The sequence below is a fragment of the Danio aesculapii genome, chromosome 4, assembly GCF_903798145.1.
Source record: "Danio aesculapii chromosome 4, fDanAes4.1, whole genome shotgun sequence".
NCBI classification, from domain to species: Eukaryota; Metazoa; Chordata; class Actinopteri; order Cypriniformes; family Danionidae; genus Danio; species Danio aesculapii.
Window position 1 is genome coordinate 13,100,631 of NC_079438.1, and position 144,179 is coordinate 13,244,809.

The 144,179-nt window shown below is 40.2% G+C and overlaps 3 protein-coding genes and 23 non-coding genes across 32 annotated transcripts in view; 12 read left to right on the plus strand and 14 right to left on the minus strand.

Annotated features, from left to right (window-relative positions):
• Positions 1-28,239: 28,239 nt before the first annotated feature.
• Positions 28,240-28,311, minus strand: trnap-agg (transfer RNA proline (anticodon AGG)). Its single transcript has one exon. It is a non-coding gene; the product is annotated as a tRNA-Pro (tRNA).
• Positions 28,312-29,902: 1,591 nt separating this feature from the next.
• On the minus strand, positions 29,903-29,974 carry trnap-cgg (transfer RNA proline (anticodon CGG)). The gene has a single exon. It is a non-coding gene; the product is annotated as a tRNA-Pro (tRNA).
• A 4,404-nt stretch (positions 29,975-34,378) lies between these two features.
• Positions 34,379-39,270, minus strand: LOC130222706 (uncharacterized). The gene is made up of 4 exons (XM_056455234.1): positions 38,628-39,270; positions 38,369-38,473; positions 37,418-38,231; positions 34,379-34,392 (listed from the first exon to the last, which is right to left on the minus strand). The coding sequence occupies exons 1-4, from the start codon at positions 39,255-39,257 to the stop codon at positions 34,379-34,381; spliced, it is 1,563 nt and encodes a 520-aa protein (XP_056311209.1). The 5' UTR covers positions 39,258-39,270.
• Positions 39,271-40,280: 1,010 nt separating this feature from the next.
• trnak-cuu (transfer RNA lysine (anticodon CUU)) lies at positions 40,281-40,353 on the minus strand. Its single transcript has one exon. It is a non-coding gene; the product is annotated as a tRNA-Lys (tRNA).
• A 705-nt stretch (positions 40,354-41,058) lies between these two features.
• Positions 41,059-41,132, minus strand: trnan-guu (transfer RNA asparagine (anticodon GUU)). Its single transcript has one exon. It is a non-coding gene; the product is annotated as a tRNA-Asn (tRNA).
• A 110-nt stretch (positions 41,133-41,242) lies between these two features.
• trnak-cuu (transfer RNA lysine (anticodon CUU)) lies at positions 41,243-41,315 on the minus strand. Its single transcript has one exon. It is a non-coding gene; the product is annotated as a tRNA-Lys (tRNA).
• Positions 41,316-43,071: 1,756 nt separating this feature from the next.
• Positions 43,072-43,144, minus strand: trnak-cuu (transfer RNA lysine (anticodon CUU)). The gene has a single exon. It is a non-coding gene; the product is annotated as a tRNA-Lys (tRNA).
• Positions 43,145-43,903: 759 nt separating this feature from the next.
• Positions 43,904-43,976, minus strand: trnak-cuu (transfer RNA lysine (anticodon CUU)). Its single transcript has one exon. It is a non-coding gene; the product is annotated as a tRNA-Lys (tRNA).
• Positions 43,977-44,206: 230 nt separating this feature from the next.
• On the minus strand, positions 44,207-44,280 carry trnan-guu (transfer RNA asparagine (anticodon GUU)). Its single transcript has one exon. It is a non-coding gene; the product is annotated as a tRNA-Asn (tRNA).
• Positions 44,281-46,121: 1,841 nt separating this feature from the next.
• trnae-uuc (transfer RNA glutamic acid (anticodon UUC)) lies at positions 46,122-46,193 on the plus strand. Its single transcript has one exon. It is a non-coding gene; the product is annotated as a tRNA-Glu (tRNA).
• Positions 46,194-46,283: 90 nt separating this feature from the next.
• Positions 46,284-46,370, plus strand: trnay-gua (transfer RNA tyrosine (anticodon GUA)). The gene is given in 2 exon segments: positions 46,284-46,320; positions 46,335-46,370. It is a non-coding gene; the product is annotated as a tRNA-Tyr (tRNA).
• Positions 46,371-46,435: 65 nt separating this feature from the next.
• trnae-cuc (transfer RNA glutamic acid (anticodon CUC)) lies at positions 46,436-46,507 on the minus strand. The gene has a single exon. It is a non-coding gene; the product is annotated as a tRNA-Glu (tRNA).
• Positions 46,508-51,915: 5,408 nt separating this feature from the next.
• Positions 51,916-51,988, plus strand: trnak-uuu (transfer RNA lysine (anticodon UUU)). Its single transcript has one exon. It is a non-coding gene; the product is annotated as a tRNA-Lys (tRNA).
• Positions 51,989-53,676: 1,688 nt separating this feature from the next.
• Positions 53,677-53,758, plus strand: trnas-aga (transfer RNA serine (anticodon AGA)). Its single transcript has one exon. It is a non-coding gene; the product is annotated as a tRNA-Ser (tRNA).
• Positions 53,759-53,956: 198 nt separating this feature from the next.
• trnah-gug (transfer RNA histidin (anticodon GUG)) lies at positions 53,957-54,028 on the plus strand. The gene has a single exon. It is a non-coding gene; the product is annotated as a tRNA-His (tRNA).
• Positions 54,029-54,532: 504 nt separating this feature from the next.
• trnak-uuu (transfer RNA lysine (anticodon UUU)) lies at positions 54,533-54,605 on the plus strand. Its single transcript has one exon. It is a non-coding gene; the product is annotated as a tRNA-Lys (tRNA).
• Positions 54,606-56,293: 1,688 nt separating this feature from the next.
• On the plus strand, positions 56,294-56,375 carry trnas-aga (transfer RNA serine (anticodon AGA)). Its single transcript has one exon. It is a non-coding gene; the product is annotated as a tRNA-Ser (tRNA).
• Positions 56,376-56,573: 198 nt separating this feature from the next.
• Positions 56,574-56,645, plus strand: trnah-gug (transfer RNA histidin (anticodon GUG)). The gene has a single exon. It is a non-coding gene; the product is annotated as a tRNA-His (tRNA).
• A 503-nt stretch (positions 56,646-57,148) lies between these two features.
• Positions 57,149-57,221, plus strand: trnak-uuu (transfer RNA lysine (anticodon UUU)). Its single transcript has one exon. It is a non-coding gene; the product is annotated as a tRNA-Lys (tRNA).
• Positions 57,222-58,910: 1,689 nt separating this feature from the next.
• On the plus strand, positions 58,911-58,992 carry trnas-aga (transfer RNA serine (anticodon AGA)). The gene has a single exon. It is a non-coding gene; the product is annotated as a tRNA-Ser (tRNA).
• Positions 58,993-61,967: 2,975 nt separating this feature from the next.
• Positions 61,968-62,108, plus strand: LOC130224139 (U4 spliceosomal RNA). Its single transcript, XR_008837214.1, has one exon. It is a non-coding gene; the product is annotated as a U4 spliceosomal RNA (small nuclear RNA).
• A 920-nt stretch (positions 62,109-63,028) lies between these two features.
• On the minus strand, positions 63,029-63,110 carry trnas-gcu (transfer RNA serine (anticodon GCU)). Its single transcript has one exon. It is a non-coding gene; the product is annotated as a tRNA-Ser (tRNA).
• Positions 63,111-64,130: 1,020 nt separating this feature from the next.
• On the minus strand, positions 64,131-64,212 carry trnas-gcu (transfer RNA serine (anticodon GCU)). The gene has a single exon. It is a non-coding gene; the product is annotated as a tRNA-Ser (tRNA).
• Positions 64,213-64,391: 179 nt separating this feature from the next.
• trnas-gcu (transfer RNA serine (anticodon GCU)) lies at positions 64,392-64,473 on the minus strand. Its single transcript has one exon. It is a non-coding gene; the product is annotated as a tRNA-Ser (tRNA).
• Positions 64,474-67,924: 3,451 nt separating this feature from the next.
• LOC130222075 (uncharacterized) lies at positions 67,925-77,087 on the minus strand. Its single transcript, XM_056454699.1, has 5 exons — positions 75,860-77,087; positions 75,640-75,720; positions 70,770-70,829; positions 70,489-70,545; positions 67,925-68,167 (listed from the first exon to the last, which is right to left on the minus strand). Exons 1-5 carry the CDS (start codon positions 77,085-77,087, stop codon positions 67,953-67,955), a joined length of 1,641 nt encoding a protein of 546 aa, XP_056310674.1. The 3' UTR covers positions 67,925-67,952.
• A 16,653-nt stretch (positions 77,088-93,740) lies between these two features.
• LOC130222022 (NACHT, LRR and PYD domains-containing protein 12-like) overlaps positions 93,741-144,179 on the plus strand; it is a 60,140-nt gene continuing 9,701 nt past the window's right edge. For 2 of the 7 annotated variants that reach the window (XM_056454625.1, XM_056454631.1), the window contains exons 1-7: positions 116,547-116,763; positions 118,497-118,608; positions 118,967-119,062; positions 120,600-120,707; positions 121,454-121,538; positions 140,118-140,313; positions 140,828-142,613. In XM_056454625.1, coding sequence (XP_056310600.1) covers positions 118,565-118,608; positions 118,967-119,062; positions 120,600-120,707; positions 121,454-121,538; positions 140,118-140,313; positions 140,828-142,613 — 2,315 coding nt within the window. In that variant the 5' untranslated portion in view covers positions 116,547-116,763; positions 118,497-118,564. Of the gene's footprint in view, positions 93,827-94,528; positions 94,743-96,196; positions 96,309-96,661; positions 96,758-102,447; positions 102,547-103,632; positions 103,747-103,853; positions 105,754-106,950; positions 107,125-107,995; positions 108,170-108,533; positions 108,708-110,354; positions 110,529-111,342; positions 111,390-112,053; positions 114,243-116,546; positions 116,764-118,496; positions 118,609-118,966; positions 119,063-120,599; positions 120,708-121,453; positions 121,539-140,117; positions 140,314-140,827; positions 142,614-144,179 lie in introns of those variants that run through there. The other 5 variants (XM_056454629.1, XM_056454627.1, XM_056454626.1 and 2 more) reach the window with 5 other exon arrangements.

Consider the following 144,179-nt stretch of genomic DNA (forward strand, 5'->3'; position numbering starts at 1 on the left):
TGAATCTGCCCACGAATGTTTAAAAAGTCTCCATACTTTAAAAATACTTTTGAAGAAAGAAGGTATTCCAGTCAGGTCTAGATGTACCATGTCTGTCAAGAAGAGTGAAGCATGAAGATTCAAGCCATTTATTCTACGTAGGATGCAATGAGCTAAAGGCCTCCACACGAGACTTTCAGGTCCATATAACAACTTCTGAATGAACTGTAGTCTATATGTGGCTCCCCTGCTTACAAGATTCACCAACCCTTGGCCACCTTCATCTCTCGGCAGAAACAGAACACTTTGAGGTGTCCAGTGCAAATTGTTCCAAAAGAAATTGACCAGTTCTCCTTGAAGCTTTGGTAAGAGTCCAGCAGGTGGATCAACACAAGCAAGTTTATGCCAAATAGAGGAACTCATCAAATTGTTAACAATGAGTGCTCGTCCTCTGTAAGAAAGTTGTGGAAGCAACCATTTCCACTTCTGTAAACGACTTTGGATTTTCTCAAACATTCCGTTCCAGTTTTGTTGAACAAATTCATCTTCACCTAGGTAGACTCCAAGGTATTTTAAAAAACCACTCTTCCATTTTAATCCTCCAGGTAATAAGGGAGGGTCTCTTTTCCAGTCACCTATGAGAAGGGCTTCACTTTTTCCCCAATTAACTTTGGCAGAAGAAATCTTTTTAAACTCGTTAATAATACATTCCAGTCTTCTTACATCATCAGTGTTAGTTATAAAAACAATAACATCATCTGCATAAGCAGAAAGTTGCACTTGAGCATTACTGTGAGGTATAGAAAAACCTTTTAACTCTGCTCTTAATCTGTGGAGAAGAGGTTCAATAGCAATGGAATATAACATTCCCGACATAGCACAACCATGTCTAACACCTCTCTGCACATCAAAAGGAGCGCTTAAACCACCATTGATTTTGAGTACACTTTGAATGTTACTATACATTACCTCAATCATTTTTATAAAATGACTACTAAAACCAAAAACATTTAAAACTTTTTTCAAATATTCATGTTCAACACGATCAAAAGCTTTCTCTTGATCTAATGAGATCAATCCACAGTTAATACCAAATAATTTAGCAACTTCTAAAGCATCTCTAATTAAAGAAATATTATCAAAACTTGATCTATTTGGTATAGAGTAATTTTGGTTAGGCTGTATAATTTGGTCTAGTACTTTACTTAGTCTTACAGCTAAAGCCTTTGATAAAATTTTATAATCTGAACACAAAAGTGACACAGGTCTCCAGTTACCTATTTTTTGAAGATCTCCTTTATTTGGGTAAAAGAGTAATAACTGCTCTTCTACAACTTAAAGGCAATACTCCTTAATTTAAACTGTCATTTAAAACTAAAAACAAATCTTCACCAATCACTGGCCACAAAATTTTATAAAGATTAACAGGAATCCCATCAATGCCAGGCGATTTGCCATTTTCCATACTCATCATGACTGTATAGAACTCATCTTGTGATACAGGTGTCTCAAGCATTGCATTAGATTCATCATCAGTTTTAGAGAGATTTTCAAAGAAAACTGAGTTTTCAATATCACTCTGTAATCAACCCGATCTCATCAATCTGCGTACAAATAACACGACTTTACACTTTCCATTTGCGTGCAATGCTTACGCCAAAATCCATTTTTGCGTGCATATGATACGCCAATTCTCCCCATTCGCTTCTGTTGAGAACAGATGCGTACAAATACCATGCACCAACTCTACGGCGATGACGTCATGAACAAGACGCTCGGTTCCAACGCACAGTTCACCTAATGAGGGTCCATATTGCAGCAAGTAAGTCTTTTTTCTCCTTTTTGTAAAGAAATCACGGCGTTAACCGTATTATTTTGATAGATTTTATGTTTCTGCATCACGTCACATGGAGTCGTGTGTTAGAAACGGCAGATTGTGCGTTCAAAGTTGTTATTCAAGTGGTCGTTCGGTTAGCACAGCTGGTAGCCTAGCATTCACAGCCTGTTGCCATTGGTGATACAAAAATTAATCCGTTTTTATCATGTGATATAATTAGACGGTTTTAAACATCAGAGATGACGGCAGATCAACAAATTAAATCATATGCATGCATTTTTTTAATGAATCTTTAATATAACTCGGGCACAACGTTTCCGGTTCTTCTTCGCTGATTTCGTTATATAATCAATTACGGATATATAACGCTGGTTATTCTAAATTATAATCAACCCTTGTGTAAATCGGTGGAGGTAATTCGCTATCATTAATTAATTATTGGGGAAATGATTCGTTCATCTTGCTGGACGAGATTTAAAGATTCGAATCAGTTGAAAGTGAGTTGGGACACACGCAGGCATCATTAGTTGCGTGCAGATCGATGATCTCGTATTATGCTTCTTTTCCAGAATATTTTTTGTCTCATCGTAGATTATCAGCATATGATTTTACCTAAAGGAAATTAAAGCAAGAATAACAGTAGTTTTCGTCTCAAAAAGAAAAAGTAGAATATATATATATATGAATAAAATGAACATGAACAAAGGAACACATTTCTGAGTTAATGTATGACTGTTATAATGAGAATGAATAGTTACATATTTATGTGCAAAATGACTCAAATTTAGTTACAAAGTTACAATACTATTTATTATATATGTGTATATTATTTATATATAAGGGACATGAAATATAACAATGGTAACAAAAAGGATTGTAACTTAATGCTTAAATTTGAGTCGTTTTGCACATAAATATGTAACTATTCATTCTCAATTATAACAGTCATACATTAACTCAAAAATGTGTTCCTTTGTTCATGTTCATTTTATATATATTAGGAATACGGCATTTTGTTAAATGGGAAATTGATTATTATAAATTATTTTTCTTTTGTTTGTAGATAAATGCCCGGAGCTTCAACATTTGGGAAGTGCTCCATTGTGTGGAAAAACTCAACAGTGCAAATAGAAGATGCCCAAAGGTAAATAATGTAAAATAGGCTGTATAAAACAGCAAACTTCCATTTTAATGAATTCAAGTCAGAGAAATTTATTCCAAAATCAAATAGTCTTCATACACTTGTTATGACTGACATAACATTTCATAGTTCCAGGGTCCAAACACTATATACTGTGATGCTCAACAGTGTGCTTTACTACTTTTGGAAAATCATCATTTATATCATGCATAATATCAGATCGCCTGGTTGTGATAAAATGTTTTAAATCATTAAAATATTTGTGTTTGGGAATCAGCAAATTGATATAATGTAGATAATGTAGTGAAGACTGGTTTTAAAAAGAGGTTGGCTGAAATGTGTGATCTGACTAAACAGTGAATATAATAGAAACAGCTATTTTCTCAATTTTAATGAGTATAGGCTTGGATGTGGAAACCATATTCCATACGCCACAACTCACCAGGCAGGTGGACTTTAAATATGTCAGTTCTTGAAAGCCAAATAATAAAAACTTTTTTTAAAAACTAGAGTTTGTAACTTAATGTTATGGAAGCAGACGGACAAACAAGGGGAGTTAGTATAAACGATGTTTATTCCAACAGATGAGCATAAGTGGATAAGAATAATTGAGAGTTGAATGGAGTTCGGAGAAACTGATGATCCTCTGTGGCAGGTGGGATGACAGACACTGAAGGATGACCGAATGCACACACCAGAGGACTTGCGGGGAAGACTGACTGACGAGACACACAACGCTGACAGGACACCGGGAACACTGGACAGACTGGAAGAAAACAGAGTAAAGGTAAGTATAATTTCTGAGATCGCAGGGGAGTGAAACCTAGGAAGTGGTTCACTCAGAGTCCGCTTCGTAGGAACGAGACCGGACAATGAGTGAAGTGAGGTGTGTGCTTATATAGTGAATGGGAGTGATTGGGTGCAGCTGTGCGTGGTTAATACTCAGGTGAGGGTGTTCGATGTGTGATGTTGGTGGAAGAGCCTGGCCAATCCGTGACATTACCCCCCTCCCCAGGGCCCGCTCCTGAGGGCCTGAACCTCCGACGTCGTGGTGGTCTACCTCGTCCTCGAGGTGCTGGAAATTCTGGGTGATTGGAGTGGAACTCTTCCATAAGTGCGGGATCTAATATATTGGATCTGGGGACCCATGACCTTTCTTCTGGACCGTATCCTTCCCAGTCGACGAGGTATTTAAGCTGACCACCACGACGCCGGGACCGTAGGATGTCCTTGACTTGGTATATGGCCCCTTCTTCTAACATCAGTGGGGGAGGAGGTTCCTCTTCATGGCCAGGCTCTGTGGAGGGAATCAGAGGATCGTGAAAGGGTTTTAGAAGGGACACGTGGAATGTGGGGTGGATTCTGTACTGTGGTGGTAACTGTAACTTGTATGTGACGTGGTTGACCTGTTCCAGGATGGTGAAGGGACCAACAAATCTGGGACTTAATTTTCGGGAGGGCAGTCGCAAACGGATATCTCTGGTGGAGAGCCAGACCTTCTGTCCTGGAGTATAGATGGGGCCTGGAATCCTTCTCTTATCAGATACCTCCTTTGTTCTGCGTACTGCCCTCTGGAGATGGTGATGAGCATCGTCCCAGACTCTCTCGCTCTCCCGGAACCAGTAATCCACTGCGGGGACATCAGATGGTGCGCCATCCCAGGGGAAGAGTGGAGGTTGGAACCCTAGGATGCACTGGAATGGCGTGAGTCCGGTGGTAGGTTGCCGCAGGGAATTCTGGGCGTATTCCGCCCAGCCCAGAAACTGGCTCCAGGAGTTTTGGTGACCGTGACAGAAGGTCCTGAGGAACCGCCCCACTTCCTGAATTTTCCTCTCTGTCTGGCCATTGGTTTGGGGGTGATAGCCAGACGAGAGGCTTACGGTCACACCTAGGAGTCTGAAGAATGCTCTCCATAGTCTGGAGATAAATTGGGGTCCTCGATCCGAGACTATATCTTCTGGTAACCCAAAATTTCGAAAGACGTGGTTGAACAGGTTTTCGGCGGTCTCTAGGGCTGTGGGTAGACCTTTCAAAGGAATCAAACGACAGAATTTAGAGAATCGATCTATGATGACTAGAATGCAGGTGTTACCTTCAGACAATGGGAGGTCTGTCATGAAGTCAACTCCTAGGTGTGACCAGGGGCGGTTTGGGATGGGCAAGGGATGGAGTTTACCAGCAGGTAGATGGCGAGGACTCTTCGACATAGCGCATTCTCTGCAGCCTTGGACGTATCTTCTCACATCCCTCGCCATGTTCGGCCACCAAAAGCGTTGGGATAGCAGCGAGAGGGTGTTGTTGGCCCCAGGATGTCCTGTGCCCAGAGATGTATGGCTGGAATGAATGAGATCTACCCGTTGGTTTTCAGGGATGAAGCGTCGATTGGGGGGACAGCCCGGCGGAGTTCTGGATTCTGGAGTGGCGATTACTGTAGGAGCGGACCATTGGATGGGACAGATAGTGATCTGATCGGGAAGGATCTTGGCCGGTGTCTCAATAATTTCATGCTGGTCGTGAATTCTGGAAAGTGCGTCTGCTCGGATATTCTTTGAACCTGGTCGATATGAGATAGAGAACTGAAATCTGGAGAAGAACAATGACCAACGGGCCTGACGAGGACAGAGTCTTTTAGCATCTTTTAGGTATTGGAGATTTTTATGATCTGTGATCACCTGGAACGAATGTTTGGCCCCCTCCAACCAGTGTCGCCACTCCTCCAGGGCGAGCTTGATGGCCAGAAGTTCTCGATTTCCGATGTCATAGTTCCTTTCCGCCGGGCTGAGCTTCCGGGAGAAATAGGCACATGGATGGAGTAATGAAGGAGTACCGTGGTACTGGGACAGGATGGCTCCCACTCCGGTGGTCGATGCATCCACTTCGACCACAAACGGCAAGTCAGGATCAGGATGAGTCAGCAGTGGGGCTTGAGTGAAGGATTCTTTTAGGTTTTGGAAGGCTGCGGCGGCTTCGGGAGGCCAGGGTAGTGCTTTGGGTTTATTTTTCAACAGGTTGGTGAGCGGAGCGGTGATGAGACTGTAATTCTGGATGAAACGTCGGTAGAAATTAGCAAATCCTAGGAAACGTTGGAGTTCCTTTATGGTTTTTGGTTCGGGCCAGGAGATGACGGAAGTGACCTTCCCCTCGTCCATACGAACCCCTCTTTGATCGATGATGTACCCCAAGAACTGAACAGATGGTGAATGGAAGGAGCATTTTTCAGCCTTGAGGTACAGGCGGTGTTTCCTGAGGGTTTTCAGGACCTCCGCAACGTGGTGGCGATGTTCGGCCTCACTCCGGGAGTAAATCAGGATATCATCTATGTATACAATGACGAAGAGATGGAGGAACTCCCGGAGGACTTCGTGGATGAAGTTTTGGAATACGGAGGGGGCGTTAACCAGACCATAGGGCATGACCAGGTACTCGTAGTGTCCAGTAGGGGTCACAAACCCAGTCTTCCACTCGTCCCCCTCACGTATTCTCACCAGGTTATAGGCGCTGCGGAGGTCCAACTTGGTGAAAATTTTGGCGGATCTGAGTTGTTCCAGGGCCGCAGGGACGAGAGGAAGGGGATACCGGAACTTGACTGTACCTTGATTTAGGGTTCTGTAATCGATACATGGCCGCAGCCCTCCATCCTTCTTAGCCACGAAGAAGAAACTTGAGGCAGCAGGTGACGTGGATGGACGGATATACCCCTGACTCAGAGCCTCATGGATGTACTCCTCCATTGCCTTGGTCTCCGGAAGGGACAACGGGTAGATCCTACCTCTGGGCATAGGAGCATCTGGAAGCAGGTCTATGGCGCAGTCCCATGGCCGATGTGGAGGTAGCTGGGAAGCTCTCTTGGGGCAAAATACATCCTCGTATGAGGAGTAGATCTTCGGGATCTGAATGGATATTTTCTCGACTGGACTTTCGACAGACGTGACGTAGACGGTAAGGGGTCTTTGAATTTGTAAGGGTAGATCGGGAAAACAGCTGGATCTGCATTCTTCTCCCCATCTCTTAATTTCTCCTGTGCCCCAAGAGAGGATGGGATCGTGCTTCACCAGCCACGGGCGCCCTAAGATGATATCCATCGATGCACCCTCCAGAACCAGAAATTGAATCTCCTCTTTGTGGAGCAGTCCTACTTGGAGATTGACGGGTTCACATTTTCGATGGATACGTGCCTGAGAATGGATATCGTTGGTTATGGGCTGAATCTGGTAGACGTGCGTCGAGGCTTCGGTGTTAAGCTGTAGTCGGCGACAGAGGGCGTGCGAGATGAAATTTCCTGCTGACCCGGAGTCGATGAGGGCTGTGACTGAAACTGAGACAGAAGGGGTAGTTAACTGGACATTAGTGGTGAGAGGATGCATTTTTTCAATGGGAGAACTGAACAAACTCACCACAGAGCGTGCTGGACGAATGGGACAGTCCAGCCTGACATGTCCTTTGGCACCACAGTACATGCACAGACCCCGGGTCAGCCTCCTCTGTCGCTCGGTGATTGTGAGTCTACCAGATTCTATGATCATGGGTTCTGGTTCTGGAGGGACGGCTGGCTCTGGCGAACGGAGGAGTGCTTGTGATACTGGTGGAGGATCATGCTGGTAGACCCTCAGACGATCGGAACAGCGCAGAGAGTGTTGGATGAACTTCTCCAGTCCCATCGTGTCATCGAGGGCGGCCAACTGTAACCGGAGGCTGGGCTCTAGTCCGAGCCGGTAGGTTGTGAGGAGAGATCGCTCATTCCATCCGCTAGCAGCAGCCAGAGTTCGGAACCTGAGAGCATAATCCTGAGTGGACATGGCTCCCTGTTTGAGATGGTATAACTGATCTCCAGCTGCTACTTCAGCATCCGCGCGACCAAAAACCTCCTTGAAATACTGGGTGAATGACTGAATGGAATTTGTTACCGGCCCAGACTGTTGCCAGATGGTTTCAGCCCACCGAAGAGCCGACCCAGAGAGAAGGGAGATGATGAAAGCGATTTTGGACCGATCTGTGGGGTTTAACTCAGGTTGCATAGTGAATACCAGAGAACATTGTAGGAGAAATCCATTGTACTCCTCCGCCCCGCCAGAGTAGGGCGCTGGTCGAGCCATGGGACTGGATGAGTGGGTGGACGGTGAAGAAGTGCTCGGTGCTGGTGGTGCTTCGGGAAGTGGAGCAGATGGTAGTAGCACTCTCTTCAATGAATCCACCAACTCCTGAAGGGGATCGTGAGTGCTCATGCTGTTGGTAGTTGAAGGTCCGGTCTTCTGTTATGGAAGCAGACGGACAAACAAGGGGAGTTAGTATAAACGATGTTTATTCCAACAGATGAGCATAAGTGGATAAGAATAATTGAGAGTTGAATGGAGTTCGGAGAAACTGATGATCCTCTGTGTCAGGTGGGATGACAGACACTGAAGGATGACCGAATGCACACACCAGAGGACTTGCGGGGAAGACTGACTGACGAGACACACAACGCTGACAGGACACCGGGAACACTGGACAGACTGGAAGAAAACAGAGTAAAGGTAAGTATAATTTCTGAGATCGCAGGGGAGTGAAACCTAGGAAGTGGTTCACTCAGAGTCCGCTTCGTTGGAACGAGACCGGACAATGAGTGAAGTGAGGTGTGTGCTTATATAGTGAATGGGAGTGATTGGGTGCAGCTGTGCGTGGTTAATACTCAGGTGAGGGTGTTCGATGTGTGATGTTGGTGGAAGAGCCTGGCCAATCCGTGACACTTAAAGATAATAATAGAAAATAATATTTGTAGAAATGTTTCGTTTACAAATTTGCTCCACAGTAGGTGTTTTCCAAAACGTACTTATTGATGTTGATGTCTGACTGTTTGTCCTTGTAAATAATTCCCTCTTAGATAGTTATGTTTTACAGGTAACTAATTATTGCAGTGATTCTAGTGTGGTCACTCAGTCCATTGAGATTTTCTATAATATGATTACCACATTTAAGAAAATAACTAATAAAAGTTCAAGAAAACAAATCTTCACTTGTGCATGCAGTAGTGACAACTTAAATAATTTAAATAGTCAATAATGGACGTGCATAATCTCTGTTCAAATGTGTACATTACTAATTAGGTTTGTAGCATCATGGGTATATTATTACAATATTCAATTTCTCTTAACTTGTTATCCAGTTAATTATATCCTTATTATAAAAGTGGTAGAAAATCAGCAATGCTTGATCAAATAGAGCACAGTTCACAGCCTATTGTGTCACTCTCTCTCTCTTTTTTTTCTATAGCTCTCTCTTGGTCAGTGTGGGAAACTGCTGGACCTGAAGTGCAGGAACATAGCACAGATAAAGGTGTTCTGGAGCCAAGCACGGGAATGGGCCAAAAAAAATCTTAAAATCAAGCAAAAGCTTTTGGTAATAAAATGTTATTCTTCCTCTTTTATATAGAATAGGGAATTTTATTAACATTGTGCAGGGAAGCAACAACTATGCTGATTTCATGCAATAGTGTGCAATCAAATCAACCCAAATATCATTTCAGTATATTAGAATCTACACAAAATCTTGCCCTGCCTATAAAATAATAACTAATCATTTCAGTGGCGTTATACTGTATATAAGGCTACTTCACACAGAGTTGACACTTACACTTTTTGATTTCTGGTCATGCAGTGAGTAGTTGTTCCTGCTACTGATGTTGTGCAGATTCTTTCACAGAAAGGTTTGCTCAGGTGGTTTACCTCTATAAAACACAGACTAAGAACAGTGGACTGTCCTCTTACCTTTTTAATGACAACTTTTATGTAAATAATAATAACCATTTCCGCACTTCCCGAAAACTTGTTCTTGCTATGTTGTTTTGGAAGTTATACCTGAAGTTGTAACTTATGATTAACATGTTTCCTGCAACATTTTTATTTAACCATACTTTCTGTAAATCATAGCTTTCTAATGTTGTATGTAAAAAAAGATAGACCTGACATATCCTGCACAAGCTGGATATATCTCTCCATACTCTTGACCTACTCTTGATTGTGGGTCGAGAGTAAAGAGAGAGATCATTGTTGAGTCTTTCTTGCTCAGCAGATGCTAAACTTATTACTAAATATCTCATCTTATAAGTCATGGTTCAACTCAAATATCTTGAACTAATGATAAAACATCTAATTGCAAATAAAATGCAATCACTCATTTAAAGCACATTCAGTAGCCTACATATTAAAAGAAGCACCCAAATATGCACAAATTATGTACCAAGTTTGTATTTTGCTTGAGTGGTCATTAAATGTGTAGGATCTGGATTAAGTAAAGAGTATCCAATTGTTAACCAGTTCAGAACTACCACCATGGACAGTTCCACACAAGATCGGAAAAGGTATACCTTTATTTAAGAAAAAACACTTTATTGGTAGTCCGAGAGACATTATCAGGTAGTGGGCTCCAAGTCTTTCTTACCTTGGAAATGTTTTTTTTAATATATTTTTTTCTCTGTTTAGATGTAAAAACCTAAGCGTTTAATTAGCTTAGAAATGATTTTAACCTGCAGTTTATACAGTGTAACCCTTGGAAGTTTTCTTCATCTTTGCCTGATATTTAATTAGACTTGGTAAAGAACTTATGCCTTGAAAAGACCCAAATCAACAATGTGCTAACATAGAAGATATTTAAACATCTTGGTAAGTACCAGCGAATTCACAAGAGCTTGCTTATGATAAAATACACATCGTTTCCCATATTATTCCAAAAACAGAATATGACTGTCATCAAAAGGCAACCAAGGATTTATTAACTGTATTTTGATATATTAACTAAACACAATTACACTGGTCAGAAAAAAACAGAAATTTACCAAATGAACTGGGATGTGTAGATTACTGATATGCCAGTCAGGATCACACCTGTAGTGTTGGGTTTACTACTGTTACATCAAGGTGGAATGGTTTGTATTTACAGAATTGTTCTTTTTTCTTCACAGCACATTGGACATTTTCCAGTACAATACGTGTGCAAGGCATGTGAAAACAAGGTTAGTAGTTATACAATATAACTGCATTGTGTGAATCAATGTAAACTATTCTACAACAAGAGAATTCTGCTAAAATGTATGCCTTTATAAGAAACGTTTAAACAAAAGTTAAAATATTTAAAGCTACAATGCTGTATATACAGAAGTAAACATTTAATGTTTGGGGGATTTATATGTTGTCTGATTTTGGTTGGTTGTGTAAAGGATTTGAATTAAATACTTTTGTTTTTTGATAGTGTCTTCCTAAGGGCTGTAAAGAAGTAATGTTCATTAGTACCCATGTCCATGATGGTAATCTCACCTTTCTTGGTTAAATGGCACATCATTTGTCTTTAAAAGGACAGATGAAACCTATTTAATTTAGCATGAATTGGGTGTTATTTACGTGTGTGTGTGTGTGTGTGTGTGTGTGTGTGTGTGTGTGTGTGTGTGTGTGTGTGTGTATATATATAATGGGTAACTGGACCACTGTTGTAGGCTCATTTTGATGGACTGAGACAACACTTTGTCACAACTACAGCTCAACTTATGTACTCCTTTTAAGTGGCATTTTGTTAAACAATGACTGATCCATAAATGATATGCTTTGTTATTTTCTTAAGTACTTGCTGTCATAATTGAATATTCAGTTGGAAGGGGATGTACTTCATATCATACAAAATATGATTGGGTTTACAATATGGGTTTTACATTTGAATGAAAACAAGACACAGCATCATATAAACAGCCTTCAATGTCAACTATATTTTAGATGTCCAGTTCATTTTGTCTGGGACATTTGTAGAAGTGTTCATAAACCATGTCAGAATCTACAGTTGTTTGTAACATATTTCAGAAACTAAACGTATAATATCTGTTTGTTTATTTTGCCATTTCTTTCAGCCAAAAGACCTGGCCCCCAGCTTGAGAACCACAGGAGAACATAGATGGTGACTGTGTCATAAAGGAAGTCTAATAGATCTGTTGTCAGCTTGGTGGTGCAAAGAAAAAAAACTTATTCCCATGAAACTGAGTTGTGTGGACAACAATAAATTTAGAATAGAATGAAATGAGTATAATCTGAAACTACTTTCACACAATCTACATTGTAGAAATGCTGTACAAAACAAGATGAATTGAAATGAGTGTGTAGAAGTCCATTCATTCATTCATTTTCCTCGGCTAAGTCTGATTTATCAGGGGTTTGCCACAGTGGAATGAACCGCCAACTCCACTGGCAAATGTTTTACGCAGCAGATGCCCTTCTAGCCACAACCCAGTACTGGGAAACACCCATACACACTTATTCACAGACACACTCATCCACTATGGCCAATACAGCATGTGTTTGGATTGGAGCACCCGGAGTAAACCCACACAAACACAGAGAACATGCAAACTCCACACAGACACGCCAACTGACCCAGCCGGCATTCGAACCAGCGACTTTCTTGCTGTGAGGTGACAGCTGAGCCACAGTGCTGCCCTGCTTGTATGTTAATAAAGTATTTTGTGAATTAAAGTCATGTTGTAGGATTTGTACTTTATTTATAAACTCTCAAGTGCTAGTCTAGTAACAGTTGAACTTTGAGCTCTGTCTGGGCCCAGTGTTTGACACTGAACACTGTTTTATAGAAGCTTTAGCTTTAGCAGTGCTTTGGTCATATTATAGCCAATTTTGATATTATGAATACGTTTCTGTTAACACTAACCACATTACTGAATCAGTAGTACACTATATTTTTTCTGCATACAATGAAATCCCAAGTTTGTAAAAGAATTAAATAAAAGAAAAAAACATAGTGTGATCTGATTTAACAAAGTAAATCATATAAAAGTTAGTCAAAACACACGTCAAATATTTATATATATATATATATATATATATATATATATATATATATATATATATATATATATATATATATACTGTATATGTCAAATTAAAACAGTGTGCCACAAACAGTATGCATTTAATTTCCGCAGTCTTAAGTTTATGTAAATTATCTGTAGCTTTAGTTCGTTGCTATGGTGATTGACGCTTCTAGCCATATTTGCATAGCGTTGACGTACACAAAAGTATTATTTTTTTATTGATAACTCAATTATATTGTATGTTATTGTTAATGATTTAATTTTGTATTATTTTCTTAGAGTCTTCAATGTATTTTTTGTGTAGTGTAAAATTGCGGAAGTGCTGTGGGCGGAGTTAGCGCGTTTTACACCTAATTTGTCTGAAATGAACCAACTTATTTACTTTTTGTTGACATAGCCAAGCTACGTGTCGTGTAATCACTTTTTTGATGGCACTAGATAGTTTATTTATGCAGTAGATATATCTTTTTGTAACCCTAATTTCAAACCCTACTTTGCAAACCAAAAGAACTACAAATATGGCGCTGATTTGTATGAAACTTCGTGACGCTGCTAGTAGGAATTGTAGTTTTTTTTTTATTTTTGTGTTTTGCTTAGAATTAGAAGTTGTAATTAGTGGGTTGACAGTTTAATGAGGGAGTTATGGAGATGGTAAACACAAATATGTTTTCAGATTTTAAATATCTTATTGTTAAATGGGATTAAATCAATTATAACCATATTTTACAGCGCCCCCAATGCTGACTGTACTCACAAGATTCCTAAGATCAAGAGCTCTCCTTTACAGCTGGGCCTATGTGTGTAGGCTCCTTTTTTGCTGAATTAGAAGCCTTCAAACATGCACCAAAGTACAGATTTGATGCTCAGTTTTTCAAAGCAGGGGACATGTAAACTGTTCATACCAACATATGCTACTCTTCAGGTCAATACCTTTCCAACAGTGTATTTGTTTCTGGTCTACAAAAAAAAAAAAAAAAAAAAAATATACATATATATAATTTTACAGACACATGCCATCTCAGGTTTAGTTTTAGAGCACTTTGAATATTCAACAACATATTAATTGTGTGTGTGTGTGTGTGTGTGTGTGTGTGTGTGTGTGTGTGTGTGTGTGTGTGCGTGTGTGTGTGTGTTTGTTTTTGACAATTAAACAAAATAACAACCCCACAGCATGAGGAATGCATGGTCCACAGGCACACACAAACACACCTTCTGAGGACATTCTCTAGCCCCTTCCCTTAACCATCACAGCTAAATAAGAGCCTAACATAACCTTAACTTAACCTTTAAATCATATATTTTTTTCACCCCTAAAGTTCTTTACATGAGTGTCAGATTGCCAACATCTCTTCATTTTACTGTCTTAATCCTCATTTTGTTGGTCCAATACTCAAATCAGCTTCACAAAGACTGAGACACACACACACACAGAGATGGGTTTTCATATTTTGTGGGGATTTTTATACTGTACATTATAGATTTTATTACACATTTATATTCTTTCTCTCTTACATTAAACCTCCTCTTAAACATTGTTGGGTAATGTAATTTGAAAAATAACTATTTCCTGATTACATTAATTAGTGTTTAAATGACTATTGTTATTGGGTGAAAATAAATTAACTACTTGACGTAGTACAACAAACCATAATAAATCATATGACAGTCTGAAATGTCCAATGCAGTTGATCTGAAACTGAAATATTCTGCAAAATATCAGTTTATGACTTCATTTTCGTCTTCTGCTTATCGTATTCATAAAATCTACATTCTTCATTTTATAAAGCAGATGTTCTGCACAATATTTTAGGAAAAAAAGAGAATAAAGTACTCTGCTTCTGTAAATCCCTTACTTTACTTTTACAGTGGTTCAGTATTATTTTAAACTAGTTATTACACTCAACACCTCTTGCGCTGTTGTTCTCTTTGTAGTGTAAGTGTGATAAATCTATCTTACTATGACAGTGTAACTGGGACTTTCAATGTTCCAACATCAAAATCAAAGTCAGCTTTATTGTCAATTCAACCACATGTACAGGACATACAGAGAATCAAAACCCTCAGACCCGAACATATAACATTAATACAAAAAGGAGAATTCTGAAAAGAAATTACAATAAATACAATTACACGTATAATCTAAAAATACAAGTAAAATAAAAATATATAAACAATACAATAAGGATACAATACAATAAACAAAAACAATAAACAATACAATAAGGGCATATGGCAAGCAGAGCAAACTAGAGTTGTGCAGATGCAAAACGGTATATAATGCAAAAGTACAGTGCAAAACAGTAGATACGGTAGAGCAAAAAGCTTGTAAACATGATAATGATGATAAAGTGACAGTGTCTTAATAGTATACAGGGAGGTAGTATGAGATAACTAGCAGTAACATGTTAGTAGTTCAAGTTAAATCTTAAAGTGTCCAGTTCATTCTTTTGTCAAGGCCTGGATTTTGATTAACAGAAGTCAATCCAATAGTTTAATGACTAATTAAATGTGTATTTCATATCTGCAGCTATAAGCAAGAATTTACAGACATTTGAGATCCAAAAGTTTTGCAGAGCAGAAACAATACAAACATATGGTTGCTGATAATACAGCAGTGTAAATCAGCATGTTGTTACAAAGGTAAAGAACTGCATATTTCTGTCATCAGTTTTAACTAGGGCTGCACAATATATCGTCTCAGCATCCATATCACAATGTGATCATTCGCAGTAGTCATGTCACAGGATCTGCAATGTCAAGTTCAGCTTCAGTTTATTTATCTTTCAGGAAATCTGAGTGGATCTATAGCTGATCAGGAACCATATTGTTGAGTGATTGTGAAGTTTGACCTTAATAGGGTGAACGAGTGCTTGTTTGCTTTGTTTAAGGCCTATGACTGTAAGATTTCAAGCGCATTTAAATCATTTGTGTACAAGAAATTATAGCAATATAAATGCATTTGCATTTAACTTTTCTACAGTGAAGATCATTTGCTTATTTTTGATTATTCACTTTATTCTCAAATACAGTGAGACTCACCAAAAGAGTTAAATTAATTACATTTCATTTGTGCAGATTATCTGGCCTACAAAATCATCCCAACTGATATAAAATGAGGATTTATTTCCAAACTGAGCTATTCAATTCATCTAGTGAAATAATTAATCATATAGCAACAAATATCACAGAAAAACTCTCGCAATGTCGGATTTTTCCAGTATCGTGCAGCCAGAGTTTTAACGTCAGTAAATTTAATAATTTCCTTTAGCTTTAATGGTCTTTAAAAAAGCTCAACTTTTAAACTAAATCAAATATATATATTTAAAGAGATGTTTCTGAAGTCTAGAAACCAAAGCGATCCCACCGCTGTATCATACTCATCCTCATCTTCATCTTCAGAGCTAATGTCATGATCCAAGTCCATTTCCCTTTCCTCTTCTTCCATCAGGCTAGGAGTTGAGTCCAGAATCCCTCTGTATGTGCACGCTACAGTCTGCTGCTGTTTCAGTCTGAGCTCCTGCAGTCTTTTCTTCAGTACACAAAGAGGCCCTTGGACCCATCCTCTGTGAATGCGTTCGGATAACCTATAAGTCCACACATAAAGAGTATTGGGATTACGGTCACACTTCATATTTGATCAGAGAGAACTTATTTACATTACAAACAAATTGTACATTTAAAGACTTTAAATAGAAGAATCATCAGATGACAGCGTTTTGGCTATTTATTAAACCAGAATAATGGCTTTTCACTTCACAACCATATGACCTGTGAATTTTAAAGAGATTTACCCTTACTTCCGGCTTGTCCAGACTGAAACAGTGGCGTGTGTGTGTGCGTGCGTGCGTGCGTGCATGTATGTATGCGTGTGTGTATGCATGTACAGCTGCAGTCCAAATTATTAGCCCTCCTGTGAATTTTATTTTTCAAATATTTCCCAAATGATGGAAGTAAATTTTCAATTAAAAAACTTTATTGATACACATATAAAGTGTGTGTGTGTGTGTGTGTGCGTGTGTGTGTATGTATATGTTAGTTACATCTTAATACAACACCTGTGTTCTGTTCCCGTCAAGGTTAAATCCTGTTCTCTTCTGCTTTGTTGGACAGTTACTGTAGTTTCTGTGTCCACATGGTCACCATTAGGTTGTCGGGTTGTATCTCTGGATCTCTTCAAGCAAGCGTTTCTGGTCTTGGGCAGTCTTTTGACTAATCATCCGACCCCTTTTGTTCTGATCTGTAATATGAGAAAAAAGCAATGATATTACAGAAGTGTTGCATGGAATTGAACAAGATGAATCAGTGTAACACCAATCTGCATCATTTACTGATACATACATTCTACCTTTAAATGCTAGTGTTATTTTCTGACAAATGCTCTCAAAGAGTGATTTGATGGACAGCTGCAAGCCACGAGCAGCAACAGGACCGGCTGCAGCATTTCCTAAAGTAAAGTAAAGGTTAAAAAAGCACGCAAGTTCTGTTTATTGCACACAGTGCAGCAACAACAGACAAACTTCAGGACAATAAAGGACCAGACAACAAAAGACATACTAATATGCATATATGGTGTGTGAACTTATATATTGTGTCTTCTGGAGCAGAAAACTAATTAATTGCCCCATAAGCCTTACTGTGGCTGCACAATAGGTGATAGTGATAGGCAATATGTTCAGTGATTAACTAAATGACCCTATAAACTGACAAAAGTAACACATGGTGCTCTTGCAGATACAGAAAAGGGACAGAGAAATCCTGAGGTTTGTAGCTGCTCATTGAAAAGTAGATGTGTATAAAACAACTGAGATAACTGCACCAAGAAGGAGAACCAAAAACTGCCTTTTGAAAATATGGAGCGAGAAAACAGAGCCCTGATTTAGGAGTCTAATGTGCAGTTCTTTATTACTGTTATTGATTTACTCAAATTATACAGTTTGGTTTTACTCGAGTTGCATGGATCAATCATCCTGCTTTCACCTTTAAAAAATAAAACTTATTCCTCTGAGTCAAAATATAAATATAAACTGAACCTGTAAATAGTGTTGATAACCACACCATAATTTAACATTAAGCTACTGCTAGTTGCATTACACATTGAACAGTCCAGTGTTTATTTATAAAACATTTTACTTACCACTAATTGCCTACTGCTTGACATCAATAGCCCACTGTTTTACTGTGTCATCGCTGCAGTACAAATGGTCCTACATCAACTCTGCAGCCAAGGCATTCTTTACTGTCTGCAAAACAGCAATACGAAAAGTTAATAAAATACTCATTTAAAAATTATTCCAAGATTTAAAAAAAAAAACAACTAATATATATATACAGACACAGAATTATTAGCCCCCCTTTGCTTTTTTTTTCTTTTTTAAATATTTCCCAAATGATCCAACATACATATATACATATATATTGCATCATTTGGGAAATATTTAAAAATGAAAAAAAAAAAACAAGAAAAAAACAAAGGGGGGCTAATAATTCTGACTGTGTGTGTGTGTGTGTGTGTGTGTGTGTGTATGTATATATATATATATATATATATATATATATATATATATATATATATATATATATATATATATATAGCTGAGGCACCCTTCATTATCTACATGGGGTACAGCAGCAGTGTGATGCATTTTGGGCTTCAAGTTAAAATGCAAATATTTAAAATATTTCATTGCTTCACAGTACATGGTGCAGTTAGGGAGGAACAAGCCCATGGAGAACAAACTGTTGGGAAAATAATAAGCCACATTAGGACAATTGTTTGAAACTGCTTGCCAGATATACAAAAATGAATGAATAATTTATCAAGCTTGCAACATGAAAAATATCAAACCTTTATGTATTTGTCATTACAATGTAATTTATATGACCTATTTGCATTAAGACTACGGAGTACCAAGAGCACAATTATTAATTCAGGTTTATCTGATATTTGTTTTGGGACTTAGCATGTAATGAAACAGATGGGAGAAAACTAGGCATTAACTAACAGGAGTTAAATGATTACACATCTGTTTATAACGAATGAAACTTGCCTGTATCTCCTCAACAAATAAATCTGCCAACAGAAGAGCAGCTTCTAGTTTGTGCTTATTTCCTCCTAACATTGTTCTATAAAAATAAATGTATGTCAGTTAGATCTGATATCAGACTGCAACTCAAACTTGAGTTGATCATCACAATTCAAAGCAAAGCTTGGAGCACATCAGATATGTGACTTAACATTAGTCATTTCACTTCATTAATGTTAACAAGGCTACAGTTATGTCATTTAACAGAAGATTTCATTCATTGCTAAATAATCTTTTTTGGCAAACTGTATTGGTAAATCCTCATTTTAATGTAGCAAATGTCTTTCTGCTGGGGACACTGACTTTAGACTAAATCATGCTTAATTAATGTATATAAAATTAAAATATAGCAGAAATAGCCTAATCCGGTGTTTTTCTGTCTTTTAGACAACACAAACTAATAAATAAATGAAATAAAAAATAAATGTCATAAATTAACAACAAAAATGTCTCCAAGATATTAATTGGAAAAAGATGTATTTTTGATGGTTACACATTTTTCCACCCTGCTAATTGTAGCACTGTATTTATTCATTTAATTTGTATAAAAATAATAATAATAATAATAATAAATTAATTTAAAACTTATTTAGTTGCTTTTTTATACCTTTTATATAATTTTATTTTAATACAATTCATTTATTATTTTAATACTTGTTTATTCATTTGTTTTACCTTAAATCAATTTTGTGTCAATTATTTTATCATATCTATTTATTGTATTATTTTATGGATTCAATTTAGTTCTTTGTTTCTTTTAAACTGACGCAAGTGATTTAAAAAAAAAGGTCTAACTTGGCATTTTAAAACGCTTGATAAGTTATTTAAATTTAATTTAGATTTAACGTGTTATGCTTTTCTCTAAATATATATATTCACGGATACTACCATGCATCTGCACCGATCTGCACGCAACTAGTGATGCCTGCATGAATTACATTAAGTTAAGGTGTCTAACGTTTCTATTATAGCAGATCTCAGATCGGCTTTTATGTTCTGTAACACCGATCTGACGTCAGGTATAGCTAATAACATTAAGACAACAATTTGAGAATAAAGCCTATTTGCACTTATTATTATTTGCACTTATTAGTCCACTTTAATGCTCGAAGTAACCACTTTAGATAGAGGTTAGCTAAGACTCGGATCATTTTACTGACTCGGATCATTGAATCCCGTTCAGCAAACAAAACGAATCCTTTTGCCAAAAAATATTATTAAGGTTAACGTTACATGTTTAAAGCGACTTACATCGACCAACCGACTTACGCAAGCGTTGATTACAATTTATAACGTTTATGTATGTATGTATGTATGAATGTATGTATGTATGTATGTAATAACAACCGGAAACTTTGTGTCAGAGTCATATTAAAGTTCAAAATGCACAACTATAATTTAATTTGTAGATCTGCCGTCATCTCTGATGTTTAAAAACGTCCAATTATGTCACAACATGATAAAAACAGAATGTGAATGCTAGGGCTACCAGCTGTGCTAACCGAACGACCACTTGAATAACAACTTTGAACACACAATCTGCCGTTTCTAACACACGACTCCATGTGACGTGATGCAGAAACATCAAGTCTATCAAAATATTACGGTTAACGCCGTGATTTCTTTACAAAAAGGAGAAAAAATACTTACTTGCTTCAATATGGACCCTCATCGGGTGAACTGTGCGTTGGAACCGAGCGTCTTGTTCATGACGTCATCGCCGTAGAGTTGGTGCGTGGTATTTGTACGCATCTGTTCTCAACAGAAGCGAATGGGGAGAATTGGCGTATCATATGCACGCAAAAATGGATTTTGGCGTAAGCATTGCACGCAAATGGAAAGTGTAAAGTCGTGTTATTTGTACGCAGATTGATGAGATCGGGTTGTGTAAATACATAAGTGGTTTAAGGGAACAGGTTTCTTTAGAGTATTCTATTAAAGTCAACTAGTTTGGGTTAAGAGTGTAATGGGTTACAGTAATAGCAGTGAATCACGCAGGCATAAAATAAATGTTTAGCCATGTAAAGCATTAAACTTGTCATAATTTAGCAATATTTCTAAGGTGGAGTACTGTATGCTGTTGTAATGTTTAAGAAATTGATGATTCGAACATGAGATGTCTGTTTTAAATTGCAAGAAGTGATTTAACAATGTTCATCAAGATTCAAATCTTGCATCTTATATTTTTTTAAGGTTTTGGGCCAATAATACTCCTGTTCTGCTATTTAAAAAAGCATGCTGGAATTCATGTCAGCATTACCTTCAATGAAAACTACAGCAGTGGACATCAGTGGACATAAAACATGTATGAGAAGGATAAGGGCTCTTCCTCAGGCAGATTGGTTTTTAACATCTGATGACGCGATGTAGTAAATATTCTAAGCACATCGGTTACACCTTAGCAACCACCTAGCAACACCTTAGCAACCACCTAGCAACACCTTAGCAACCACCTAGCAACACCTTAGCAACCGCCTAGCAACCACCTAGCAACACCTTAGCAACTGCCTAGCAACCACCTAGCAACACCTTAGGAACTGCCTAGCAACCACCTAGCAACACCTTAGCAACCACCTATCAACACCTTAGCAACCGCCTAGCAACAACCTAGCAACACCTTAACAACCACCTAGCAACACCTTAGCAACCGCCTAGCAACCACCTAGCAACACCTTAGCAACTGCCTAGCAACCACCTAGCAACACCTTAGCAACCACCTAGCAACACCTTAGCAACCACCTAGCAACACCTTAGCAACCACCTAGCAACACCTTAGCAACCGCCTAGCAACCACCTAGCAACACCTTAGCAACTGCCTAGCAACCACCTAGCAACTGCCTAGCAACCACCTAGCAACACCTTAACAACCACCTAGCAACACCTTAGCAACCACCTAGCAACACCTTAGCAACTGCCTAGCAACCACCTAGCAACACCTTAGGAACTGCCTAGCAACCACCTAGCAACACCTTAGCAACCACCTAGCAACACCTTAGCAACCGCCTAGCAACCACCTAGCAACACCTTAGCAACTGCCTAGCAACCACCTAGCAACACCTTAACAACCACCTAGCAACACCTTAGCAACTGCCTAGCAACACCTTAGCAACCGCCTAGCAACCACCTAGCAACACCTTAGGAACTGCCTAGCAACCACCTAGCAACACCTTAGCAACCACCTAGCAACACCTTAGCAACCACCTAGCAACACCTTAGCAACCACCTAGCAACACCTTAGCAACCGCCTAGCAACCACCTAGCAACACCTTAGCAACTGCCTAGCAACCACCTAGCAACTGCCTAGCAACACCTTAACAACCACCTAGCAACACCTTAGCAACCACCTAGCAACACCTTAGCAACTGCCTAGCAACCACCTAGCAACACCTTAGGAACTGCCTAGCAACCACCTAGCAACACCTTAGCAACCACCTAACAACACCTTAGCAACCGCCTAGCAACCACCTAGCAACACCTTAGCAACCACCTAGCAACACCTTAGCAACTGCCTAGCAACCACCTAGCAACACCTTAACAACCACCTAGCAACACCTTAGCAACTGCCTAGCAACACCTTAGCAACCGCCTAGCAACCACCTAGCAACACCTTAGGAACTGCCTAGCAACCACCTAGCAACACCTTAGCAACCACCTAGCAACACCTTAGGAACTGCCTAGCAACCACCTAGCAACACCTTAGCAACCACCTAGCAACACCTTAGCAACCGCCTAGCAACCACCTAGCAACACCTTAGCAACCACCTAGCAACACCTTAGCAACTGCCTAGCAACCACCTAGCAACACCTTAGCAACCGCCTAGCAACCACCTAGCAACACCTTAGGAACTGCCTAGCAACCACCTAGCAACACCTTAGCAACCACCTAGCAACACCTTAGCAACCACCTAGCAACACCTTAGCAACCGCCTAGCAACCACCTAGCAACACCTTAGCAACTGCCTAGCAACACCTTAGCAACCACCTAGCAACACCTTAGCAACCACCTAGCAACACCTTAGCAACCGCCTAGCAACATACATATATATATATATATACACACACACACACACACACACACACAATGGTTTCAGTTAAAAATCTGAGGTCATGTCTTACTTTTCATCTGTGATGAAACTTGCTTTCATCAATGTGTACACATATGTTGATCCCACCAATTCGTTGTCCTTTTTCCTCCCTTATCTCCTCATGCTTCTCACACATACACTTCGCAGTTTTGTGGACATCTCAGACAGAGTTGCATTACTATATGAGATGCCATCTAACATCATATCCACTTGTCTCATATGGAGACCTTGTGAAAATCTAAATAATGCAATGTTGTATTACTGTAAAAACACAGAATGGAAAAAAATGTCTGCAGAATACTAGAGGACGGGCTACTAGAGATCACAGAGAATATAAACTTGCCTGTGAATATACTTCACCCAACTGAAAAGGCTTGCATGGGAAAGGGAAAATATGGACTTTATAAGTTATTCATCAATAATGTATTACCTTTGGCAATGCAAACAAATAAATAATTAATTAAATAAATATACAAATTACAATAATCTCAGTCTCATTTATAGTCATTTTACTTTATTCCTCTACTGCACGGTGTAACTATATGGCAACATGATGTTTATGTTCATTTCCCTGCCACTGTTTCTTTAAGACCAACATTATTATTATTTATTTTTGTTGGAAAGAGAAGACTTAAGTGTAGCCAATGATGTGCTTTGGTTAAGTCACATGACATGCTGTGTTTTTCTGTAGCATGATTTCTGACAGACTGGCCTTTATTGTGAGGAGTTGCTGAATGCAAATGTACACGTCAATAAAAACAAAGAATCAAATTATCTCAGATCCACAAAATAAATCTGAATCATCACCTCCAGTAGGTTATGATGACATTTTCACAACTCAAATTTATTTTATTAAAATTAGTATTTTTCTAAATCCATCAACTGTATGTGTTACCAAATAGCAACAGTGTGCAATAGTGGAACGTGCAATATTGCAATGGCCTAGCTAGCTAGCAAGGTCAGCTGTGAACTATTAAGTTGTAACAATAACAACATGAATGCTAGTAATATAATGTTGATTAGTCATGTGTTAATGGCATTTGCATTATGGATAAAATCTAGTTTTAATGGCAATACTACTTTTGAATAGATATGAATACAGGGAACAGTGTATTAGAGAACACCACCATGTTCTATGGTAAATGAAAGAAGAAAAGGACAGAACTGGCTCCTCCTGCAGATGAAAGTGAGGGTGAGATGGGTTTTAGTGACCATGAGAATGATGCAGACTGGACATCTGATAGAGACAGTTCAGGTAAGTTAGCTCAGAGGCAGATAAGACAGGTGTAGTATAGTACATAGTAGAATATATAAATATAGTTAGCTAGTAGCATCTGGATATACCAGACTTGTTATTTATTTGTTATAATATTAAAGGGCACCTATGGTAAAAAAGTCTACTTTTCAAGCTGTTTGGACAGACATATGGGCATGTATGGTGTATAGACCGTCATATTGGGGTGATATAAGCACACCCAGTGCTTTTTTTTAATTTAACAACATAAAAAACGGTGGACCAATTGGAGCGGTTTTCAGACCGACCGCAACTTTACGTAGGAGTGCGGTCCCCCTGCCCACCAGTATTGATTGACAGGCGCGTCATCATATCCTCAGTTTGTTGATTCACGTCCGCCATTTTCAGCGTGAGTCGAAGCGATATCACTAAAGGAACACGCTAGCTCTATTTTAGATGCAAGGCTCATTGGGCTCAACACAAGAGCAATATTCTCCACATTATCGCTCTAATCGGAATTATTGGTTGTATCTTTAGGTAGGTTTGCAAACATGTGTACTTCTCATTGAGTCTACCTTATACTTCAGTCGTTTGCATTTCTCGCGATCCCAGAAGCTCCCTGTGATCTTAACTAGCATGCGTTTTAGAATTCTAAACATAGGTTTCTATCAGGGTACACTCAAGTCGACGGCTGGACGCCTCGGACCGCTGCAGACTTGAATTGCCGTTGTGTGTACCCTGATAGAAACCTATGTTTAGAATTAAAAAATGCGTGGCGCGATAATTCGGAACACTTCATGTTTCTGCCCTGCCACAGAGAGTGTCTGGTATGCCGTGTCGCGGCTTAGAGCGGCGCATCCGGTGCCTCAGTAAAAGTTCATTCAGTGTGCGTGGTTATTAGTTTCTGTGTACAAGCTCGGCACTTGAAACTAGCACACAGTTGGCTGTAAAACTGTACAAAGACACATATGATTTTGTACTCTCTGCTTGGTCTGTGTCCGAGTCGTACATGTACGACTGATTGCTGAACCTCTCACTCCTGCTCCTTCTCTGTCTGCCTGTCAGACTCTGTTGCAAACGCAGAGCGGGTGAGCTCATGGCCCCGCCCCTTGTTACGTTGGCGGGAAGCCGAAACGAATTTACATGTGAAGCAACACACCCATAAATCAGCGAACTGTGGACACGCCCCCAACATGACACTTTTTAACACATTATAATAAAAAAATCTGAATTGTGTTTTAAACTGAACCTAAACTGGCACACTCAGAAGAACCATAATATTAATATTAAATCATAAAAAAGAGGTAAACTATGTGCCCTTTAAAGTAAAATAACTGTCTACTGAAAGTTAGGTTAAATACAACAAATAGTTAACTGAACACTCTTAGATTGTACCTAACCCTAATTTTATATTTAATTAAAGTTCATGTTAAAATATCTTGCGTTGCTACTTATAGGCATCTGAATGTTTACTCAAAGTCTATTCATAAACTGGATAACAACTACATGCAGACAATAACAACAAACATCTTGGTGGTCAATGTTCTGAAAACTTGTTGAAGATTTGTTGCATATCTACTAATACATTGTTGAACATCTAGAACCTAAATTGGTAACACTTATCTTACCGAAAGTTTAATAAATGTTTACATGCTGTAGATATTGTGTTGATTGCCTAAGAACATTTAAAGACAATCTACAGATACTATCCAGATGAAAGTAAACAGATAAGAACTTGAAAAGTAACTTACGGTCAGCAGACTATCTAAAGGGGGACCATCTAAATAAAGTGTTACCCGGCTCCTTTTCGTTGGCATCTTGTTGAAGGCATACAAAAAATCCATGACAAATGATTGGCGAAATGGCCCAGTGGCCAAGGGATAAGGCATCAACCTCCAGGGCTTGGGATTGTTGGTTCAAGTCCCATCTGGGTTGTCTTTGAAGGTCTCACTTCAATTTGGGAGCAATGTTTGGTGGATGAAACACGGTAGCTGTGAAAACCTTCTTGAGATGTGTTTGCATGTCATTAACTTCCTGCATTGCCATGCATATTACCTCTTATGACTAAAAGGGTAACGAGATACCTAACGCGAAAGGCCATTTTGAATCCTGCATGGTGCCTACAGAGAAGAGACTGTGTACAAAGACAAAATGGTGCTTACATATAAAGCTGGTGGGTTGTTCAAGATCCATAAACAAATCTAACAACCGAATCATTGCCGCTCCTTTTTTTGTCTGTATAAGTGTACATGTTAGACTGATTTAGATCAGAAGTCCACTAAATGTTCATTAAGTAAAGTCACAGCAAAAGCTGCTACAATTAACATAAAAATACCTTGGATAGCACAGCACCGCTGCTTTTTCTATGACTGTCGTAGGGCTCGTCCGGGATTTGAACCCGGGATCTCTCGCACCCAAAGCCAGAAAAATACCCCCAGACCAACGAACCCTGTAGAAGCAGTCTGCAGTGCCACAAAAAAATCTGTGAGACCGATCCACTCTACTCTTTGTTCATGTTGTTTTTGTTACGTGTGTCAGCAACTCCCTGGAGGCATATTACAGTTCATAGTAAGTATAAAACAGTCCAGTGGCCTAATGGATAAGGCACCAGCATTTGAAGCTGGGGATTGTGGGTTTAAAGTACCAACTGGGTTGTCTTTGATGCAGTTCTTTTTAAGTTGACTGTGCAAGACAATCCAGTATTACCTTTAAAAAGCTAGGTTCATACCCTTAGGTCAAAAAGACATGACAATGGAAAACTCCTCAGAGAAGCTGTTTTGTCATTAGGTGTACACATCAGATCGTCTGAATGCAATATGGCATAGGGATCCTAAAGAACTGTTTTCTGAGTAACAAGAACTTCCTGAGCCATACATCAGAGATGACAAAGGCTAGTGTTGACCCAGTGGCCTAATGGATAAGGCATCAACCTTCGAAGCTGGGGATTGTGGGTTCAAGTCCCATCTGGGTTGTCTTTGTTGGGTTAAATTTAAGTTGTGTGAAACAATTCCGACTGGTATTCTCAAAACTTAGGCGTGATGTTCTGAGGACAATAGTTAGCTTCGAATTCTTATACTTGCTGCACACTTCAAATAAAGATTCACCCAATCTTGCTTGAATCTCACTGTCACGTTACAAACCTAAAAGGTTCCGCTAAGCTATGGTAATGGAGATCTTGACTTCAAATACCTCGTGGCTTTCAACTAATGGTATCTTGTTATGTGGATGATGATGAAATGCAAACAAGAAAATAGCTGCAGAAAGGTTGTGATTTCAAGTTAATGAGAGTGGCCTTGTCTGGAATTTGAAACTCAAGACCAGTCACACCATACGCGATAACCATACCCCAGGACCAATGAGACACGAATGTGGATGATTGCACAAAGAAAATGTTTGACCATTAGTTGCACACATCTTATTTGACGGAATGCAAACTGGCATCCAGATCCTAAAGTGCAGTTTTCCATGCGTTGGCATCTTGTTGAAGGCATACAAAAGATCCATGACAAATGATTGGCGAAATGGCCCAGTGGCCTAATGGATAAGGCATCAACCTTCGGGGCTTGGAATTGTTGGTTCAAGTCCAATCTGGGTTGTCTTTGAAAGTCTCACCTCAATTTGGGAGCAATGTTTGGTGGATGAAACACGGTAGCTGTGAAAACCTTCTTGAGATGTGTTTGCATGTCATTAACTTCCTGCATTGCCATGCATATTACCTGTTATGACTAAAAGGGAAACGAGATACCTAACGCGAAAGGCCATTTTGAATCCTGCATGGTGCCTACAGAGAAGAGACTGTGTACAAAGCAAAAAAATGGTGCTTACATATAAAGCTGGTGGGTTGTTCAAGATCCATAAACAAATCTAACAACCGAATCATTGCCGCTCCTTTTTTTGTCTGTATAAGTGTACATGTTAGACTGATTTAGATCAGAAGTCCACTAAATGTTCATTCACTAAAGTCATAGCAAAAGCTGCTAAAATTAACACAGAAACACCATAGATAGCACAGCACCACTGCTTTTCTATGACAGTCGTAGGGCTCGTCCGGGATTTGAACCTGGGACCTCTCGCACCCTAAGCGAGAATCATACCCCTAGACCAACGAGCCCTGTAGAAGGAACCTGCAGTGCCACAAGAAATTCTGTGAGACCAATCCAATCTACTCTTTGTTCATGTTGTTTTTGTTACGTGTGTCAGCAACTCTCTGGAGGCATATTACAGTTCACAGTAAGTATAAAAACAGTCCAGTGGCCTAATGGATAAGGCACCAGCCTTCGAAGCTGGGGATTGTGGGTTTAAAGTACCAACTAGGTTGTCTTTGATGCAGTTCCTTTTAAGTTGACTGTGCAAGACAATCCAGTGTTACCCTCAAAAGCTAGGTTCATACCCTTAGGTCAAAACGACATGACAATGGAAAACTCCTCAGAGAAGCTGTTTTGTCATTAGGTGTACACACCAGATCGTCTGAATGCAATATGGCATAGGGATCCTAAAGTACTGTCTTTCTGAGTTACAAGAACTTCCTGAGCCATACATCAGATATGACAAAGGCTAGTGTTGACCCAGTGGCCTAATGGATAAGGCATCAACCTTCGAAGCTGGGGATTGTGGGTTCAAGTCCCATCTGGGTTGTCTTTGTTGGGTTAAATTTAAGTTGTGTGAAACAATTCCGACTGGTATTCTCAAAACTTAGGCGTGATGTTCTGAGGACAATAGTTAGCTTCGAATTCTTATACTTGCTGCACACTTCAAATAAAGATTCACCCAATCTTGCTTGAATCTCACTGTCACGTTACAAACCTAAAAGGTTCCGCTAAGCTATGGTAATGGAGATCTTGACTTCAAATACCTCGTGGCTTTCAACTAATGGTCTCTTGTTATGTGGATGATGATGAAATGCAAACAAGAAAATAGCTGCAGAAAGGTTGTGATTTCAAGTTAATGAGAGTGGCCTTGTCTGGAATTTGAAACTCAAGACCAGTCACACCATACGCGAGAACCATACCCCAGGACCAATGAGACACGAATGTGGATGATTGCACAAAGAAAATGTTTGACCATTAGTTGCACACATCTTATTTGACGGAATGCAAACTGGCATCCAGATCCTAAAGTGCAGTTCTCCATGCGTTGGCATCTTGTTGAAGGCATACAAAAGATCCATGACAAATGATTGGCGAAATGGCCCAGTGGCCTAATGGATAAGGCATCAACCTTCGGGGCTTGGAATTGTTGGTTCAAGTCCAATCTGGGTTGTCTTTGAAAGTCTCACCTCAATTTGGGAGCAATGTTTGGTGGATGAAACACGGTAGCTGTGAAAACCTTCTTGAGATGTGTTTGCATGTCATTAACTTCCTGCATTGCCATGCATATTACCTGTTATGACTAAAAGGGAAACGAGATACCTAACGCGAAAGGCCATTTTGAATCCTGCATGGTGCCTACAGAGAAGAGACTGTGTACAAAGACAAAAATGGTGCTTACATATAAAGCTGGTGGGTTGTTCAAGATCCATAAACAAATCTATCAACCGAATCATTGCCGCTCCTTTTTTTGTCTGTATAATTGTACATGTTAGACTGATTGCGATCAGAAGTCCACTAAATGTTCATTAACTAAAGTCACAGCAAAAGTTGCTACAATTAACATAGAAAGATCATAGTAAGCACAGCTCCGCCTCATTTTTTATGACAGGCGTAGGGCTCGTCCGGGATTTGAACCCAGGACCTCTCTCACCCGAAGCGAGAATCATACCCCTAGACCAACGAGCCCTGTAGAAGGAACCTGCAGTGCCACAAAAAATTCTGTGAGACTGATCCACTCTACTCTTTGTTCATGCTGTTTTTGTTACGTGTGTCAGCAACTCCCTGGAGGCATATTACAGTTCACAGGCAGTAAAAACAGCCCAGTGGCCTAAAGTACCAACTGGGTTGTCTTTGATGCAGTTCCTTTTACATTGACTGTGCAAGACAATCCAGTGTTACCTTTAAAAAGCTAGGTTCAGACTTCCGGCGGTTAACTGAAAGCGCATGGCCGCTTAACTTTTTGTCTCCCGTTCGGTCGGAGTTTAATTCCCCAAATAATACAAATAACACCTAATTCCTAATCGAATCTAATGATGGAAGGGGAGAAAGTCAGAAAGGGCAAAGGAAAACAGTTTGGGAAAGCGGAAAAAGGTAGTAATTTAGAGGATACCGCCGGGGCTGAGAAACAAGGAGAGCGTAATGGCGGACAAGAGGAAAATCCAAAACTGGCAACAGTGGACGAAAGCGTCGCGGTCATCCGCGCAGACATAAAGATGGTGGCCTTGGAGATGAAGTCCGAGCTAAACATCTTCCGAGACGATCTGAAAAGAGAATTAGTGGACTTTCGAAAGGAAATTTACCAGACGCTAAACGAAATCACAAACGACCTGAAAACTACAACTGATAGAGTGAGTGAGGCCGAGACCCGCATCGCCGAGGCCGAGGAGTGGTCCACGGATTTCAGGGAAGCTCTGAGCCAGTCACTACAATCCCAGGAAAGAATGCAGATGAAGTTAACGGACCTGGAAGCACGCTCGAGACGTAATAATGTTCGCATTTACGGGATCTCGGAAGGCGCTGAAAATAACAACATGTACCAATTCATTGATAATCTTATTAAAAAAGAACTGGACCTTGCTGAAATTGAACTCGGGATTCAACGATGCCACAGAGCGCTCGGACCAAGACCTCCTAACGAGGCGCAGCCAAGATCGGTGATTGTGTACTTTCAAGAATTCAAAGTTAAGGAAATGGTTCTGCACACTGCGTGGAAGAAAAAGGAAATCTTTTACAACAACGGCAGGATCTACTTTGATCATGACTACCCTGCTGAAACCTTGGCGAAAAGGAAGGCATATTCTCAGATCAGGAGGATGCTCAAAGAGAAGGGAATACGATTTCAGACACCACCGCCAGCGAAACTGCGAGTGTTCTTTGACGGCGGGCCGGTCACCTATGGAAGCGCAGACGAAGCGACTGAGGACATGAAGAAAAGGGGTTTCCAGTTTGGCCCCGAGACATCTTCAGAAGTTGAGGTTTTGAATAAAGCGCGGACGACCGGCTGGCAGCGCTCTAAGAATACAACAAACCGGCAGACCCGTCAGGATTGGATTAAAGAGAGGCTACGGAATTTTCGCCGATAAAGATAGATTTAAAGGTTTAGGATTTGTTAACTACGAGTGGCAAATGACCGTAAACTACACAATTGGTGAATGAACCAGCTGTTTGTTACGGACATTCTAGTTTATGCCAGGGGACAGCCGCGTACACCCACATCGGGATGGAGTAAGACTGAATCCTTTTTTTTTTCTTCCCCCTACTCTATTTAGACTGTTATCTCACGTAGGCCGCTGCTGTTATCCTACTTACCTCAAGTCTTCAATTTTGTTACAATTTCAATTCTTGATCTGCAACGGGTAAAATCGCCCTTAGTAAATAATGTAGTTGACCGACAAATACGGGAAAGACTTTTTTGTTTTTGACGTTCGTAAGTGCACGCAGAATACCCATAAGGGCACTTAAGGCTGCACTGAAGAGGGGCTCTGGTGTTTACCTAGACTATTCCCCTACACTAAGAAGTAAGAACTGTTCATTGCTTCGAATGGAGGTCTTTATATGCATTCTGTTTAGTTCTATTATTTCCAACTGTAAAGTTATGGGTTCTTATTTTATTTTATTTAGTTCATATGTAGTTCAGACTTGGTCACGAATAACATATACCTTACAGAAAGTGTTTTATTACAAGATCACATGCAGTTTCAGGAATATAGGGTGATTACCCTGAATGTAAATGGTTTATACAATCCAATCAAGAGAAGCAAGGTTATTGCAAAGATGAAAAAGGAAAAGTTGCATGTTATATTTATGCAGGAGACGCATCTTAATAATCTAGAACACGAAAAACTAAAACAAAAAGGGTTTAAGAATGTATTTTATTCATCTTATTGGAAGGGAAAACGAAGAGGGGTAGCAATATTAATTAATAACTGTGTGAACTTCCGCCTGCTTGCTGAATTTGCAGACAAAGAGGGTCGATATGTTTTTGTTAAGGGTCTCTTAGATCAAAAAGAAGTTACGTTAATTACCGTGTACATACCCCCTGAGCAAGACAACTCATGCAAAAGAGAAGTTTTTCAATTAATAGCTTCTGAAGCATCAGGAGTTTTGATATGTGGAGGAGACTGGAATGCCCAGATGCAACCCAAGCTTGATTCCTCTAATAAATTAAAGAGGCTAACCTCTAGAGCAAGGGTAACTAAAAAACTGTTGATGGAATTGGGATTGATAGATGTATGGAGGGAGCTCCATCCATTAGATAAACAGTTCACATTCTATTCCGCAAGCCAAATTTCCTACTCAAGAATTGATTACTTCTTTGTTTTTAATTCAGACAGACACCGGCTTATAGACTGCAAGATAGGAACCAGAGATATCTCTGACCACTCACCTATTTATCTAACTATACATTTAGATAACAAAAAGAACGACTCACTGTGGTGGCTTAATACAAGTATACTGAATGATAGTACATATAAAGAATTTATTCAAAAATAAATAAAGGATTACATCGATAACAACAACAATGGGGAAGTATCACCAAGTATTTTATGGGATGCATCAAAATCAGTGCTTAGGGGTAAACTCATAGCCCTTACATCACATAAGAAAAAGGAAAAATGTAAAAAGATGTTTGACTTGCAGGAGAGCCTTAAAACCTTAGAGAGAGAACATATTGTGAAAAAGAAACCTCATATCTTAAGCCAAATAAAAAGTATTAAGAAGCAAATAAATGAACTATATGAGGAAGAATTAGAGAAAAAAGCCAAATTTACTAAGCAAAGATATTATGAAAACGGCCCAAAGGCTTTGAAGTTATTGGCTTGGAGGCTTAGAAAACAGCAGGCAGAGCGGACTATCCTGTAAATTAGAGATCCTAAAACTAATAAAATTAATCACAAACAAGATGATATCCATAACATTTTTAAAACCTATTACAGAAATCTATATAGTGAAGTAAGTACAACTAAACCCACAGAAATAAATATCTTCTTAGAATCATTAGACTTACCCTCCATAGGCACAACACAGAATAAATCCCTAATGGCAGAGATTACAAAAGAGGAAATAGGGAAAGCGATTTCAAGATTAAAAGTAAATAAAACACCTGGCTCAGATGGCTTCCCAGTTGAGTGGAACAAGGCATTCAAAGACCTGTTAATTCCCATGCTTTATGAGTGTTTTAACTACATGCTTAAAGGTGGTGAACCACCAAGAACATGGAGTGAGGCAATCATTTCGATTATTCCTAAAGAGGGTAAAGATAAGAAGGAGTGTAGTTCTTTTAGACCGATTTCTGTATTAAATATGGATTATAAATTATATGCATCAATACTAGCTAAAAGATTGGAAGATATAATACCAGAATTGGTGGACTTAGACCAAACCGTATTTATAAGGGATAGGCAGACACAAGATAATATTAGGCGAGTGCTACACGTTACTGATCATGTCATTAAAAAGAAAACCAGAGCAGCAATTATTAGCTTAGATGATGAAAAGGCATTTGACTCGTTGGGAGTATTTATATTTAGCATTGACCAGATTTGGCTTAAATATAAAACATTGCAACTGTCTAAGGAGAAAGGGGGAAAATCACTGCCTTGCTTGTCTGACTATTACAAAGCAGCCCAGTTACGACCCTTATTAATCTGTTGTAACCCAGAATACACAGCAAAATGGAAAGACCTGGAAACTTCACAAATTGATATCCCACTACAATCATTATTGGGAAGCAAGTTTTTACATAAACACTATTTAAATAGCTTAAATCAGTGGTCCAAAGTTCCCCTTAGAATCTGGTTTAAAGAGTGTAATTCTCCACTACTTGAAAAACAGTCTAGATTGATTAAATGGGTAGCATTTGACCCTGACTTTAAACCAGCTAAAATTGATGGGAGATTTCAAACTTGGTATAGGTTTGGCATCACTACTTTTAGTTTAATTTCCTCAAATGGGGAATTAGATAGCTTTCAGAAAATCTCAGATATGTATGGTCTGGACAAATGTGATTTCTTTAGGTACCTGCAAACCAGGACCTACTTTAATAGAGAGATTAGATGCTTGGAGAGCCATCCCCCTAACTTAATTGACTTAGTTATTGACATCTACAAGAACAAAGACAATAGGAGACTTGTTTCAAAATTGTATTCTGCCATCCAATCCACCAAGGAAGACTCAACAAATGACATCAGACTAAAATGGGAGAGAGAATCCAACCTAGTTATCTCAGAGGAAGATTGGTTGAATATCTCCTCAGTGCAGTCCACCTCTTCCAGCTCTGGTATGTGGAGAGATTTCTGCTGGAGGAATCTTACCAGATACTTTATAACCCCCAAGTTAACATGCATGCAAACACAGGAGAAGGACAGGGGACAGTGCTGGAGGAAATGTGGAGAAGACTTGGCAAACCACTTTCACATATTTTGGAGTTGCCCAGCCATTCAGTCATACTGGCAGGACGTAATGCAAGTAATACAAAATATTTTTGGTGATGATGTGGACTTTTCTTTCACAACAATTTACCTGGGAAATATTGCAGCCAACTTAACGGTAAAAGACAAGTATTTATTAAAAATACTCCTAGCAACCAGTAAGAAAACTGTGACTCGAAAGTGGCTACAACTGGAACCCCCTACAAAATCTGAATGGTTGGATATCATATCCAATGTTCAAAATATGGAGAGGATGACTTTTTCTTTAAAACTACAAAAGGACAAATACCTGCAATATTGGGAGAAATGGATTGTACTTGTGCCTTTACACAGTGTAATCTGATTTCTATATGTATTTGTTAATGTGACCTGTAAGGAAATGTGCGACCAGTCAACTGTTCAGTTAAGTTCCGGTGTTTTATTGTACTACTTATTTTATTTATTATTATGATTTATTTTTATAATTTTTTTTATCTATTATATGTTTTTTTTCTTGTTTTTTTCTTAAAAAAAAGAGAAATAAAAATAAAGTATACAAAAAATAAAAACAAGTAATCCTTTAAAAGAAAAAAAACACTTCATTATTTAATACATAAAAAGATTTTTCAGATAAGTGCAACACTTTTCCCCTTCACCTGAAAAGTGTGTGATAGTTGAAATAAATAAGAAAAAAAGGAAAATGACAGGGAAAAACAACTCAATGATCAAATTCCACAATTTTCCATGTGATTAGCCGAGAGCAAGAAAGAAGGAATCCACAAATATCCACAATATCCTGGAAAAAAAAAACACTGAAATAACGGGCTCTGTATGAGAGCTGCTCTTTGAAGAGAATTAGGCAGCTAGCCTAATGAAAAAAGATTGTGTAAAATGAAAGACGTTATTTATAAAGACAGATTTTTTTTACAGTGTATGAACATGAATGGCAGCTGTTGTTTTTGATCTAACAGCAGCAAAACTACATGCTGAGTTTGTGTCAGGATGATGATGATACATTTTATTTTTTTTTCCTTTTTCAAAACAGTTTAGAACAAAACAAACAAAACAGCAATAAAAAACAAGCAAACAAACAAACAAACAGACATTGTTAAAGGAACATGGAAACAAAAAAGACATACAAGTGTTAAAGGTCACCGAATACAATCTTATTTACATTCATATTTATCTTTGATAAAATGTTGCTATATAAAATTATGTTAAGGGTTACGTGACAAAGATCAACAGGCTCCAAACATATATAAAATAAAAGCACCACAATGAAATTAAAACAATACTTTTCTTCTCAACCATTTACCCCAGTATGCAGACATTTTATAGTCTTGTTGTCTTAAGGTAAATGTCAGTACTTCCATGTCATACACCTCTTTAACAATATCATACCATTCGCCTACAAATGGAGGATCTTCCTTGGACCATTTCTTTGTAATGGCCTTTTTGCTAGTTGTTAGTAGTGTGTTAAGAAGATACACATCATTTTTTGGTATTTCTGCTGAGTAAATTCCCAGGTACATAGTTTTAATTGCATTACATTCCAGATTCAATCCTATTATTGCATTCATCTCTTTATTTAAATCTTGCCAATAGGTGTGTATAATATTACAGTGCCAAAATATGTGGAAATGATCTGCCAATACATTTCCACATTTTCTCCAGCATTGACCTTTTTTTGATCTCTAGTTTGAAAGTATTTGATTTCAGGTGTTATAAAGAACCTGATTACATTTGTCCAAATAAATTCCCTTCATGAATCTGAATTAATTGTGACCATCTGTGTTTCCCAAATAGTTAATCATTCCTCATTTGTTATTTTTATATTGGCTTCCCTTTCCCATTTCTGCTTTATATACATTGGTGAGTGTTGGGGAACAATAGTCTGTTACGGAGGGGGAAGAGAGGGAGGAGAGGAAAAAAGAGAAGAAAAGGAGGAAAAAAAGAGAAAGAAGAGAAGAAAAAGGGGCGGAAGAGGAAAATATTTTTTATTTCATTTTTAATAATTTATTTGTACTATTAATATTTGATTAATACTACATATTTTATTGTTTTTTTATATATAAATATATTTGCTTTTAAGTACATTTCTGCTAAGTATTTTGCTAAGTATAGAGAAACTACAAACTAGTTTCTTTATTGAAACATTATTTTCTGGACTATTTCATTTTGTGCCTATTTAATTTTTTGAATTATACTATAGCAAAACACAACCAACTAAAAACAAACAAACAGAGAAACAGTTAAAATGACCAAACATTTATTTAAAATTAGTCATAGCCAATTATTTACATTTACAATATAATAGCTCAACAGCAGTGCAAACAAGTGCAAAAGAAGAGAAAAAAATTACAATAAATTAAACAAAAATAAATAACAACACAAAATGAAATAAGCAAATATAACTTCAATTGCAAAATAAATGATATAAACAAATAAATTAGAAATTTACAATTTTTTAATTATAATTTAAAGTAACAAAAATTTACAAGTAAAACAAAAGACCCCTGAAAATATTTAAATGTCAATAATAAAAATAAACACTTCAGGAAGTGCCCAGGTCTTCTGAAACAGTTTTATTATTTTTCTCCTTTTTTAATTCTTTCCAACCACTGCTCCTTCGGCAATGCCTCTACAGAGGGGCAGTATTTAATGCCCTTGTACTGGCTGTGTCCAGTCTCCGCTGTTCTAAACTGCCCACATTTCTTACATGTATTATGCTGTACTTTGCAGGTCAGTTTACGAACGGGAGCGACAGCAGTACCAGGGGCGGATGGAATGGCAGGAGGGGCAGAAGGGAGGCCAAACCCAAAAGCCAGCATAGACCCCTGTGAGGCCACTGGCATCAGCATGACCAGTTGAGTCCCTGGTGGTGGAGCAGGAATAAGTTGCCGTTGGGCTTGCTGCATCTGAGCAGGTGGCAAAGCCGGTGGGTCTGGCAAAATGGTCCTTTTTCTTTTTAGTTTAGCCTGGCCCACAGTGCTACTGGCCAAGTGGTACTGGTGGGCCGGGCCTGGCTGAGGTGGTGGAGATGGGGGGCTCACATTGGCAGGCAATAAGGGGTCAGCCACCACAGACAAGCGGCTTGGAAGTTGCAGCCCCTGCATCACAACTGCAGTGTCCTGCTGTTTAACTTTTTTATTATGCCACTGTACCAGGGTGGTGTGACTCACATCCACCAGTTGAAGGTTAGTCTGCTTCATCACTATAGCATTGGCCAAAATGCTGCGCCTGATTTTCCTGTAGTCTGCCAGGATGAGATCCCATCTGGACACTGTGCCGGTCCCCTTCTTTTTGGGTGTTCTATGTATGGCACAGAGCCTGACAAAAAAAGTCTCAACCAAGCGACAGCAATCTGGCCATTGTGCAAGTGGGGCAGAGGTGGTCAGGGCATGCCTCTTCAAACTCTCCACTCCTGGGGTAAACTCCTGTCTCTTCTTCGGGGACCTAAACCTCCCAGTGTCCAGCTTTGCTTGATGCCTGGCTGCAAACACCACCCTCTGCTTGTCATAGTCCAGCAGGTTCTGCCAAAGAGCAACAATGTTGCTCACCTAAGCAGAGAAAGCAGATAATACATGCCAAATGAGAAAGCAAAATGTGCAAAAGGTAAGCAAGTATGACAAGTTAAAGAGTGAACAAAGAGTGGGTTTATATTCCTTACCTGCTGGTTGGTGAGGACAAGGGAGGGCTGATTCCTCAGGTCCACAAGATAATCTGCCAGGCTGTCCACTCTGTCCATACCTGGTACACCTGAGCCATCCACAGCCTAAAAAAATAAAAATAATAATTATAATACACACACACATAAACATACACATACACACACACATATATATATATATAACAAACATAGGCACAAAACACAGATTGTTGATGCGTTAGATGCGTAAACATAGATGGGTTACAAGATATTTACATACACCAGACTCAGATGTCGGAGTGCTTTGCTGCAACATGGAGGCAGCAACCAGGGTGGCAGAGGCATCAGGCTGGGTGGAGGGTTCAGTAGGTTGGGTGGAGTGGGCAACAGGTTGGGAGGAGGCATCAGAGAAGATGGTGATTGCAGCAGTTTGGGAGGAGGAAGCATGCTGGATGGAGGGGGCAGGGGGTTGGGTGGAGCGTGCAGCAGCATCCAGGGCAGTGGAGACAGCAGACTGGGTGGATGCAGAAGCAGGATAGGCAGTGGAGGCAGCAGCCAGGCCGGTGAAAACAGCAGAGGAGGTGGCAGTCCGAGTGGTGGAGGCTGGAGGGTGGATGGAGGAGGTCGCAGCCAGGTCGGTGAAGGCTGGAGCATGGATAGAGGAGGTAGTTGCCAGGGCAGTGGAGGCTGGAGGATGGATAGAGGAGTTAGTTGCCAGGGCGGTGGAGGCAGCAGGGTGGATGGAAGAGACAGCAGCTGGGGCAATGGCAATGGGCTCAGAGGTGGGTAGGAAGTGGGAGGAGATGGAGAAGTTTGGGTCATCTGAGAGACTTGGCACAGTTATATCATATACTTCGTCCTCCCCGAAGCCCTCATCTTCTTCCCCACCTTCATCCACATCCTCCAACATTTCCTCTGTTTCCTCTGAGTCTGGGTTCAATGCAGGTAGTCAACACCAAGCAGCTCTCCTACAAATGGAGAACAAAAACACACAGACATATATGACTTATCATATTTAAAGCATTCCATAATAATACTACAAAGACTTTCAATAATATCTAGACTTCTGTATTTGCCACTCACCGCATGGTTGGCTTTGGTGATACAAATAATAAAAAAATAAAAATAAATAACAATGAACACCCCCAAACCAAAAGTATTATGCACATAGTTAAGTGTAGGACATACCGGTGTATATATTTTTGTGTAAACTTTATTTTGTTTTTGGCTAAGAAATACGGGGGGAGGGAGCTGTTGAAGCATCCAAACAACCGTATATACAGTGTATATGCATGTATATTTAGATACAGTTATTAATTTAAAGACACGTTCGAACAAAATCAATGATTTCTGCAAGTGTATCAAAAGTCTGCAATGTTAAACAGGGTGCGGGGTCGTGAACTTTGACACTATGCACAAAAACGTGAACTTAGGGTGACTTTTGTTAAAGTTCTTGTCATAAAATTATAAATCAGCGTTAGGAGGCCAAGACTGACATAACAAAAGACTACAATCGACAAAACAACTTTTATCAGTAGATATAGACGTTGACAAAAATAACTTACCTTGATAGGTTATATGATGATGTGCTCTCGTCAGAAGACAGCGGTGTTGACATTCATTTGCATATGCCGCGACGCGATTGACTCTCATCCATTCTCAATATGGAGAGCGAGAGCGGCGATTGGCTCCCGTCCATTCTCACAATGGAAAGCGAGTGCGGAGATTGGCTCTCGTCCATTCTCACAATGGAGAGCGAGAGCAACGATTGGACGAGGAGAGAGACTGAGACAGATGATCCTGATCCAGGTAGTGCCACAGAGACTCAGACACCAATCCAACTGTAGTAGAAATGCTGAACTTTGTCACAATAGGTATGCTTGAAGAATCCAAATGATAGCTGCCGAAAAGAGAGAGAGAAAGGTAACAGAAACGCCCAACGTGGGGCTCGAACCCACGACCCTGAGATTAAGAGTCTCATGCTCTACCGACTGAGCTAGCCAGGCTTCTGACACTTTCTTTCTAGTCACTGTTTTGATCAATACCTTCCTTACCTGTGTAAAGTTCGATGCAGTTTTAAAGTCAACTGAAATAAGTAACTTGGGCAATCCAGGCACTGGACAACAAACTTCTGCTAAATCCTGAAGTCAACTTGTAATGCTAGACAGCACGTGGCCCAGGATCATTGCCCGGTGCATGTGTTAGCAGTTGCAAGGCAGTAAAAGCCTCCCTTCGTCCCTGAATGGGCTCAAAGCAACAACCTTTCGGTTAACAGCTGAACGCGCTAACCGATTGTACCACAGAGACTCAGACTAACCATACCAACTGTGGTAGAAACGCTGAACTTTGTCTCACTTGGTCTGCTGGATGAACCCAAATAAAAGCTGCCGAAAAGAGAGAAAGCTAACAGAAACACAACGTGAGGCTTGAACCCACATCACTGAGATTAAGTGTCTCATGCTCTACCAACTGAGCTAGGCGGGTTTAAGAAACTTTTATTCTAGTCACTATTTTGATCATTACCTTCCCTACCTGTGTAAAGTTTGATGCTGATTTTAAGTCAACTGGAATAAGTAACTTGGCCAATCCAGGCACTGGACAACAAACTCCTGCTAAATGCTGATGTCATCTTGTAACGCCAGACAGCACGTGGCCCAGGATCTATGCCCAGTGTATGTGTTAGCAGTTGCAAGGCAGAGAAAAGCTTGATTCGTCCCTGGGTGGGCTCGAACCACCAACCTTTCGGTTAACAGCCGAACGCGCTAACCGATTGCGCCACAGAGACTCAGACACTAATGCAACTGTGGTAGAAATGCTGAACTTTGTCTTGATAGGTATGCTCGATGAATGAAAATGAAAGCTGCCGTAAAGAGAGAGAGAGAAAGGTAACAGAAACGCCCAACGTGGGGCTCGAACCCACGACCCTGAGATTAAGAGTCTCATGCTCTACCGACTGAGCTAGCCGGGCTTCTGACTCGGTATGCTCGATGAATCCAAATGAAAGCTGCTGAAAAGAGAGAGAGAAAGGTAACAACTGGAATAAGTAACTTAGCCAATCCAGGCACTGGACAACAAACTTCTGCTAAATCCTGATGTCATCTTGTAACGCCAGAAAGCATGTGGCCCAGGCTCTATGCCCAGTGCATGTGTTAGTAGTTGCAAGGTAGAGAAAGCTGCTGAAAAGAGAGAGAGAAAGGTAACAACTGAAATAAGTAACTTGGCCAATGCAGGCACTGGACAACAAACTTCTGCTAAATCCTGATGTCAACTTGTAACGCCAGACAGCACGTGGCCCAGGATCTATGCCCAGTGCATGTGTAAGCAGTTGCAAGGCAGAGAAAAGCTTGATTCATCCCTGGGTGGGCTCGAACCACCAACCTTTCGATTAACAGCCGAAACGCGCGAATCGATTGCACCACAGAGACTCAGTCACTAATGCAACTGTGGTAGAAATGCTGAACTTTGTCTTGATAGGTATGCTCGATAAATCCAAATGAAAGCTGCTGAAAAGAGAGAGAAAGGTAACAGAAACGCCCAACGTGGGGCTCGAACCCACGACACTGAGATTAAGAATCTCATGATCTACCGACTGAGCTAGCCAGGCTTCTAACACTTTCTTTCTAGTCACTGTTTTGATCATTACCTTCCCTACCTGTGTAAAGATTGATGCTGCGTTTTAGTCAACTGGAATAAAAAAATTGGCCAATACAGGTACTGGACAACAAACTTCTGCTAAATCCTGATGTCATCTTGTAACGCCAGAAAGCATGTGGCCCAGGCTCTATGCCCAGTGCATGTGTTGGTAGTTGCAAGGCAGAGAAAAGCATAATTCATCCCTGGGTGGGCTCGAACCACCAACCTTTCGGTTAACAGCCGAACGCGCTAACCGATTAAGCCACAGAGACTCAGACACTTATGCAACTGTGGTAGATATGCTGAACTTTGTCTCGATAGGTATGCTCGATGAATTCAAATGAAAGCTGCTGAAAAGAGAGAGAGAAAGGTAACAACTGAAATAAGTAACTTGGCTAATCCAGGCACTGGACAACAAACTTCTGCTAAATCCTGATGTCAACTTGTAATGCTAGACAGCACGTGGCCCAGGATCATTGCCCGGTGCATGTGTTAGCAGTTGCAAGGCAGTAAAAGCCTTCGTTCATCCCTGGATGGGCTCAAAGCAGCAACCTTTCGGTTAACAGCTGACCGCGCTAACCGATTGTGCCACAGACACTCAGACTAACCATACAAACTGTGGTTGAAACGCTGAACTTTGTCTCACTTGGTCTGCTGGATGAACCCAAATGAAAGCTGCCGAAAAGAGAGAAAGCTAACAGAAACACAACGTGAGGCTTGAACCCACATCATTGAGATTAAGTGTCTCATGCTCTACCAACTGAGCTAGCCGGGTTTATGACAGGCAGTAAAAGCCTTCGGGGTGCTCGTCCCTGGATGCGCTCAAAGCAACAACCTTTCGGTTAACAGCTGAACGTGCTAACCGATTGTGCCACAGAGACTCTGACTAACCATACCAACTGTGGTAGAAACGGTGAACTTTGTCTCACTTGGTCTGCTGGATGAACCCAAATGAAAGCGCTAACCGATTGCACCACAGAGACTTAGACACTAATGCAACTGTGGTAGAAATGCTGAACTTTGTCTTGATAGGTATATTCGATGAATCCAAATGAAAGCTGCTGAAAAGAGAGAGAGAAAGGTAACAGAAACGCCCAACGTGGGGCTCGAACCCACGACCCTGAGATTAAGAGTCTCATGCTCTACCGACTGAGCTAGCCGGGCTTCTGACACAATCATTCTAGTTGTTTTAAAGTCAACTGAAATAAGTAACTTGGCTAATCCAGGCACTGGACAACAAACTTCTGCTAAATCCTGATGTCAACTTGTAATGCTAGACAGCACGTTGCCCAGGATCATTGCCCGTTGCATGTGTTAGCAGTTGCAAGGCAGTAAAAGCCTTCGTTCGTCCCTGGATGGGCTCAAAGCAACAACCTTTCGGTTAACAGCTGAACACGCTAACCGATTGTGCCACAGAGACTCAGACTAACCATACCAACTGTGGTTGAAACGCTGAACTTTGTCTCACTTGGTCTGCTGGATGAACCCAAATGAAAGCTGCCGAAAAGAGAGAAAGCTAACAAAAACACAACGTGAGGCTTGAACCCACATCACTGAGATTAAGTGTCTCATGCTCTACCAACTGAGCTAGCCGGGTTTATGACAGGCAGTAAAAGCCTTCGGGGTGCTCGTCTCTGGATGGGCTCAAAGCAACAACCTTTCGGTTAACAGCTGAACGTGCTAACCGATTGTGCTACAGAGACTCTGACTAACCATACCAACTGTGGTAGAAACGCTGAACTTTGTCTCACTTGGTCTGCTGGACGAACCCAAATGAAAGCTGCCGAACGCGCTAACCGATTGCGCCACAGAGACTCAGACACTAATGCAACTGTGGTAGAAATGCTGAACTTTGTCTTGATAGGAAAGCTCGATGAATCCAAATGAAAGCTGCCGAAAAGAGAGAGAGAAAGGTAACAGAAATGCCCAACGTGGGGCTCGAACCCACGACCCTGAGATTAAGAGCCTCATGCTCTACCGACTGAGCTAGCCAGGCTTCTGACACTTTCTTTCTAGTCACTGTTTTGATCATTACCTTCCCTACCTGTGTAAAGATTGATGCTGTGTTTTAGTCAACTGGAATAAGTAACTTAGCCAATCCAGGCACTGGACAACAAACTTCTGCTTCAAAATCCTGACGTCATCTTGTAACGCCAGACAGCACGTGGCTCAGGATCTATTTCCAGTGCATGTGTTAGCAGTTGCAAGGCAGAGAAAAGCTTGATTAGTCCCTGGGTGGGCTCGAACCACCATCCTTTCGGTTAACAGCCGAACGCGCTAACCGATTGCGCCACAGAGACTCAGACACTAATGCAACTATATCTTCATAGCTAGAGCTCAAAAGGAAGTTCCCTGACCAGGAATCGAACCCGGGCCACGGTGGTGAGAGCGCCGAATCCTAACCACTAGACCCGTGGGGTGCTCTCCTGGTTTCAAAGGCTGCCCCAACTGCCAGATTTTTATTAACTTCTACTACAGCTACACCAATCGTAAACCCAGCCTACTTGTTGCAAAAGTCCCTACCACTTTGAAGTCACCCAGCCAACTTTTCTTTCTCAAAAGAAAGGTCTTTTGCCCTTTCATGCCTGTGCAGTTCGCATATATCTTCATAGTGAGAGCTCAAAAGGGAGTTCCCTGACTGGGAATCGAACCCGGGTCGCGGCGGTGAGAGCGCCAACTCCTAACCACTAGACCACCAGGGAAGGTCCTGCAGAAACTTGCCCTCAAGCCTAGCTGTGGGCCTCCACGCAAGTATGTTGCAGCTGCTCAGACAAAAATAAATCTAATGCTTGTAACCTCCTCCTGGAGAGGAGAAAGTCTCAGACCCTTGGCCCTTGTCCCCTCAATTGTTTACCTGTTTTTTTTTTTTTTTTTTTTTTATGTTTCTGCTCCGGGGCACCAACAGCTCTTGCTAAGTTAAACCAGCCAAGTCACTGTACCCACTCTCCCCCGAATGGAATCAGGGGAAGTGGGTACACTGACTTGGCTGGTTCCAGAGTTCAGAGAGGAATTCAGAGTTTGTTTTTTTTTTTTTTTTATATTTTGGGAAGTGTATTAGCTGCCAAATGAAGGAATTTAAAAAGCTTACAGCACCTGGTATTCCCAGGTGGTCTCCCATCCAAGTACCAACCAGGCCCAACCCTGCCTTGCTTCCGAGTTCAGATGAGATATATATATTTATTTTTATTTTTTTTCATTAAAATCAAATATTTACATTTTTACAAAGAAATGATCACATCACACAAAAATCACATGATACTTACAACACTCATTATTAGACTTCATATTTTTCCCATAACCAACTTAAAATGTTGTCCTTGTATTCAACCATTACGTTCCCTTTTACCATCATTTCTATAAATACATCCTCCTTTTCTTGTACTATAAAATAGTTGAATATCAATTTTACAGCCATCTCCATTCTGTTTTTAAACATACGCCATATATCCACTCTCTTCCCATCATGTTTAGCCATATTTCTCCTTATCCATATCACATACTTAGCAATTGTTATACATAGATTAAAAGCATACATACCACATTCATTTTGACCAAATAAATGTTTTTTTTCCCAGTTCTTTTGTTCATCCACATATATGTCCCCTATTAACGATTTAGCAATTTTCTTAAATTTTTCCATAATTCCTCCAACTTTTCACAATAGAAGAAAAAATGTAATAAACCTTCCCCTTCCTTCCTAAACACTTTACATATTATATCTTGTTCAATTCCCATTTTACACAATCTCATTTCTGTTAATATGCAATTATGTTTCAATAAATAATTACAATTTTCTAAAATTGGTTCCATATATTTCATTCTGACATTTCCCCATATTTCTTTTTCATTTAAATCCTCATATCTTTCCTTCCAGTAGTTGAATGCTATAGGTCTTATAAAGCCTTTGATCTAAAAACAACATAAAAACTCTTAACTGTACATAAGCTCATATTGATCTTTTCTCCATTTTTCTTCTTAAAATAGACCTCTGGTAATTCTTCCTTATCCCGCAACTCATTTTTTTTCAATTATTTCAATCCAATCTTTTGGTATTGCTTTTTTCAAATTATGATATTGTCTTTGTAATTTTGTTTTAGAAAGAACTGAAGTTTTTGCCAAGACTGCCCTCATAAGTGGCAGCTCCCATATGGTCTAGCGGTCAGGATTCCTGGTTTTCACCCAGGCGGCCCGGGTTCGACTCCCGGTATGGGAAGCCTAGAGCATTTTTGACACTGCCCTTTTTTTTCTGGCAGTCAGACTGCAGCAACTTTAAGGGGGTGGGCTTGTGTGGGACTCTCATAAGCTTTCGATAGCTCAGTTGGTAGAGCGGAGGACTGTAGGTGTGTTGTTGGCAATCCTTAGGTTGCTGCTTCGACTCCGGCTCGAAGGAGGTCTTTTGCCGTTTCATGCCTGTGCAGTTCGCATATATCTTCATAGCTAGAGCTCAAAAGGAAGTTCCCTGACCGGGAATCGAACCCGGGCCGCGGCGGTGAGAGCGCCGAATCCTAACCACTAGACCACCAGGGAAGGTCCTGCAGACACTTGCCCTTAAGCCTAGCTGTGGGCCTCCACGCAAGTATGTTGCAGCTGCTCTGACAAAAATAAATCTAATGCTTGTAACCTCCTCCTGGAGAGGAGAAAGTCTCAGACCCTGGATCACAGTTCTTCTAGGGAGGGACTGTCACATGCACTGTAAGAGCATCCTGTCGACACCACAACTTGTCATAATAACGAAGGACAGCATGTGTTGAACGAACTCCGTGTTGAATGAACTCCGTGTTGACTGAGCTGTGTCCTTATTACAAGCAACAAGATAAAGATGAAAAGATAAGCAGACAGGGCCAGTGGTGCATTGGATAACGCGTCAGACTACGGATCAGAAGATTCTAGGTTCGACTCCTGGCTGGCTCGCTTCGGTCTTTTTGCTTTGATGTCAGCCAGTGCACTGCAGTCGCCTTTCGCCCCCACTGGAGCTGTTCAGGTCCACTCTGGAGTGAGTCGAGTTTAAGGGGCCGCAATCACAGAGCCCGTGGGGTGCTCCCCTGGTTTCAAAGGCTGCCCCAACTGCTAGATTTTTATTAACGTCTACTACAGCTACACCAATCGTAAACCCAGCCTACTTGTTGCAAAAGTCCCTACCACTTAGAAGTCACCCAGCCAACTTGCAGCGTAATCTCTTCCACTTGTAAGTCTCTGAGCTGTAGCAATACCTAAGTGCTCTGATAAAACATGCATAAAAGAAAGTATGGCTTTTAACCTCCTCTTGGAGAGAAGAGAGTCTCCGACCCTGGATCTCAGGTCTTCTATGGAGGGATTATCAGGAATCCTGTAAGAGCATCCCATCCACTCAACGTCTTGCTATAAAACAAAGCAGAATGTGTGGTGACGGAACTCCAGGTTGACAGAGCCTTGTCCTTGTTTCAAACAATGTGCTAACAAGGTGCTGAACGGAGTGCCAGTGGCACAAAGGATAACGCTTATGACTATGGATCAGAGGATTCTAGCTTAGCAATCGTAAACCCAGCCTACTTGCTGCAAAAGTCCCTACCAGGCCCAACCCTGCCTTGCTTCCGAGTTCAGATGAGATTTATTTATTTATTTTTTTTTCATTAAAATCAAATATTTACATTTTTACAAAGAAATGATCACATCACACAAAAATCACATGATAAAATATCTGCTTTATTAGAATCCATCCCCACCCAAATTCCCAAAATGTTTGTATGTTGCTTTTCTTCTTTAAGGGGTATGTGTTGTCTTATTTATTCTACTCTTCCCACCCTCATGCATATACTTTTTCCAACATTAACCTTAGCTCCTGATGCTTTACAATATCGCTCTAAAATCTCCATCGCCCCTTTAATACTCTGAATATCTTCAACCAACAATGTAGTATCATCCGCGTATTGATACACAGCTTCTCTGTTGTCTTTTTCTTCTATTTGTATCCCTTTAATGCTTTTATCTGATTTTATTGCCAATCCCAGTGTTTCAGCTACCAGCGTGTATAATCAAGCATACATGGGCATCCCTGCCTTATTGATCTTGTTGGTTGAAGACATTCTGTTAAAAGCCATTACATTTTATACATGTTAAAATATCTGTGTAAAAAATCTGAATTCATTTCCTAAAATTTTCCCCAAATCCAAACTCTTTAAGAACTGCAAATAGAAAATCATGCTCTACCCTGTCAAAAGCTTTCTCTAGATCTAAACCTATTAAAAAAACCTTGCTCTTTTTCTTTCATATAGTCTATTGTATCCCTTATACTTTTCACCACATCTGTTATGTTTTTTCCTTGCACCCCATAAGCCTGTGTCGTTTTAATTATCTTGGGTAAAATTATTTTTAACCTATTTGCTAAAACTTTTGCTAAAATCTTCATATCTGTATTTAACATTGTTATTGGTCTAAAATTATTTAGATCTTTTTTGTCCCCTTTACCTTTGTATATCATTTTTATCATTCCTATTCTCATATTTTCACTCAATAATTCTTTAATAAAAACCTCTTCATAGATCTCTTTTAAAATCTGTACTAAAATATTTTTAAAATATTTATAAAATTCATTTGTTATGCCATCTACACCGGGACTTTTTCTTGGCATTAATTGCTTAATAACCACCTCTATTTCTTCTTTTTGAATTTCTTCATCACAAAATTTTTTGTCTTCTTCTGTTACCTTTGATTTGATCTGTTTTATAAAATATTCTTCTCTTCTTCATTTGTTCCTTGTCCCTCTTTATTTAATACCTCTTTTATTAATTCAGCTCTTTGCCTATTGCTTTCCAAATTAAAGAAGAACTGTGTAGATCTTTCTCCTTCTACTGCATATTTTGCTTTACTTCTTATTATTGCACCTTTGCATTTTTCTTCTTCTATTATTTTTAACTCATCTTGTAACCTTACAATATCTTTGTTTCCCTCACCCTCTGTCCCTTTTCTTAACTCTTTATCTAGCTTCTTTCTTATTTCATTTTCTTTTTGTTTTTTCATACATTTACTATATTCTATTGTGATTTTTTTAACCTCCCACTCATCCATTGCTCCTCCCAGTGAATTATCTTCCATTTCATCTCGATTTCCCGCATTACTCTCTGTATTCTCAATAATTACTTTCTCAACTTCACCAATCTTTCCCAACTCTGTTTCATCCATCATTTGCCTTGCTTCCTTAACAGCCTCTGGGATTTGTGTAACATTTTCTTTCTCCATCCAACACTCACATCTTACCATCACCTTTCTGCAATCCAGGCATTTCACTGCATTGCAATCCCTTGTGAAATGTCCTTGCTCCTCACACTGAAAGTATTTAAAATCAGGACAGTCTTTAAACACATGTCCAGGACCCATACACAAGCGACAAGTTTTCACTTGACGGTCATGCATAATTCGGAAATATTGTGTTCCTTCTTCAGTATCAAATTTTGCACTGTTTGGGAGTGATATCACCTCCTTCGGGAATTTAACCCTTAAATACCTTGTACCATCTGCAATGTCTGTACCCGGATACATTCGCCTTCTGATATCAGATGCAGGTGTTACTCCCCTAAACTTAAGTTTATCCAGAATTTCATCATCCTCAATATAAGCCGGCAAATGTATAAAATATACAATATATTCTCTTACTTGTAAGTGTCTTACTTTACAATTCTTCCCTTTTATCATGAGTCCATCTTCCAAATCCTCGCCGTCCTCTTAACTTGACAGAGTTATTTCACATTCCTTTTCCTTTCTTGGTCTTAGAGCCAGAACCTTCCCTTTTCCTATCTTCTCAGTCAGAGCCTTTATGATGTCTTCTGCTCTAGCATCATTCACTTCTGTCATATGAACAATCACTGTAGCTTCTTTAGTATAGATCCTTTTATCGCCCATTTGTCCGTGTCCAAAGTGTTGTCCTACTTCCAGTCCATTATCCAGTTGCCCTCTTCGTTTTCTATCCATGTCCATATCTTTCCGTTTGAGTCCTTCCACATTTGCACTCATAACAGAACACAAACTTCCCAGACAGCAAAGTGCTGCTGGGAAGTGGACGAAATTATCAAAAAAAGAAAAACTCAAAAAAACTCAAACTTTTTCTGAAAAAACAAACAAACAAAACAAAAATCGAGTGATCCTTTCTCACTCTCTGCCTACCACTTCTTTTGCTGCAAGTGCACTATTGCCCTCTAGCATTCCAGGGTGGTACGGCTGTAAGCGAGAGCAGCTGTCAAGAGTTGGCTATTTAAAAATAGGCGCCTTCACGTCGAGGAGGCAAGAGGAGGGTTGAAAACTGGGCTTGGACAGCTTTTTCTTCATTAATATTCCTTAATTCTTCATCAGCCTTCGACTGGTCATCAGCAGTAACATGAACAGTGCATCAAACAGAACGTTATTAGCATGTTTTGCAGCAAACAAAGCACCCCATTCAATCTTACACATAGCCCAGCTTTTATTCAACAAAATGTCAGCTTGCCCTTTCATGAGCTGCATCCAGTCAACCCTTGCAATGACATTCAAACCGGGGGAGCTCATTACAGTGAATACTGGGTGACAGAAGATGAGAACTCCACCACTGCAGAGTGAAATTATTGACCTCTGTTTTTTTTTTGGTGAGGTTGTACCTTCGAACGCTTTATCCAACCTCAAAGTCAGAAAGAGATGGCATCCATACTTGACTTTTTTTTTTCGCTCACACAAAGAACTCCTCGGTCGAAAGCTTTTAATTTCTACACTTCTGTGAGAGGATGTCCGCAAGCGTTGGTAATATAGTGGTGAGCATAGCTGGCTTCTAAGTAGATTCCCAGCCAATGTATACCTTTTGGCTGCCGTAACATTACATGGCCAGGCGCCACTCTTGTGAAGATGTCCCATGACATGTGGGTAGATTAGTGCATCTTGAGATGGTTGGGATCCATATGCTGGACATGTTTTTCAGTGCAGAACCAAGACAAAGAGGGCCTTGGTTGAAAGCATTCTTTTTGAGCTCTTCTGGCACGAGACATCTGCAAGCAGTGGTGGTATAGTGGTGAGCATAGCTGCCTTCCAAATAGTTGACCGGGTTTCGATTTCCGGCCATTGCATTTCCTTTGGCTGCTGTATATATCACTTAGTCCGTTGCCACCATTGTGAAAGGCAACAGCAAAAAAGTAAAAGACAAAAAAGGGCCTCCCCGTCAGGGAATCAAACCCTGGTCTTCAGCGTGACAGGCGGAGATACTGTCCACTATACTAACGAGGATCTGCAGTGTAAGAGGACCCTTAGGAGGAGTAAGAGCTCCTCTGGCAAGAGACATCTGCAAGCGTTGGTGGTATAGTGGTGAGCATAGCTGGCTTCCAAGCAAAAGCCATTTGCACGTAGGTGTAGATCACTGTCTAGGCAATAGGAACATAGGTAGGTGGGACAAGTAAAATTGAAGGATGTTCCTGCAAAATGTTATGTTGTCTGTACCGAAAATAGCTGCAAATACATACTTATGTGCCATAGTCCAGCCCCCATCTGAAAAGTGGCTAAATGCATGATGAGTTGGCCGAGTGGTTGAGACGATGGACTGCTAATCCATTGTTCTCTGGATGCATGGGTTCGAATCCCGTCCTCGTCGTTCATTTAAGAGAGCCTGGTGCTTTCGTGGAAGTTATCTTACTCACACCATCTTCGTGCTTCGAAGCATGTCATGGCAAAATTGAAAGTCATCTTACCGAACATAATTGCAGAAACATACATATACAAATAATAAAAAAAATAAATTCCATCCTGGTCATTCGTTTAAGATAGCCCGGTGTCTACGTGGAAGGTAACTTACTTGCACCCTCTTCGTGCTTCGTACAACTACAGCAACCATAAAACCAACCTCACAGTAACCTGTTGTGTTTTAGCAACATCTAAACCAACCACAAGTCCAAACCCCACCTCACGGTAACCCTAAACTTTGCTTACTTGCGAGGCACAGCAATGGAGCCCGGGTAGCTCAGTCGGTAGAGCATCAGACTTTTAATCTGAGGGTCCAGGGTTCAAGTCCCTGCTTGGGCGTGTAAGGCTCTTCTTGTGGAGCTACAGTTTTTGCCAGTGAGCTATCGCTTGCTGAAAGTTTCATCTGGATGCACAACACGTGTACTAGGCATGAGGACATGGAGAGCACAGGCAGTCTTGTAGTTGCGGCCGAGTGGTTAAGATGATGCATTAGAAATCCTTTGGGGTCTTCTTGCGCTGGTTCGAGTCCTGCAGACCACGTGCTCGTCCTCTTCCTTTTTAAACTTGCAACAGTCATCAAATGTTTGCAATTCCAGCGTTACTTGGGAAAAGCGTCGTGCTGGTAGGAGGAGAAAAACAACAGCGTGCGCTCACTGAACCGAAAGGGGCAAATCAGAGGGAGGAACATGTCGCACAGGGACCACGACGGCTGTCCGGTAACTCGCCGTGATCGGATTGTGGTCAGTACTCTGCATTGTAGCCGCAGCAACCCCGCTTCGAATCAGGGTCACGGCAGGATTCCTTACGGTGACATTGGCTTCACGCCCCCCTCTTGCCACCTGTTTTGTACAGCCCACTTTTCAGTGCACGCTGCTACTGTGACACGTCACAAGTGCTTAAATCTAAGCTAATCCCCCAGTGATCGCGGATAACTCAGACGGTAGAGCGTCAGACTTTTCATCTGACGTTCCTGGGTTCAAGTCCCTGTTTGGGTGTGTAAGCCAACTTTTGTAGAGCGTGGAGGATTCGGATTTCTACCTTCCTATCCATCTCAGCATGAATCAACGGTTATCCTTTCCTCATCATCTTGTTTCTCATTATTTTTATATAATTATTTGATTATCTGAATGAGTAATTAACTTTGAATTGATTTTAACTAATGAATAAGTTAACACATTGCTTAATATAAGAACGTTCAGTGCGTTTGCCTGTCTCTTTATAACTTTTTCAGGAGCCACCAAACTAAGTCAGAGGTCACGGAGGCCTTGAGTGGAGCTGAGGGCTGAGGACCGGAAGCAACTGTCTCCGTTGTTATTTCTAAGAGTTAATACTATCTAAAATGTCTTAAGGGATCTTGCTGTTTTTACGGTTAATTCTTTTAAGGTGATTCTACTTTTTATTCAAGATAGACTTTGTGTAGTAAGGATATAACTGCCTGAATGTAGATTATACCAGTTTTTAACCAGTTTTGATAAAGACGGCTGAGACTACACTCAGCCTCGGATAAGAAACAGATTATTCTTTAAGTGTGTGTGTTCTATTTGATTGTGGATCCGTTTCATAGGTCTGGAGTCAGCTCTGAACAGTCTAGTGGATGTCTGACGTTTATGCTTGAGATACTGTTCAGAATTGTACGCACGCACCCCACGTGGACATTTTCCTAGTCTATCTGTGTTTTATCCAATCAGGTTAGAACACCTATATGCGTGACGCAGTTAATGACCTTATGTGAGAGTAAAATTGTTATTGATTTGTGATTGTAAGCAGAGCGGCCTAGGAAGTCATGGCGAGTGTTGAAGCTGGCTTCTGCTGATGTAACTGCAAACTATCTTCAGTAACCTTTATTTATTTATATAAATCTCTGACTCCGGCTCTTCTTCGTCTGACAGACTGGTCATTCTTTGGGTTAAACTGCATACCATCCCTATAAGCGACATCTATTGCTGGTGAGCTCTTGCTTGCTCTACATTTCATCGGGCAGCACGACCAATGCGCCAGGCAAGAGCACAATGGAATGGTCAAGCTTCGTAGTCGTGGCCGAGTGGTTAAGGCGATGGACTAGAAATCCATTGGGGTCTCCCCGCGCAGGTTCGAATCCTGCCGACTACGTCCAGGATGCGCGCAGGATTTAGTTTGCGACTTTCCTTGATTGTTTGCAACCCCAGTGTTTCTGGGGAAAAGGGATGTGCTGGTAGGCAAAAGCAACAAAAATAAAACCGCAGCGCGCGCAAACTGACTGCCCTGGGGGCCCTCCATTTTCAAAGACGTATGACAGAGAGCGAGGCTCCAGCGGCTGTCCCGTAGCTCGCCGTGATCGTATAGTGGTTAGTACTCTGCGTTGTGGCCGCAGCAACCCCGGTTCGAATCCGGGTCACGGCATGCTTTTCAAGGTGGCATTGACGTTGCATTCTGTGATGCCATCCGTAATCTCCAGCCTCCTTTTAGTGCAGGCTGTGCTAATGGCACGTCCTGAATGTTTACGTTTCCTAAAGTGTGGAAGACTAGGGATTCGATATGAGCAGCGGGTCCTTTGATGCCAGCATGCTGTGTAGGTAAGCATTGATCAAGTCACGCTTCTAAGGCATGGAAGGAATCGTTTCAATGGTTAAGTCTCCATTTATTGCCACAACAACAGAAAGACCTTCTGCAGTTGTCGTTGATCTTTTTGTCTCCTATATGACATTGAGTCCAAACTACTGTGTTTTACTGACGTCTACACCTACAACAACCATAAACCCAACCTCACAGTAACCTGTTGTGTTTTAGCAACATCTACACCAGCCACAATTCCAAACCCCACCTCACGGTAAACTTTTGTGTACCGTAAAGGTCTGCGTCGACCACAACCCTAAACCTTGCCTACTTGCGTGGCACAGCCATGGAGCCCGGGTAGCTCAGTCGGTAGAGCATCAGACTTTTAATCTGAGGGTCCAGGGTTCAAGTCCCTGCTTGGGCGTGTAAGGCTCTTCTTGTGGAGCCACAGTTTTTGCCAGGGAGCTATCGCTTGCTGAAAGTTTCATCTGGATGCACAACACGTGTACTAGGCATGAGGACATGGAGAGCACAGGCAGTCTTGTAGTTGCGGCCGAGTGGTTAAGATGATGCATTAGAAATCCGTTGGGGTCTTCTCGCGCTGGTTCGAGTCCTGCAGACCACGTGCTCGTTCTCTTCCTTTTTAAACTTGCAACAGTCATCAAATGTTTGCAATTCCAGCGTTACTTGGGAAAAGCGTCGTGCTGGTAGGAGGAGAAAAACAACAGCGTGCGCTCACTGAACCGAAAGGGGCAAATCAGAGGGAGGAACATGTCGCACAGGGACCACGACGGCTGTCCGGTAACTCGCCGTGATCGGATTGTGGTCAGTACTCTGCATTGTAGCCGCAGCAACCCCGCTTCGAATCAGGGTCACGGCAGGATTCCTTACGGTGACATTGGCATCACGCCCCCCTCTTGCCACCTGTTTTGTACAGCCCACTTTTCAGTGCACGCTGCTACTGTGACACGTCACAAGTGCTTAAATCTAAGCTAATCCCCCAGTGATCGCGGATAACTCAGACGGTAGAGCGTCAGACTTTTCATCTGACGTTCCTGGGTTCAAGTCCCTGTTTGGGTGTGTAAGCCAACTTTTGTAGAGCGTGGAGGATTCGGATTTCTACCTTCCTATCCATCTCAGCATGAATCAACGTTTATCCTTTCCTCATCATCTTGTTTCTCATTATTTTTATATAATTATTTGATTATCTGAATGAGTAATTAACTTTGAATTGATTTTAACTAATGAATAAGTTAACACATTGCTTAATATAAGAATGTTCAGTGCGTTTGCCTGTCTCTTTATAACTTTTTCAGGAGCCACCAAACTAAGTCAGAGGTCACGGAGGCCTTGAGTGGAGCTGAGGGCTGAGGACCGGAAGCAACTGTCTCCGTTGTTATTTCTAAGAGTTAATACTATCTAAAATGTCTTAAGGGATCTTGCTGTTTTTACGGTTAATTCTTTTAAGGTGATTCTACTTTTTATTCAAGATAGACTTTGTGTAGTAAGGATATAACTGCCTGAATGTAGATTATACCAGTTTTTAACCAGTTTTGATAAAGACGGCTGAGACTACACTCAGCCTCGGATAAGAAACAGATTGTTCTTTAAGTGTGTGTGTTCTATTTGATTGTGGATCCGTTTCATAGGTCTGGAGTCAGCTCTGAACAGTCTAGTGGATGTCTGACGTTTATGCTTGAGATACTGTTCAGAATTGTACGCACGCACCCCACGTGGACATTTTCCTAGTCTATCTGTGTTTTATCCAATCAGGTTAGAACACCTATATGCGTGACGCAGTTAATGACCTTATGTGAGAGTAAAATTGTTATTGATTTGTGATTGTAAGCAGAGCGGCCTAGGAAGTCATGGCGAGTGTTGAAGCTGGCTTCTGCTGATGTAACTGCAAACTATCTTCAGTAACCTTTATTTATTTATATAAATCTCTGACTCCGGCTCTTCTTCGTCTGACAGACTGGTCATTCTTTGGGTTAAACTGCATACCATCCCTATAAGCGACATCTATTGCTGGTGAGCTCTTGCTTGCTCTACATTTCATCGGGCAGCACGACCAATGCGCCAGGCAAGAGCACAATGGAATGGTCAAGCTTCGTAGTCGTGGCCGAGTGGTTAAGGCGATGGACTAGAAATCCATTGGGGTCTCCCCGCGCAGGTTCGAATCCTGCTGACTACGTCCAGGATGCGCGCAGGATTTAGTTTGCGACTTTCCTTGATTGTTTGCAACCCCAGTGTTTCTGGGGAAAAGGGATGTGCTGGTAGGCAAAAGCAACAAAAATAAAACCGCAGCGCGCGCAACCTGACTGCCCTGGGCGCCCTCCATTTTCAAAGACGTATGACAGAGAGCGAGGCTCCAGCGGCTGTCCCGTAGCTCGCCGTGATCGTATAGTGGTTAGTACTCTGCGTTGTGGCCGCAGCAACCCCGGTTCGAATCCGGGTCACGGCATGCTTTTCAAGGTGGCATTGACGTTGCATTCTGTGATGCCATCCGTAATCTCCAGCCTCCTTTTAGTGCAGGCTGTGCTAATGGCACGTCCTGAATGTTTACGTTTCCTAAAGTGTGGAAGACTAGGGATTCGATATGAGCAGCGGGTCCTTTGATGCCAGCATGCTGTGTAGGTAAGCATTGATCAAGTCACGCTTCTAAGGCATGGAAGGAATCGTTTCAATGGTTAAGTCTCCATTTATTGCCACAACAACAGAAAGACCTTCTGCAGTTGTCATTGATCTTTTTGTCTCCTATATGACATTGAGTCCAAACTACTGTGTTTTACTGACGTCTACACCTACAACAACCATAAACCCAACCTCACAGTAACCTGTTGTGTTTTAGCAACATCTACACCAACCACAATTCCAAACCCCACCTCACGGTAAACTTTTGTGTACCGTAATTTCTGCGTCGACCACAACCCTAAACCTTGCCTACTTGCGTGGCACAGCCATGGAGCCCGGGTAGCTCAGTCGGTAGAGCATCAGACTTTTAATCTGAGGGTCCAGGGTTCAAGTCCCTGCTTGGGCGTGTAAGGCTCTTCTTGTGGAGCCACAGTTTTTGCTCAGTGAGCTATCGCTTGCTGAAAGTTTCATCTGGATGCACAACACGTGTACTAGGCATGAGGACATGGAGAGCACAGGCAGTCTTGTAGTTGCGGCCGAGTGGTTAAGATGATGCATTAGAAATCCGTTGGGGTCTTCTCGCGCTGGTTCGAGTCCTGCAGACCACGTGCTCGTTCTCTTCCTTTTTAAACTTGCAACAGTCATCAAATGTTTGCAATTCCAGCGTTACTTGGGAAAAGCGTCGTGCTGGTAGGAGGAGAAAAACAACAGCGTGCGCTCACTGAACCGAAAGGGGCAAATCAGAGGGAGGAACATGTCGCACAGGGACCACGACGGCTGTCCGGTAACTCGCCGTGATCGGATTGTGGTCAGTACTCTGCATTGTAGCCGCAGCAACCCCGCTTCGAATCAGGGTCACGGCAGGATTCCTTACGGTGACATTGGCATCACGCCCCCCTCTTGCCACCTGTTTTGTACAGCCCACTTTTCAGTGCACGCTGCTACTGTGACACGTCACAAGTGCTTGAATCTAAGCTAATCCCCCAGTGATCGCGGATAACTCAGACGGTAGAGCGTCAGACTTTTCATCTGACGTTCCTGGGTTCAAGTCCCTGTTTGGGTGTGTAAGCCAACTTTTGTAGAGCGTGGAGGATTCGGATTTCTACCTTCCTATCCATCTCAGCATGAATCAACGTTTATCCTTTCCTCATCATCTTGTTTCTCATTATTTTTATATAATTATTTGATTATCTGAATGAGTAATTAACTTTGAATTGATTTTAACTAATGAATAAGTTAACACATTGCTTAATATAAGAACGTTCAGTGCGTTTGCCTGTCTCTTTATAACTTTTTCAGGAGCCACCAAACTAAGTCAGAGGTCACGGAGGCCTTGAGTGGAGCTGAGGGCTGAGGACCGGAAGCAACTGTCTCCGTTGTTATTTCTAAGAGTTAATACTATCTAAAATGTCTTAAGGGATCTTGCTGTTTTTACGGTTAATTCTTTTAAGGTGATTCTACTTTTTATTCAAGATAGACTTTGTGTAGTAAGGATATAACTGCCTGAATGTAGATTATACCAGTTTTTAACCAGTTTTGATAAAGACGGCTGAGACTACACTCAGCCTCGGATAAGAAACAGATTGTTCTTTAAGTGTGTGTGTTCTATTTGATTGTGGATCCGTTTCATAGGTCTGGAGTCAGCTCTGAACAGTCTAGTGGATGTCTGACGTTTATGCTTGAGATACTGTTCAGAATTGTACGCACGCACCCCACGTGGACATTTTCCTAGTCTATCTGTGTTTTATCCAATCAGGTTAGAACACCTATATGCGTGACGCAGTTAATGACCTTATGTGAGAGTAAAATTGTTATTGATTTGTGATTGTAAGCAGAGCGGCCTAGGAAGTCATGGCGAGTGTTGAAGCTGGCTTCTGCTGATGTAACTGCAAACTATCTTCAGTAACCTTTATTTATTTATATAAATCTCTGACTCCGGCTCTTCTTCGTCTGACAGACTGGTCATTCTTTGGGTTAAACTGCATACCATCCCTATAAGCGACATCTATTGCTGGTGAGCTCTTGCTTGCTCTACATTTCATCGGGCAGCACGACCAATGCGCCAGGCAAGAGCACAATGGAATGGTCAAGCTTCGTAGTCGTGGCCGAGTGGTTAAGGCGATGGACTAGAAATCCATTGGGGTCTCCCCGCGCAGGTTCGAATCCTGCTGACTACGTCCAGGATGCGCGCAGGATTTAGTTTGCGACTTTCCTTGATTGTTTGCAACCCCAGTGTTTCTGGGGAAAAGGGATGTGCTGGTAGGCAAAAGCAACAAAAATAAAACCGCAGCGCGCGCAACCTGACTGCCCTGGGCGCCCTCCATTTTCAAAGACGTATGACAGAGAGCGAGGCTCCAGCGGCTGTCCCGTAGCTCGCCGTGATCGTATAGTGTTTAGTACTCTGCGTTGTGGCCGCAGCAACCCCGGTTCGAATCCGGGTTACGGCATGCTTTTCAAGGTGGCATTGACGTTGCATTCTGTGATGCCATCCGTAATCTCCAGCCTCCTTTTAGTGCAGGCTGTGCTAATGGCACGTCCTGAATGTTTACGTTTCCTAAAGTGTGGAAGACTAGGGATTCGATATGAGCAGCGGGTCCTTTGATGCCAGCATGCTGTGTAGGTAAGCATTGATCAAGTCACGCTTCTAAGGCATGGAAGGAATCGTTTCAATGGTTAAGTCTCCATTTATTGCCACAACAACAGAAAGACCTTCTGCAGTTGTCATTGATCTTTTTGTCTCCTATATGACATTGAGTCCAAACTACTGTGTTTTACTGACGTCTACACCTACAACAACCATAAACCCAACCTCACAGTAACCTGTTGTGTTTTAGCAACATCTACACCAACCACAATTCCAAACCCCACCTCACGGTAAACTTTTGTGTACCGTAAAGGTCTGCGTCGACCACAACCCTAAACCTTGCCTACTTGCGTGGCACAGCCATGGAGCCCGGGTAGCTCAGTCGGTTATTGCTAGGCGGTTGCTAAGTGGTTGCTAAGGTGTTGCTAGGTGGTTGCTATGCGGTTGCTAAGGTGTTGCTAGGCGGTTGCTAGGGTATTGCAAGGTGGTTGCAAAGGTGTTGCTAGGTGGTTGCTATGCAGTTGCTAAGAGGTTGCTAGGCGGTTGCTAAGGTGTTGCTAGGCGATTGCTAAGGTGTTGCTATGTGGTTGCTAAGGTGTTGCTATGTGGTTGCTAAGGCGTTGCTAGGTAGTTGCTAAGGTGTTGCTATGTGGTTGCTAAGGTGTTGCTAGGTGGTTGCTAAGGTGTTGCTAGGCGGTTGCTAAGGTGTTGCTAGGCGGTTGCTAAGTGGTTGCTAAGGTGTTGCTATGCGGTTGCTAAGGTGTTGCTAAGTGGTTGCTATGCAGTTGCTAAGGTGTTGCTAGGTGGTTGCTAAGGTGTTGCTAGGTGGTTGCTAGGTGGTTGCTAAGGTGTTGCTAGGTGGTTGCTAAGGCGGTTGCTAAGGTGTTGCTAGGTGGTGTCTATGCAGTTGCTAAGGTGATGCTAGGCGGTTGCTAAGGTGTTGCTCAGGTGTTGCTATGTGGTTGCTAAGGTGTTGCTAGGTGGTTGCTAAGGTGTTGCTAGGCAGTTGCTAAGGTGTTGCTATGTAGTTGCTAGGTGGTTGCTAAGGTGTTGCTAAGAGGTTGCTATGCGGTTGCTAAGTTGTTGCTAGGCGGTTGCTAAGGTGTTGCTAGGTGGTTGCTATGTAGTTGCTAAGGTGTTGCTAGGCGGTTGCTAAGGTGTTGCTAAGGTGTTGCTAGGCGGTTGGTAGGCTGTTGCTAAGATGTTGCTAAGGTGTTGCTAGGTGGTTGCTAAGGTGTTGCTATGTGGTTGCTAGGCGGTTGCTATGTAGTTGCTAGGTGGTTGCTAAGGTGTTGCTAGGCAGTTGTTAAGGTGTTGCTATGTAGTTGCTAGGTGTTTGCTAAGGTGTTGCTAAGCAGTTGGTAAGGTGTTGCTATGTGGTTGCTAAGGTGTTGCTATGTGGTTGCTAAGGCGTTGCTAGGTAGTTGCTAAGGTGTTGCTAGGCGGTTGCTAAGGTGTTGCTTGGCGGTTGCTATGTGGTTGCTAGGAGGTTGCTAAGGCGTTGCTAGGCGGTTACTTAGGTGTTGCTAGGTGGTTGCTAGACGGTTGCTAATTTGTCGCTAGGCGGTTGCCTACAAGACATTGTGCCCAGAAGCCTCTGAATTATTAAGCCGGGCCTGGTGATGGGAAGTTCAGATTTTTAAAGCGGATGTTAGGACTCAACATTATGTAGTCAGCAATAGAAACTTCAGTCAGTTAAAAAAATCACCATGATCTGAAAAATGTCTTACAGTAAAGTTTTGCAACCCAAAACACCAGCGAAGAAACTCAACACAGAAAAAAGTGTGGAGTCCCATGAAGGAGATGGAGACTGTTGTTTTTTGTTTACCTTTTAATTAAAGTTGTTGCACGTCCACTGGTTCCTGCCTCAAAATGAGTGAATTTGAGCCACATGCACATTAAGGAAGCGTTCAGAAAAAAACAAAACACCAGCGAAGAAACTCAACACAGAGAAACATAAACACCTACTGCCAGCTAGCGTTTCGGAAGTGTATTGCAGAGCAACAGAAACAGTGCGCAGAAGTATAAGTGCATGGCTACGCGCAAGGCTTGCGCCGTGGATCACGCTGATCACTTGACACAGAAGTATAAACCAGGCTTTATTGTTCAACATTAACTGCAACATGTTTCTTCTGGTTTTGTTGGAGAGAAACTAGACAGAATGCCTGAGTCTAAAAACGGCAGCATAGCTGACCTTGGATTTCTGTCAAAATATGGTTTCAGTGCCCTTGCGTTCTTCATTACCTTACCCCAATGCCTGTACAGCCCAATAAATACATCCCAATCTCAACCCTTTTCTCTGCCGTTCAGCGTTGTGACTCCGCCCCCTTTACCAGATTACCCACAATTCTCTTCTCCCAGATTCACATAAGTAGTGTATACTTTTCTTTAAGTAAAAATGAAACAATGTATAAGTAATTATTTTTGGACAAATCAATAACCTGTTCTGCTGACACAGCATGCACTCATTGGTGCCAGAGGGCTGATTGCTGGCAGTTTAAAGTTTGATGCCACCTTGTCGTTGCATGTCCAGATTGGTACACAGAAGAGTTCATAGCTGTTACAGCTATTCTTTCGCAGAGGCAATATCGTAGCCTATGAGGTCTATCCGAGGCGTGATCATTGCTGGTTGAAAACTTTACCCAATACCTCGCTGAGATGACTTGAAATACAGTCAGCTCTGGCAATTTTTGTCAGCCTTTCAGTAGGCTTAATGTTCTGTTGAAAAGGATAGCTGTGCTTCTGTTTCTTTAACATGTTGCAACTTTCGTTGAGCTCCTAAACATGCAGCAGGCTGGATTAACCTGTACCGTAACGTTCTTCAGAATGCAAGCAGAGTGCGTGTAAGAAACCTTCCATGGAAGCACCAGGCTCTCTAAAATGCTAAAGCAATTGAACCCACACAGACGGAGCACAGTGGATTAGCGGTCCATCCCTGCCGGAGGCTGGATTAACTGTTACCATAACATCCTTCAAAACGCTAAGAGGGTGCAAGTAAAACACCTTCCACGGAAGCACCGGGCTCTCTCAAACACCAGAGCAAATGAGCGACGAGGATGGGATTCAAACCCACACATGCAGTGCACAATGGATTAGAAGTGCATCACCTTAACTACTCGGCCACCTCATCAGCACAATCGATTAACAGTCCGTCGCTTTAACTACTCGGCCACCTTGTCACAAATGTTCTCGCTTTCCTGACGGAGGCTGGACTGTGGCACATATGTGTATATGTATGTTCTTGCAACTATTTTGCAAAAATATTCGGTAAGATGACATTCAATTTTGCCATAACATGCTTCGAAGCACGAAGATGGTGCGAGTAAGATAAGTTCCCCGTAAGCACCAGGCTCTCTTAAATGAACAACGAGGATGGGATTCGAACCCATGTATGCAGAGCACAACGGATTAGCAGTCCATCGCCTTAACCACTCGGCCACCTCGTCATGCATATAGCCACTTTCCTGATGGGGGCTGGACTTTGGCATATATGTATGTATTTGCAGCTATTTTCGATACAGATGACATTAAATTTTGCAGCAACATCCTTCAAAATGCTAAGAGGGCGCATGTAATACACTGAAAATCCACTGCATCACCGGGATCTCTCAAATGCCAGAGCATTTGAGCGACGAGGATGGGATTCGAACCCACGCGTGCAGAGCACAATGGATTAGCAGTCCATCGCCTTAACCACTCGGCCACCTCGCCACATACGTTGACACTTTACCGATGGAGGCTGGACTGTGGCCCGTGTATGTTTTTGCAACTATTTTCGGTAAGATGACACTCAATTTTGCCATGGAGTCCCATGAAGGAGCTCCGCATGGAGACTGTTGTTTTGTGTTTACCTTTCAATGAAAGTTGTTGCACGTCCACTGGTTCCTGCCTCAAAATGAGCGAATTTGAGCCACTTGCACATTAAGGAAGCGTTCAGAAAAAAACAAAACACCAGCGAAGAAACTCAACACAGAGAAACATAAACACCTACTGCCAGCTAGCGTTTCGGAAGTGTATTGCAGAGCAACAGAAACAGTGCGCAGAAGTATAAGTGCACGGCTAGGCGCAAGGCTTGCGCCGTGTATTACGCTGATCACTTGACACAGAAGTATAAACCAGGCTTTATTGTTCAACATTAACTGCAACATGTTTCTTCTGGTTTTGTTGGAGAGAAACTAGACAGAATGCCTGAGTCTAAAAACAGCAGCATAGCTGACCTTGGATTTCTGTCAAAATATGGTTTCAGTGCCCTTGCGTTCTTCATTACCTTACCCCAATGCCTGTACAGCCCAATAAATACATCCCAATCTCATCCTTTTTCTCTGCCCTTCAGCGTTGTGACTCCGCCCCCTTTACCAGATTACCCACAATTCTCTTCTCCCAGATTCACATAAGTAGTGTATACCTTTCTTTAAGTAAAAATGAAACAATGTATAAGTAATTTTTTTTGGACAAATCAAAACCCTGTTCTGCTGACACAGCATGCACTCATTGGTGCCAGAGGGCTGATTGCTGGCAGTTTAAAGTTTGATGCCACCTTGTCGTTGCATGTCCAGATTGGTACACAGAAGAGTTCATAGCTGTTACAGCTATTCTTTCGCAGAGGCAATATCGTAGCCTATGAGGTCTATTCGGTAAGATGACATTCAATTTTGCCATAACATGCTTCGAAGCACGAAGATGGTGCGAGTAAGATAAGTTCCCCGGAAGCACCGGGCTCTCTTAAATGAACGACGAGGATGGGATTCGAACCCATGCATGCAGAGCACAATGGATTAGCAGTCCATCGCCTTAACCACTCGGCCACCTCGTCATGCATGTAGCCACTTTCCTGATGGGGGCTGGACTTTGGCATATATGTATGTATTTGCATCTACTTTCGATACAGATGACATTAAATTTTGCAGCAACATCCTTCAAAACGCTAAGAGGGTACAAGTATCACACCTTCCACTGAATTACCGGGATCTCTCAAATGCCAGAGCATTTGAACGACGAGGATGGGATTCGAACCCACGCGTGCAGAGCACAATGGATTAGCAGTCCATCGCCTTAACCACTCGGCCACCTCGTCACATGGGTTGCCACTTTACTGATGGAGGCTGGACTGTGGCACATATGTGTACGTGTATGTTTTTGCAACTATTTTCGGTAAGATGACACTCAATTTTGGCATAACATGCTTCGAAGCACAAAGAGGGTGCAAGTAAGTTACACTGTAAAAACAATTCTGTAAAATTTCCGGAAAAATACTGGCAGCTATGGTTGCCAGAACTTTTTTGTAAAAAATACAGAATTTTTCTGTAAAAATTTTTTTTAGAAAAATGTTGTATTTTTAACACGAGTAAATTTTATTCATTAACTGATGCAATCAGTTACAATCATTTACAAGCCTTTGAGTTAATTATTTATATTTGCAGAAAGCAACTACGTTTTAATTGGCATTTACTAGCATTAAAATCAACATTTTAAATGTCTAAGTAATATATCTGAGCATATTGAGAACCATCGTACATCAGTTCACTACAAAAACTTTTTAAATAAAGTCATTAAATGCATTATTGTGTTCATGTGTGACTGTAATTAACAAACAGACTTTCACTGCATTAGTAACTACACAGTTACCTTTAAACAAAAGAAGATGCAGCATAACATCAGATTCACTGAGTTCATCTTGGACTTGCACACAGATGCTACTATCCTCCACAATGGTGAAACAAAAATGTTTTACAGTATTTTGCTGTTGTTTTTCCTGATTTTACAAAAAAATACTGGCAGCTGTGGTTGCCTGTAATCTACTGTTTTTAACATTTTACATTCGTAAATTCAATCTACAGAATTTTTCTGTTAAAATACATTCCACAGTCTGTATTTTTCATTGAACAAATTTAACCCCTTAAATCGCAAAACAAAATCCTCACAAGTGTCCTCACTACAGAGGGTTGAACACTCAGACAGTGATGAAGTTAATGAGATAAATAAGTGTCTAATTAAAGGAGGATTAATAATTATTGATTAACAAGTGTTAACAAGCAGAATCACTGAAGGAAAGAAAAACAAGACCAAATAACACAAATTACAGCCAAAATCAAAGATGAAATCAACTGAGGATAAAACTCTAAATAAAAATAATAATTAATAAAAATAATTACACAATAAAACTTTTATTTGCCAAGATCTCAGCAGAGATCATTAAACAACTCCACAAACATCAGGAGCTTCACTTATCACTGACCTTTGACCTTATTTCTGTCACATGAACAAAAGCTCTTAATGAAATTTCTGTTGTTCATTTGAAGTCACCATGACAGAGGACAGAGCCTGCTTAAAGCTGCGGTCACACTTGACTCTTCCTCCCATAGACTTCCATTCACATGAACATGAATGCGTCAAACCGGAAACACAAGGTCATGCATCAAGTTTCGCAGGTTGCTGCAGTGCAAAGTTCAAGCTTGGTGAACTCTAACCTGCAAAATCGCATCACTTGATTGCGTGAGACCAATCGTGATCAAAACATGACCTCTCTGAACAGAAATTTATTGCATGGAGCGGTCGCTCGCTTTTTTTTAATGTCTAATCATCTTGTTTAATCCCACCCCTTTTCACAGCGCCACACGACAGAATTTCGCACACACAAAGCCCGGTGTGACCGCAGCTTCAGTCCGGCTCTTTAACTTCTTGATTTAAAATAGTTTACACTCTGGTTGCAATAATTAATTATGTTAATCACACTAATTGTATAGCATAAAAAGCCAAAACAAACATAAAATTAAGTGTGATGAGATTAACTATCATATCAAAGCCACCCTTGAATTGTTGTTAAATAACATCTTAAGTGTGAGAATTGAATTCACTACATAACTGAAACCACTGGAACTTCAGCAATCAATGACATTTTAACAGGTCTAAATACATCAGTCATGAGAATGTTTGAACTATATCGCATAACTTGAAAACACACAGATGTCAACAATTAGTCTTTGAATCTCAATAATGGTGACAAACAAAAAAACAACAATCAAATAAAAAACACAACCCAGAACAATACAAAACAATCTACTGAAATATTACACCCCAAAAACAAAATAAATGAAAGGCAAAGAAAGAAATGTTAAAGAGCCCATATTATACATGAAATAGGGTTTTATTTAGGTTTTAAGGGTCTCTAACAACAGTCTAATATGCATGCAAGGTCAAAAAACACTTTGATGGTCTTATAATCTGCATTTATTTTTACCTAATTATCCCAGCGACTCCCATATGAATCGTTCAGCGATTCATTTGTTCCCAAACCCCTCCTCAGCGCGAAGCTAATCTGCGCTGATTGGACCGATGACAGCCTGCTGCGATTGGTCGACACGGACTAGGCTTCAGCGAGAGACAGAGTGAAATGCCCAGCTGCTAATCTACAATATAAAAGTAGTCACAGTGCATACACGCTTCATAGTGGATTTTGGCTGCCAGTGGGTGAATGTAAACACAGACGATGGACTAGAAAATACTGACGACTAACTATTTTATTGAGCAAAAAGTCCAAGAACTGGCGAGGAGATTTAGCCTGTCACAGTCTCCTTGCTCTTTTTACACACACACACACACATACTTGTTTTTGTTACATCGTGGGGACTACTGAGTAGAAGGTTACATGTGGGGACAGCACTTTCTAAATACAGTAAAGCTATAATTTTAAGTTAGATGTGTCAAGAGGAATTATTGATCTAAAATAAATAATTTTTTTATCCAAAATTCTCAAGTTTAGAAAGCGTCATTTCTGTCAGGTTTTTTTATTCTGGTGGGGACATCACAATTGTGTTATACCACAAACTACCACCTGGTGTCACTATTATGAATTACCTGTTGATTATTAATTTTCTAATACAATTGGGAGAATTGTCTTTATATTTGTATTTAATTTTTATCTTGCATTTCACTATTTCACAACAACTTGTATTTTTAATAGACAATGTCTAGGATTTTATTTTTTATACTGAAGAATAAATGAACATTACAAAAATATTGAAATATAAATTCAGATATACAAATCTTTAATCTTAAACTGTATAACAGTAATATGAGGGGGGGAAACAGATAAACAAAAACTAATACCATATAGAAAAATAAAATTAAATTAAACATTTTACTTTTATGTAAATAAGTGCATATTAAGATATTTTATATGAGAGTCTTTTACTGGTATATTTTCAATAGATCAAGTCTAAAGAATCATGTACGAATAAAATTTGACATTTATGAAGATTAAGCTTTGGCCAGAAGATTTAGTAAATTTGGAAATACGGTGCAGCAAAAATAGACTCAACGCTGAAACGATCACAGCACTGATGCTTCTACTCCGCCTCTGTGTGCTAATCTGTTAACGTGTGCAGAAAAAAAATACACGCTGCTTATGTCCTGCTTACGAGTGCAGTGTCAAACCAACATAACTGTCTTTTTGTGAATCCAAAAACTCAACACAACATTTTTTCGCTTAACACAGCGACAGGAACTTCTTACCTTTAACAACAAAACCTTGTTAAAGGCTATTTCACATTTCTTTTACAATTTTCGCTTCAACGAGTCAATGCGATTTTTAACATAAAATTTGACTGCCTCCCAGCTTCTTCCTTGAAGCGCAGCAGGGGAGGATTTAATGCATTCTTCGCACTGTGTTTTCCCGGGAACCCTTCCAGACTTGATGCAGGTTAGCAACGTTTTTTCTACCGCTTGGATCTCCTCTGTAGACCACTTTTTCCGTGGGTTTCGCGAAGATCCTGAATAAAAAAATAAAGGAACTAGTAATTGTGATTGAGATAACAGCAAGTCCTAGCAAAACATGAAATGATTACTTCAGTTTTGTCTCTCATTGTTTTAGTTGCACATTTTTCTAAATTCTAGTTAGCACAGTTGAAAATCTCTAACATATGCTTAACATAATAGTCCAGGGTGACCAACAGCAACAGATGTAAAAATCTTATTATAAGGGAATTCTGATGTCTACAGCAGTTTTGGTGATATTACAACCATTCACATTTCAGCCACACCCCATCACAGTGTTTTCTTCTTGATAAACTGTGCCACATAATGCCAACTGGAAACTGTGAAAGGTCTTTATCTGTTTGGAATTAGTGAAGTTGATGGATATGGATTTTCCATGCAGTATCTTAAAGGAGAAGTTCAATTGCAGAACAAACATTTACAGATAATGTACTCAACCCCCTTGTCATCCGAGATGTTCATGTCTTTCTTTCTTTAGTTGTAAAGAAATAATTTTTTGAGTAAAACATTTTTCAATTACAGGAAATTTACTACCGGAACACACTCCAATTTTCCATATAGTGGACTTCTATGGTGTCCGCGAGTTTGAACTTCTGAAATGCAGTTTAAATGCAGCTTCAAAGATCTCTACAGGGTTCCTACAGGGTTTGGAAAATTGTGGAATTTGATTGAAGTATTTTCCAGGTCTGGAAACATATGGAAAAAAGAAAGCAAAGTATGGAGAAAAAATTTGTTTGAAATTTTTTACTTTTGTCCCTATTTAGTAAAATGAAAAATTCAAGTAAATTTATTGTACAAAAAAGTAAGCTTTCTTGGCAGCTGTTTTTTTCTGATTCTTTAGTGATTGTCTAACAGACTCAATGAATTCAAAGTGCACCTTTTCATTATGCAAAATGCAGGTTATAAGCACTTTCTTCTCAGCCTATTCTTAGCACAATATATTATTTTAGGGCATCTATATGTTGTCACTCTAAGAAAATAATTAAAAAAACGGAGAAAAATATCTACAGATGACTTTACTATATACCAAATATAAATCTGTATGTAATTAACCATTCATGTTATGTATGGTCTGAAAATCTTTTGAGAGGTTTAGAAATGTCTGGAAAAGTATGGAATTTTGAAATGGAAAACGTGTAGGAACCCTGGCTCTAAACGACCCCAGGTGTTTATCTAATGAAACTATCAGTTTATCAGTGTGCGTCTAAAAACTCTCATCTCATTTTCTTCTCCAGCTTCAGAATCATCCTATAGCACTGTTTTATCTTTTTTTGTAAACATTGGGTCTGTGTTCTGCAGCGATGGAAGATGATTCTGAAGCTGGAGGAGAAAATAAGAGTTTTTCGACATACCCTAACTGTCTTGAACCGGAGTACACAGAGTTCACATGTGCAGAACTAGACAAGTCCAGCTTTTGAGGTTGAAAAGTACAGAAATTGTAAAATTTTATTATTATTTTTTTTTTTTAGAAAATAATCGATTTTTTTGCTAGATAAGACCCTTCTACCTCGGCTGCAATTTAAACTGATTTTGGAAGTTCAAACTGGAGGGCACAATTGAGGTCCACTATATGGAGAACATTACTGAAAATGTTTTCCCTATAACCATTTCTTTACACCTGAAAAAGAAAGACATGAACATCTTGAATGACAAATAAATTATCTGTAAATTTTTGTTCTGGAATTGAACAAAGTGTGGTTACACACACACAAAAAAAACAGAATATGTGGGTTAGGCATGCGTTAAACTACAGTAGTCAACATTTGAAGTGGATCAAAAAGTTCAACAAAGCTCTTAGCATGTTCAACAAAGACAAGAATAGTTATTTTTTTGCTGTTGGGATAACTTTGATGAAAGGTTTTTGATCCACTTCAAATGTTGACTCCTGTATACTTAACAGCATATGCTGGTGTTTTTCAACAGTGCACATAGCAAAAATGGCATGAACGGATACATCTAGTCTCAAACCTGACTTCACTCCATGTAGTTTCTTTTTATGGACCATTTTATGATTTCCAAGTTTTGTTTTGTACAGAACTAAGAAGAAACCACTAAACTGAGCACTTCATCCACTTCGGATCTACCATGCCACAGTTAGAAAGCTCCATTAACACAAATCTCTGAAAAACACAAAGTTTCTATTTGTTCATGTCAAACTTCTTCAAATTTCACTTGCACATGAAATCAAAGGAATTCTGTTGTTAATCCAAATAGGTCTTTGTGCAGATTTCTATTGATATAACTTGATATTGACTGAACTTTCACAAAAAAATGGAAATTGTGACCTATTTCATAAGACATTCAAACAACGGCTTACTCTTTGTTGTGTCTGGTTGTTCCAAGTCCATTGGCTGCCGTTTTTTAACTTTCTTTCCTGTTGTAAACATATGAGCACAACTTAGAAGACCTTGAATATATGCAATATTCCGTAATGGCACAGAATACTGACTAAATGGTTAACAGTAATTGTGCCACACATGTATTTAACAAAGATTGACTGGTGAAACAACTTCCAAATGACTGGTGAAGCATCCAAATAATAAATAACTGCACAGAATGCACTCTCCTTACAAGTATAACAATATCAGAAGTTCTTACCTTTAGCTGGTTGTGTAGTTTTCTTTTGTCCAACTCCAGCAGTAGACTTCTTTGATTTGTCTGGACACATAATAGCTCTCTTTAATTAAAAGATTATTCAATAAAAACTCCCTAAATATCAGCAAGCACACTTGATTTTTTTCTTCCAGTAATAATTAGCCTTTTCTGGCTTTCCCATCATTCCCTTTTAGTAACTGACTTATTTGAATTAAATTAGATTTCAGGTAGTTTGAATTTTTAATATAATATTTATAATATAATATAATATAATTATAATATTTATTTTTTTCTCAATAATGACAACATTAACAGTTTAATGTCACACCCCTAGACTGTTTACATTGGTTTCTACCAGTGTCTCCCCCACTGTTATGTACTTATTGGTTTCTCAGCGTGACAGTACGACCAACCTAAACAGTATTTCAGCAGTGAGGATGCTGAGGATAGCATTACTCACTGCACTTCCGCTGAGGGTGAGCAAAATCTGGACCTGGGACGAACAGCGATAGACTATGAACTAGATTTGATTTCTTCTGAGGATGTCATCATTAAACTCTCTGTACACCCTGAACTGTCTGCCTGTGTTAATTTCCCACCCAGTCTCCCTCAGTTAACACTTGCTGACAGCCATGCTGTCTCAATCCTGCCACCACTGTCACCTGTCAGCCCCTTTTCTCACCCTCAGCTCACCATCTGTGCGGTGGGTTTCCCGGGGGTCTGCCAGTCTCCATCCGTGGCTGGAGGATTCCTCACCTTCACCATAAACATCAGAGTCCAGAACTCTGCCTCGGCCCTCTGACCCTGCGGCTCCACCCCGGCTCTCAGCTCCCTCATCTCCACCTTCGCCCGTCAGTCCACCATTTCCACCGGGCTCCATCGTTCATTCGGCTCCACCCTGGTCAGTCGTGTTCCTACTCCTTCGGCTGCACCTTATCGCTGGACTCCTCCCTCCAGCAGGCACAGCCTCGGTCCTCTGTCACTCAGTCTCCGCCGCGGACCTCTGGATCTCCGCCTCGGTCGCCAGAAGCTTGGGCTCCGCCTTCACTCTCCAGATCCTCGGTGTCGCCCAGGATCATCGGCTCTCCGTCTCCGCCTCGGGCTCTACCGCCACCTGCTTCGCCTCCGTCGTTCGCCCCCCTGGAGTTGTCAGCCTTTCCTCCACCATGGCTCCTCGCTCCATCGGCTCCACCGTGGGTCTCCATCATGGCTGCGGTCTGGGTCTCACCTGGCTCCTCCTGCTCCAGCTCCTTTCTGTCTCCTCCATGGCTCCTCACTCCGTCATCAACTCCCTGGGCTGTTCTGTCTCCACCCTGGACACTGTTGACCGTTCTCCTCCCGGGAGTCCGTCCTCTGCCAAAGCCACTCCTGAGACTTTGTTTACATTATTATCCTTGTTTTTCGGCGCGAGGATGCGCCTTCCCGGAGGGGGGTGTAATGTCGCACCCCTGGACTGTTTACGTTGGTTTCTACCAGTGTCTCCCCCGCTGTTATGTGCTTATTGGTTTCTTCCCCTCGTCACTGTGATTCCCTACAGCTGTCCTCAATAATCAGTATGTCTTTATAAGTTGATTTGTTTGCTCTGTTGCTTGTCGGTCGTTGATGTTACTACCCTGTGTTTCCTGTTCTGCTCTTTGGCTTATTAAAGTCTTTTCATTTATATTACGTCGTTGTTTGTCCATTCCTTGTCTCAGCGTGACAGTTAAATAGTCATACTGTACCATTTGGATCCAGCTTACAATCCAGGTACCGAAACCCGGAAAACTAGCAAGAAACAATGATGGACAGAATTGAAAGACTACTCAGAAATCTGAGAGCTGCATGCAGTTCCACAATAAAACTTTAGCATAACACTGAAACAGAAGTCGACAAAGAAGGTCCAGTCACTGATCAATTATGTGATCAATAACTCTTAGGCCTGTTATCTGCAAAAGTTGGACACTGAAAATTTAAGGAAAGAAAACGCTGATGCTGAGAAGTATAAAGAGTGATACAGAAAAGCCGGAATCCAAGCTTTTGTTTTTTCAAGAGATGTGTATACAACAAGGCCTTGGCTGGGACGAAAAGCTGCCTACAGATCTTGCACAAGAATGGCAAAGGTGGTGTTCAAAACTTCCATAGATCCACCACATAATTATCCCCTGATAGTATGGAATAAAGTCTAAGCATAAGCCTAATGGAAACGTTGCTTCATCACTTCAAAGTCCAGGGTAATCCACCTGCTGTGTGATGGAAGCAGTGACTGGAGTGAGAATAGGAAACAACTTCCTGAAGCCCCTGAATATGAAGCGCAAACAAGTTCAACTGTGGATAGATTCAATGAATGGGCTACTGTGGAGCCAGCTCACAATTGGAAACAGCTTTTTTGTTTAAGCTCTGCTTGGATGTGCTCATCTGAAATTTTCATCGCAGCAGTGCACACTTGGGGTGTCTTTCAGTGCTTCTTTTTCAATCTTCTGCCCTTCTTCTAAATGTTCTGCAGAGTTACCTTCACTGTGTTAAGCTTTGCTGTTGCTAGTGCTGCGGAGCCAAATGTTTTAACACAGGTATCTTTAAAGCTCTTAGCACGATGAAGCTTCTCTGGCTGCCTCCGTCCAATTGTGGTTAAGCAATGTAGCTGTACTCCAACCAGCAGATCTCCCTACCTGAGGTCAGACTGTAGCTAATCTGAAGGAAAGTGAATTACGGTGGAAAAGCCTGAGGAGGGTGATAAAGATCAGAGTGATAAAGATGTGAGTAATGAGATAAAACAAAGTTAGCAGGTCAGTGTGCAACTCAGTAGCAGCAGCGATCAAAGTGGACCAGAACCTGTACTAGATTTATTGAAGTACAGTAAACTGAAAAAGGAATTAAAAGGTTTGTGCACAATGCAAATTCAAGCTCCAAGAAACTTGTACAAATCAGAAGTAGGCACTGGATTTTGCAAGGCAGAAAACTTGTAAAAGTACATGTATTCTGTTGAAATGTCCTCTGAGCAAACGATTTAAAACAAAACTCACACAGCAGGACATGGCTCCATTGCCATGAGACAGAATAACAAAGACCAGAGCAGAGCCGTGAATTTGGAGATGGTTTCAAGTCAGTTAACAGAAAATTTCCTGTTAGCACTCAAGTGATTTGTCTTCAGAAGAGGGCTATGTGAGGTGGTTTATTTAGACAATGCCAAAACTTTCAAAAGAGCAAAGAAAGACCCCAGTGAGCTATGGGAAGCCATCAGAGAACCACACCTGCTGGAATATTTATCATGGAAGGGCATCTGCCACTTCATCGTAAAGCAAGCATGGATTTTGGGAGAGGCTAGGGAGGTCTTTAAAGACATGCCTGTAAAAAGGTGATAGAAATAGGCATCTCTCACTTTTAAAGAAATGTCTACACTCCTCACAGAGGAAGAAGTGACAATGAATTCCAGACCCCTTACGTTTGTCCCTTACCTTGTCACCTGCACACTTCCTGGTTGGTGAATGATTCCCTGCGACCATGATCATACCACTGCGGGTAAGGAAGACGAGATATAGAAACCAACTCATGAGCAACCTGCAGAATCACTGGAGGAAAGATCTGCACAATTCCGCAACACACAGAAACCTACTGAGCTGAAAACAGGTGGCATTGTTCTCATCAGGGATGCCAACATGCTGAGACAAATCTGGAAATTAGGAAAAATCGAAGAGCTGTTTCCAGGCTGAAAAGGCAAAGATAGACCCTGCGCTAGAGGTCTGAATTCCTGCGGGACCCGACCAGATTTCTTGTGACACGGGAATAAATTTCCAAATAAAAGCGGTTGCGGTCGGTAACGCTGATGTAATTTAAATGGAAGCATGCGGTAACAATATCCCGTTCCCGAAGATGTTTCTGAACAGCAAATCGGCACTATATTCAATCCTATGGAGCAGCCTGCATTCAAAACTGTTATGAACTTGCTGCGCTCCTGAACCACTGCTTTCTGCATCATACATTTTATTGGCTCTGGAATTACTCCAGAGCCAAAATATTCATAACACAAACAAACATTTTTAACTCTGTTTAACTCGCTTAACATTAAATCGTTGCAGTCTGTCAGTCATAAAATGCCAGTGGATGGGCACCAAACCTTTGAAAGTAAAGAAAAACATGCACAGACAAATCCAAATAACACCCTGCAGCTCGTGACGATACACTGATGTCCTAAGACACCAAAACATCAGTTTTTGTGAGAAACGGAACAGCATTTATATAATTATTTACCTTTGATACACAGCAATGTCCATCTGTCCTGAGCATGAGTTTATCACGAGGCTCGTTACATGTGTACACCACGTTACTCTGGTGTGGTGTGGTCATTGTTTACAAAGAGCTCAGAGACTGATTGATTGTTCAACACACCCATAAATGTAGTAAAAGTGTGGAGGGTCTGCAGATAATTTTTCTCCTTCCGGTGTTTGCGTATACTACCCCAGAGCACTACACATGTAATGGGCCTCGTGATAAACTCATGATTAGGACAGTTGGACTGTGTGTATCAAAGGTAAATAATGATATAAACTGTTCAGTTTCTCGCAAAAAAAACTATCTTTTCATATCTTGGGACATCAGTGTATAGTTACGAGCCAAACGGTGTAATTTGGATTTGTCTGTGTGTGTTTTTTTTTTTTTACTTTCAGAGGTTTGGTGCCCATCCACTGCTATTATATGGCTGACAGACTACTGAAGAAACAGATGCCATGGGGTAAACAGATAAACATCCCTTTAATGTGTGTGTACACTGCAATGAAGTGAAATCCTTTTAGTATACCACTGCACAAAACTACATTAAACCGTTATTTTGTTACCTATACCAGTTGTCAGTGGTCACTGTTGCCTGCTTAGCATAGAAGATACAGCACAGACTACATACCTGCAGAATTTGAAGGTGAAGCAGCCTTTTCAGTTATTTCGGTGTCAGAGTCCGATTCATCACTGTCCATCTGTATTTTTTCTAGAAAACACAGCAACCACAAAAAGTAATAGACAAAATTATTAGGTAGCAAACTAAATATTTTTAAACAGCTACATTCAATCTATGGCGGAAAATATATAAATGAATTTACTTAGTGATTTACTCAAGCCTGTTTTACCTTGTGGATCAATCTCGATCTCATCGAGATTCTTTCCTTTGAAATAATTTAGTTGTCCTCGCTCCATAGCCATAAGTACTTTGCTTATCTTTGCCAACTGTAAGGTACCTTCAGGTAGTCTATAGTATTGGCGATGGACTCTGATGTCATGTCCTAGGAAGTTAGCAATATCGTCCATTTCATTATCTTTTAAGTTCAGTACTTTGGACATTGTTGCCATATGCTTTCGCAATCTAGTTGAGGACAGTGCTTCTGGAGATTGTGCTCCACAGCTGCGAGCTACATATCGAACAATGTCTGATCCTCTGAAATGGCTCATTGCGTTTGGTCTTGCAAACATGAATACATTCTCATCCAGAACATCACAGTTACGGCGAGTCTTGACGAGTAACTCCATCGATGTCACCATATCAGGTGTGAGAAGAATGGGGACCTTACGTCCACGTTTACCTCGTATTTCAATTCTCTGGAAGTGCTTGCAAAGTGACTTTTCAAGGTCTGTCAGGGCAAGCTCTACATCTGGATGAGTCGATGAGGTATCCCTCAATATGAAAGAATTAAGGGACATCTTGGATACCTCTCCTTCCCTTCTACGATTAAAAAGTATCACCTGACAGAGTGTCACTTTTGCAAGTTCTGCCCAGTGTTTGCTACTTGGTTCTTGTTCAAGTTTTGTTTGAGACTCCTTACTATGGCTGTCAAGATATTGGTGCATTTTTTTCACATCTTCTGCAAATGGAAGAAGCTGTGGAGAATTCCATTTTGCTTCACTCAAAGTTCGGAGAGCATGGGATGACACACACTCACTCCATTTAGTGTCACAGATTTGTTTAAAGGCTTGCGCATCGCTGAGGGTATTCTTATCACCTGACATCATTGCCTCACATTCAATAATGCTGGCCATCTTCTTGAGGTTGTGCCCTAACTTTAGGGCCAAAGACGGTGTTTTATAGCTGCTTGTCTCTTCGTTTAAGCCAGCCACACCGTGAACTGCATTGATGACGTGAGGAAAATTAGCTGGAACGAAGAACTCGGACACTTCCTTCAACTTCCCATGCTTCCTTCCTTCAAGCACGAGTCGCCCGGTTTCACGCATCTTTTGCCTGATGTACTCATGTTTTGTGGCATCGTGCCCATGTTTATTGAACAGATGCTGTCCTAATTTTAAGATGATTTTTTCTTTGCGGACAACATTTGTTACCTCATCTTCATGCATTTCGCTCACCATTTTCCAAAATCTTGTACTAACACTTTTAGGAATTGGGTCAGCATACGAGCAAAGGGACTGAACTCTTGTCTTTCCCGGTTTCATCCCCTTCACTTTCTTGTTTAGGTGGCATCTCTGCATATGTCTCCACAATGATTTCCTCTTCAAATATGCTGCACAGTTTATGCAGTGCAAATAATCGCTTGCTTTTACCTCTGAAATTGATTGCTGTCGGGGTATCACAATACCTTTTCCATCTTTAAGCACCTGAGCATTATGACAGCGGTTTCCTTTATTTCTCAAAAAACTCAGTTGTAATTTTCGCTCTTTAGACCCTTTTGGAAAAGCAACAGCTCTTGCCACCTCTGGCATCTCTTTATGTTTAGATTCTAAATGACGCGCCATTTTGCTGTATGGTTTCGAGCAAAACAAGCAATAAAACTTCTTGTTGTACAGTCTGCCACCGTCTGTCTTTCTCTTAAGCATCATGACTGTCACATTACAATTACCTGGTGAAGAGGATTCTCCGATTTCTTTTTTTTCGGATGAAGAAGATTCTCTGGTGTCGATTTCTTCATATGGAGATGATTCTTTGGTGCTACTCTCAGCCAAGGAACTAAAACGAGTCACAATGCGCCTTCTCTTAAATGGTTGTGATCTTGAAGATTTTGATTTGGTTTTTCCTAACTTCTCTTCCTCATCTGAACTGTCTGATTCTTCTTCTGTATTTGGTACATACTCGTCCTCACTGGGCTCTGAACTTGACAGAGATTCTTCTGCTGTGTTTCCAAGCATTTTCCTGTTAATCTGTGAATTAAAGTTATTAGTTAGAAGTCTTGAGCAGAAATCTAAGACAGCGTGAAGGTTTTATTAATAACAATGCAAATTTTAATTTCCAGGCTGCAGGGATGGGCAGTATCTGAAATACTATTTTGTATTTAAATACATTTAATCTTAGTATGTTTGTATTCTTAAAACACAAAGTACAAAAATACTTTTTACCAATTAACCTCATTATTAGACTGCTGATTTCCTAAACGAAATACAAAAATACTAAAATCAATTGTATTTAAATACAAAACACAGACTTTTTCCAAAGGTATTTAAAGAAAAAGTACAAAATAGTTTTTAAAATACATGCATTTCAAATACTGCCAATCCCTGCAGGACATCAGTCTGCAGTCTAATAAGAAGGCAAAGTACCTTATTTATTTTGAAAATACAAAAATACTAAGATTAAATGTATGTAAATGCAAAATACATTTGTTGTTTTCAAAGGTATTTAAATACTAATTGGAATTTTATATCTGAAATACCTCCTTATTAGACTACCTCCTAATCTCAACCTCCTTATTAGACTGCTGATATCCTGCAGGGATGGGCAGTATTTGAAATACAAAAATACTATGTTGTCTTTAAGTACATTTTTTAAATTTATTCTCAATTGTTTTTAGTATTGGAATTCTGCTGTTATATTTTATGTGTTCTTTGTATTGTTTATGAACAAGGGACGTTTTTCATACTAAAGTGATAGCTCACCCAAAAATACAAATAAAAATCTGTCATTAATTACTAACCTTCATGTTGTTTCAAACCTGTAAGACCTCCATTTGTTTTCGGAACACAGATTAAGCAATATAACCTAAATGTTCCCATTCCCAGACCCAGACAAGTTTATTTTAAAGTAAACGAAAACTAAACCTAAGATGAAAACAATTGATCAAAAAACACCTTTGTAAACTGAAATAAAATAAAAATGTGAAAATAAATGAAAAACTAAAACAAAATTAACAACAGTTATTGAAAAACTACCTGAAATATAATCATGATAATTTTTTAAACAAATAATAAGCATATAGTATAGTAATCGAGCCAAAATTTATATTCCAAGTAGGTGCTTTGAAGAAAAATACGAGCACAATCAAAAAGAGCTTTATTGCCAAGTATGCTTATGAAGCTCTTTCTGATTCTGAAATAAACTTCTGCCTACATCTTGTAAACAATCTGCCAAGCTGAACGATAAAATAAACGCTTATAATTTTTCAGAAATAAAAAAAACATATTTAAATACTCCTTTACTGTTAAATGCCAGTGCCTCTCCTTAAACTCTGCAGTGGTATATGTGACCACTGGTCCTTTATAGTAGCATTAAAACTTATAAAATAAAATGATATTTATAGTAATTCTGCTGTGCGAATGGCTATAATGCACAATGCTGCAAATAAACCATTATAATTGACTTTCATTTGTCCTAGTTATGATTTATGTGTTTGTTTACAGGAAAATTAGTAAAACACGACAGTTACAATATCATGACTATTGTGAAATAGGATAAAAGGCATCTCTGCCTAATATAAGCAAATTACATTTATTTTCAATTAACACATTTACACCCATTTATTATTTTGTCTTTTTAACTACAATTTCATGAAACTACCAGAATACTTTTTGTGTGCAAAGACAACAAAACAACTTTAACAATTTCAGCAACCATCTTCCACCATCATCCAGAGTGCCACGACACATGCGTGTGCTGCCTCTGCATGCACTGTCCTCTTACATAATGTAATATAATGTGTGCTCTATTCTCACGCACTAATTTTGTACTTAATATACAAAAACATTATTCTTTAGTACATCAACTGTGCTAGTTTGGGACAGTTTGAGTGTACTGAGGTATGAAAGATGGGTTCACGTGTACTAGTGTAGTAGTGGCAACTAAATACATATTTTAAATAGAGATAATATGTTAAAAGAACATTTTAGTTCATACCCATGGTGTATCAAAATAGCATAGTTGAGTACACTTAGATATTAAATTTACGGACTATACAATTAGTGCACTTCAAGTCTACTTTTTGCTTGTGAGCACGTATACATTGTGGTACTCTAGATAATGGAGGCAGACAGTAACTCAGGGGCGAAAAAATTTTGAATAAAGTAATTATTTTTGTTTTCTCTGTGCACAAATATATTCTCGTAGCTTCGTAAAATTACAGTTGAAACACTGTTGTCACATGGAATATTTAACAATATGCTTATTGCAATTCTTGGTCTAGGATCATTTCAGTTGCATAGCTGCTGTCTATGGAGGAAAAGCTCTCAGATTTGATCAAAAATGTCTCCATTTGTGTTCTGAAGATGAAGGTCTTGCGGGTTTAGAAGGACATGAGGGTGAGAAATGACAATCTCGATCTCATTTTTAATAAGCTAAGATGTTCAGATAAACTCACGATCACGCTGTCTGTCCTCCTGAGCTCAGGAACACCTGCATCTATGTCTGGAGTGGGTTCCAGGATAACCGTATCATCGCTGTCATCAGAGCACTGGGGTACTTTCTGAAAAACACATTTAAATTTACATTTTTATCTACAATTAAATCTGTAAAGAAACAATATCATAATTGTGTACTCCAACACTTTCAAATATGCAGTGCCACAATGTTGCTTTAACTTTTCATACTAATTCTATTACCAGAATCGTGTGCCTATAATTCATTTCAGCTTGGAAAGCTGTGCTTAAAACTGGACTGTCTGACATATTCAGTTAGTACAGTATTAACCAAAAATTTCACTGTAAAACCCAGCAGATCCCATCGACATTCAGGAAACAGACTGTTACCACAACTTCTTGTTACGTCATCAGCACGGGTCCCAGACCGTGTGGATCAATCGAAATGGCGGAGTAGAGACATGCGGGTGATGGATCTCAGGTATGTATTATTGATCGCTTTCTTCCAACACCCGCATGTCTCTGTGTCGTCATTTCGATTGATCCACTCGGTCTGGGACTCACGCTGATGACGTAACGAGAAGGGACGCGCCTTCAGGTCCCTTGTACACACCCCAACCTCTTGACCCCTCCTCCACGTCAAATCAGCGACACAAAGCGAGGCACAAAGAAAAATTGAGCGCAAAGGAAAGCTTGCGCCGCAGAGGCACGGATGACTGAAACGTGGATTTAAAGGAGCGGCGCAGAGGGAAATATGTGTTGCAAAGTCAATGCTGCTGAAGTTTTACTTTGCTAAACTTTATTTTTTCTCTCATTTTTTTTTCTTCCAAAAAAGCACATTTTTATTTGCAAAACTTATTTTTTTTGTTTGCAAAACATGGTTTTATTTTGTAGATATATACAGTATGGCCCTGTTTGACTCCATACATGGCTCACTGTCTAGGGTGCATACTGGGCACTGTGTTCAAATCTAACACTGCAAGCTAACACATTACCTATTTGTGGGCCATTAGTTGACTAACTGAAAAGACAAGTTTGACAAGTTGACTTTTTAACAAACGTAAGAGTGACCTATCAAATGAAGGCATACAAAATACTTAATATGACTAACCTTTGATTTCATGCTTTGATGTAAAAATAAAGTCTTCTCCTGCTCATCATTTATAGTTTTTGGGTACGCCTTCATGTATTGTTCTTCACAAGCATTGTGATGCATTTGAAGTTTCCGGAGGCGACTCAAGTGATGGCTTTGAACCTACAAAACAAACAAAAAAAAATTATGTTTTGACGCTTTTGCGCCATTTATGCTACCTTCAGAACTGAACCTTTAAATAAGGTCAATAATGTTGACAGCAAACACTCCACCACCTGATCACAGGGAATCCCTATATTCCACTACACAACTCGTTAAGAGTCATATTAGAAATGTTTTGGACAGTATCCTGTGGTTGGTTGCCTGAAACACACTTTTGATTGAATTTTGTAATGGCTTGGGAGAGTTTGGGTGTGGAAAAATACTAGTTGCTGCTTACCGTTGTCTTCTGTTCAGGACCATTTGTCACACCATCCCCTGTAATTCATAGAAGACAGAAATGTTATTTAGGTTCACAATGAACAATGCCAGCTTAAGGCTATTCAAACTTTAGTAAAATATTTTTCATTTTCTTTCCTCCTTCTAGTTCTATGCTTAAACCCCAAGAGAAAACTCAGTATGCCATAACAAAATCAAAAGGCTAACCAGTAGACTTATGGACATTACACAGGGCTAACAGTTAAGTAAACTGTAAAACTAATTTAAGTAAACATGACTATGGAAGTATATCCCGGACAATTTTCAAATGCAATTGCAAATAGGATTGTTTTTAAATAAACAATTTCTTAAGCTAACTAATATATGCTGCCTCTATTGCCTCAATTTTTTATTGCCAGTAATATTACTACAGTTTGTGATAAAGCAAATACACTCCTACTTCATGTTGTCATTTTTTTTTCTTGTTTCTATTTTAATAAAAAAAGAAACAATTCAGTATGAAAATCTGTGTTTTTGTTTTTACGTCTTGAATGATAAAATCTGCTTTCTATGACTCTGGATGCATTTTGCCTTTTTTTAGCTAAATGAGTGTTGGGTACTCAAACATATCAGCTCGCACTTTGTTGAATCAATTAGGATATTATAAATTAGTATATTATCAGAGATGACCTTCTGATTTAACCTGTCCAAAATAAAATGGCTTCTGAAATATGTATCATATCAGCTTTTATCATAGAAGATTACTTCCATTGTTCAAAACCATAGACTGGAAGTGTATTTTTTTTTAAATGTAAATAAAATATTGTAGACAGTACACAAAATATCAATTGCATTGTCAATTGAAAAAGGGTACAAGGAGAGTAAGAAAGAAAAAATAAGGGCCATATTTTTTGGTTATTATAAACCTGTCTCCATTAGAACAAATGCTTGTTTTGTTATAAATTTAATTTATTTTCTTTCTAAATTCTATCCACAAATGTAAATTTACCACTTCCAAACCATACTTTCCTGTTTTTGGAAAGAATTTAGTTATTATTTTATATAATATTTTATCCATAATTTTATGCTATTAAACATTTTATGAAAAAAAATGTAATCTAATATTGATGTAAAATGTAATTGTTTTCAATTTCATACAGAAACTGTCTTTCATTTATTTCGAAATTGTCATTATGTTGTACAATTTTAGAAACAGACTGTAAAGTTCAAAACACTACATCGACTGTGACTGACATCACTTCCAAATACAAACACGCCCCATAACGTAGTCCCACCCCTGGCATTTGATTGACAGGTTTCAGTGTAGAGGTCGCAAATTCATAGGAAAGGATTTGCGATTCCATTTGAGTTTTGGCAGGTTACACGCACGACACAGAGAAACGGAAAAAGCAAATGAAGCAATTGATGTTGTTTAAATATGTCAGGCTCATCGCTCGGTAAGACATTGGAAATGCATTCGCAAATGAACTTTGCTTTTTCATTTGAAATGTGGCAGTCACTGAGCGTTCGCGAAGGCGGAAATGCAAACAGTAATGCGGGAATTGCAATTGCATTTGGATTATGTCACAATTTATGCGTCCACATATTGAAAATGCAATTCCAAATCCTATTTGCAATTGCATTTGAAAATTGTCCGGGATATACTTCCATACATGACTCTGTCCAGTCACTGTTATTAGTTCGGCACCACTACTAACATTTCAGATTTTAGGGACAATTGCCCAATTTTATTACAAATTCATAGAAGCCATTAGAAATACTTTTTACCCACAATAAATGTATGTAATAATAAAAGGGAAAGTGTGTCATATTTTAGAAAGGTATTTTATCTCTACATTGGACATTAAAATTACACGTGATTTCACAATAACAATCATATGGCTAGTCAATTCCTTCTGTTTCATGCAACCCTACCAAATATTCTGTCATTTGAAAGCATTTCAAATATTACCCAAAAGTAAAAATACTGAATTGTTTTTTGAAACGGACAATTTAAAAAGTGAGAGATATATTTACATACAGTCAGTCTTACTGTCTAACAGATGATAATTTTTCTTTTTTTAACAAACCCATATTTTTTTTTTGTTATAACTTGATTATAAGTTACATTTACATATAGATTACAAATATTAGATTGTACTAATTTCTACATTGTGATAATGTAGAGGCTTTGAAACTTCCATTTAAACTGACCAGTAATGAATAGAATGATGTACCTACACACAAAAGATATGAAAGCCTGTCATGCACATCCATGAAGTTGGCATAGAGGAGGGATATTAAAAAATTATGAAAGGAGGGAGTATTTCTTTAATTCCAAGGTGGTGCTCTTATAAACCTGGGTTGTCCTGGCTCATAAAGCTACATACAATTATAAGCTTTAAACATTATTTGAAGTACAATTTGACAAACTATAATTCATGACCTCACCTGAGCATCCAGAGCCGCCAGCATTTGTAGATGATTTGAAACTAGTTTTATCTTCCTGCAAGCACAATTGTGACAGTCAGACACATATCACATTCTCAGATTACATTACATTGTATTTTAAACTGCAATGGTAAAATTTGACAATATATTGAAGTAAGCCTAGACATTTTCATAACATTTTGATAGAAAACTGCATTATAGAAGTAGAAAATTTTGCTCCGAGTTCATTAAACTCGTTATTGAAACATAATATTCGTGTTTTGTGTGGAAAAAGGCATGATTCCATCAAGGCCTCTGACCCAGCACATGGCTGAGCGCGCAGGCCGCTAATTAGCTGCGATTGCTGACTATCTTACGTTAATGTCACCGTTAATGAGTGAAGATATTATTTTTAACATCTTGGTGAAAATATGTCTTTCAGAAATAACATTAAGACAACGATATTTTAAAGTTAAACTAAGTTTATAAGTGGATTAACGTTTAAGAAAATGGCAGCGACGGTAACCTTTGCAATTCTAGCTGTGGTCTCCTTGCGAATTTACAGCCATATTTGATATTCTTGTTATTTTGGTACATTAATCTATACTTTGCCAAAGTGCTTTGAGATCCTGCCGATAATGAAAAGTGCTACAGACATAAAATAGCACCGCTAGTATGTTACTATATATGTCGAAATAATACGTAAGTAAAATAAACATCACAATATTATACTGAGAGACTTGGGCAAGAAGTGAAACGTACTTTTTCTTCGTCCATCTTATCTGTTCTCCTCCGCGCCGAGACTGGCATCTCAGTCGGTGTCGCAGGTGTGAATCAATCCAGCGATGAGGGAGAGGGAGGGGGAGGGAGAGGGAGAGGGAGAGGGAGGGGGAGGGGAGAGTCGCGGTGGGGACCGCAAATCTCAGCTCCTGTGTGTTAGATGAGTTCGCGCTTCTACTCTCACTCGCCGGTCTCGGCGATATAGTTTTATTACCTTTTTTTTCGATTTAGCGATTCCATTTTCCTGACCAACATGTTTTCTCTAACTAAACAAATGCATTTTCTGCTCAAAGTGAGATTTAATGACTCGATCTTTTTAAAACAAAAAATTTCATGATAGTAGATGTAGGCTAAAAAGTCATTTAAAGTAAATTTGGTATTTAAAAACAACATATGTACGAATGGAACCAATTTAGGACTAGTAAACAATTCGCAATAAGTTGACCAATCATAAAAATGAACTACAAGCCCTTGTAATCAACAGAACAGATATTATTTTACCCTCTCAGATGAAATCAAATGAATAAATAGGTTTGTGAAATTCGTCTTGGGTGAGAGCAAACTAGATATGGTTGAGGCCTTGTTCTATGATGGTTGCCTGCATTTAAACTTTGATCATTTCGAGACTGTGGTGTCATCCATGAACCTGCTTGTTTCTGCTTGTTTCAGTTTATTTTAACACTACACCAGAAGCAGCTTCAGTTGTTTACCATCATGAATGTTATTAAAATGTTACCTTTTGTACACTGGTGTACAACAGAGAGTGAGTCACAACTGTTGTTCTTTTCCTTAATAATTGTCTGTATTAATTCTGAAACTCTTTGACTGCATCCTCCCATCTATTTAAAAAAAATGAAAAACTAAATATATAGCTCTTTCACATATTTCTCTCCTTGCTTGTGATGTTCTAGACAGTGATTGCTAGCTAATTAATTGTCAGTTACTTTATTTTAAATACTATTACATGATTAAATTTATGGTAAAAGTATAATACTATGAATTATGGTGCAGTTTTTCCACACTGTGAATCCCTTCTGGCTTATCCACTGGTTGAGATCCTCCTGCTTAACTTACAGTTTAAACAGAGTACATTTGCACAGATTAACCTCTGATATGTATTGTGCATGCATCCATGCGTTAGACAGAAGTGATTATGATGTACTGTTTATCATTTTCCAGGATATGAGTTGATTTTGTCAGAGTAACCACAATGATTTGGCCCCTGTTAGCACTAACATTTGGAGCAGAAGTCACTGTGCTGCTAGATTTAGAGCAGAATCCCATCATGGCCCAGGTAGCTGCTCTGGGAGATACTGGTCCTCCTCATTCAGATCTGTTAACTGTTCTGTGCTAAAACTTCTGTCCTGTGATGACCAGTCCTGCTCCTTGTGTGACACTGAGAACGTCTAGGTTACTAAAGTAATCCTCGTTCCCCGAAGAGGGAACGGAGACGTGTGTCTGTTCAGACTTCGGGAGACTGACTGGAAAACGCCACGGCAGCTGAGCCCATCACGTCTCTGATGTGAGGTTTGCCAAGCACAGCTTGAGCGCACCAACATCACCAGAGACGTAACCTTCCAACGCCCTAACTAGGGGGAGCGCTACATATGATAAGCTGGTTAGCAGGTAGGGAAGACACGGGTCCGCCTACTCAGGGGGAACACACTGTGGCTGAATGACGAATATGGGATCACCAATAGGGGATCGCGCATAGCTGGCACCGATCCCCAGCACGCGGGTAGACCAAGGGGGCATACCAGACATCGTACTGGGCCAGGCACCCGACTCCTCATGCCAAAAAGGAGGCAACGCTCTGGTTGAGCTTGCTTTACTCCCGGGGAACACGGCTCGCCCTGGCCTAAATAAGCGAGGGCGATGGCATAATCCAATCTCTGTTTTGATACGGTACTTCCCTTCTGCCGATCATAACAGAAAAGAGCTGCATAGAGACATAAGCTCTAAGCGCGGTCACATTAAAGCGCAGTGCACGGACACAGCGGTGAAAGGACTGGGTCTGCCTCCTCCGCGGGCAGCGCTTGCAGGCTCAATACCTGATCTCAACGAGTGCGGTAGGAACCTTGGGCACATAGCTGGGCCGGGGTCTCAGGAAGAACGTGAGAGTAGGCCGGTCCAATTTTCTGGCACAATTCGCTGACCGAAAATGCCTCTGGTTTCCTAATCCCCTTGATCAAAACCAACGCGACCAGCAGAGCTGTCTACATGGTCTCCAGCCCCACCTCCGAAACAGCCCGGGGAAGCACGGCTAACATGTTCAATTCGAAATCCGGAGCCATGCCCCCCCCCTTCTGGGAACCCTCATCGAGGCATGTTAACCCACCCTCCGATGCAGCGATGGACATCTGGTCGCCGGTTTCATCCAGCGAGGGCAGACCCATCCCGAGGGATGCGCCATCACCCTTGCTGGAATCATGGATGGAGCGCACTGTGGAGGAGTGGGGGGTCCGTGGGCCTGAAGGCTGCGGATAAGCCCCAACTGTAGCCCTCAGGTCTGCCCGAGTGCTAACCGACTGGCGGGTAGCAGCAGGGGTGGCGGTTTCTGCAGCCAGAAAGCGCCGTGACCTCAGTTGCGCAACAGTCATGCCCTCACAGTGAAAGCATGAGCTGCCCGCGAGAACTGCGTCGATATGCTGGAGCCCCAAACATATCACGCAGTCCCCGTGCCCATCATCCGGGGAGAGGAAACCACCGCATCCAGAAACGCACGTCGGCACGACATCATTAAAAAGACACGTTTGCATGACCGTGTTGCTCTCTTAGGGGACTCTGCTCTTTTAGAATCGCTGCTGGCGAAACGTCATGAAACATTTACACTAAAAGTGTGTTAGTAAACTTTTATTAAAACTTTAGTAAAACTTTTAAGGTTTTGAGAGAGCACAGAGCTTTATAGAATGTCTGTAGATATCTACAAAGTATTCCAAATCTGTTGTATAAATGCATGAATAAATCATTTACAACACTTTCTGCATCCCCTAATTTAAAGTGTAAAAATTCATTATTTGTAAATGTGTTACACATCATTTGTAGGTCTTTCTTACATGTTAAAAATGATCTGATGTGTACAATGCATTTACAACACTTTCTGCATCCCCTAATCTAAAGTGTAAACTACTCATCAGTTGTAAATGTTTTACAAAGCTGCCAGTTACAGGTTGTGTGGGTATCAGTTGGATATACATGCTTGGGGAAAGATCTACAAATGATGAGTAAAACATTTACAACTGATTAACAGTTTACACTTGAGATCAGGGGAAGCAGAATGTGTTGTAAATGATTTATTCATGGAGTGATCTTTAGTGGGGGGTAAACATTTTAGTGATTGACATTTCAATTATTTATAAGTGATCAATATTATATTAACTAGCAACTTTTTAACCACTTACTGAAGATCTGTTTGATTATTTTATGATGTGCTATTTTTTAAGGTAACTTATAACAGATTTGTAAATCGTTAGCATATTACTTAATCATTTGTCATGTTTTGTAAATTATTAGTTCATCATTATTTAATCACTTGTAAATGATTTATAATTTAATCTACAGAACATAGATAAAACACTAACATATCACTTGGTAATCATTTATGAATGCATAGTTATCATTAACTAACTACTTGGAAATTACTTGTAAATTAATTAACAAATAACTTATTAAATGTTTATGAATATTTTGTAAATGATTATTTTATCATTAACTACCCACTTATACATGACTTACAACTGAACCTTATTATAAAGTGTTACCCTTATGGTGCAATATAACTAAGAATTTGCTTAGTTAAAATATAATTTTCTGTTAATGGCTCAGTGTATCCAGAACTGTCATCCTGGTGCATCAACAGTAAATGTACTTATTTCTTTTTATTTTATAATGTAATATAAATTTATATGTAAATAGTATAATAATATATTGCATAAATATATATAATTAAATGGTAATATCATTTTTGACCGATAGTAGGCGCTAGAGAGTGGGGGCGGTGACACACATTTAAAGAACAATGTAACTCGTGGGTACTGCATTTTTTTTGTGTGACCACCAGGGGCACATAGATACACAGTCACACAAATTTTGTCTCGAAAACCATCCTGATGAGGACTTTTAAAAAAAGTTGTGGGGCGTATCCAAACACTGTTTGGGAGGAGCCTGTGTGGTTTTGCCTGTGGGGACCTCAGTTTAGGTCCCCACGGTGACACGAGTCCCCATGAGTCTGTGTGTATTCAGGTTTAGGTCCCCACCAGGATATAAAAACAAGAACACACACACACACACACACACACATGCACATACACAAACATGCATACACACACACACACACTCGCTCGCATGCATACACGCACACACACACACACACACACAAACGCACGCACACAGCTGTGGTTATAAATGTGTGTGTTCTTGTGTTCAGATGTCTGTTTCCTCACACTGGATCCAAACACAGCACACACTCGTCTCATTCTGTCTGAGGAGAACAGAGAGGTGGAGTGTGTGTTAGAGGATCAGCCGTATCCTGATCATCCAGACAGATTTGATGATCCTCAGGTGTTGTGCAGAGAGAGTGTGTGTGGACGCTGTTACTGGGAGACTGACTGGAGTGGAGATGGTGGTGTGTGTATATCAGTGTCATATAAGAGCATCAGGAGGAAGGGAGCAGGTGATGAGTGTGTGTTTGGATCTAATGCTCAGTCCTGGAGTTTGATCTGCTCTTCCTCCAGATTCACATTCTGGCACAATCACACACACACTGATCTCCCAGTGAAGCCGCTCAGCAGGAGAATAGGAGTGTTTGTGGATCACAGTGCAGGAACTCTGATCTTCTACAACATCTATAGAGACACAATGAGCCTCATCCACTCAGTCCAGACCACATTCACTGAGCCGCTCTGGCCTGGGTTTTGGGTTCATTCTGGATCATCTATGAAACTGTGCTGACGTCTGCAAGACTGATGAGAGATCAGTCTACAGGATCAGTCAGTAGCAGTGAGATGCTCTGGAGTCTCTTCCTCTTATCACATTAATCCTCCATCTCAACTTCTGTCTCTGAGAGAACAAGTGTGTCTGAAATCCTCATCGAGTGTTTTGTGTGTGTCTGTGTAAGAGAGAGACAGAGATCATTTGAATTAATTTTTGGATGGGACCAGGGGTGGCCAAGTCGGAGCACTCACTCTGGTCCCCCGGGCTCTGCGCTGGTTGGGGAAATTCTAAATTGATCCAAAACACTTTACAATTGGCTTAAGATTGGCAACCGAAATTCAGGACATTGCAACCTGCAGAACTAGAGAAAGAGGTGCGTGGTGCTTGCAAAGCAGATACACGCTAGAGCAGTGGTCCCCAACCCTCAGGCCACAGACCGGCACCAGCCTATAGATCAATTAGTACCGGGCCGCTCAAAAAATCCTTAATTATTTTCATTCCGAGTCTGAACGATCATTCATTTTGAGAAATCTTTTATTTTGAAAGATGACCGTAATCTCATTACATCTACTGTAGGTCACTTGAGTGGCAAGATTTAACCCACAGGCTAGCAAAATGAGTAAGAACTGCAGCACGATGCACTTACGTGTTCCAGGTGTACACAGTTAAAAACATCTTTTCAGAATGCCGCACCGCGAGTCACATGACAAGAACCGACTGATCAGCCTCATATTTTGTATGGAATATAATTTCACTAGACTAATTATCTCAGACAAACACAGAACACCCAAACACTGCAGAGCGTTTTAATTTCTCCATGAATAAAACTTGTATCAGAGTGCAGCAATGTTTTGTCTGCTTGACATCCTCCTAGAAATACGGGTTGATCGACAGACAAGGTAATGTTTAGAGTTCAAAAAGTTTGACAAATATGTCATATGTACATGCAACATACATTTCAAAATTAATTAAAATTCTATAAATATGAATATGACTCGTTTTCTAACTGTGCAGTGCTGTAGCTGCTTAATTTGGCTAACTACGATACTTTATTTCAATACCGGTCATTATGGTGGTACTTGGAGAGACAATTTATTTCTGAGGGGGAACTTTGTGAAAAAGTTTGAGAACCACTGTATTAGTGTATTCATTCATCTATTGATCTTTCATTCTGATTATTTATGTATCATCACTACATTTGTATCAACCTGAGTGACATTATGTTACTGCAAATAACCTGTTTTCTGTCTCCTGTTTCTGTTGTTGATTAATAAAACGATTGTGTTCATAAGTTTCATTCAGACCCTTTACCGTAATCAGCTGAATAACCTATTTAGATACTCAATTTGTATGTCTTTTAATATTTGATCCCCCAGAAATGTTCCTTAATAATTAATGTAAAAGTCATAAAATTATTCAAAGATTTGATCCTATCAAGCAATTTTCTCAGAAAGCTGTTATATCTTATAAGCTAACTAATATACTGTATGTTTATCAGTGTCGCTCACTCATACAGTAAATGTCCTTTTGTTCAATCGTTTTGGATTAATGTGAATTCATTAATTATTCAATATATGTTTTTGATGATTTCTCTTTATATTATAGACACACTGTTTGGGGTTTTACACAAAAGAATAAATATTTAATTACAAATATAAGAATTTTGAATTAATTTTATAATGAATATTTCTCATATATAAGCATCTTGTTATTTATCAGAAATCATATATCCATAAGTGTAAATATATTAAACGTAAGCCTCTTTATAGCATAATAGTTTAATATTCCTCATTAATATTTATTTCCTCTCGTTTCCTTTTCTCTCTATTATATTACTTTCAGTTCTTTATTATAGAAATTGTTATGTTAGGTCCCGTGTGGGACTTGTTTGTTGTGTTTTGGGATTTGCAGAGCCTGTATGGTCTTCGGACAGGTAAGTTCGGCTCATAATATATTTTGAAATCCCCGGATAGGTTATTGTTTTTAGTGTTTACCTGGGCTGAGTGCACGGCCGTGGTTGCATTTCTGGACTGACAGTTCAGCTGTGCACCAGCGGTATTAGTTGCTTAAAGAGGCTTGAATCTTGGGAAACACAGAAGAGTCAGGTAAGTTTAGTTAGTGGGAGATGTGGGTTAATTAGGGGGATATTTAATAATGAGCTGATTGCTTATGTCTGAACTTTAGATTTAAATCAAAAGTTTTAGTACTGTATTTGGATAAAATCTCTGGTTTTAGCTGGTAGACCAGGCTGGTTTTAAAGGGGTTTTGTCCACTTCCAGGCTGGTTTCCAGTCGTTTCCAGCCTGGTCTTAGCTGGTCAGGCTGAGAGATGACCAGCTTAAACCAGCTTGACCAGCCTAGCCAGGTTGGGAGCCCAGCCAAAACCAGCTATGTCCAGCTTAAACTAGACGGGTCAAGCTAGATTTAGCTGGTCATTTTCCAGCCTGACCAGCAAAGACCGAAGCCCCTTTAAAACCAGCCTGGTTAACCAGCTAAAACCAGCTAACCAGCCTATGCTGGTTTAGGCTGTTTTTTTCAGGAGGGCTGTTTGTCTAATACAGATTATTCTGTGTTTGATTAGTGTATACTGTCACTTCTTTGGTGTTGTTGCCATTAAAATAAAATCTGCAGTAAAATATGAGCCTGTTTTCAACTTGTGCTTCCAGTCGTGACTTTTATTTTGCCATCCCAGCGCTCACACTGGAGCTGATGTGTTCAGACTCAGCATCAGTTTAACATCTTTAATCAGCCGCAGGTCATCTAGAGGAGGTTTAACACATGAGCTGTTCACACTTCTGTATGGTGTATATATCAGAAAGAGGGACGGTTGAGTTCTGCTGGAGACCTGCACATAGAGGAACACATGGACATCAGACTGCTGATCCATCTGCACACATTGAAGAGGAAGAAGACAGATGATGGAGGAAATACATCTATTATCAGGGGAAATATTAAGAATGGTGAGGAGTTTGGGATAAAGATAAGAAGAGACGACATTTATATAACATTAAAATATTAGTGGAGACAAATAAACGTGTGTGTGTGTTAGAAACAGAGAAGAGGAAGTGATGTAATCTAGACTAAACTCAGCATTGATGAAGTTCAGGAACATGATTAATGTGAAGACTGTAGAGTTAGAGAGAACATGTTAGATTTGATGGAGGAAACATGCAAGAGAGAAGTAAAGTGGCCGCAACACAGTACTGGGAAACACCCACACAATCTCACATTCACACACAGGCCTTCAGGTTAAATTAAGTAAAGCTGAAGTCAAAACTATAATAAAGATACAGACAAAGAGTTTAAGGCAGGAATACTGGGATATAAATGACTCAGGAAGACATTTTCATCAAATCCAAAGGTAAATCTGTGTAGGAAGAGAAATGAGGAATAATCGTATGGAGGAAATGATCATAACCGTCTCAGAATAGCACATACAGGACTAAACAAGACACTGTTTAAATAGATAAGCACACAGTTTAACCCATAATAACAGAATGTCAAGATTATGAATATGAAAGAAAGATATTAAGAGAAGTATTATTAGACATAATCTTACATTTACTCTGGAAAATATACTAGGGTTAACATATGGAGGCTTTAATGATTCACTTGTGAAAGAAACTGGGCTGTTAGAACGAATTTACAATTTAATTTTATGTTGAAACACAGTTTTCCCTTGGTTTTATAGTGTGATTTGTTTTTCTCGTTTCCCTCCATGTCAGACTCCTGTTCCTCACTCCAGTCCAGCAGGAGGCGGTAAATCAACAAAAAAGTTTGACAACCGCCAAAATACTGAAGAGGAAGCTGACAAACCGAAAGCGTCAAAAGAGCTCAAGTTGTGTTCCTGCTGCACAAGAGCGTCTGTACTTCTGCTGGTAAGTTTAATACTTCTACATTACGCTTATTTGTGGAGATGATGAAGGGGTTTATATGTGTATAAGCGTGTTTATAAGCGTGATTTATAGCACTGTCTGCTCCTGAAGCTCAAAGCCTCAAACACCGATTAAACACGGTCCAAACACGGTCATTTGAACAGTATAATGGGTTATTTTTATCCCTTGAAAGTGTTTGTGCTCTTCTATATCAGGTTGACTCGATAATTTCACATTATTCAGCACAAAATAAACTTTAAACAGAGTCAGGAAATCGAAAGTGAAAGCAGAGCTTCAGTAAACAGAAGAATGCGGATGATCCTTAAACTGCATTTAACTGGGAACGTTTTAGCACTAACTGACTACTAACTAAGCTAATAAATAATTAAAATAATAAGTTAATAGCTGTCTAAAGCAGAAGTTATCGTGACAGACACATATCAAATGATCAAACCTGAAATATCTGAGGTGTCAGATCAGGGGTTAAATCAACTGCATTAATGTTAATCAGTATAAATATATATATATATGAGCAATTCCGTGCAAATGTCAACTGTAAAAAGGTCATTTTTCAGTTTATGCACATTTAAAATAGGTGTTGTACAACGATTATCTCTGATTTAGAAGAAAATGTGTGGCGTATTTAGTGAGTCGCGAATAAGTTCAGTTCAGAATCAACCGAATGATATTTCGAATATGAATCAGTTCAGGAGTGGCGATGCGAAAGCAGAGGTCCTACAATTTCATCTGTAACGGCGCAAAACAGTAGATTATCGTCTCGTTCTGTAGCACCTTCTCTTTGTGAACTGCAGAAGAGTGTATTATTATCTGGATTGACAGCGGATGGGTTTTAATAAAGCTTATACGCGGTGCTGAAGTCTCGCTCGTGACGATCCTTGAAAGTGCGTCATTGAGAAGCGTGAGTTTCACTCGACAGTATCTTACATTATACTACTATGATTGTCAGTTATTTGTGTTTAATTGATGTACAACTGTTGCATTATTGATGTAATGTTGAGTATTTAATGATGTCTGCATTACTATACTCTACATGCATATTGTATGGCTTTAACTCAGCACATTTGTAGTGCTGCTGGTGTCCGCCCTTACAAAAATAGCCAACAGGAATCCTGCAGGATTTTCAGTTTTTCAGCAGGAACCTGCTGCTATCCTGTAGGAATTATGAAATCCTGCAGGACAAAATGACAATATGTGCAGGCAATTCCTACAGGTTTTAGAATCATGCAGAACTTTTTACAGGAATCATGAAGGATTTATTTTTCCTCCTGCAGGATAGCTGCTGTCCTGTAGGAATTATAAAATCCTGTAGGACACGTTGACACTGTGCAGGAATTTCTTACAGGTTTTACAATGGATCCAAGCAAGTGACAAGTCCTGCAGGATTTTATAATTACTGCAGGACTTGCAGGAGTTATTTGCTGTAATTGGAATGAAAGAAAGAAATTCTGTCACTTGCTGTTGGTAGCAATACAGTATAAGTTCTAACAGATAAACAAACAACAAACAAACAAAAAATAAATAAATACATCAATAAATAAAAGTATACGAATAGATTGTAGGCAATTATAAAAATCAACTATTACTCTGAACCATCAAATTATGAATTTATGCAAACAAACAAGCTCTACACTTTGTTTTATTTCTACACTTTTTTATTTCATTTATTAAAATGTTAATCCACCCATCTATTTTAATTCAACTCTCATCTGTTTGGTTGGGTGCAAAAAAAAAAAAACCTGCAAGACCGGTCCTTGAGCTAGACACATGTTGACCGTATGTCTGTGCATTTATGAGTTCAACAGAGTCTATCCCTCTTTCTTTTCAAATGTTTGTTGCTGTTATCCCTGATTCTCTGTCTTTTTCACCTGAGCAACCTGTTTTATTCTCTGTCCTTTGCCTTTTTGGAACTGGAACTGGTGCCTCTTGGTTTAAGGACACTTTTTAATCCATTTTTATCCTTTAAGAAGAAGCAGGTTAGGGTTATTGTTAGTGTGATTGGTAAACAATGTGTTTTCTGCTGTTACAGTAAATGTAATTAGTAAATTATTATAAACATTTATTAAACATTTTAAATAATAGATATGAATGCAAAATTGAAATTAGATAATGCATTGCTGTCAATAATGTATATGTCTATATTATACACGTATAATAATTACAATATTTTCAGTTAATAATGACTACTACTAATATATGTGTGTGTGTGTGTGTGTGTGTGTAATATTTGGCAAAATGGACTTGAGTAGACACATTAATACAAACATTCTTCCCTTACAAAAATAGCCTACAGGAAGTCAGCATTGATTGCTATAAAGTGTGATGTTCTTAATCTCAGTATATTGTCATCTCCAGGTGATGGTCAGCGGCTGATTGTTTCCTGAACGCTCTGCTAATGTCTGCATTGGTGTTTTAGCTGCAGTATGGCAGAGGAGCGAGTAAAGGACTCTCTCTCAGAGAAACACAGGTATTGACTCTGTTTTTACACCATTATTTCAACACTTTCTCTGAAGAACAAAGACCAACAACAATGCACTTATTTGTGTTGCTATTGCCTGATCAAATGATGGACAAAGCTTCAGTTTAACTTCAGGAAATGTGTTTAGATCAGTCTAGATTACAGACAGCTTGATCTGGTGTCATCTTTACCAGAGCTCAATATGTGTCGTGTTTACCCATGATTCCTGTGTAGCAGACCTGATCAGACAGATCTTCAGCCAACAATTAGTGCTGAATTAACAAAACAAACTCTTAAAACTCTTGTAAAGGAGACTGAAGTTTGTCCTGCAGTTTATTCCTCTGGTGTGTTTGTGTCTTCAGTGTGAGATCAGGATCATGTGTGTCTCTGAAGAGTGACTGGTCTAAAGAGTTTAATCCACCAAAGTTCGGAGAGAAAACCCCATCATCTGCCATCAGGTATTCAGTGTTTTACATTATTGCTCACACATGGACTGTTACAGTGTTCATCAGGACATTTTAATTATACTTACACAACACTTTAAAGGCACAGTATGTAAGAAACACTAGAACAGTGTTATATCATTTTCTTTCATTTTTCTGTCTTCATTCATACTCCTGATAAGGACAGATATCTGACCATTAAACATTTATCTACAGTTTGTAACTTTAAATAATGCATCTAAAATCTCTGATAGTAAAATATCCTCTTTGTCATATAAACAGGGGCGTAGCAACCGGGGGGACACACGTCCCCCTCACTTTTTGGAAACAGGTTATTCTGTCCCCCGACTGGCCCACACGTTTTATTTGGCCTAGCGGCCACAAGTGTTCTCTGATTTGTTACTTGATTTGAGTGAACGATCACTCAGCCAATCACAGCGCGAATCTCTTGGGGGTCTGCCACGAGCTTCATTCATTCACTTTGCAGTCAAAGACAGGGATGATTCAGAAGGGAGCAACAGCTACAGCTGGGTAAATCACGGTAAATCACTAACGTTACAGAATCCTACTTTTGTTCCGTTTTGAAGTGAGAACTGTAAAGTCCCTGGTGCTGGTGTGTTGTCTGGTGCTGAGCCAGAGAAAGACAGCGGGGTTAAGTTGGTTTTGTTTTCGGTATTCCTGACACATTCAGTGACAGACGGCATTAACTAAAAAACCACTAACCCTAAAAAGATCTAAACTGTATTCCCTACAAAAAGACAAAGCTGGTTATGTTTCACAGCTGTCTTTTTCTTTTTTTCGCTCAATATTACGAGCACTGCTTGAGCAGTCGCAATATTCGTTTAGCTAGAGAGAGCTCGCGCTGAGCAGAGCTCTCAGTAAGGGACCGTCGGAAAAGTGCTTCTTTTTTTCGAAAACAAAACCAACTTAACCCCGCTGAGAAAGACGTGTTATATTATCACAATTATGCAGCCTTTTTAACCGCCTAATGCTTAATTTATGATTTAGACATGTAAATGCACACAAGTACTAGTAAAACAAGAACTTTAGCATTTGTAAAACACACAAGGAAGTCTAACAATCCATTAAAATATAACTTGCCGATGTGTTTTAATCATATCAGATACACATACTGAAAGTAACTATAAAGTTGAATCTACTCCTCTCTAAGTTCACCAACCACTTAGTAACTGGTGAATTTACGTGTTGAACCCTGCGTGTTCTGCTTTTATGAATAACGCATTGGGCGCAAGTAAACATGGCGACGTCCATCTCACGTTATAGATCACGATCATTAACACGTTTATGTGAATTGGAATTTCAGGTAGTTGATGACATGAGCAAGCATGTGAATTTGTTGAATTAAAACAGAAAAAAACAAAACAAATACAAGGGATCCATCTGTCATACATCGCATACAACGGAAACTCTAAGGGTGAATGTTCTAAAAAAACTGACTCCTGGTTCCAGATGGAGTCTTTTAAACTCAGCAGTGAAAGAATTAATAACAGCAGTAAAGCAACGGTGGTGTAGTTACTTTGCATTGCAAGACTGAAGACACGTTTTTATTCATTCGCCTTTTTTGAATCATTCATTTCTCCATCTGTTGTCATTTCTTTCTGAGTAATTTTGTCTCGTTTCCAGTTCAAATATCGAAAAAATCTTACATCATAACCAGAAAAGAAAAATGGCATGAGAAAATGAAGTGAAGCTGAAAACTTCTGTTTGAGATTATGTCTTATTAAGATCATTTTTCTTACCCCATTGGCAAATAATTTAGCTTGTTATAAGCAAACAATCACTCAATTTTGAGGTGGGTTTTTTTTTTCAGAAAACAAGACATATTTTCCTATGCTATTTCATGTGTCTAGTATGTATTTTGATTTAAAAATATTCAGATATTTGGATTGAAAACAGGACAAAACTAGTTCGTTTTTTATTATTATTAATATCATTATTATTATAACAGCTCAGGGATGAGCTGTTTTGAATAAAGGGTTGGAAATTAATGCTTTTCTTGGTTTTTTAATCGGATTCAGAAGATAATCTGCAGATTAATAGATTAAATATCACGCTTGCACAAATCACACATTTCCATGTTGCGATTTAACCTACTGTAACGTCAAAAGACAACAGTAGTCCTACTAACGTTACCCGTATGAATCTCGACAATTGTTTATGAATCCTGTTGAATAATTACAAAAAAAAAAAATATGCACACAAACCTACATCAGCGCTTTCCACAGAGAAATGCATAATTTAAAAATGTAACAATTTTGTTACAGTGACTGACTAACTCAATCTCAATCTTATTACTGAAACATTGCTGCTAGATATAATTTTGATGTTACATTGCTCTGACAGGTCTAACATGATGCAAAACCTCTTGTTTATGGACCAATAGAAAATCATATTTTGTTAAACTGTGCATTCCTTTACAATTTGGTGGTAAGAAATGGATATCTTATATTTTACTATTGTTTACTCTTCTTTTACATTTTCCCTGAATAATTTTCATATTTTAAAAACCCTAGAGACTTTGAATCAGTATTTGGTCATTACTTAAATCAGTATTTAAAGCAAATGTTAAATATAAAAAACAATTTGCATGTCAAACATAATAATTCAACTTCAGAATTATGAATTGTTGTATTCTGATTTGATAACTTTACTGTGCATTAAAGACCAGGGCATAGTATGTCTGATAATATATTTTTTTTCTGGAGAAAGTCTTATTTGTTTTATTCAGCTAGAATAAAAGCAGTTTTAAATTGTTTAAGCACCATTTTAAGGTCAATATTATTAGCCCCTTTAAGCTATATATTTGTTTTCGATAGTCTACAGAACAAACCACTGTTATACAATAACTTGCCCAATTACCCTAACCTGCCTAGTTAACCTAATTAACCAAGTTAAGCCTTTAAATGTCACTTTAAGCTGTCTTGAAGAATATCTAGTCTAATATTATTTACTGTCATCATGACAAAGAGAAAATAAATCAGTTATTAGAGATGAGTTATTAAAACTATGAAAAAATCTTCTCTCCGTTAAACAGAAATTGGGGAAAAATAAACAGGGGGCCTAATAATTGTGACTTCAACTGTGTGTGTGTATATATATATATATATATATATATATATATATATATATATATATATATATATATATATATATATATATATATATATATATATACATACACACACACACACACACACACACATTCGCACAAGTATCAACTTGCAATTTAGAAATTGCATTGTAGTATTTAAAAATATATTCACACAAAGAGTAATGCCTAATTTAAATGTGTGTGCTTCTGTTTATTTATTGTTATTAATAATATTTTGTAATTATTTTAGAATTTTGGTTAAAAGATTATTAAATAAACTTTATCGCTAATAAATCATTAATCACTTTTGGTTGACCATACAGCTGTCCCCCCCACTTTTAAGATGGCTGTTACGCCCCTGATTAATATTATAATTTATTATTATTAAAAACTAAGCTATAAAACACAAAACCCTTTTAATGTGTGCTTTCATTTTGACATCGCTAACAGTTGTAATAAGAAACATCCCATTATGCAGCAGCAGTCTCAAGTTACGACATTTAAAAATGCATTTTGAGTGTAAAGATGATCAGCCTGTGAAGTCAAGTTTACAGTGTCATAAATGAAATGGGTATAGTGCATGAGTAAAGGGGATTTGCTGCATCAACCTCTCATATGCGCTGCATGTAGGTTGAATGATAATCTTTAAAAAATATGCAATACAAAACTTTAAACATTCATGTTTTTTTAAATAAAACAGAAAGAAATAAGGAGTCAAATATCATTTAAACCATGGGTCTGGCGCTGAAGCCATGATCCTTCTGCGTTAATAAATGGTATTGTTTCATAACCTCCATTGATGAAACCTAATAGCGAAACTGCGTACTATTGTTAGTATAAAGAGTATATTTCTGCCTTAAGTCAGTAACTTAGGCAGCAATGAAAAGTAATAAATAAGTGAATAAATAGCCTAAATGAAATTAAGAAGAAGGACCGAAATCACCAAGTCACCAAGTGCCCCCTTATGGCATTAAGATGCCCCCTCAGTTATGGCATTCTGGCACCGGGCCTGCTATAGCCATTCTTTATTGTTCGTAGTGAGAAGAAAAAAGCAGATGAAAACCTGGCTGGGGAGATGACAATAACATGGATTATCTGTTCTTCAAAAAAGATCACGACATTGTGAAGGCGTTTATCATACAGCGCAGTTCGTGTTTATGATCATTAATATTAATAATTCTTCTCTCTATAGACTTTGTTTTAGGGCTTGTTCTTGTCAGGTTTATTGCATGTACGAATCAGATTATGAAGAATGATTAAGAGCTTGCATTTTCTTTATTGCATCTGTTCTTCAATGACAAAAGATCATTGTGAAGGCGTTTATCATACAGCGCAGGTCGTGTTTATGATCCTTAATAATAACTAATCAATATTAATAACTCTTCTCTCTCTAGACTTTGTTTTAGGGCCATTTCTTGTCGGTGCTATATAGGTTTATAGCATGTACGAAGAATGATTAAGAGCATGCATTTTCTTTATTGCATCCTTTTCGCAAGTTATTTTATTTAGCTATTTATTTCTTTAAGTGGTGAGAACATTATTCACTGGCAAAAATGTTCCTCCCGTACCACCAACAAATAAAGTAGCCTACGTAAGTTAATTTGCCTTTTATGTAAAAATTAAGGAATAACTTATAACTTAATTAAATAAGAATTAATAAAACATCCGTATAAACGTACGTGTTTATTTCTGAACTTTCGTTAATAAAACAACACAATACTGCTTATAAATATTGTAGTTAAATATTAAATAACTTTAACTGAAACCGTATAATAATAATTAAACGTTACATTTTTAAGAACTTCACAAATAGCCTAAATGGCACTTTACTAATCAGTCGTAATATAAATAGTAGTAATTATAAGAAGTACAAAACTATTAGCCTACTAGTAACAATATAAGTCAGCGTAGGCTATCTCCAGCTTTTGTTTTCTATTCATATTTTAAATTCTTTGCCAGAAAAATTAACATGTTGACTTTGTCCGGTTTAAGTGAAGACTTAATTGGGGTTATAATGTTTCCAGCAATACGCGTTCAGATGGTGTCCTTGTAGCGCAAATGCACAGATACTTTTTCACAACCATCAAAAGTTTCTTGCTTCATTGTTCCGTTCTTAACTAAGTTACCAAATATGTTGCTCCATTTCTCGTCAAAGTCTTCCATTCATCACTTTCTCTTTTGTATCTGCTCATTTTTGGAAATGCCTCTGCGATACCTGGCAGACTAGCTGGGCGTTTGCGTTTAGAAGACAGGAGTTGATTATACGTGGCTTTTTTCCCCCTCGCCGCCGTCGATCGCTACTAACTTGCATAGTTCGGGACCTGTAGAGCTGTGCATCGATGGATTTGCTCTTCAGTGTTTGGACTCTTATCAGTGAATATTAAACCACACTTTAACACTTTTTAAAAACAAACCCTACAAAAAGCTTAATCTCAATTGCTTCACCTTTCACAGTCGGCACGAACCGAAAATGTTCCCAGATGTAAGATTTGGTTTTCAACAAGATTCATGGTTGAACTTGCTGAATCGCGTCTAATGTAATATTGTAACAGAAATGTAATACTTGGCAACGTAATGGTAATTTGTGTTTTAGAGTGCGTGACGTCACGTACTACCGCCGGTGGCAATGGACAACTGCGGTAGCAACTGACCACTGCGGTGATGCGGTTGTCACAGTGACCATCACAGCCCTGTAAGCCGGTAGTTAATAGTATGAATTGTGACCTAAACTAAAGTGTTCCTGATCTTCTGCCATAAAGGGCTTTTCCTGCACACTTTCCCCTGCTGTTTCTGTGATGTACTGATCAGCCATTCCTCTGATCTGAGTCTGTTTTCACTGAAGTGCAGTCATCATCATATGTGTTGAATGATTAAGCTCCTCCCACACCTAAACTGTGGTCTTCATTCAGTAATTTGATGATTATTTTCAGCTCTAATCTGCTCTAATAGTGCTGCAGGTCTGTCAGGCTTTCTCTACTAGAAATGAGCCTTGATCTGTGTTTGCTGATATTTTTCACATTTTCACATTTTTTAAAGTGATCAGTGTGTGGTGTTTAAAGTGATCAGTGTGTGTGTGTGTGGTGTTTTAAGTGATCAGTGTGTGTGGTGTTTAAAGCGATCAGTGTGTGGTGTTTAAAGCGATCAGTGTGTGTGTGTGGTGTTTAAAGCGATCAGTGTGTGTGTGGTGTTTAAAGCGATCAGTGTGTGTGTGGTGTTTAAAGCGATCAGTGTGTGTGTGGTGTTTAAAGCGATCAGTGTGTGTGGTGTTTAAAGCGATCAGTGTGTGTGTGGTGTTTAAAGCGATCAGTGTGTGTGTGGTGTTTAAAGCGATCAGTGTGTGTGTGGTGTTTAAAGCGATCCGTGTGTGGTGTTTAAAGTGATCAGTGTGTGTGGTGTTTAAAGTGATCAGTGTGTGTGGTGTTTTAAGTGATCAGTGTGTGTGGTGTTTTAAGTGATCAGTGTGTGTGGTGTTTTAAGTGATCAGTGTGTGTGGTGTTTTAAGTGATCAGTGTGTGTGGTGTTTAAAGTGATCAGTGTGTGTGGTGTTTAAAATGATCAGTGTGTGTGTGTTGTTTTAAGTGATCAGTGTGTGTGGTGTTTTAAGTGATCAGTGTGTGTGGTGTTTAAAGTGATCAGTGTGTGTGGTGTTTAAAGTGATCACTTTTTGTTCAAATATAAAGGAAATTAATTTATGTGCTTTTGTAAATGAAGAATGATTAATACCTGGTGTGTTGACTCCACTGTGTGCAGTGCTGAACTTTAATCTTCTCTGTTTTAGTTCACGTAGGAGGAAGAGAGCAGAAGCAGAGCCCAGCTGTGTGTCTATGAAGAGTGACACGTTTATGAGTCCACCAATACATTTTAAGAGTGGTAACACACAACCTGCTGTCAGGTAGATCATGTCTACACACATGATTACACTGCAGCATTTATATGATAATGTGTTTCTAGAAGATCACTCGCACTCATTGATTCTTTGTGTTGTTGTTGTTACTGCAGTGTGAATAGAGATGATCAGACTGGAGACCTGCAGCAGGATTCACTCCAACCAGAACATGATGAACTCCAGAGAGTCAAAGAGCAGCACAAAACCAGCATGAAGAACAAGTATGAGAGATTATTTGAGGGAATCAACCATCGAGAGACTCAAACCCTCCTGAACAGGATCTACACACAGCTCTACATCATAGAAGGAGAGAGTGAAGGAGTGAATGAAGAACATGAGGTTTTACAGATAGAGAAAACAGCCAGAACAAAACCCTCACAACACACTCCTGTCTACTGCAATGACATCTTTAAAGCCTCAGCTGGAGCAGGACATGAGGAGAAGATCAAGAAGGAGAAAGCCCAGATCAAGACTGTTCTCACTAAAGGCATCGCTGGAATCGGAAAAACCGTCTCTGTGCAGAAGTTCATTCTGGACTGGGCTGAGGGAAAAGACAATCAGGATGTAGATTTCATGTTTGTGCTTCCATTTCGAGAGCTGAACTTGATCAGAGATCATCAGTACAGTCTTCACAAACTTCTGCTGGACTTTCATCCTGAACTTGAAGATCTGGAGCCCAAGATTTATGAGCAGTGTAGAGTTGTGTTCATCTTTGATGGTCTGGATGAAAGCAGAATAACACTGAACTTTTCAGATGAGGAGAAAGTTTGTGCTGTGACGGAATCTTCATCAGTGGCTGTGTTGATATCGAACCTCATGAAAGGAGATCTGCTTCCCTCTGCTCTCATCTGGATCACCTCCAGACCAGCAGCAGCCCATCAGATCCCATCCAGATACATCAACCGTCTGACAGAAATTCAGGGATTCACTGAGCCTCAGAAGGAGGAATATTTCAGGAAGAGAATCAGCGACGAGCATCAAGCCAGCAGAATCATCTTACACATCAGAAGAGCAAGAAGCCTCCAGATCATGTGCCACATACCCGTCTTCTGCTGGATCTCATCCACTGTGCTTCAGAAGCTCCTGGAAGAAGATCTGAAAGCAGAAATCCCCCAAACTCTGACTGAGATGTACATCCACTTCCTGCTGATTCAGATCAACATGAGGAAGCAGAAGTATGAAGAGAGAGATCCAGAGAAACTCCTGCAGTCCAGCAGAGGAGTGATCCTCAAACTTGCTGAAGTGGCTTTCAGACAGCTGATGAAGGGCAATGTGATGTTCTATGAGGAGGACCTGATTGAGAGCGGCATAGACGTCACTGACGCCTCAGTGTATTCTGGGATCTGCACTGAGATCTTCAAGGAGGAATCTGTGATTCATCAGAGGAAAGTCTACAGCTTCATCCATCTCAGCTTTCAGGAGTTTCTGGCTGCTTTCTTTGTGTTTTACTGCCGTTTAACAAAAAAGAGAGAACCGCTGGAGTTGATTTATGAGAGAGAATATTCATATAATCAATATCTACAGGCCAGCTCTGAGAAGTCTCTGTATAATCTGCTCAGATCAGCAGTAGATAAAGCTGTCTGGAGTAGTAATGGTCATCTGGATCTGTTCCTGCGGTTTCTGCTGGGCGTCTCACTGGAGTCCAATCAGAGACTCTTCCAGGATCTGCTGACACACACAGAGGAGAGCTCAGAGAGCATCAAGAGAATCACACAGGACATTAAAGACAAGATCAAGACAGATGATGATCTCTCAGCTGAAAGATCCATCAATCTGTTCCTCTGTCTGCTGGAGGTGAAAGATCAGACTCTGGCCAGAGAGATTCAGGAGTTTGTGAAATCAGACAAACATTCAGAGGAGCAACTCTCTCCTGCTCACTGCTCAACAATCTCCTACATGATTGAGATGTCAGAGGAGCCGCTGGATGAGTTTGACTCTAATCAATTCAACACATCAGATGAGGGAAGACGGAGACTGATACCAGCTGTGAGAAACTGCAGAAGAGCTCTGTGAGTATTCATTCATTGATCACAGAAGACACACATCAGTCTGCACTGAAGACTCAGATCAGTTTAGTGAATCACTGCCCTGCTTTAACAGAGAATCTTCAGCTGGCCATATCGTCCCCCTGTGAGATCGCTGATACACCATATTACTGCATGGGGATGCGGCAGTGTTCTGTTTCCTTATTTGCTCATTCATTTCATCATTTCTAAACGTATTTAACAAACTTTTCTTGACTTTTAACTCACACAAACAACATTTGTACTTATTTAATAATCTACTTCATTTGCTTTACATTTTATCCTGGAAAATAACTCAAATCCCTGTAAATCCCTGTGTTCCTCCAGCTAAATGGGACATTTGTTGATGTGTATTTGCTCAAATCTAACACAGTGTTGCTCTTGGATAATTGTGTTAGTTTTCTGATCAGAGAAATAGTGTAGTTTTAGACACAGTATTGCCGTCTCGCTGCAGACATGCCTCTAATATTACATTTACTGTAGGCCTAAACACTAAACTTTACACTGAGCTCAGTAAAATGCTCTTTGATTAGTTATTAATAATCTGTTCAATCATTCATTAAGTCATATGAATGGGGAAATACAGGTTTACTTTAGTTTAATGTAGTTTAAAGCAATAAATAAATGATAAGAAGATATGTTTAAATGAAATAAATAGACTTGTTCTGAGGAATGAGGGTTATATGAGGGCCCAATGTTCACTGGTGGGGGTTACAGCCCAACACCATGGTACAACACCATGAGGTAGCCTGACTGCCATTAGGTACTGAGATGACATCCTCAAACCCCTTGTATATACGGTGTGGTTGGTGCTGGGTTCCTCCTAATGCTAATGCTGGACCTCATGTGTCTGGAGTGTGTCAGCAAAGCCTGCAATTCACTACAGTTTTGAGTGTGACTCCAAATCCAGACCTCCATGGGTTAATACATTTGATTTCCAGTGATCATGTCTGTGTGATTTTGTTGTCAGCACATTCAACTGTGTGAAGAACAAAGTATTTAATAAGAATATTTCATTCATTCAAATCTAGGATGTGTTATTTTAGTGTTCCCTTTATTTTTTGAGCAGTATATATATATATAGTTTATTTTCAGTGTTACTTTAATCAGTGGAGACTGGACTCATGAACACTCAACAGTGCTCATTTCTTACTGCTGATTTTGTTGTTCTTTGTCCTCTACACAGATTACAGTGGTGTAATCTCACTGTTCAGTCCTGTAAGAGTTTGTCTTCAGCTCTACAATCCTCAAACTGTGTCCTGAGAGAGCTGGAGCTGAGTAACAATGACCTGCAGGATTCAGGAGTGAAGCTTCTCTCTGATGGACTGAAGAGTCAACACTGTAAACTGGAGACACTGAGGTAAAATAAAAACATTTCCATCAAATAAATGCTGCTATAAATGACTTTTACATTGTGCAACAAAGTGTGACGAGGTAATGAGCTTATGCTGTAATGTACTTTATTTCTGTTTATTTATTGTCAATATTTGATACTTCAGGTGTAAAGTCAGATATGAGGAAACCCTGTTTATAGCAGATATAATATTGCTCTTAAGTGTCATTTCTGCTGAAATGATCATTGATTCGTGTTCTTTACTATATTTGGGGCATCTCTAAATGAGCTGTGTTTCTGCAAATATTTATCACTGAGTCTCTTTATTTACTAGTGTAAATGTGTGTAAAGTTATATTTAGTCAGTTTTTTGTACTATTTTCAGTAATATTGTTGACTAATATGAAGATGATCATGGGATTTATTTACAAAACAGTTTGTAAAGTCATATTTTCTGTCTGTTAATATTATATGAGAGTCTTGCTTTGTTTACCAAATATGAGGATCTAAATGGATTTGCATTGTAAACATTAAATAACAGTTTAAAAGGTTTTTTTATTTTATATAATACGTTTTTTGGTACGATTGTTACTCTTTCAAATCATTCTGCATAAATCTGCACATTTTGACAAAATTCTGCTCAGAAATAGCAAATAAATAAATCAATAAATCTGTCTGGCCCTACTCATTTCGGTACAGAGATCTTCTCTTTAAAAAGTTTATGTAATAATGAAATACAAATGTTTGATCTTCCTCAATGTGGCCATTAAAGCAATTCTGAAAAGTTAAAGGAGTCTTTTTCTTTTCCCTATGAGGAGAAATCACTGCTCATGGGGACATTAATAATTACATGCACACTCACACACAATAATACAATGTCTTTTATGTCCTCAACACAGGGTACAGTGGTGTAAACTCACTGTTCAGTGCTGTGAGAGTTTGTCTTCAGCTCTACAATCCTCAAACTGTGTCTTGAGAGAGCTGGAGCTGAGTAACAATGACCTGCAGGATTCAGGAGTGAAGCTTCTCTCTGATGGATTGAAGAGTCAACACTGTAAACTGGAGACACTGAGGTAAATGATTCTCCACTCAACAACTATTTTTAATTATTATATTTATAGTTTATCTTTGAATTGGTTTATTGGAGCAGGTTTGACAGGCTCTGATCATTTGCATTTTGCAGGTTCATTAATGTATAAAGTCTCGTGGCCCTCTTATCTACACTGAAATTTAGCAGTTTTCTTACATTTCAAAATGTTCAAGAATATATTAGATGACATTAAATATTCAGTTTTATTTAATAACAGTTGTCTGTAATAATTCTAATTTACACAGATTCCAATAGTGTTGTCATATCATTAACATCATAGTTTGTTTTTACATCAGATGAATGACTAAAATCACACTGTTAATGCAGTCTGTGTTCTTCTTTCTCAGATTGGCCATGTGTAATCTCACTGTTCAGTGCTGTGAGAGTTTCTCTTCAGCTCTACAATCCTCAAACTGTGTCCTGAGAGAGCTGGACCTGAGTAACAATGACCTGCAGGATTCAGGAGTGAAGCTTCTCTCTGATGGACTGAAGAGTCAACACTGTAAACTGGAGACACTGAGGTAAATGATTCTCCACTCTACAGCGACTACAACAAGATGGTTTCATATTGGGTTACTAAATGTGGAGCCTCTTTCAGTGGATTGGCAGAAGAAGAAACAAAACATTAACAGGGATGTGATTTCAATAGTAACTATACTAATGTATGTTTATCTGTAAATGTATTTAAAAACATTAGTTAGTATATTACAAAATGTTGCACTTTCAGAGCTTCTCTTTTTCCAATATACCCAAATATGATTAAGAGTTAAAGGAATCCCTTTATTTTAAAGATCATTTGAATTAAATTATTTGTTCATATTTTATTTTTGGGTCATGAATATTGAGGTGTTTCTCACCTGACAGAATAAAAGTCCCCTGATGGTCCATCAGTGTGAATGTGACTGTCAGGCTGGTGAAAGAGACTTTAAGAGAGTGGGTTTGTGTTTGTTTGAGTTTATTTACATCATCGTCCACAATATAATATACAAATGAAGATCAGGTCATTTTCTATTGCTCTTTATACAATAAAGTTTGATCTACAAGCTGAAGTTTGTGACTGTCAGGGCTGTAGTATTGGAGTCCGGACTCAAGACGTTTCTTTCTATAGTCTAGGACTCGCTCATATTCAGACATGACCTTGGTCCAGCAATAGCCATTGGTTGAGTGTGTTTGTCTAGAAAACAGGTAACATCACTGTTAAATCCACTGTGAGTCTAGAATGGGCATTGACACTCTCGTGTGATAAGCTTGTCTGCGGCTGCGTCATATTGCTCCTCCTCCATATGAGTGCCCTGTTCAAGTGAGCATCAGTCACTGTCACTCACACACATGTGGGACACCGCACTATTTCTTAATACTCCTGCCTGCTAAAGCTAAACTAATGGAGGTGATGTTTAGCTGAGAGCTAGCTGATGTTAACTGCTAGCATGTTCCATCCTAAACATAAGAGTTAGCATTTGCACTGGTTAGAAAGCAGTGAAAGTAATATAATATAATGTATGTCTGATGTCTGTAAATTTAGGGAGTATCGACACCTGATTAGGGCTGGGCGATGTGTGCTTGATTAGATAAGATTAGATTAGATAATCAACATTATTGGGGAGAGATCATATACTGAAGTTATCAAGATATTATTAAAGGCGATTATTAATAGATATTGTCTGACATCACCCAGCCCTACACCTGATTAGACATTTTAGACCTCTGTAGCATTTGAGTACATGTCTTACAGTCATACAACCAGCTGTAATCATGCATCTAGCTGTCGATCATCTACAAAACACACTTATAATCTTTTAAAATCAACTCAAATCACATTAAGATGATACATTATTGATGTGCGCAAAATATTGCACAATTAACAGCTCAAAAGAGTGTAAAGAAGACAATCACTTATTTCCATTGATGATTTTAGCACACATCAACACTCTAAAAGGTGTGTGTTATCTCTGACACTAGATGAACACTGCTCAGCTGGATTTATCTTGGGGCTTAATCAATAAGGAGAGCTAATCAGGATGGGTGGGTGTGTGTGTGTGTGTGCGTGTGCGTGTGCGTGTGTGTATCACTGCTGTTGACATGAGCAGAAACTGCAGTCATCATCTTCACAACACAAAGAGATGTGTGTTTGTCCAACTGTGTGATGTGGACTATTGCTGTGTTTGTAGATTGTCTGGCTGTATGGTGACAGAGGAAGGCTGTGGTTTTCTGTCTTCAGCTCTGACTTCAAACCCCTCACACCTGAGAGAGCTGGATCTGAGCTACAATCATCCAGGAGATTCAGGAGTCAAGCTGCTCTCTGAACAACTGGAGGATCCAAACTACACACTGGACAAACTCAAGTATGTGGAGCATCACTGGCCTTGTGCTTTTCCACTGAATGGCTTTAAAAAGACACTAGAAAGCTCTTTTCTGATCTTCAGTTTTCTGTGAGGGTTATGGGGTGAGGACAAACAGAAGATACAGCTTGTAGAGTATTCCAGTCATGTCTATGAAGAGCAAATCATTGAGTGTGAAATGAATCTCCTCTGTAAATGTTGGAGTGTATTGGCTCAGATGTGACATTAAGCGGGACACACTGTACAGTTTCAGCATTTGAGCTGAGCAGAGAAACTTCTTCCTCCATTTGTGCTGAAGAATCCTCCAATATCAGGTCAGGAATAGGGTTGGGGATTGAAGATGGATTCAGATTCTGGAATCAGACACTTGGATTAATGTTCAGACTCTTGTTGTAAAATCAACATCTGGATTCCTCTTCTCTGTGCACACATGTGTATTTTTCACTTGCTAATCTCTCAGGAACTGGCGAGCAGCTTTAATAATCTGAACATAGTTTAGAGATGGACTGCAACATGTGCTCAAAGGCTGCATGTGCTGAAGAACGATGGCAAAGCTAAGTGTGATCACGGTAATAAATGAATGTTGCAGCAGGGTGTCTCCATCAACATGAGCAGTATCTGCGCTCGCTTCACCAACAGCAGAGGAAAAGAACGCACTGTGTTAGATTCATTGTGCATCCTGGCTGGAACCAACAAGTGTTGTGTGTTTTAGCTGAAGAGTTTGGAGCGTGTAGCTGGGCAGCTCAGTGCTAGCTTTAGCTTATTAGCTGAGGGGGAAACTAAACAGCTCATTCTCTCCATCTGTGTGTGTTTACAGTCTGGATCATGGAGGAGACACGAGGATTACAGCAGGACCGCACAAATGTAGGACCGCACGCACGCACACACACACACACACACACACTCACACGCACGCACACACACACACTCGCTCCCACGCATGCACACACACACACACTCACTCACTCGCTCCCACGCATGCACATACACACACACACACACACTTTCTCACACTCACATACACACACTCACTCTCTCTCACACACAAAGACACACACACATACTCACTCACTCACTCTCACACACGTGCACGCACACACACAAAGACACACACACATACTCACTCGCACGCACGCACGCACACATACGCACGCACGCACGCACGCACACACTCATGCACATACACACGCACACACTCGCTCGCATGCATACACACACACACACACATACACGCACACACACTTTCTGTCTCTCTCTCACACACACACACACACACACAAACTCTCTCACACACATACACAGACACACACACACAAACACTCTCACTTACACACACACAGCTGTGGTTATACACACACTCCCTCTCTCTTTCACGCACGCACACACACACACTCGTTCGCACACACACGCACATACACACACACACACACACTCGCTCGCATGCATACACGCACACAGACACACACATATTTACAGACACACACACACACAGCTGTGGTTATAAATGTGTGTGTGTTCTTGTGTTCAGATGTCTGTTTCCTCACACTGGATCCAAACACAGCACACACTCGTCTCATTCTGTCTGAGGAGAACAGAGAGGTGAAGAGTGTGAGAGAGGATCAGCCGTATCCTGATCATCCAGACAGATTTGATGGTGTGTATCACGTGTTGTGCAGAGAGAGTGTGTGTGGACGCTGTTACTGGGAGACTGACTGCAGTGGAGATGGTGTGGAAATATCAGTGTCATATAAGAGCATCAGGAGGAAGGGACGAGGTGATGAGTGTGTGTTTGGATCTAATGCTCAGTCCTGGAGTTTGCTCTGCTATTCCTCCAGTTTCACATTCAGACAAAATAACACACACACTGATCTCCCAGTAGAGCCGCTCAGCAGGAGAATAGGAGTGTTTGTGGATCACAGTGCAGGAACTCTGATCTTCTACAACATCTATAGAGACACAATGAGCCTCATCCACTCAGTCCAGACCACATTCACTGAGCCGCTCTGGCCTGGGTTTAGGTTTTATTATTCTGGATCATCAATGAAACTGAGCTGAAGACTGACGAGAGATTTACCCACAATCCTCTGCAGGAGCAGTCAGCAGCTGTGTGTGTGTGTGTGTGTGTGTGTGTGGACCTCTGACAATATGAGACCTGCTTTCAGAAAATGTGTGTAAACCATTGGGAAGAACTGTAAGTGAGTGTGGCGATTCATTGAGAGATTTGTTTCTTGATTTATTTTTAAAACATGTTTTATCAAGTAGTTCACTTCAGCAGAACTTGCACTTGATGTTTTGTTACATCCGTTCTTCTTCTTCCTCTTCTTCTTCCTCTTCTTCCTCTTCTTCTTCTTAGTTTTTTGGTGAATTGCATTCTTTGTGCATATCGCCACCTACTGTGCTAGTTGTGCATCCAGATTCTGTGATTGCTCTGCCCCAATCCCACCCTATATGGGGCATCTGCAGACTTGGATCCAGGCAGTTTTACGCCCCTGTTGTTCCTAATGCGTCCAGTAGAGGGGATGAAAGACACATGGCCAAATAATAGATTTGAAGTCAACACTCCAGATTATTAAATGTCCTGTTTATAAATATATGTTTAAATTATATTACGCTAAATATAAACGCTAAGTTGATGTATCAGGAAGTGAGTTATACACTCACTATAGAATATGCACAACTGATACACTCACCAGATCATTCAGATAATCAAAAGCCCAAGTGCAGATTCATTTAGATTCATTTAATTAGAGAAATTCAAACACAAATAGTTGGATAGTGTACTGGTTAATTGTAGCCTAGTTCTACTTTTACATATAGAGATATGCATTTAGTTGTATTGTTTATATCTAAAGTTACATTCTGACAATAACACAATGATAAGCAAACAATAGAGTGTAATATGGATTATTGATATGCTTTGATGAGAATGCAGTGGTATTGACTACCAGACAGCTGCAGAACATTTACACTAACAATTCACTACTTTCTAAAACTCCAGCACCATTTAGCTACCTGACAAACACAAACCCAGACAACATTAGATTTCTCACATGTATTTATTGACCACAGCATCACTAGAGATAACCAGTGTTCTTTAAATGAAGCTGAATCCTTGCATCAAATTCTTCACGCTTACTGAACAATAAATAAATACAGTTATGTATTAATACTCGGCAAAAATCCTTTCCTCACTCAAGATTTTCTGACTTGCTTCTAATCTAAATATCCACAAATTCTTAATCCTCAGAAACAAGAAGAAATGGAAAATGATAAGCAAAAACAAACCATTTCATGCCATTTTATATATTATCTGGACCTGTGCAAAACATCTCAATATATTTAAAGATTTGATTTAGGCTTTATAATATTATGGGTTGAAACCGGAGCACCTGGAGGAAACCCACACGAGCGCAGGGAGAACATGCAAACTCCACAGAGAAACACCAACTGACCCAGCCGAGGCTCGAACCAGCAACCTTCTTGCTGTGAGATGACAGCACTACCTACTGCGCCACTGCTTCACCCCAAATCTAAAACAATAAGTGATGAACAATATGAATGCATGTGCAATGAAACCTTTCATGCTAATATATCAAATGTACCGTATAGCTATATGAACATTAGCAGAGCATTTATAATAGTGAGTTTCTCTATGCATTTACAGATATATGATAGATTAACTGTTTAAACTAGAACAGGATTGCATTATATTACATGTAATTGAATGCAGTGCAATTTTAACATTTAAAATAAAATCAATTCAATTTTCAGATATTTTAAGATTTGTTTAGATTCATTTCAATATAAATTTAGGAAAGTCAAATTTAGAGGAATAATGTAGTGTAGTTGTAGTGGAGATTTGGCTGACAACCCAGACCACACAAGTGTATTGTTTAGCTAGTGATTTAGCTTAGCTTTACTTCATCAGCACTGGTTACAACGGATGTTAATGTTATTAACGTCTTCTAGGACATCGTCATTGATATATATTTTGATGTATATAGTTAATAAATATTGTACACAATAAACAAGTGCTTACTTTTTCACAGATATTGCGATCGAGACGGGCGAATGAGGAGCGTAGTTTCCGATCGCCATTCAATATAAAAGACTGAACAGTTTTCTGTCAGTAATCATAAATGATCAGTCATTATTCTCTGACAGAATCAATATAGCAGATACTCGTTTGCTGGCCTTGCTGAATGATCTACTTTGAACAGGTTTAATTTATATAATGGATTAATTTATAATGAAGTAAATAATAGCAAGTTAATATAGACAATAATACATTTTATATGTAATAAATATATAACACTATATTAATATTTTACTCAAGCGATTTAATAGTGTGTATTTGCTTAATTTTCTAAAAACTTTTTCATTAATGATTTCCCACATGAAATACTGAAGTAATTTATTGTAAGCAATATATTGTTTTTAAACCAAAATTTAGCAATGGAAACAAATTAACTATTAATAACTAATTAAAAATAATATATATATATATAAATAACTAACAGCTGTGACAGTTTATTAAAGATAGTAGTTTATAATCAGATAATCAGTTTATAACTATATTATATATTATTTAAATGATTAACTATAGTAATTCATTTTAATGTGACACATTATTGTTTGCTTTTTATATTTTACAACAAACTTATTTTAACCAAGTTTGATAATATTAAGATCCTGAATTAGTTTATTACACTTAATCCTACAATTAGACGGTCTATTATGTTTTCTTTGTGTATGTGGACACGTGAATAAAGTCATAAGTGTCTTTAACTAATTAATTGTATTTACATAATTTGAGTTCAGAAACTGCAGAGATGTTAAAATGATCGTTACGATATAATAATAATGACTGAAATGGGAAATCATATTTGTGAACTTTAATAGGTGGCGATAATGCTAAGGAGTTAGTTAGTTAACATATATGGTTTGCCTAAATCGTGTGTGCTAGATTGTGTGTGCCTGAAACGTGTGTTCTGCGGTTCTGCAGCCTGGGCCGTAGATCTGCCTGGATCCATGTCTGCAGACTCCTTTTACACACTCCAGTCCAGCAGGTGGCGGTAAAGCACATTTAAGTTTGACAACCGCCAAAATACTGAAGAGGAAGCTGACAAACCGAAAGCGTCAAAAGAGCTCAAGTTGTGTTCCTGCTGCACAAGAGCGTCTGTACTTCTGCAGGCAAGTTTAATACTTCTACATTACGCTTATTTGTGGAGATGATGAAGGGGTTTATATGTGTATAAGCGTGTTTATAAGCGTGATTTACAGGACTGTCTGCTCCTGACGCTCAAAGCCTCAAACACCGATTAAACTCGGTCCAAACACGGTCATTTTAACAATAAAATGGGTTATTTTTATCCCTTGAAAGTGTTTGTGCTCTTCTATATCAGGTTGACTCGATAATTTCACATCATTCAGCACAAAATAAACTTTAAACAGAGTCAGGAAATCGAAAGTGAAAGCAGAGCTTCAGTAAACAGAAGAATGCGGATGATCCTTAAACTGCATTTAACTGGTAACGTTTAACTACTAACTAACTACTAACTAAGCTAATAAATAATTAAATAATAAGTTAATAGTTGTCTAAAGCAGAAGTTATCGTGACAGACACATACATATTAAATGATCAAACCTGAAATATCTGAGGTGTCAGATCAGGGGTTAAACCAACTGCATTAATGTTAATCAGTATATATATATATACATATATATATATATATATATATATATATATATATATATATATATATATATATATATATATATATATATGAGCAATTCCGTGCAAATGTCAACTGTAAAAAGGTCATTTTTCAGTTTATGCACATTTAAAATAGGTGTTGTACAACGATTATGTTGTCTCTGATTTAGAAGAAAATGTGTGGCGTATTTAGTGAGTCGTACCACCGCGAATCAGTTCAGTTCAGAATCAACCGAATGAAGCAATCGTCCGCGAATCAGTTCAGTTCACTTCAGAATCAACCGAATGACAAATCGAAAGTGAATCCTTTCAGGAGTGGCGATGCGAAAGCAGAGGTCCTACAATTTCATCTGTAACGGCGCAAAACAGTAGATTATCGTCTCGTTCTGTAGCACCTTCTCTTTGTGAACTGCAAAAGAGTGTATTATTATCTGGATTGACAGCGGATGGGTTTTAATAAAGCTTATACGCGGTGCTGAAGTCTCGCTCGTGACGATCCTTGAAAGTGCGTCATTGAGAAGCGTGAGTTTCACTCGACAGTATCTTACATTATACTACTATGATTGTCAGTTATTTGTGTTTAATTGATGTTCAACTGTTGCATTATTGATGTAATGTTGAGTATTTAATGATGTCTGCATTACTATACTCTACATGCACATTGACTTCGGTCAACTGACTTCCAGCCGCGGTTCGGAAAAACACAGTCAAGCCAGCCACGCTTTATATTTCGGTGCGCGCGTATTATTATGATTACGGTAATGTCAGCAGCCACACAGAGATCGCTCCACAGAGCACCCATTTCGCCCAGAACAGAAAGATTATAACAAAATATCAGTTTCTCTCTCTTTCCTGCAACGTATGCTTTATTGAACAATTTATTAGCTCTTTTTTGACTGTTGTAATTTTAAGTAATGGGTTTCTGGGCTTTTCTGGAATTTCTTTAAGTTTATCTTTTTGCTTCAACTGATTTTATAGCAGATCAAACGGACAGAATAAATATACTATTTCTAAATACCAGGAATGCGTTTCTATTTCTCCTAGCCAACAACAGTACATTGTAAATACGGTTGAATTCAATTTTATACAACTTGGCTAACCTCAGAAAATGAAAACAGACATAAAGTAGTCCAACAAATAACATTGCATCAATATCATTGCACCAACAGCCCTTAGACTGTAGCTCAAAGGCCAGCTTCATTTCAATCTCGTGGTATCTGAATATATATAAAGGACTTTTATAATAGTTTCTTTATTGTTGATTTGTGAGCATCAGCTCTATTTATTTACATTCTGTATTGTGAACTTTTCTTTCATTATTATTTTGCGCAGGCCTATGCTCATTTGATGTATGTTTTCTGTTTCATTTTGATAATATTGTTATTTGATGATGAATATATCCTGTTTGAGTAAACACCAACAATTTAGTACATTTGTGTTTTCCTTCACGGTTATTGGACATTAATAATGTTAATATACATACTGAGATGATTGGCATCGTAATAGTAACTAGTGCAACCCAGTTCTACATAACATCAACATTAAAAAAAAATACGGAAACCTTTTTCAGGGTTTTTTGGGTGAGCAAGTATTTTACAGTACTTTAGAAATACTCAAAAATGCTTCTGTCAAAGTTTTCAAACTATTCTTTTTGATTTACCAAAGTCACACAAGTGGCAATTTCACATCTGTCACATACATGACAGAGGTGTCACATCCATAACGACACTTTCCTCATAAATGTGAAAATATTCAATGAAATAAAAGCAATAATTTTTGTTTTATAGAGAGCTGACTCTTATCCTCTTGATTATTATTATTTCTTTTGGGTTGTGCAGTTTAATTCACAGAATTCCAACAAAATATGTTCTATACTGTAAACTCACAGACATTTTTTGTCACGTCCATACCGCATGTTTATTTTCCTCATTTAAAGTACAAAACATGTTTACAGATCAATATTTTTCTGGTCCCTTAACTCTGTGGTCAGTTGTTCTGCAAAATATAAACAAAAGTTTCAATATAATGTTGACATATACTTACTATGCAAATTTATGGTTTGAGTTTTTACTGCAAATGTCACATCCATAACGCTGGAATTGCTGATATGTATATGTGAATACTGTGAAATGGCTGAAAGTCAGTGTGTGTTCTCCCTCATCATGTGGTCTGTTTCAGTAAGGTCTTGTTTGTGAAGTCAGCATTGATTGCTATAAAGTGTGATGCTCTTAATCTCAGTATATTGTCATCTCCAGGTGATGGTCAGCGGCTGATTGTTTCCTGAACGCTCTGCTAATGTCTGCATTGGTGTTTTAGCTGCAGTATGGCAGAGGAGCGAGTAAAGGACTCTCTCTCAGAGAAACACAGGTATTTACTCTGTTTTTACACCATTATTTCAACACTTTCTCTGAAGAACAAAGACCAACAACAATGCACTTATTTGTGTTGCTATTGCCTGATCAAATGATGGACAAAGCTTCAGTTTAACTTCAGGAAATGTGTTTAGATCAGTCTAGATTACAGACAGCTTGATCTGGTGTCATCTTTACCAGAGCTCAATATGTGTCATGTTTACCCATGATTCCTGTGTAGCAGACCTGATCAGACAGACCTTCAGCCAACAATTAGTTTGTGCTGAATTAACAAAACAAACTCTTAAAAACTCTTGTAAAGGAGACTAAAGTTTGTCCTGCAGTTTATTCCTCTGGTGTGTTTGTGTCTTCAGTGTGAGATCAGGATCATGTGTGTCTCTGAAGAGTGACCGGTCTAAAGAGTGGAATCCACCAAAGTTCAGTGAGAAAACCCCATCATCTGTCCAAAGGTATTTAGTGTTTTACATTATTGCTCACACATGGACTGTTTCAGTATTCATCAGGACATTTTAATTATACTTACACAACACTTTAAAGGCACAGTATGTAAGAAACACTAGAACAGTGTTATATAATTTTCTTTCATTTTTCTGTCTTCATTCATACTCCTGATAAGGACAGATATCTGACCATTAAACATTTATCTACAGTTTGTAACTTTAAATAATGCATCTAAAATCTCTGGTAGTAAAATATCCTCTTTGTCATATAAAGTTATCTTATCATGCAAATTCAGCCACCGTAATATTTGAGATATGTATCATGAACGTCTTGACTTCTGTAACTCACTCTTCGGGGGCCTACCAGCAGTTTACAGTACATTCTGCTCCACAGGTTTTAACAAATACTTCCTCGTGCCACCATATCACTCCTGTACTTCAGAAACTTCACTGGCTTCCTGTTAATTTTAAGACTTATTTAACATATAAAGCAGTGCATGGGCTAGCACCTGACTATATCTGTGACCTGGTAACTCTGGCCACTCCCACCCGCAGTCGTCATTCTTCATCTGGACTGTTGTTGTATCAGCCACGCTGTAAACTAAAGACTATGGTTGGTCGTGCTTTTTCATACAGTGCGCTTAAGCTATGGAATGGCCTACCCATCAGCATCAGGAATGCTGTTTCTCTGGAATGTTAAGAAACTTCTCAAGTCTCACCTTTATATCGTTGCTTTTAACTGAGATTGATTATTTTTGTTAATTTTATCATCCAATTGTATTGAATCGTTCATATTTTATTTTTTTATTGTGGTCTTGTTAACTGTTTTTATTGTTCAGCTTTGTTTGCCTTGTATGCCTGTTAGCGCTTTGGGTCTGAGAAAAGCGCACTCTAAATAAAATGTGTTATTATTATTATCTGTTCGACACTGTTAGACACAATTTTTAATGATTCATTGTCAATATTGGGAGGGTTAGCCTAATTAAAGTGATCTTACACCAAACCCCCGTTAGCCACGTTTCCAACTATTATTAGACCTGTTTAATATAGGCTGATATAAATGTAATGAAAATTGACAAATCACATTAAAACCTCAGTTTTTCCTTCTTAAACTATAAACAGAAATAAAATAAAACCCGAGCTAAATGAACACAACCTTACAATACAATAGTAGTTAGAGTATTTGGCAAGATTAAGGACAGTTATGAGCAAATAATGAACAGTTTAGAGTGTGACACAAGTAAGGCTTCATTAACTCCACTGAACATTTGAACTAATCTAACACACATTCAGTTGGTACAGGAAGAGGCAATACAAGTGAAGAATAAAGGTATAGCACTAGCTAATTGAGTTCATAGGGAATTATGAGTAATTAATCAATTATAATTCCCTATGAGCTAATTTTGCTGTAAAGAGACAATCAGGAGCACAGGGGCTGATGGGAAATGAAGTCCAGGAAGATAAAACCATGTGTCCTGTACTGTTCATAAGAGAGACTCCAGCAGGTTGTGAAGATCCGTTTCCTCTGGTGTATTTGTGTCTTCAGTGTGAGATCAGGATCATGTGTGTCCAGCTCTGTGTCTCTGAAGAGTGACTGGTCTAAAGAGTGGAATCCACCAAAGTTCAGAGAGAAAACACCATCATCTGCTCAAAGGTATTTAGTGTTTTACATTATTCTTCACACATGGACTGTTTTGAACATATTATGTGAACCAACAGTTTAGTAAAGAGAGTCATTCCTGAATGACTTGGTGGCTCATTAAAACATTCACAGACACGTGGTGGCAGATTTAGTGTCTTACTCAGAGTATTTTCAGTAAGTCATAATTTTATATTTCCATGTTAATTTAAAACACACACACACACATGTATATGTATGTGTGTATATGTATAGATTATTCACTTCAATTTAAATTCTTCATCATCATTTCCTCACTTGTGGATATAAAAGATGTTTATAGCCAAAACTGTTTAGTAAATGTATCTGAATACAGATTTGATAAATAATCATAGCTATCGTAGCTTATAAGTTTTGTGTAATAATAAACTGCAAATCAAATATTTCTTCCTAAAATATTTCTATCTATATCTACTTTCCGAGGTCTTTCAGTGGCTGAACTCCACAATTATGTGTGTTTTGTGTGTGATTTCTCATCTACATTTAATATGTGACACAGCATTAAGTATGTTTGAGTGTTTGTCTGTGTGTATGGGTGTTTCCCAGTACTGGGTTTTAGCTTGAAGGACATCCGCTGTTTAAAACATATGCTGGAATAGTTGGTGGTTCATTCTGCTGTGGCAACCCCTGATAAATTATGGACTAAGCCAAGGGCGAATGAATGAATATCTGTCTCTGTTTGCCTCTAAATGTATAATTACTGTAGTTTTATTTGTTAACAGTGATGAATATGAGTCAGCAGATTCAGGAGGCAAGCCTCACAGGAGACACAAGAGCTTCACAGACAATCTCCAGTGGATCTTTCAGGTTGGAAAAACTTAATTTGAGTCATAAAATCACTGAAATAACTCCATGAAACACAGAAATATTTGTTCACAAGACTTTTGAGAACTGAATCTTGTAACCTGCATGAACTTGGCCCCCCACCCAACTAAAAACATCTGCGAAATAGTCTTAATCTATGGAACCAGGAGAAGCACTTTAGTATCGAGACCAACACCGTGTAAGTACATTTAGACTTGTTTCAGCTGGTTGTAGGACATTTAAACTTGTTTTCAGCTGTCTGTGTATGGTACTAGAAAGTTTACCCACTGTTTCCTTGGTTACTGTAAGAGCTTGTGTGTCGAGCGCGGTTTCCCGCCGCAGTTTCGGGTGTTTTTTACTCTTGAGCCATGTCCAGCTGAATTCAATCAGCAAAGCGATCAGGGGTGTATATAAGCAGCTAGTCTCACCGCGGCAGCGGTCACGGCCGCATCGTGTGAAGACCAACAAGTGTAAAGACCATCGACTCTACCTGTGCGACTCCACCGAGCAAAGACACCGACAAAGCTTGAGTACTTTTTACTTTATTATTTTACTTTATCTCTGCACTCATTATTGTTTTCCTTGCACTTTTATTATGTTTACTAATCCCTGTTGGGAGGTACGGGAGGTACGCTGCAGGCGTAATCCTCACAACCTTCGTTTGATACATGTGCCTGCTATTTCACAACTCTCTCCCTCTCCGTGGGCCTCTGGAATTGTCAATCTGCTGTTAACAAGGCAAATTTTATTACCTCCATAGCCACTCATTCTGACTATAATCTCATGGCTCTGAGACCTGGTTGAGACCGGGAGACACTGCTACACATGCAGCTCTTTCTACTAATTTCTCTTTTTCCCACACTCCTCGTCAGACAGGGAGAGGGGGTGGGACTGGACTACTGATTTCCAAAGAATGGAAATTCACTCAGAGACCGTCCCTGCCAAAAATCAGCTCCTTTGTATCCCATGTAGTCACCATTATCCACCCCTTCTACATATATGTGGTTGTCATCTACCGCCCACCGGGTACATTAGGTCACTTAGATGAACTGGATGTTCTTCTCTCATCTATTTCTGATTATGACACTCCCTTGTTGGTGCTAGGTGACTTCATCATTCACATTGAAAGACCTCAAGCTGCTGACTTCCAGACTCTGCTTGCCTCTTTTGACCTCAAAAGAGCACCTACTTCTGCTACTCACAAATCAAGTAATCAGCTACACCTTATTTACACTCGACATTGGTTCGCTAATCAAACACTAGTAACTCCACTACAAACATCGGATCATTTCCTTCTGTCTCTCAACATCCACATTACTCCTGAGCCGCCACACACTCCAACTCTAGTTGCCTTTCGCAGAAACCTATGCTCTCTCTCACCCAATAGACTATCCACCATTGTTTCAAACTCTCTTCCTCCATCTTGCAAACTCTCTGCACTTGATACGAACAGTGCCACTGATGCACTCTGCTCCACACTAGCGTCATGTCTAGACAGACTATATCCTCTTGCATCCAGGCTGGCCCGTGCCAGTCCTCCTGCACCTTAGCTCTCTGATGTTCTCCGTAAGCATCGCTCAAAACTTAGGGCTGCTGAGAGAATTTGGCGAAAAACTAAAAATCCTGAACAGCTCATAACATACCAAACTCTTCTGTCTTCTTTCTCGGCTGAGGTTACTTCTACTTCCGTCAGAAAATCAACAGTGCCACCAATCCTCGCTTACTATTTAAAACATTTTCCTCCCTCCTCCACTCGCATCCTCCACACTCACTACTGATGACTTTGCTACATTTCTTTTGCACCAAAACTGAAAAATCAGTGCTCAATTTGCTGCACCTACAACAAACACGCAAGATACACCACACACACTCACCTCTTTTTCTCAGTTCTCTAAGTCTGAGGTGTTCAATCTCGTGCTATCTAGCCATGCAACCACCTGTCCGCTTGATCCCATTCCCTCTCATCTCTTGCAAGCCATTTCTCCTGCAGTCATACCAACACTGACTCACATAATTAACACATCTCTTGACTCTGGTTTATTCCCCACTTCATTTAAGCAGGCTAGGGTAACCCCACTGCTAAAGAAAACCAACCTGGATCGAACGCTACTTGAAAACTACAGACCCAGTCTTATCCCTGCTTCCATTCATGGCCAAGATTCTGGAGAAAGTAGTGTTCAATCAAGTCCTGGACTTTCTTACTCAAAACAACCTCATGGACAACAAGCAATCTGGCTTTAAGAAAGGCCACTCAACTGAGACTGCCCTACTCTCGGTCATGGAGGATCTCAGACTGGCTAAAGCAGACTCTAAATCATCTGTCCTCATCTTGCTGGATTTATCAGCTGCTTTTGACACTGTAAACCACCAGATCCTGCTATCTACGCTTGAGTCACTGGGCGTTGCAGGCACTGTTATTCAATGGTTCAAATCTTACCTCTCTGACAGGTCATTCAGGGTGTCTTGGAGGGGAGAGGTATCCAACCTACAGCATCTAAACACTGGGGTACCTCAGGGCTCTGTTCTTGGGCCACTTCTCTTCTCTATCTACACGGCATCTTTAGGACCAGTCATCCAGAAACATGGATTTTCCTACCACTGCAATGCTGATGATACCCAGCTATACCTCTCTCTTCACCCTGATGATTTCTCGGTTCCAGCTCGCATCTCAGCCTGCCTGTCAGACATTTCACACTGGATGAAAGATCATCATCTTCAGCTTAACCTCGCGAAAACGGAAATGCTTAAAGTTTCTGCCAACCCGACTCTACACCATAACTTTTCAATCCAGATGGATGGGGCAACCATTACTGCATCCAAAATGGTAAAAAGCCTTGGAGTAACGATTGATGACCAACTAAACTTCTCTGACCACATTTCTGCTCGATCTTGCAGATTCGCACTCTATAACATCAGAAAGATCCGACCCTTCCTATCTGAACATGCAGCTCAACTCATTGTTCAAGCTCTTGTTTTCTCCAAACTGGATTATTGCAACTCTCTACTAGCCAGGCTTCCAGCTAACTCTATCAAACCTCTTCAGCTGCTTCAGAACGCAGCAGAACGAGTGGTCTTTGATGAACCTAAAAGAGCACATGTCACTCCGCTACTCACCCGTTTGCACTGGCTGCCAGTTGCTGCTCGCATAAAATTCAAAGCTCTGATGTTTGCTTACAAAGCGACCTCTGGCTTTGCTCCTTCTTATCTGTTCTCTCTTCTGCAGATTTATGTGCCCTCCAGAAACGTGCGTTCTGTGAATGAACGTCGCCTCATGGTTCCATCCCTAAGACGGAAGAAATCACTCTCCCGAACTCTCGCATTCAATCTGCCCAGTTGGTGGAATGAACTCCCTAACTGCATCAGAACGGCAGAGTCATTTGCTGTTATCAAGAAACGACTAAACTCAACTATTTAGTCTCCACTTTCCTTCCTAATTATAACTGCCTCTCTGGCTATACCACTAACTGTACTCTGTCTCAAAAAAAAAGAATAATAATAACATTACTAACGCTTTGCTTCTTAGACTTTACACACCTGAAACTTGCCTATAGCACTTATTCACTGTTGCTCTTATAGTTGTGTAAATTGCTTCCTTGTCCTCATTTGTAAGTCGCTTTGGATAAAAGTGTCTGCTAAATGACTAAATGTAAATGAAGTCCTTAGAGGTCATGCTATAAAACGCTCTGGTTACTAAAGTAACCCTCAAACGGAAATGCTATAAGTGGATTTAATCCACATATGGGGATTTCGTTCAGAAAGCCAATCGTCTGAAAGAGTATGTAAACGGGCCAATGAAATGCCAAATGAACTGGCAGCGTCAGCTTGTGCACCTGATGCTTGTTGCAATCAATTTAGCATAAAAGCACAGTGAAAGCAAGAAGACACAACCTTTTTAAGCTGAAGAGACTGTTACCTACATCTAAGGAACAATCATTATGGCGATGCAATATAGCATTTCTGTTCCCCGAGGGTTACTTAAGTAACCAGAGCGTTCCCCTTCAGATGGGGAACTTCAATGCTATAAGTGGATTTAATCCACATATGGGGAAATGTCTGGAAAATGCCATGACTGCACCTTACCTTGCCTTCGATGAGAGGATAGCCAGGCATAGCGTGAGTGCTTGTGCATCATAGAGAGGCGCGGCTTTCCAACGGGATCCCTGGCCCTTACTTATCCCACTTCAAAGAAGATTTACGGATTTAGATATATTTTTCGGGAGCCACAAGCGTCTAGATAATTTCTAGGAATTTTATACGACAGTACGTTGGGAAAGCGTGCAGTCCCGAAGGGGAGGACGCTGCCGAGGCCACCTGCTACCCAAATGGGGAGATATGATGGCAGAATATATGGACTAGCCCTGAGAAGGGGGAGTACGCATATAATAAGATGGTTAGCGGAGAGGGAAGACACGGGTGTCCGCCTGTGACGGGGGACTGCACCGTGGCTGAATATGCATATGGGATCGCCTATTGGGGATCACGCATAGTGGGCACCTATACCCAAAACGTGGGCTGACCATAATGGGCCAGCGAGTGACTCCTCTGCTGAGTCAGTGCTGGGGGCCTCAGAGGAATCTGCAGGGCTCACCTAAGCGGGGAACTTTACTGACAGAGTGAATAAGCGCACGTATCTCCGTGTTAGGGTGAATGGCGCAGCAAGCATGTTTAAACACCTTAACCGAGTTGTTTCTTCAATCGCCAAGGGTTACCTAATACCCTTGAGGAAACCGGCTCCACTCACAGATGTAAAACCTTGAAAATGTATTAGGTGTCGCCCAGCCCGCAGCTCTACCGATGTCTGTTAGAGAGGCGCCACGTGCACGCGCCCAAGAGGATGCGAGCTCCGAGTAGAGTGCACACACACTCCTAGGGGACACGGCTCGCACTGGCTCTGGAATGCGAGGGAGATGGCAACCACTATCCAGTGAGCCAACCTCTGTTTGATACAACACTTCCCTACTGCCGACCACCATAACAGATGAAGAGCTGCTCAGATGATCTAAAGCTCTGAGTGCGGTTCAGATAATTCGCAAAGCGCGAACTGGACAAAGTAACGAAAGGGCTGGGTCTGCCTCCTCCGGGGGCAGCGCTTGCAGGCTCACTAACTGGTCTTTAAACTGTGTAGTAGGAACCTAGAATTCTGGGCGTGGTCTCAAGACAACGTGAGAGTAAGTTGGCCCGAATTGCAGGCGTGAGTCACTGACCGAAAAATGCCTCTAGGTCCCCAACCCTCTTAATCAATGTCAACGCGACCAGCAGAGCTGTCTTCAGGGACAGAAATCTTAAAAATACTGAGTCGAGTGGTTCGAAGGGATCTGACGCAGGCTCGTGAGAAAGAGGGCGAGATCCCAAGAGGGCATGAGAGGGGGGCGGGGTGGATTAATTCGCCTAGCGCCTCTGAGGAACCGGATGATGAGGTTATGCCTTCCCACGGTGCTGCCAGCCACCGCGTCATGATGAGCGGAGATGGCAGCCATGTAACCTTGAGTGTGGAGGGAGACAGCCTGCTCTCCAGCTTCTTTTGGAGGAAAGAAAGCACAACCCTGATCTGGCAATTTCGGGGGTGTTCTCTGCGAGAGACGCACCATTCAGTGAATTGATTCCACTTCAGGGCGTAGGCGTGCACGAGGAGGGGGCTCTAGCCTGAGTGATGGTATTAACTACAGCAGTCGGTAGGTTACCTATGTCTTCCTCGCGTCTAAGGTCCACACATGAAGGTTCCAAAGATCAGGGCGAGGGTGGCAGATGGTGCCCTGTCCCTGAGAGAGTAGGTCCTCTCTCAAAGGGATCTGCCAGGGGAGGGCCGCTGCGAGGAGGGAGAGTTCTGATATCCAGGTCCGGTTGGGCCAGAGGGAAGCAACCAGCAAAACCTGCTCCTCGTCCTCCCTGACCTTGCACAGTAACTGCAAGGTCTCATTTGGGGAAACGCGTATTTGTGCATGCCCCGAGGCCAGCTGTGGGCCAGTGCATCCGTGCTGGGAAAAAAAACAACAGGCAATGAGTGTTCTCGGGGGAAGCAAACAGATCGATCTGGGGCTTCCCCCGAATCGCGCTCTGGGTGGAGTCTCCATTCTCCAGGATGTACAGGCTGCCGTGAGAGTGCATCAGCTCACGGTTAAGCTCGCCTGGAATATGAATGGCGCGCAGCGATTTTAGCCATGTATGACTCCAGAGGGGCAGACGGCAGACGAGCTGAGTCATGCGGCGAGAGTGAATACCCCCCATGCGGTTGATATACACCACTGCCGCCGTGCTGTCCGTCCTGACCAGCACATTGCGCTGGAAAAAAAATGGTGGAAAGCGAGGAACACTGCCAACAACTCTAGGCGATTGATATGCCAATGCAACTGGGTTCCTTTCCACAGGCCCGCAGCTGCATGCCCACGACACACAGCCCCCCAGCCTGTGCTGGAGGCATCTGTTGAAACAACAACAGGACTAGACGCCTGTCCTAGAGGCACAGAAATGAAGGGTCGTTCTAAGGGCTGAGGGCGCGGCGACACAGTGATTCGGTGTGTGCCCACGTGCTATGCACGTCTGGGGACGCGTTCGTGAAGCCAGTGCTGAAGTGGTCTCATATAGAGTAATCCGAGATGCGTAACTGCGGATGCCATATGCTCCAGGAGCCTCTGAAATAATTTCAGTGGGACCACTATTTTGCAGTCGAAGTCTCTCAGATAGTTCAGCATTAGCTGAGCACGCTCTCCAGAGAGGTGCGCTGTCATGGTGAACGAGTCCAGCTCCAGCCCGAGAAAAGAGATCCTCTGCACGGGGGCGAGTTTGCTCTTTTCTCGGTTGACCTGAAGCCCCAACAGGTGGAGGTGCAGGAGCACCTTGTCTCTGTGCATAATCAATTGCTCCCGAGAGTGGGCTAAAATCAGCCAGTCGTCAAGATAATTAAGTATGCGGATGCCTGCAAGCCGAAGGGCACTAAGGCACCCTCCGTGAGCTTGGTGAAGACCCACGGAGACTGAGAGAGCCCGAAGGGGAGGACTTTGTATTGCCAAGCTTAACTTTCAAACGCAAACCGCAGAAATTGACGGTGGCGTGGAAGAATAGAGACATGGAAGTACGCGTCCTTCAGGTCTATCGCTGCAAACCAATCCTGAGGACCAACGCACCAGAGGATGCGCTTCTGCGTGAGCATTCTGAACAGCAGCTTGTGCAGACAGCAGTTCAAAATGCGCAAATCTAGGATTGGCCGTGACCCACCGCTCTTTTTGGGCACGATGAAGTACACGCTGTAAAACCCGCCCTCCATCTCGTTTTGTGAAATTTGCATGTCCTTCCTGCGTTCGCGTGGGGGGTCCTCTGGGTGCTCTGGTTTCCCCCACAGTCCAAGGACATGTGGTACAGGTGAATTGGGTAGGCTAAAATTGTCCATAGTGTATAAGTGTGAATGGATGTTTCCCAGAGATGGGTTGCAGCTGGAAGGGCATCCGCTGCGTAAAACATATGCTGGATAAGTTGGTGGTTCATTCCGCTGTGGCGACCCCAGAATAACAAAGGGACTAAGCTAAAAAGTATAAAAAAAAGAATAATCCTGAATGTACATTAATCATGAGTAGGGCTGGGTGAGACATCGAATATTAGCGATAATATCAGAAGAATTTTGACGATGATGTAAAATCTTTAAAGAGCCCATATTATACATGAAATAGGGTCATATGTAGGTTGTAAGGGTCTCCAACAACAGTCTAATATGCATGCAAGGTCAAAAAACACTTTGGTCTTATACAGGCTTCAGCACGAGACAGAGTAAAATGCCCAGCTGGTAATCAACTATATAAAAGTAGTCACAGTGCACACACGCTTCATAGTGTAAGGCTTTTTTCACACACACACACACACACACACACACACAACCCTCCTCAGAAGAACTGGGGAGATCGACGCGAGTCTCCTAGCCACTTTACCTGCTCTTGCTCTCTCTCTCTCTCTCTCTCTCTCTCTCTCTCTCTCTCTCTCTCTCTCTCTCTCTCTCTCTCTCACACACTCACACACACACACACACACAACGCTCCTCAGAAGAACTAGGGAGAGCGACGCGAGTCTCCTGTCTCTAGGCGTCACACACTCGACCTGCTCTTTTTCTCTCTCTCACACACACACAAACACACACACATCACGTTCCTCCTCAGAACTAGGGAGATCGACACGAGTCTCCTGTCTCCTAGCTTACTATGGCCATAGCAACGACAAACGGCAGTGGAACGCGAGCTCACAAAAGCATTTAACGTTAAATCCGTAAACAAAGCGGCACGCGTCGCGTTTTTAACGTGGCTTACATGCGATAAGAGAATATAAAGAGTAACCGCGTGTACTGTACCAGGTTAACAAGTAACAAAACACAATAAATACATAATTTGCAAGCTAGAGTAAACGAGGGAACAATTTTAATTGCACTTACTTACACTAGTGAATAAACCTCAACCACTGACTCTTCACAGTTCACAACTCATCTTTGGGTAGAGACTGTCAATATTATCCATCTGAGCACAGCGAGACTTCATTCGACCGGCGGCGTCTGTGTGTGTGTGTGTGTGTGTGTGTGTGTCTAGTGTTTTTCTGTGTTAGTGGGCGGGGCCGCAGGTTTCAAATCTCCCTGGTTTGCGCGCGTAACTACTGGCGAGGCTTGTGTTTCGTGGCTGCGTCATCGCGAAACACCTAGTGAAGTTTTCAAACTAATTTCGAGAGAAGCACGTGATATGATTGACTGCAGCTGGCCACTCATCTACATTCACTAGTTAGCCAATCAGATTAACCCCAACTCACTATAAGTAGCCTAGCTAGAACTACTCTCTTATCTTCGTTTTCCGAAGAAACTAACGACAAGTCCGCTCCAGCTCTTCCGAAAGCTACTCACGGACAAACCAACCTCCTACTATTTTAATCATCATCATCATCATCATCATCATATCGTCGTCAACTACAACGAAAACAACAACAACAACGGAGGCGGCGGAGATCACAACAGCGCAGCAACGGGCAAGAAAGAAAGCTCCACGCTCCCTGAAACATCAGCCCCATCTCAACAACACACAGCTCAGCCTGGAAGTCTGCCCGAGACTGAGGCTCCAGTAAGAGGCCAAAGGCCTAGCTACTCCAGCCAGAGCACAATGTTTTATACAATCCTCATCTCCCGCTACTTCAAACCGCCACGTACCTTCTCCAGCGTCATCCTACGTCTCTCGTATCCAACAAACGACAGTCACAGAACTCCTCCAAACTCCTAGACGCCGGAACCACAAATTCCATACTGCTGCAATAAACCCGAAAAGACCTTACGAATCCACGTCTTCACTGACTCCGCCCCCCCTAGGACATTACAACCACATGCTCCTGCTACGCCCCCTAAACACTACGTACTACAGCCTACAACACTGCGCCACCCCAGGCCACCAAAGAAAGCCCTAAAGCAATCTCGGAATCTCCCGGACAATAACGCAACTCTTCTAGCCTGCAGCTCCCCAATCCAGTGCAAACTCCAGCCCTCCTCTTCCAGCAATCCTTACCACTCTAAACCCTCTTCAACATTCTCTGCCAAATCTCCTACATTAACCAGCTAATAAGAATTTTCCACCCCAAGATCCACCGGCTACGTACCCGCCCATCTTCCCTGCTAAAGACACCATCCCAGCTCTCACTTCTACACACTTGCTACTACTGCGGCGACACGCACGCCGTCAGCCAAGTCTAAAGAAACAAATTACTTGTCAACATTTAAATCTTTATACTGATTTATGTTTGCACCCTGACCTAATTTTTCCGAATTTCTCATTCCAGGTCTGTATAATGGATCCAAGCCCGGTATCTTGGCGCTCCCTTCCCAGCCCTCCACCAACGCTGAACCAGAAATCACAGAGCTATAATAGAGAAAGAGATCGACAATAAATTCATGTTCGATCCCCTCATTCTTGCTGCTTCAAGCACATTCACATTAGCCTACTGAAATGGGCATTAGAACGTTTCTAAAAACGTCTAATAACGGATCTTTCATCTTCTCATAATTTCGCCTTTTTCAGCACTATTCACCACGCCGAACGAAGATGCCTTAATTACCACGCCATAAACCAAGAAATCTCTTTATTTAATCTAGTCTGCTGCAAGCTTGGCTCGCAGTCGACATCACCCCCGCCTTTTAAGTCATTCCTGATATCTGGTATCTCCGATTTCTGGCATTAATCAGACAATACAATTGTACTTCGCAGTCTGTCTAACATTCGGACGCAGAAGTAACCACATTCATACTTCAGAAACTATTTGCGGGATTCTCGCCAATAACTACGGCGTTCGCACGTAGTTCATCTACTAGATGTTTACACGTATCTCTTAGTGACAGAGATATAGATTCTGAAGATATAATATATCTGAAGATATAAGAAAATTTAGTGACAAGTCTTTCTAATATTGGCATTTCCATCGTGGAAGAACCTCCGGCTCAAGCACTTCTATAAAATTCCTAAGCATCAATTTGGATTCGCAGAATTGCATACATGCATGCATACCTAAATAAATATACTGAAATTTTGTTCCCTATATATTCTTGAAGAGAAAAGATTGCACTAAGCACAAACTGTCCATCTTAGGACATCAAAACTCACACGCGCATTATCCTGCAGGGACGCCTTTTCGTCACTCACCTCCATTAACTCGCAGCATCAGTCCCCGGATTAGATGAGAATATATCTCTATCCGATCTCGGCCATAATACTCGGCCCGAAGGGCGTCGCGCACCGGAGGCACCGCTCAGAGCGGCGACGGGGTGCGCACACGACAAGGGAAAAGAGTCCTGAATTGTGACTAGGCACTGCGGACAGCCCCCGACGCGCACCCTGATAGAACATATGTTCAGAATCCTAAATGCATGGCGCAACGCAGCACGTCACCGAACAGCGCTTAGGCGTGCGACCGGCTTATGCTTCCTTCCTAAGCGCTGGAATTGCTGCCCACTCATTCATAAACGATCCAATTTCATCCTCAGTTCATATCTTTAATACACAGACGCCGCCCCCGCCGTAGGCTTAGAGGGATGTTATCAGGACTGCCGACGCGCTACCAACGGACCATATCGCGGAGAAATTAAGTCCGCCTCCAAAATTCTCAATTACTGTTACAATGAAGCCGCTGTCCACTGCACTAACAAAGGCGTATCATTATCACAACTGTTGTACATGTTCCTAATTATATAAGGAAATTGCTGATTCCCTTTCTTGCTTTTGTTTCTAGAACTGGTACCAGAAGCAGAGCACGTGACCTCATCCCTCCTTTGAAGATGACATTCCCACATACACGATTTGCATCAACACCCATAAATACATTTTAGGAAGTAACCCCAGAAAGGATACCTATCCTTGCATACAGATCACACTCTAGATGCAATGTTTATTCTTGTTTTTTTGAGTTTCTCAGATGTTGTGAAATTACAGTAACATCTAATTTGATCCCAACATCCACCCCACCATCACAGATCTAACTTTGATTGATGAGGAAACTATCAATCAAGATAAACAGATCAATCCAGAAAGGATAATGCATCTACATATTCAATATTCCCTCCCCCACAAGCCATTCCAAATACTCCTAGCATACATACACTATAAGAAATGCTAAGCTTAAGTCCCCCTGCCCCCCTTTTTCATAGATGACGCACACCACCCAGTGACACGCTTTTGGTTCCAAAAACACCTCAAAGCAGTCCTCCACCATTCAGGCTTCCCACCAGGATCATACTCCAGTCACTCATTCAGAATAGGAGCCGCCACCACAGCTGCACACAAAGGGCTATCTCAACAACACATACAAACACTAGGAAGGTGGTCTTCCGACGCCTTCAAACCCTACATTCGACTCAGCCACAGCCATCTAAAGGAAGCCCAAAGGACCCTCACCAGCAGACACCTTAAACCCAGCAGCCAAGGGCACGAGCCCAATCCAGGGATAAGCCTAGACACAGCCATCCCAGCTTCCAGAGGGCGGAGGAGCTCCTCAGCCACCCAAGGGCGCGGGCACGACCCAGCCACCTAACCCTCCTTTCTTCCTTCTGGCTCTGAGTCGCACTCAGCTTTCTCTCCCTATTCTCGCACCTAACTCCAACAGGAGTTTTTTTCCTGCCCAGGCACCCCCTGTCACCCCCCCCCCCCCCTGGCCGCTGCCACAGAAGTCTTCACCACCCCTCCACCTTTCCCTGACTTCTGTAGGACCCTGCCCCCCCCATGGCTCTGACTCCCGCAGGAGTGTTACCCCGAGCTTCGGTTCCCGCAGGAATCATCTCACAGCCCCTCCCCCAACCCTAGCTTTTACATATTATAAGTCATTTTAACAATGACATATAATATTGCCTTTTATTTTTCTCTCTGTTTGATTTTATTTATATAAATTCATATCTATATGCACCCACGCATATAAATATTATTTTATATATAGCGCTGCCACTATCACGCTCTGTTCCCGCAGGAACACCCCCAGAGCACCAATTCTGCCCGTCACCCTCCAGCAGGAGTCTTCACCTCCCCCTCATCTCTCCCGACTCCTACTGGAGCTGGCCAAAATAGCTCAACCAACCCCGAGCTGTGACACGAGCACGAGTCACGTCACCGACCCTCCCCGGCCCTAGCTTATTTTATTTTCTTATACATTTATTTTACACATTTACCTTTCATTTATTTTATTTCATTTATATATATGTATATATATATATGCACCCACGCATATAAATATACATTTATATATAGTGCCGTCACCCTCAAGCTCTAACTCCCGCAGGAGTGGTCCCGAGCATCGACCCCCGCAGGGGTCATCGCCCAACTGCCATTCACCCTTCAGCTGGGGCATTCACCTGCCCTTCCTCTTCCCGACTCCAGCTGGAGATGGCAAATACAGCTCTATCTCCCGCAGGAGTGGCCAGGAGCTTCGACTCCCGCAGGAGTCCAAAAAAATCGCCCCCCCCCCAAGGCACTAGATTACCCCATTATATATTTATATATCTATATATTTTCATATATACATATATATTTATATATAGCGCTGCCACCTCCCAGCTATATCTCCGCAAGGAGTGTTCCTTGAGCAATCCACTCCTTTGGAGTCCCTGCCCCACCCCAGCCCCCTTCACCCCCCTCTTATCCAGCTGAAGTCCTCAATTCCCCTTCCCCATTTTTAACTACCCCAGCAGGATTCCTGTCCATCCCATGGCTCTAACCCCCGCAGGGGTCTCCCCGAATCTACTCCCGCAGGAGTATTCATAGCCATGCCAACCCTGCTCGGGCTCCCGCAGGAGTCCGTATCATCCTTTGCTCCCACAGGAGCCCCCTTTTCCTTTCCTTCTAAAAAACCAATATATCCAGCAGCCGGATATAGCCTTCCAAGCCTTTTGGGGAGTTTCTTCGAATACACGGCTGCTGTCCCGAGTCTCCTGCATTTGGGGAGCTCTCGAGAACCACCTGATCTCGTACTCCCCTCATATGCTCTATGGACCAGGCGGGAGCCCTGGGCTCACCTATCTCCGAGCTCAGGGTTCTCTCCCGGGACAGCATGCCAAACCTGCTAACAGTTGTCAAACAATATCTAAGTGTGAACTCTTGAAGTGAAGTTTTCAAACTAATTTCGAGAGAAGCACGTGATATGATTGACTGCAGCTGGCCACTCATCTACATTCACTAGTTAGCCAATCAGATTAACCCCAACTCACTATAAGTAGCCTAGCTAGAACTACTCTCTTATCTTCGTTTTCCGAAGAAACCCCCCATCCACCCCATCTCCTCCTCTTTTCTACCTCTTACCACGGGGAGCTCTCGAGAACCACCTGATCTCGTACTCCCCTCATATGCTCTATGGACCAGGCGGGAGCCCTGGGCTCACCTATCTCCGAGCTCAGGGTTCTCTCCCGGGACAGCATGCCAAACCTGCTAACAGTTGTCAAACAATATCTAAGTGTGAACTCTTGAAATGACTCGTTATCAAGACGACTCGTTTGAATCACTATGAGTCGACTCTTTTATAGATGAATCAATAATTTTATACACTGTACACTTACAGGTTTAAGCCTTAGCTGGATATTTCACTTCACTTAAAGCTGTGTTACACACTACATGGAAGGGCATTTTCAAAAATCCATAATATGGGCTCTTTAAATATCACGCATATTGAAAATTTTAAAAAACACTCTTAAAATACTCGTCATGTGATTAGCAGACTGATGAGCTCAGATGAAGAGTTCTGCTTTGTATTCTTTTCATACGGATTACTAAAATAACATGCATTTGTTTTATCAATGAGTTAGCTCCTGAAGATTCAGCTGTTTTCTCTGACATGTTTACCAGTCATGTTGACAGAAGACACAGAAAGAGAAACAACTCCCTGTCAGTTTTACTCATTTTTGAAGAACTTCTAGTTTTGTTTTATTATAAATGTACTAGGTGTCACTAGGTGACGTATGCATAAATTTGCATATCTGCATCTGTTAAAATTGTCAGCTGACACCAGTGGTGTAAAGTAACTAATTACCACAGATGTTTACTGTCTGATGACCGAAATGACCTTAAAACCCAGCAGACACAAGACGTCAACATGATGTTAAATTGACGTTGTACCTCAGCATGGTAGAGGTGTTGTGTTTTGTTTGGAAATGAAAATCGGTTTGACGTCAAAACTCTACATCAGGCCGACGTCAATGTTCAACATCCAACCTAAAATCAACCAAATATCAATGTCTAATGATGTTACGGCTTGACGATGTGTGGACGTTACCACTATAACGTCTATCAGACGTTGGATTTTGGTTGCGATGCCTGATGAATAAATGTCAGTATTTGACGTCAATATGATGCTGGTTCAAGATGTTGGCTCAACGTTGAATTTTGGTCACTATCCAACACAACCTTAAATCAACGTCATTTAACATTGTTATAGATGATAAAAATAACGTTGTCCTTAGACACTGGCTAGACATTGAATTTTGGTCACCTGACATCACCTGATGTTTTTTTTCAGTGCATCTTGTTTCAATCTTATTTCATTCCATTCAATACAAGTCCTTGCGAAAGAATCTCTTGTCGCTGTCTAATCGTATAACAATTAAACCTGCATTAAGCCAACAATCATTATTAAAGGGGGCCTATTTGTGTGGCAACAACCACAGACAGCCCTAAGTGAGAAGCAGCCATCTGTTATTTGAGTTTCTGTACTATACCAGTCAAAGATAATGTCAGCGACTAAGAGGCATTATAAATGTTCTGTTTTATGATGCACTTCTGAGTTGCTTACTGTTGGAATATCTAATAAGTTCCATGTGTGTTCAAAAAAAAAAAGGAGAGGTTTTTCTTTAATAATATTAGTACTTTATTGGATTGACGTTGGTTTAAGATGTTGGATCGACGTTGGATTTTGGTTCCTTTCCAACACAACCTAAAATCAACCAAATATCATCGTCATTTGATTTGTTCTTTGTGATTAGCTTTTTACAGCGTAATACTCACTACTCTTGAGTGTTTTTAAAAAGGCTAGTTTTTACTCATACTTTAAGTAATATTTACCACAGATACTTTTACTCTACTTGCACTACATTTTTAAGCAAGTAATGGTACTTTTACTTATGGCTGCTGTATTGAACATTAGTCATGAGTAGGGTTCGGCGATACATCAAATATTAGCGATATTATCAGAATAATTTTGTCGACGATGTAAAATCTTGAAATATCACGCATATTGAATATTTCAAATTCAAGCATGAATACTTTGTCAATAAATCCACAGAGCGTCCAATATTACGCCCCTGTAAGCATTACCATGTGCACAAGAGATGCGAGTTAGCTCTTGAAGATTCAGCTGTTTTCTCTGACACGTTTGCCAGTCATGATGACAGAAGATACAGAAAGAGAAAAGACTCCCTGTCAGTTTTACTCATTTAATAAGAACTTCTAGTTTTGTTGTAATTATGAATGTACTTTGTGTCAGTGGGTGACGTATGCATAAATTTGCATATCTGCATCTGTTAAAATTGTCAGCTGTGTAATGACTGCTGCTTATATAGCCATGTGACAAGGATTGATTAGCCATGAGAAATCTGACTCCTCCCAAACCTGTGTTGTGTACAGTAATCTCTCTGACATGATAAACACACAAGTTCAATAACTGCTGCCAAATATTAAACTGATCAAATTTGAAACAGAAGCAGAGATCTGACTGTACCAGGGAAACACCTCACACTCTTGAGGTCCAGAAGTTGTTTTGAGATAAAGTTGCTAAATAATTTGCAGTTGGTGCTTTGAAATGGCTGAAATCCCTGCTCATTGAGAAGAGCAGAAACGGTACAGTACAGACACGTCAGAGTTTCCAAAATCTCCAGTGACTCCAAAAATAAAAAGATTTGTCACTTTTTTGACATCGTGTTACTGGCAAAGTCTGCAAAGCCAATAAAGACACTAAATTAGCAAAACTTTTCACAAATGTGTTCATTCATGTGTATTTGATGACTAGTCTAGATTAGGGATAATCTTAGACGTCTATTAGATTTTCACTGACAGTCCAAGTTTAGCAGAGATGTCTTTGTTTAGATGTTATTAGACTCTGGTTTCCACAGCCGTTCAGATGTTGTGTTTCAGACATTTGTCAGGTATTTGTTCTCAAACTGCTCCTGTGTGTAGGACTAGTCTCTTAAACATCTTATCCAAAGACTGTGTTGTGTTTTGATGTGATTTTTGTTCTATGTTGCTGTGAAATGTCTAAAATCATTCAGCAGTAGTGATATGTACAGGGGGTCACACACTGCAACACCATGCATTTTAGATTTCTAAACATTTCTATCAGGCTACGCACACCGGCGTCGCAAGTCGGTGGCTGTCCACGGTGCCCAGCTACGACTCAGGACACTGTTCATATTTCTGCCACCCCACAGAGCGCCATCTGATTAGTTTTATTTTAAGTAAAGTTTAGTTATAAACTAATTTCGAGAGGATCACGTGCCTATGATTGCTAGCGGCTGGATCCGCATTATCCAATTCTCAAAGCACCAATCATACGACTTCTAAGCTACTACAAATACCCTGGGTTACGTACCACCGCTATCTTCGTTTTGAAGAATCCCCCCATCCACCCCTACTCCTCCTTCTTCCTAGATGGGTGACACAGTGGCCCAGTGCTTAGCACTGTTGCCTCACAGCAAGAATGTCTCTGGTTCTAGGCTTTACCAAACCAGCAGACATTTCTGTGCGGAGTTTGCATTTTCTCCACATGCTCACGTGGGTTTCCCCCGGGTTCCGCGGTTTCCTCCCACCGTCCAAAAAACATGCAACAGAAGTTAATTGACTAATCCAAACCCGCACTATAGACATGCTCCTAGTAAATGGTTATCTCTCAAGAGCAATCACTGGCTGTTCATTAGTTATTACAGCGGGGTAGTTTTCGAGATCTACCTGAGCTCAAACTTCCCTCTTGCCTTGCAACGGGAGGGAGCCCCGGGCTCGAGGATCTTATGAGCTCAGGGCTCTCTCCCGGGACAGCATGCCAAACAAGCTTATAATTAATCATCAGCTAAGTGTGAACTCTTGAAATGACATCAGGGGGTAGATGCGGGTAGATTTCAGCTGTGGCGTGTAAGGCAGTCGCTCCCAACCAGCCAAAGTGGCTACTGAAAATAATTTTTGACTGATAAAAAATAACTGTGTTTGTACTAAATGAAAGGATGATAACTTGTGCGTGCACAGGTGATGTGCATGACTGTTTAAAAAGTGTGCACGCTCCCGTTTCCTTTCGCGAAGCAACCCTGCCTGAAAACACAACTGGTACGATTGGTTCTCTTTGAAATAGACTTGACAAAAGGTGATGCTCGTGCACCCACAGTCCTCCTTCTTTCATGAGCTCCATATTTTTAATAATATGTATTTTTGTAAGCAGCAGCAGTTACTGCTTTCACCTTCACCATTCTTTGAACAGATTATTAACAGGCCTAATGTTAAAGCGACCATCCTTTCATTATCACACACGGTGTGTTTTTCACCTGCTTTCTTTTACTCACAGTTATTTTTTGTTAATATGGGTTAATTATATCTTCTACAATAAGATTACTTTAATAGGAGATTAACTCCTCATTTAGTTAACTGGTGATCTGAGATCTTTAGCCAGGACACAGACTATGCATTGTTTTACATACATGACAATAATTATTTCTAAAATGTCAAATTATTTTAAAAGAAAAGTTTTGTTTAATAAAAAGTGTGTGTATACATCTATATTTAGCTGTTTTGACACATTATTTAAAATGTATGGCTAAGAAATAATTCTCTGTTTTTGGTGTTGTCAGAGATAAATTAAATAATTCTTGGTAAATGTGTCGCAGCACTGAGTGGTGCATCTGGTGTGTGACCCCCTTAAGTGTAATGTGCTCAAAACCTGCTTGGATGTATTTTAGCTGTGTTTATCTGAAATAACATTTGAATATTCAGCAGCTAATCAGAATCAAGCATTCTACAGACTCTTAATATAATGCATTATAATGTATTTTTGATTATTAAGCAAGTTGTGGATCGACAACTGTGTGTGAATGAATGTTTTGGTTAAATGTTGTTCTCGTTTCTTCAATCGTAGAATCTTGAGAGTAAAATGATCAGATTTCTGAAGAATGAACTGGAGAAATTTAAGGAAATCTTACAAGAAGAAAACAGACAAGAGTTTGTAAAGGACTATAATGAGAACAGAAGCAGAATCACAGAAGCAGCTCTTGATCTCACACTCTTCTTCCTGAGAGAGATGAAGCAAGATCAAGCTGCTGATACTCTTGAGGGTAAGAGACTCATGGCTAGACCTATACGAAATCGGCAGACTTTTACAGAGTTTTAGCCAATCATTGAGTTTATTTATTTACTGTGTAAATGTGTGTACATTTATATTCATTCAGTTATTTAATTTCAGTAATATTGTTGACTAATATGAAAATGTTCATGATTTATTTACAGTGCAGTTTGTAAAGTCATTTTCTGTCTTTTAGTAGATCTGTTATATAAGAGTCTTGTGCTTTGTTTACCGATTAAGTGGATCTAATTGGATTTGTGTTGTAAACATTAAATATTATTATTTCATAAGTTAAAAGGGTATTACTTTTTATTTTATATATTAAGTTTTTAGTTATGATATTCACAAAATCATTCCACACTAGTCTTCAGATATTTTACAAAATTCTCCACACAAATAGAAAAACAATTCTAAAAGTTCTGTTTGGCCCTACTCATGGCCATCTGTCAGACTGTCACTTACAAATAAGTCAAGACTAAAACTGTTTTTTTTGCTCCTGTGTTTAGGCGAGCTGTTCTTCATCAATCAGCTTAAATGTAGCCTGAAGAAGAAATATCAAAGTGTGTTTGAAGGAATTGCTCGGCAAGGAGACTCCACCCTTCTGAATAACATCTACACAGATCTCTATATCACTCAGGGTGCGAGTGAACAGGTCAACACTGAACATGAGATCAGACAGATTGAAGCTGCTTCCAGACGTCATCAGTCACTAGAGATACAGGTTGAATGCAAACATTTGTTTGAAGCAGCTGAACAAGACAAGCAGATCAGAACTGTCCTGACAAAAGGAGTTGCTGGCATCGGGAAATCAGTCTCTGTGCAAAAGTTTGTTCTGGATTGGGCTGAAGGGAAAGAAAATCAAGACATCAGCTTCATATTTCCTCTTCCATTCAGAGAGATGAACTTAAAGGAGAAAGAAAGACAAAGTTTAAAAGACCTCATAACTCAGTTTTTCCCAGAGACTAAAGGACTGGACCTTACAAGAAGCACACGATTCAAAGTACTGTTCATCCTTGATGGATTGGATGAATGTCGTCTTCCTCTGAACTTTGCTGGTAATGAGACGTGTCGTGATGTATCTTCAGCAGTCTCTCTGGATGTTCTCCTGACGAACCTCATCAAGGGAAATCTGCTTCCTTCTGCTCTCATCTGGATCACCAGCAGACCAGCAGCTGCCAGTAAGATTCCTGCTGACTGTATCGACTGGCTGACAGAGATAAGAGGATTCAATGATGCCCAAAAGGAGGAGTACTTCAGAAAGAGACTCACAGATCAGAATCAGGCCAGAGAAATCATTGATCACATTAAACAGTCAAAGAGTCTCTTTATTATGTGCCACATCCCAGTCTTCTGCTGGATTTCAGCCACTGTTCTCCAGAACATTTTGAAGGAGAACAGAAATACTGAACTGAAACACAGGGCTAATGCTGAAACACTGCAGGAATCTCCCAAGACTCTGACACAGATGTACACACACTTTCTCCGCTTTCAGATCCAGCAGAGCAGAAAAAAGTATGATGGAGAAAACACACCAGATGTCTCCTGGGATCCAAAACTCATCCTTTCACTGGGGAAACTGGCCTTCCAGCAGCTGGAAAGAAACAATGTGATCTTCTATGAGAGCGATCTGAAAGACTGTGGCATTGACGTCTATAAGGCATCGGTGTACTCAGGCATGTGTACCCAGATCTTTAAGGAGGAGACAGGAATCATTCTTGGTACCATGTACTGCTTTCTTCACTTGAGCATTCAAGAGTTTATTGCAGCCCTTTATCAACATCTGTTTTTAGATAATGACAAGAAACGAGCAGAAAAAAGCAGAAATGTGTCCATGAGTGATTTGCTGAAGACTGCAGTGGACAAGGCTCTGGAAAGTGAGAATGGACATCTGGACCTTTACCTTCGCTTCCTTCTCGGTCTGTCACTCCAGTCCAATCGACAACTCTTACGAGGCCTGTTGACCCAGCAGGATGACAGAGACCAGAGCAAAGAGGAAATAATCGCATACATCAAGCAGAAACTTGAAGGGAATCTGTCTCCAGAGAGATCCATCAATCTGTTCTACTGTCTGAATGAACTGAATGATCAAACTCTGCTGAAACAGATTCAGTCTCACCTCAGTAGAGGAAGTCTGTCATCTGCTGACCTTTCACCTGCCCAGTGGTCTGCTCTGGTCTTTGTGTTGTTGACCTCAGAGGAGGAGCTGGAGGAGTTTGAGCTTCAGAAATTCCAGAGATCAGACGAGTGTCTCATCAGACTATCAGCAGTCATCAAATTCTCCAAAAGAGCTCAGTAAGTCAAAGTGCTTCTTTCTCAAATTAAATGATATGGTATATCATGTTAATGAACATGCACATTAGTGATATCATCTGTACTTGAAAATACATTAATAATTGTTTAATATTTTATATTTTAGTGTTTTTTAATAATGTTTAGATTCATGTTTTGGCAGTGGTTGTTTAAGGGATAGTTTACCCAAAAAATAAATGTTCAAATTTTTACTCACCCTCAAGGGGTTATAAACCTTTCTCAAACTTTGTTTCTCCTGTTAAACATAAAAGAAGATGCCTGTAGAAAGAAGCCTGTAACCATTGACTTTGACACACACCAGTTGTTTTTCCTACCATGTAGGCCAATGGCTAATGGTTTTCAGCTGTCGTAAAAACTTTTATCTGTTAAGCAGAATAAAAAGATCATAAAGGTTTGGAACCACTTAAGGGTGAGTAAATGTTTAAGAGAACTATCTTTTAAGAAACGGCAAATAAGCCAGTAAACTACATTGTCTATTAGCGGAAATTGCACACAAGTCAGCTATAAAATGATACAGCACCTTAAAAGTCCTTTCTGGTAAGAGTGGAATGATCACACTGATGTTGTTTTCTCCATTCTGTCTATTTTGACCTTCTCTATGTTGATAATGATCAGGTAACACGACTACGTTTACATGGACATCAGTAATGGAGTTATTTGCCTTAATCTAGACAATAATAAGATTAAGGCATTTAGATGAGCTGCTTTTTGAATTATAAGTTGCTTTCATGTTGCACATAATTCAATTATTGTCATCAAGTCACCACACTATCCGCATTTTCTCCAGAGTTTCCTGTAGTTTCAGGTGATTTATTTTTAATTTGTCGACTTTAAGTACAGTTTGGCACTTTCACTTTCATTCGGGAACATTTCCTGCATGCCCCCGTGACAAACGAGATATTAGATGCTTCTATGAACTGCTGGAAGAGTGTTGTTTTAATGGAAGTTCATACCGCATGCTAAACAGAAGAAAAAACCTCCGCATTTCACGATGCAGACGTCTGTGGTCTACACTGACTCGGTAGGTGCAATGAGTGTCAAACAGGTGTGTTTGTGTGTGTGTGTGTGTGTATAGACTATCCTGTTCGAAACGCGCCGATAAGTCCTTCATGACGGTAATATTTCAATTAATGTGTTTACATGTCTGTACTGCACTTTAAAAATGTGACTAAAATCAGCATACTCCACACGTCTTAATTCCATTTTACTTTAGTCTTAATCACATTAAAATCTAATTATTGGTGTCCATGCAGTGTTGGGCAGTAGTGTCACTACTTATACTTAACTACATTTCTCAGTAGCGTGGCGGTAGTGTCGCTACTTTCAAATCAAATGTAAAAATCAATGTAAAAGTAGCTTACTTTTAAATCAAATAGCTTTTCAGTAGCGAAGCTATTTTATTAGTAAAGTAGCGCAGTAGCATCCACACAAGCTACATAGCTTGCTACAGTTCCCAGGGGGTAGCGTTTAGTGTAGTTAAGCTACATTTTAAGTAGAGTAGCTAATAGTTTAGCTCACTACATTTTTCTAGTAGCTTGCCCAACTCTG

Bases quoted from the DNA above. Each gene is read 5' to 3' on its own strand.
- LOC130222075 (XM_056454699.1), bottom strand. From the start codon at position 77,087: ATGGTGAGCGAAATGCATGAAGATGAGGTAACAAATGTTGTCCGCAAA. The intron at 70,830-75,639 runs GTATGTAGTCTG...TTATGTGTCCAG, and splicing joins TTCACCTTCAAATTCTGCAG to ACAAATCAAAGAAGTCTACT. The intron at 68,168-70,488 runs GTAAGCCGTTGT...TTTTTTATTCAG, and splicing joins ACAACCAGACACAACAAAGA to GATCTTCGCGAAACCCACGG.
- LOC130222706 (XM_056455234.1), bottom strand. From the start codon at position 39,257: ATGTTGGAGGATGTGGATGAAGGTGGGGAAGAAGATGAGGGCTTCGGG. The intron at 38,474-38,627 runs GTATGTAAATAT...TTATTTTTTTAG, and splicing joins CTCCGACATCTGAGTCTGGT to GCTGTGGATGGCTCAGGTGT. The intron at 38,232-38,368 runs GTAAGGAATATA...GCTCTTTGGCAG, and splicing joins TTGTCCTCACCAACCAGCAG to AACCTGCTGGACTATGACAA.